The sequence below is a fragment of the Lemur catta genome, chromosome 6 (genome assembly GCF_020740605.2).
Source record: "Lemur catta isolate mLemCat1 chromosome 6, mLemCat1.pri, whole genome shotgun sequence".
In the NCBI taxonomy this organism is placed as follows: domain Eukaryota; kingdom Metazoa; phylum Chordata; class Mammalia; order Primates; family Lemuridae; genus Lemur; species Lemur catta.
The window spans coordinates 56,683,536-56,825,834 of record NC_059133.1 but is presented as its reverse complement, the minus strand read 5'-3'; the positions used below and the strand labels follow the sequence as shown (position 1 = coordinate 56,825,834).

General features: G+C 42.3%; 1 protein-coding gene across 1 annotated transcript; it reads left to right on the top strand.

Annotated features, from left to right (window-relative positions):
* Positions 1–20,966: 20,966 nt before the first annotated feature.
* Positions 20,967–90,129, top strand: SLC4A8 (solute carrier family 4 member 8). Its single transcript, XM_045554883.1, has 25 exons — positions 20,967–21,152; positions 36,270–36,351; positions 44,694–44,840; positions 45,333–45,468; positions 46,791–46,951; positions 50,716–50,904; positions 51,906–51,997; positions 52,937–53,094; positions 53,991–54,078; positions 55,054–55,200; positions 56,340–56,440; positions 62,346–62,520; positions 63,310–63,443; positions 64,195–64,440; positions 67,234–67,339; positions 67,967–68,128; positions 72,526–72,639; positions 74,911–75,072; positions 75,922–76,173; positions 78,853–78,921; positions 80,060–80,233; positions 81,851–81,988; positions 85,368–85,459; positions 87,094–87,189; positions 88,351–90,129. Exons 1-25 carry the CDS (start codon positions 21,108–21,110, stop codon positions 88,361–88,363), a joined length of 3,279 nt encoding a protein of 1,092 aa, XP_045410839.1. The 5' UTR covers positions 20,967–21,107; the 3' UTR covers positions 88,364–90,129.
* The last annotated feature ends 52,170 nt before the right edge of the window (positions 90,130–142,299 follow it).

Here is a 142,299-nt window from a genome sequence, read left to right as displayed (position 1 = left end):
TGGGTGTTTAAAATGGAACTACTTTTATCTGACAGAATCAGCTACAATGCCCTGTGTTAAGCTATTTAAAAGTTTGCTCTCTTCTTTTTTGCCAATAAAGTTGTTAATAAAGACCATCATACATTTAAAAAAAAAAAGAATAGAGGGTGAGCTTGAGGTTGGACTGTTAAAACACTGATGGGCTCTGCAATGTGTTATCCTGTCCTGGCTTTGCTACCCTGATGAACTCACAGGTGCTAACTTTGAAGGCTAAAGTGGTCAGGTTAGTTGACTCCTTGGCATTTATTGAGTCTAAGCTCAACATGGTGATCCCATCCTCCTTGCCCATGATGGGCAAAGAGGGGTGTCTGCTGGGGGCCTCTGGGAAGCTTTCATTCATTTGAAAGAAACAGATACAAGAATAAACCAGTCCCTTAGGAGTCTACTTGAGGACAAAGCCCATACCATGAACAGGGTAGAGCAGAGGAAAGACAGAACCTGGGCCCTGTTGACACTGTTGACTGGGACCTTATACTGCTCATGGGGTTTGCCTGATCTTCGTGTCTCATGTGAGAAAATTCAGTAGGCTGTTCTGGAGCCAAAGGAGGGACCAAAGGGGAAAATAGAGTGTACCAGTCCAAAAGGATCTGGTCCTCCTCTAAGGGGATTAAGATTTCAATTTGAGTCTGCAAAAACTAGAATTTTCTGCAGAACCTGGAATGCAATAATGGAAATAATACTACCCAGGGAGCCAGAGAACCTTGCAGCCAATATGAACTAAATTTTTACTCCAATGGCTGAGAAAGCCGTCTAGATGGCTTAACCTGCTGCCCATGTGAGAGCTGCTCCGAGACCTGCAAAGGAGTGAGGTCATGGAGCTGGGCTTCCTGCACTTCTTGCCTTTGGAACCAGAGAGTTGGAGACCAGGGAACATTCTGGAGTTGCCAGGTCACTTCACCAGTTCTTCACGGCATTATGCTACAGCCAGATGCTATGGGAGGGACACATCTCAGTATACGGGGCTGGAGCTGATAGAATTTCCCCTAATGAGAGGAGAGACTCTGAGAGTGACTACTTGAAGTCCCTCAGTTAGCTGGTGGCTCTGTAATTATGGGCAAGTTGTTTAACCTCAGCTTCTTTTTATAAAAGAGGGTAATTGTGTAGGTCTGTTGTGAAATTTAGATAAGATAATGTATGTAAATTACTCAGAATAGTGCTCAGGACATAATAAATGCTCTGTATTCATCAACAACAGTAGCAACAACATAGACACCCAGGCCCACTCCTCACTACCTCCAAGGAGACCCAGGATAATTGAACTCTGCTAAATGTGACGGGACCACTCAGCCCTGAACAGAAGTGTCAGTGGAGACAACATGTGGCTTGCATTTTTTTTTTTTTTTTTTTTTTTGAGACAGAGCCTCTGTTGCCCTGAGTAGAGTGCTGTGACGTCAGCCTAGCTCACAGCAACCTCAAACTCCTGGGCTCAAGCAATCCTTTTGCCTAGCCTCCCGAGTAGCTGGGACTACAGGCATGTGCCACCATGCCCGGCTAATTTTTTCTATATTTTTAGTTGTCCAGATCATTTCTTTCTATTTTTAGTAGAGATGGGGTCTCACTCTTGCTCAGCCTGGTCTTGAACTCCTGAGCTCAAGTGATCCTCCCACCTCGGCCTCCCAGAGTGCTAGAATTACAAGCGTGAGCCACTGCATGTGGCCTCATGTGGCTTTCTGGACGTGCCTGTAACTCCACCAGAAAGCTTTACTTACTCATTTTCAGAGTTTGGACAGGAACCTCCACAACTTGTTGATGAGCTTGGCTGAATCACGATATTTGGTCTAGGGTTGAGGATGGGTAAGAATGGCCACTTGGATCCCACTCAAAGTTCTTTCATTTTGGTTTACTCCCAGAGCAGCTGAAAGCAGTGCAAAGGATAGGAATGAGACAAGGGTACATCTAGGTGGGTGGTTGCTGCTCCCTGAAGCCTCTTATGTCACTCACAGAGATGCTCCCCTCAGAGTTTGGCCATGTTGGCGGTCAGCAGGGGAGCAAGATGTTTGCAGACTGGAGGAGCACAGTACTGCAGGTTCACTGCCCTATACCCCAGCCACATCACACCCAGAAGCACTAAATACCTCAGAAGGCAATAATTCTGTTACTCAATCCATGTCACCCAGGTCTACAGTTCAAGCCTTGAAATTCTTCTCATGTCAGCCTTGGGGCAATCATCCCTTTTCTGTATCTGTGCTGTAGGCAGGGCAGTCGTTAGCCCATAAAGAGCATTGTTAAAAGGCACCCTTTCTGTGGGCAGATGTGGACCGATATATCAGGATGCTTGGCTTGACAAGCCAAGCTTGTGCAGAGCACAAATTGCATAACCACATGTGGCTGTGGCTGTGGCTGCAGGGCCTTGGAGTTCTTATTTCTGTTCAGGGCCTGCCACAGTGACCTCTGCCGTATAGTAGGCAAGGGAAGTGGGTTTCACTCAGGGTGAAGTCAGACTTCAAATTATAGCACTCTTACTGCTTAGCCACTGTTGCTGATTGCTGCAACACAAAAGCAGACACAAATATGATATCCAGAACTACCTGATGGGGATGGGTGGCTTTGGAACCCTGGGTTGCCTGATGAACATAAAATTGTCAGTCTGTGGAGACTGACTCCTGATCAAATGCAAGAGAGACTGGGGAACTTGACTATGTACAAGGACAGGCAGAGATTGGGATAGGGGCAGTCAAGTGCAAAGAACTTGCTTTTTTCTTTATCTAGCATCTTTAAGGGTACTACTTGCCTTCAATTCTAAGTCCATGAAATTCAGATGAGCCCTACTTCATCCTCCAGCACCAGGGGTGGATCTATGATCCTTTGGCCACAGTGGTTGGCTTAGGGTTAGGCATATTATCCAAGCCATACCACTTGGAGCCTTCTCTGAGACATTTCCTGTAACTAGCAAAAGAGAGGAACCCCTCCCCCCACCCTTTGTCCTTCCCCCATCCCCACGACTACCAGTGGAATCATTGGATGGGAAGGTATGTAAGTTTAGAGTGGCTAGTGCCCATCTTTGCTATTACATGAAGAAGGAGAGTCAACCTGAGCATAAAGCCAACACTGGGAAAGCAGAAAAAGGTAAAGAGTGGGAGGACCCTATCTTTTGGACTCCTGGATCCTGCTGTACCTGAAGTCATTTATTCCTAGACTTCTCCATTCTTCCATTTCTTTTCTTTCTTTTTTTTTCTTTTTTCTTGTTTTGGTTGAAATTTGTTTGAATGTGTTTTTGTCACTTTCAATCAAAAGAATCTGATCAATAAATACTATGAATTGTTTATGCATTAAGTTATTGCTATAGAGGAGTTGATAAAAGGGCTATCTATGTTCACTTCAACCTAGGTCTGGCAGAGAGGAAGTAGAGAGAAACTCCCAAGAAAAGCTTAGGAAATGATGCTTCTGATCTCCAGGGAGAAGAGAAAGGGAGGTGAGTGGTGACTCACAGTGGAGAGGTGGGGCCATATTGGATTGGGAGTGATGGACCACCCATCCTTCTAGACTTTATCCTAGAGAGATGCCCTTGAAATAGGCAATTTCCCACATAGGTCTTGGAGATAGATGAGAGACCAGGGAACTGGAGGGCTTCCCCTTGGGAGAGGAGGTGGTCCCAAGAACAGAGAGGCAAGACGCTGGTTCAGTGTCTGGCCTATTCCAAGCCCCTCAGTGCATACTGTACTTCAATCCCTTTGAACACTGGAGAGATCACCATTTCTCCACTTCATTACAGCTTTAGGCTCAGGCCTGTTGATCCTCTGTGGCTAACCACGTCCTTCATATTTGCTTGGGAGAGGTTGCACACAAATTCCCCACTGGGATCTCCCCCATTATATATAAATAATTCTGCTATAAACCTTTTCGATGTACATCTGTGGTCATTTTCTTAGGGTAAATTTCTAGAAGTGGAACTAATTGGCTCAAAGGCTATGAACATTATTAAGGTTTTTGATTCATATTGCAGGAAGAAATATTATCCATTACTAGGAAAGAGAGATTAAAAAGTTCCAGCCCTTGTCAACCATGAGAGGGCTGACTGCCAAATAATGAACGTAAGAGGTGACCTGTTTTTCAGAAAAAGAGAGCCATGTCACAGTGTCTATAATAAATTAAATTAAGACCATAAACCATGATGTGGGTGCAGCAGATCACATGGCATTAAATAAATTGGACTGTCTAGTTCCCTAGAGACACGCAGGACCAGACACACCAGAGAGATGATGTAATGGGGTTGACAGGGTGCTTCCTGGAGAGTATCCTGAGAAATCCTGAGAATAGGAAGCGTAGCAGCAGCAGCTGTAGTAATATTTACTTCTGTGTAAATGGGATTGGGACCAGAGGAGGGCAAAGAGCTAGCATTTCACTATCAGGGAACTCTTTGTCAAATGAGGGATATCACAAGCTACAGACAAAATTATTCCAAGAGAAAGATTTTGGCCCAGTATAAAGAAGAACATTCTAATAGTCTCTCGACAGTTGGAAAGGTTAATGCATTTGAAAGCACCACGGGCCGGGTGTGGTGGCTCATGCCTGTAATCCTAGCACTTTGAGAGGCTGAGGTAGGAGGATTGCTTGAGGCCAGGAGTTAGACTAGTCTGAGCAAGATAGCAAGACTCCGTCTCTACAGAAAATACAAAAATTAGCTAGGTGTGGTGGTGTGTGCTTGTAGTGCCACCTACTTGGGTGGCTGAGGCAGGAGGATTGCTTGAGCCCAGGAGTTTGAGCCATGATGATGCCACTGCAGTCTACCCTGGGAAATAGAGTGAGACTCTATCAGGAAGGAAGGAAGGAAGGAAGGAAGGAAGGAAGGAAGGAAGGAAGGAAGGAAGGAAGGAAGAAGGGAGGGAGGGAGGGAGGGAGGAAGGGAGGAAGAGGAGAAAGAAAGAAGGAAGAAGGGGAGAGAGAAAGAAAGAAAAGAAAAAAAGAAGGAAGGAAGGAAGGAAAGAAGGAAGGAAGGAAAGAAGGACTATGGAGAACATAAAGTGTGGAGTAGAGAGCTAGGTATGAGGGAGTTAGACATGAAAGACATGGTCCTTGTCTGTAAGGAGCTTTCAGTGTACTGGACAGTTGGACAGTTATTCTAGAATGTGATATGAGCCATAATAGAGTAGTGTACATAGTAGTCCTGGAGATGGTATGAAGAAGGCTGTAGTTAACTTCACCTGTTTTGGAAGGATTTAGAAGAGGTGATATGACCTGTTTGTGAAGAATGAGTAGAAGTTTGCCAGGTGGGAAAGTGGGAGGGACGCAGGTAGAGTGAAGGGCATACTTGTGATCTCCGTGGCGCCCACAGTTTTGGGTGCAAATAACATGCCCCTGCTAGTACCCACAGTTTAGTGCTCCAGGCTCCACATGCAGTGATATCTGGTCCAGAAATCTAGTCTGTGGCCGTCTCCCCAGGGTCCTTGGGGTTGCTAGTGTTGAGGAGTAGAAGTGAGTCCAGCTTGGTTCTGGCTCAGAGGGCTTGTTGCAGTAGGGGACCATGGCTAATGAGGACGAGGCAGCCTTGGCCAGTCAATCTGCAGGGCAGAAGCTGGGCAAAGTTCGAGGCTATGAAAGGAAGTGGGTACTGGAGCGATGTCTTGCCCTGGGGGATATCTTAGTCTGTTCAGGCTGCTATAATGAAATACCTGAGACTGGGTAATTATAAACAACAGAAATCTATTTTTCACAGTGTGGAGGCTGTTAAGTCCGAGATCAAGTCTCCAGCAGGTTTGGTGTCTGGTGAGGGCTGATCAGGGGCACAGGGTGTACATCTCTCTGCCTGAAGACCCTGGACTGCCCAGGTTCGTGGCTGAAAGGAGCTGCGGCTTTCCCGGGCCTTGCAGCAATGATGTTGCATCTGGAGGAAGGGGAAGAGTTGAGTCTCTGTCAAGAGAGCCCTTGCTGAGTCCTTTACCAGCTGTTCCTTAAGAAAAGGAACTACACATGTGATGCTCACTCCAGAGCATTTTCTTTCCAGGATAGATAGGAGTGAAGAAAGCATCTGACTAGCTGCCCAGTCTCTTTTCTTTTTCTTTCTTTCTTTTTTTTAGGATACCTGGATATTATTGCTTGCCCACTAAAAAAAAACCTGTTGATAATATATTTTTTTTTTTTTGAGACAGAGTCTTACTCTGTTGCCCGGGCTAGAGTGCCATGGTGTCAGCCTTGCTCACAGCAACCTCAGACTCCTGGGCTCAAGCGATCCTCCTGCCTCAGCCTCCCGAGTAGCTGGGACTACAGGCATGTGCCACCATGCCCGGCTAATTTTTTCTATATATATTTTTAGCTGTCCGTATAATTTCTTTCTATGTTTAGTAGAGACAGGGTCTTGCTCTTGCTCAGGCTGGTCTCGAACTCCTGAGCTCAAACGATCCGCCCGCCTCGGCCTCCCAGAGTGCTAGGATTACAGGCATGAGCCACCTGCCCGGCCCCTGTTGATAATTTTATTGTGAAGTCCTGAAGTTTATAGATGAATGAAAGGAGAATTAACATCTTTAATAAAATTGAGTTTTTCCTGTCAGATATAAGTTGATCTACTCAAGAGTGTTTTTGCTACTCAGTAATATGTTATTGATTTTTTCATACAGTTCTTGCACACTGTTTGCTAAATCTTTTCTCTCTTTGCTTTCTAATGTAGCAGGAATCTCTTTTCCCTCATCCTGCTATTTAATCAGTTATGCTTTGTACTATAGGAAAGCTGTTGCTTTTTGCATAATAATTTTGGTCTCAGTCACTTGTCTGACTTGTCCTTTTTTTTTTTTTGAGACAGAGTCTCCCTCTGTCACCCCAGCTAGAGTGCAGTGGAGTCATCACAGCTCACTGCAACCTCCAATTGCTGGGCCCAAGTGATTCTCCTGCTTCAGCTTCCCCAGTAGCTGAGATTACAGGCATGCACCACTAACTTTTTATATTTTTAGTAGAGATGGGGTCTTGCTTTTACTCAGGCTGGTCTGGAACTCCTGAGCTAAAGTGTTCCTCCCACCTCGGCCTCCCAGAGTGCTAGGATTACAGGTGTGAGCCACCATGCCTGGCCTCTGAACTGTCTTGTTTGCAATAGTTTTCAGTTGATTCTCTTAGGTTTTCTAGGTTTACAATCATATAATTTAATAACTTCCTTTCTGATTTTTTTCTGAGACAAGGTCTTGCTATGTTCCCCATGCTAGAGTGCAGTGGCTATTCACAGGTGCAGTCATAGTGCACTATAGCCTCGAACTCCTGGGCTCAAGGGATCTTCCTGCCTTAGCCTCCTGAATACCTGGGCCTATAGGCATGCATCACTTATGTTCCTGATGTTTATGTATCTCATTTTTTGCTGTTGTTAAGTTCCACTGATTTATCCCATCACCACCCATTAAGTAATAGTGGTGATTGTCGTCATCTTTAACTAGTTTTGGACTTTACTGGGAATATATCTAGTATATTCCTACTAAGAATGATACTGGCTTTAATTGTTCTGGTCAGAGTCACCCTTCAATGCATCTGAGATTTAATTTAATCTTTTTTTTTTTTTTTTTTTTGAGACAGAGTCTTGCTCTGTCTCCCCCAAGGTAGAGTGCAGTGGTGTTATCATAACTCCTGGGCTCAAGTGATCCTTCTGCCTCGGCCTTCCCAGTAGCTGGGACTACAGGCATGAGCCACTATGCCTGGCTGATTTTTCTATTTTGAGTAGAGGAGTCTCACTCTTGCTCAGGCTGGTCGAACTCCTGGCCTCAAACAATTCTCCTGCTTCAGCCTCCCCCAGTGCTAGGATTACTGGCATGAGCCATTGTGCCCGGCCGAATTTAATCATTTTTTAATTGGAGGGTATTTCTTTGAAATTTTCTTGTCTCCCTTCTGCACTTCATGGTTTGGATTTTCTATCTCTTCTAACAATCTGGTTTTTTTTTTTTTTTTTTTTTGGATGAGACAGTGTTTCACTCTGTCACCCAGATTGAAGTGCAGTGGTGTCATCACAGCTCACTACAACCTCCAACTACCAGGCTCAAGCAATCCTCCTGCCTCAGCATTCTGAGTAGCTAGGACTACAGGTGCAGCCACAGCACACAGCTAATTTTTTTTTTATTCTTTGTAGAGACAGGGTCTTGCTCTGTTGCCTAGGTCTCCCTTGAACTCCTGGGCTCAAGTGATCCTCTCACCTTGGCCTACCAAAGTGCTGGGATTGATTACAGGTGTGAGCCACTGTACCTGGCCCACAGCCTATCTTTTTATAGAGAACATTTCAGTTACTTATGCAGAGTTGAGAACATTATCCTTGATCAATGGAGGCTATTTATTCTCATTTCTTATTTTTTGCATTTATGTTTTTTTATCTTCCCTGCCCCTCCCCCATGCAGTGATTTGGTTAGCTGATGGCTTATCTTTTTTATTCCCCAAAAATTAGTTCTTGAATTTATTTATTGATTGATTGAAAGATAGGATCTCTCTGTTGCCCAAGCTGGAGTGCAGTGGCATGATCATAGCTCACTGCAACCTCAAATTCCTGGGCTAAGGCAATTCTCCTGCTTCAGTCTCCCAAGTAGCTGAGATTACAGGTGCATGCTACCAAGCTGGGCTAAGTATTTTTTATTTTATGTAGAGACAGGGTCTCGCTATGTTGCCCAGGTTGGTCTTGAACTCCTGGCCTCAAGGGATCCTCTGCCTTGGCCTCCCAAAGTGCTAGGATTAGCACCGGTCTCCAGCCTTTTTTGGCACCAGGGACTGTCTTCACTGAAGACAATTTTTCCACAGATCGGGGATCAGGGGATGGTTTGGGGATGATTCAAGTGCATTACATTAATGTGTGCTTTATTTCTATTATTATTACATTGTAATGTATAATGAAATAATTATACAACTTACCATAGATTGGGGACCCCTGGATTACAGGCACGAGCCACTACTTCTGGCCCTTGAATATATTTAAAAACTCTATTGCTTTTTTGCTTTCTAATTTCATAACTTCTACATTTATCTTTGAAAAGTCTTTGGTTTTTTTATGGCTCTTTCTCTAGCTTTTGAGTAGAATGCTTAATTCATTTATTTTCATTTTCATATTTATGTAATTATTTAAAGCTAAAAAATACTTTTGGTTCTAGTCTTTTGCAGTTTGAGTTTTAATTTCCTTTTCTTATGAAAGCCTTGCTTAAGAATTTAAAAGATGTGGCTGGGCATGTTGGCTCATGCCTGTAATCCTAGCACTCTGGGAGGCCGAGGTGGGAGGATTGCTTGAGCTCAGGAGTTCAAGACTAGCCTTAGCAAGAGTGAGACCCCGTGTCTACCAAAAATAAAGGAAAAAAAAAGAAACAACCCAGTCCGGCTTTTCGGCTCGCACCTGTAGTCCCAGCTACCTGGGTGGCTGAGGCAGGAGGATCACTTGAGTCTAGGAGTCAGAGGTTGCAGTGAGCTATGATGATGCCACTGCACTCTACCAGGGAGGCAGAGTGAGACTCTGTCTCAACAAAAACAAAGCAAGGCAACTGAACACCCCTCCTCACAACCCCCGCCTCAATAAAAATTAAAAAAAAATTAAAAGATCTGTTTAGTAGAGTTTTTAAAAAAATTGCTAGTGATTTGAAGTTTGATTATATTATGATAACAGAATATTTTTTACCTGTAGAATTTATTGAGGTTTTTTTGGGCCTAATATATTTTAATGAATATTCCATGATCCCTTGAAAAGATGTATTCTTTGTTTTCAAAATATATAATTTAATGTATATCAATTAGATCCTATCAATTATGTTACTCAGGTGTATATCTTTACTTATTTTTTTAAAGTTTTCTTATTGACGCCTAATACTTGCACATATTTATGGGGTACATGTGATATTTTGATACATGTGTAAAATATGGAAGGATCAAAGCAGGATATTTAGGATACCCATCACATAGAACATTTATTATTTCTTCGTGTTGGGAACATTTAAAATCTCTTCTAGCTATTTTGAAATATACAAATTGTTTGTAACTATAGTCACCATACTGTGCTATCAGATACTATGACTTACTTCTTCTATCTAACCGTATGTTTGTACCCATTAACCAACCTCTCTTCATCCCCCACCCTCTCTTCCCAGCCTTTAATAACCATCATTCTACTCTCTACCTCCACGAGATCAACTTTTTTAGCTCCCACATAGGAGTGAGAACATGCAATATTTGTGTTGCCTTGCCTGGCTTTTTTCACTTGACATAATGTCCTCCAGTTCCATGTTGCTGCAAATAACAAAATTTCATTCTTTTTTATGGCTAAATAGTATTCCATTGTGCATATATACCACATTTTCCATATCCATTCATTTGTTGGTGGACACTTATGTTGATTCCATATCTTTGCTGTTGTGAATAGTGCTTCAATAAACATAGGGATGGAAGTATTCTTTTGATATACTGATTTCCTTTCCTTTGGATAAATACCCAGTAGTGGGATTGCTGGATTACGTGGTAGTTCTATTTTTAGTGTTTTGAGAAACCTCCATACTGTTTTCCATAATGACTGTACTAATTTACATGCCCACCAACAATGTACCAGAGTTCCCTTTTCTCTGTATCTTTACCAGCATTTGTTATTTTTTGTCTTTTGATAATAGCCATTTTAACTAGGGTGAGATGCTATCTCATTATGGTTTTAATTTGCATTTCCCTGATGATTAGTGATGTTGAGCAATTTTTCATATACCTGTTGGCCATTTTTCTGTCTTTTTTAGAGAAATGTCTACTCAGATCCTCCACTTGCTTTTAATGGGATTATTTGGGGTTTTTTTTGCTGTTGAGTTGTTTGAGTTCCTTGAATATTCTGAATATTAGTCCCTTGTCAGATGAATGGTTTGTGAATAATTTCTCCTATTCTGCAGGTTGTCATTTCACTCTGTTGATTGTTTCTTTTGCTGTGCAGAAGCTTTTTTAGTTTAATATAGTCCCATTTGTCTATTTTTGTTTTTGTTACCTATGCTTTTGAAGTCTTAGCTATGAAATATTTGCCTAGACCAAGGTCCTAAAGCATTCCCCCTGTTTTATTCTAACAGTTTTATAGTTTCAGGTCTTATATTTAAGTCTTTATTTCAATTTGAATTGATTTTTGTATGTGATGAAAGATAGGGTTCCAGTTTCATTCTTCTCCATGCATATGGATATGCAGGGTTCACAGCACCATTTATTGAAGAGGGTGTCCTTTCCCCAGTGTATATTTTTGGCACCTTGTCAAAAAATCAAATGGCTATAAATACATGGATTTAATTCTGGGTTCTCTATTCTGTTTCATTAGTCTGTCTGTCTGGTTTTTTTTTTTTTTTTTTGAGACAGAGTCTCACTCTGTTGCCCGGGCGAGAGTGCTGTGGCATCACCTTGCTCACAGCAACCTCAGACTCCTGGGCTCAAGTGACCCTCCTGCCTCAGCCTCCCGAGTAGCTGGGACTACAGGCATGCGCCACCATGCCCGGCTAATTTTTCTATATGTATTTTTAGCTGTCCGTATAATTTCTTTCTATGTTTAGTAGAGACGTGGTCTCGCTCTTGCTCAGGCTGGTCTCGAACTCCTGAGCTCAAACGATCCGCCCGCCTCGGCGTCCCTGAGTGCTAGGATTACAGGCGTGAGCCACCGCGCCCGGCCCAGTCTGTCTGTTTTTATACCAATACCATTTTGTTTTGCTTACTATAGCTTTGGAGTATATTTTGAAGTCAGGTAGTATGATGTCTCCAGCTTTGTTCTTTTTGCTAAGGATTGCTTTGGCAATTCCTGGTCTTTTGTGGTTCCATATGAATTTTAGGATTTTTTTTTCTATTTCTGTGAAGAATGTCATTGGTATTTTTATAGGGATTATATTGGATCTGTAGATTTCTTTGGGTAGTATGGTCATTTTAACAATATTAATTCTTCTGATTCATGAGCATGGGGTATCTTTCCATTTGTTTGTGCCCTCTTCAATTTCTTTCATCAGTGTTTTATAGTTTCCCTTGTAGAGATCTTTCACCTCCTTGGTTAAATTTATTCCTAGGTATTTTATTTTATTTTTGTAGCTATTGTAAGTGGGATTGCTTTCTAGTTCATTATAGGTATATAGAAATGCTACTGATTTTTGTATGTTGATTTTTTTATCCTATAATTTTACTGAGTGTGATTTTATCCTATAATTTTATTGGATTTGTCAGTTCTAAGAATTTTTTTGTGGAGTCTTTAGGTTTCTCTCTCTATAAAATCATATCATTTGCAAAGAGGGACAATTTGAATTTCTGTTTTCCAATTTAGATGCCTTCTATTTCTTTCTCTTGACTGATTGCTCTGGCTAGGACTTCCAGTACGATGTTGAATAAGAGTGGTGAATGCAGGCATCTTTGTCTTATTCCAGTTCGTAGAGGAAAGGCTTTCCGCTTTTCCCTGTCCAGAATGATGTTAGCTGTGGGTTGTCATATATGGCCTTTATTGTGTTGAGGTATGTTCCTTGTAGTCCTAATTTGTTGAGTGTTTTATCATGAAGGGATGTTGGATTTTATCAAGTGCTTTTTCAGCATCTATTGAAGTGATCATATAGTTTTTGTCCTTCATTCTGTTGTTGTGATGTATCACATTTACTGATTTGTAAATGTTGAACCATCCTTGCATCCCTGGGACAAATCCCACATGATCATGGTATATTATCTTTTTGATGTATTGTTGGATTTGGTTTGCTAGTATTTTGTTGAGGATTTTTATATCTATGTTCATCAGGCCTGTAGTTTTTTTTTTTTTTTTTTTTTTTTGCTGCTGTTGTGTCCTTGTCAGGTTCTTCTTTATGTTTGGTAGGATTCAGCAGTAAAGCCATCTAGTCTGGGCTTTTCTTTGTTGGGAGACTTTTTATCATTGATTCAATCTCATTACCTGCTGTTGGCCTGTTCAGGTTTTCTACTTCTTCCTGGTCCAATCTTGATAAGTTATGTGTCTAGGAATTTGTCCATTTCCTCTAGGTTGTCCAATTTGTTAGCTTTACTTATTTTTTTGTCTTGCTCTGTCACACTCTGAGAGAAGTAAAATAAGCTCTTCTTATAATAATATGTGTGTTGATTCTTCCTCATATGTCCAGTAAACTTTGTTTATCTTTGTTGCTGTTATTTGTTTACACAGGTGTTTGTTAGATCTTCATTGTAAAATAAACCTTTATTATTATAAAGTATGCCTATCTTTGTCTGGTTTCATACTTTTTGGCTTGAAATCAGTATTAATAGAAGGTAAAATCATGACCTCCACTCTCTTTCTTTTCTTTTTTCTTTTTTGTATTTACCTGGTATACCTTTGCCCATTGTTTATCTTTCAAACTTTCTGAGTCACCTTACTTTAGTCATGACTCACATTCTGGGGATAATCTGTACTTTTGGTATTTGACCTCCTTGCGGCTGGGGATCACCTGAGTAGTGTCCACTGGCCTGATAATTTGCCTGTTTGATGGTGGTCTTTTTTTGTTTGATAGTTTGTATTTTTGAAAAGATCTCTATTTCACTTTCATTCCTCCCCACCTTTTTTGGCCCTTTATTTCCCAACTTTTAAGTATAAAAATTTTACTCATGAAAAGTTTTAGTTATGAAAACAAAGAGAAGATAAAAAAAACAAGGACAACGAACATCTATAAAATTTCCACTAGATTCCATAATTGTTAATATTTTGTCATATTTGCTTTATTTCTTTTTATATATCTGGGCATATCTATTTCTATATCTGTATTGCTATATCATTTAAAAGTAAGTTGTAGACATCATGATACTCTGCCTTAAATATGGCAGCATGCATTCCCTAAGGCAAAGAATCATCTCCTACATAACCACAATACCATTATCACATATGCAAATTAACCATGGGGGAAGTCTTTTTAAACTGTGCATTCCATCTCTGGAAGGACTTCTAGTGGCCTGGAATTATAGGGGTGCAAGTGACTTGGTGGAGACAGGAATCCCATCCTGATCATGCCATCTCAGGAAGACAAGAACAAGGGGGGTTGTCATAACTGGCTACAAGTATCTGAAGGGCTGTCATATGGAAGAGTGAGCAGACTTTCCCTTTGGAGCTACAGAGGAGAGCATTTGAAACGATGAGTGGACGTTTCAAGGAGGGGAATTGAACCTGGAATGGGGCTGCCAGCCTCATTCAGTGGTGAGTTCTCTGTCACTGGAGATATCTAGGGATGCTGTGGAGGGGAATCCTGTTGGATAGAAACTGGTCTATAGGACTTTGAAATCTCTTCCAACAATTCTTGGGGGACAAGGACAAAAAGTTCCAGAGAGACCCAGAAGGATATACAGGTTATAATCCAATTGTAATGGCTCTAGTCTATTTTGCCTACCTCAAACAAAGCTGATTATTCCTATATGCGTGTTAAAGCTGGAATTTTTTTCTCTGCTATTTATTCACTGACCATATCGTAGCCCTGGTTGTTTTTGGTAAATCCAGCAAATAATTATTTTTACATTTTCTGTTGGCTTGCAGAAAGGACCAGAGAACTCTGCTTTCTTTAAAAAGGAGGCTGGCATTTTCAATTTGGCAAAACATTAGAGATAGAAAAAGATAAATAAGTGAAATAAATTCACTTTATATGTCTATTCCCTTTTGTCCCAGCCCAAATGTCAAAATGGGTCTCTGTTCTTTTTTATTAACTGCAAAATGAAAGGCCTTAAGGGATATATCACTGGAAGTAAGAGTAGCTTGGATTGAATTTATATCTATGTCAGATAATGTGTTTCTAGAGATAAGAAGCAGTAATAGTTATCTTCAGAACTTCATGGGAGTTTGCTCAGTAAACTAATGAATGGGTATCACTGACAAGCATTCCGAAGTGGAAATTATATGAAACTCTGATCTTACGGAAAAGGGTAACAGAGGAGAAACCCTAGGCTTTTGCTTGGGGGCAGTTAATGTCAGTTCTAAAGGAGATTCATATTTTCATTGTTCCACTGAAGCCAATTCAATTTCATGCAGGAAGTGGGTGAGTGGAATTATATTTCTGGGAAGCCACAGAATGAAGTGGAAAGCATTAGTAGTTTTTGACCCAGCTCCACTATTAACTGGCCTGGGCAAGTCCCTTTACCAAGTTTCATTTCAGCTTCGTAGTCTATAAAATGTTCTTTGTGCATTTATAGACCCATGAGACAAATGAGATAACAGTGATAAAAAAATTGAGTATATAGAATAATACAAATGTGAAGTATTGAATTTGCTGACACCTTAAAGCTATCCCAGGCCTATGGGCTAAAAGTGAAGTAAGACCTTCCCTTAGTATAACATGCTTGGAAGGCCTTATCCCCAGGTAGATAAGATGTGGAGTGAAACCACTTTAAACAGACCTGATTTCTAAGCAGGGTTAGGTTTGATTAGAAACCGATAAGATAAATATATTTAATACAAATGTGTTCAGATCTTGTTTCAAGGTCTTGGCATGTGGTCCTTGGTTAACACCTGCTTCTCTCAAATTTCTGAATGGCTTCCCATCTGGATCTGGAAGTCCCACAGCTTCTTTCCTGCAAGGCCTATTCTTGGCTTGCATATGACAAGTTTTTACAGCCTGCTTTCCTGTTCTGTTCTGCTCTGCTCCCTCTGGAGGTCCTCTCCCCTACCTCTGCCTCTGTCTAAATGTCTTAATGGTGATTCCAAAGAAGGCAGAAGCTAGGTTTTTGCCATTTGACTTGCATTCCGTGTCAGAGCTCAGAGCCTCTCTTATTCTAGACCAAGGTGTGAATGAGTGCAGTATAACAAAGTTCAGGGATGATGCTGATGATGACAAATGGAGTGGGCATGATTTTCACAGCTAGGAGCTCAGCTCTCGGTTTTTGTGGCACCTCAGTATTCTTCCCTGTGATATGTAGTGTTCCAGGCTGGCAGCATGCTGTGAACAATGAAAATTGCATTCTGTAGTCTCTTTAGATATTCTGTGACTTGGCAAGGGCTGAAAGCAAATCATGCACCTGCATAACCTTTTCAGCCTGACAAAGAATTGTGTCTCTCTTCCACTCCCTCTCTCACCCCTCCCTTCCACAGGAAAGGCTCCTAGACAGTATGAACAAGCCCTAATTAAGTCTTTCCTCGGATCCTGATGTGTTTTCCTCCAACCTTTTCTGGGGTTTAGATATGTAATTAAGAGGAAAGCAGAGAAGCAAAATCAGGTGTAAGATGCAGCTGGGAATTGGGAGCTATCTGATGGCAAGGAAAGATTAGGACCTCTGCCCTGGCAGCCCTTTTGACAGTTTAAACAGAGCAAGAGTCATGATAAACTGATGGAGGAATTAACATGCTTTTGATGGAAAAATAGGTTGCAGTTATATAACAACATTTTCTCAGACCTTTTGAGTTTCTTGTGTTTTTGTCTGTCTCTGAATTAAGATAATTTCAATGTTTTTCAGCCAATATTTCAAGATAATATACATAAGGTGCCTAGTGCTTCCCTAGGAAGTCTATGAACACATGTTTACACTTATATGCAAAATTTGGGCTTTTGTGTACTTATCTAAAATGAGAGTCCATAGGTTTTATCATGTCTCCATGGGGTTCAAGACCCACCTCTTTCCCCAAAGTTTAACAACCACTGGTATTAGAGAAGGGTAGAGACAAAATCTGGAAGGATGGCCACATTTGGAAGCCATGAAGAGAGGGTGGAGCCTATAAACGTTAGTGAAGGATGGAATCCCCAGGCAGCTCCATGGGAGACAGTGGTGTGGTTAAGCTCATGCCCTCTGGAATCAGATACATGTGGGCTCAGACCCTAGTCTCTCCATTTATTAACTATGCTGGCTGTGTGACCTCGGGCAAATTACATCTCTAAGACTCAGTTTTCTAACTATAAAATAGGATGATAGAGCCTACTTCATAGAGTTGTTGCAATGATTGAGGCTATCCATATAGCATGCCTCCCTGCTTCCCTGTTGATTTGTGTGTGTGTATTTCTGTGGTCTCTGTCTCTACACATGTATTTTGCATTTTCATATCCACTTTATGTCTCTTTTTAGGCCAAGTGCAGGCCCAGAAGGCTCTGAATTCTGTTCTGCTGGGGTTTTTTTTTTTCTGCCTTTAGGAAAATAATCAGTGTGAGGTGGTGTCCTTGGCTGAATAGTCTTCTTCTGGCTCCTCCAGGGCCTGTTTGCCAGCCAGGCTGTCAGCCACATATTTGCACTTTTCCATCCAGGGTAGGGAGCAGTAGAGGCTAGGAACCTGGTGCCTGGAGCCAAGCGAGCCAGCCTCCTTTGGGAAGGAGAGACCAAATGAGCCCTAGGAGGGAGACGCAGTGGCCCAGATAGCAGAAGCTTCGGCAGCTGCCTCCGTTGTGATCTACTTCCTTTTGTAATTTGCACACTAGGCCAGAAGATGGGGCTCTTGACCCTGGAGTCAAGGGCCAGAGGCTCTGACTTTTTCCCACATTGGAAGTGGAGGAAAATCAGATCCACCAGAGCTCCCAGGAATCACCTCTACTTTTTCATTCCTGTCTCTGCCCTGCCCACTTCACTTCTGCCAGGAGTGGGACCTGTCTTCCAAGGGAGTGGGGAATGCTGGCACATTTTTCTTTTGGCCACTATCCTTGGCCTCTCCTGAATTATCACATTGTCAGAGTCAGTCTAACTGACCCTTGCCTCAGGTTTCCCTTTCTAATCCATCCTGCCCTGATGGCAGATTTCAGAGATGGTACCTTTTTTTTTTTTTTTTTTTTGAGACAGGGTCTCACTCTGTTGACTGGGCTAGCTGCAGTAGCATCATCACAGCTCACTGCAACTTCAAACTCCTGGGTTCAAGGGATCCTCTTTCCTCAGCCTCCCGAGTGGCTGGGACTACAGGCGTACACCACCACGGCTGGCTAAGTTTTCAGTTTTTTCTAGAGATGGGGTCTCATTATATTGCCCAGGCTGGTCTAGAACTCCTGGTCTCAAGTGGTCCTCCCACCTTGACCTCCCAAAATGCTAGGATTACAGGTGTGAGCCACCTAACCCAGCCCTGGTACCATTTGTATAGGACAGAGGTTCTCACCTCCTCAGAGGAACTCTCCCCACCCCAGGCCAGTTACTCTATCACACAACCCCTTATTACTTCATAGTATCTATTATAACTTGTAATTATCTTGTTTGTTGACTTACTTACTGTCTCCCCATTCCATTGTAAGGCTCACGAGGCCAAGGATCCTGTTTGTTTTATTGTTGTTTTCCCAACACCCAACACAGGGCTAGATACATAGGTTCTCAGTAAATGTGTTTTGAATTAATAAATGAATAGTTGAATCCCAGTTGAATGACTGCCTGACCTTGAGGAAATTGCTTAACTTCTGTGAGCCTCGGTTTTCTTTTCTTTCTTTCTTTCTTTTTTTTTTTTTTTTGAGAGAGTCTCACTCTGTTGCCTGGGCTAGAGTGCCGTGGCATCAGCCTAGCTCACAGCAACCTCAAACTCCTGGGCTCAAGCAATCCTCTTGCCTCAGCCTTCCAAGTAGCTGGGACTACAGACATGCACCTGGCTAATTTTTTCTATATATATTTTTAGTTGTCCATATAATTTCTTTCTATTTTTAGTAGAGACGGGGTCTCACTCTTGCTCAGGCTGGTCTCAAACTCCTGACCTCGAGCAATCCACCCGCCTCGGCCTCCCAGAGTGCTAGGATTACAGGCATGAGCCACCGCGCCCGGCCAAGCCTCGGTTTTCTTACCAGTGAAATGGAGAAATAACAGAGATGTTATGACTATTAAATACATTTATACCACCAAACCCAGGGCCTGGTACTTGGAAGTATTCCTAAAACCTTCAGCAGTGTCCTACTTTCTGTCATATAAGAAAAACAAAAGCCTGAACTAATTAGCCAGCTCTACAATTTGAATACTGCCTTTCTTTATGACAACTTTTACTTCCTACTGCTTTTCTCAATGACTTTCTGCTCTAGCCCAAATTGTGGCTACCCTGAATGGGCCATATGCATTACTACTCTTTTTTAAAAATTATTTTTAATTAATTATATTTTTAGAGACAGGGTCTCACTCTGTCATCTAGGCTGGAATACAGTGGCACGATCACAGCTCACTGTAGCTTTGAACTCTTGGGCTTAAGCGATCCTTCTGCCTCAGCCTCCTGAGTAGCAAGGACTTCTAGAGGCACATGCCACTATGCCCAGCTAAGTTAAATTTTTTTTTTTTTTTGCAGAGATGGAGTCTTGCTATGTTGCCCAGGCTGGTCTTGAACTCCTGACCTCAAGCAATCCTCCTGCTTTAGCTTCACAAAGTGCTGAGATTACAGGTGTGAACCACCACACCTAGTCTTGCATTACTACTATTAAGTCTTTGCCCAAAGCTTGAGATGCTAGCTCTCCTTACCTTGACTCAACTAAATCTTATGCATATTTTCAGACTTAGCTCAAACTCATATCCTCTGTGTCACCTTCCTGAAGTGTCTTTAAGTTATAAAGATCATTTTCTCTTCTGAATTTTTGTAATCTTTGTTGTCTATATTATTCATATGGCTCTTATTCTATGTTGTATTGTTTTGTCATTGTATTAACATATATCCTGTTTCCCACATTAGACTGTTAAGCTCATTGGAGATACATATTTTAGATTTCTCTGTATTTTCAGTGCACTTAGGCCTATATGTTAATAGGTGTTCAACACATTTTTAATTAGATTGAATTAAAAAGCATGTGTATTTTCTAACTACTTTCTATGTGCCCAGCACTCTTGAGACTCTGTGGAGTATACAGATGGGCATAAGAAAAATAATCATCACCTTCAAAGACCTTATAATATTATACTAAGCTACAGTCAACATGTAAATACTTAAATAACCACAGCATGGTAACTGCTGTAAGAAAGGTCTGATGTGCTATGAGGATTCTGAGGAGGAAGAGATGACATCTTTTAGAGATGTCAGGAAGAGTGAAATGAAGAAGGGCTTCTTGGAAGAGATGGCCTTTGAAGGATGGTCAAGATTTTGATGGGTAAAAATGGGGGTGAAGGTGGGATGCGAATTCCAGATTCTAGGGGGACGATTAGCAAAGAGATGGCCTGAGAATGTGGCAAGGAACACTAAAACTCAGAAACTGCACATGGGGCTTACACAGGAGATCAGAAATATGGTTCCGCTTCAGGGATACTGAAGCCCAACCTTGTTTTCAATTTCAGGGCTAATGCAAGAGATGGTATGCAGGCACCAAAACTTTAACATGTGCCAGACTATGTTCCCCAAGTGTAGCTTCTTTGGAGGCTGAGAACTATTTGCAACAACTCTTTCTCCCTAATAATGTGGACTCACCTATAGCCTGTTGTGATGGTACGTATAAAACAAAATGCCCCTTTCCTCCTCTTGGGGATACAGAGTTGTTAACGATTTTAGCCAACCTCTCTTTTCTTTCAAACCCAAATCAAATTGAATGCATTATTGACGATTTTCTAACCTTGCCTTAGATCAGTAGTTCTGTTGTTAAATAATAACTTGCCTCAGATCATTTCTTGGAAAAGTTGGAAGTGTTTTTGTGGAATTACTTCAACAATTATCCTTAGCTCAACTCTGTGCTTTTTGCTGCCAACCTGAGACTCAGGGAGAACACCTAAGTCATAGTGAGTATGCGAAGGGGCCTGATCACTGCCTGCCTGCTTCTCTTTGATCTGGCCACTAGCTCAGGGAGTAACAATTAATTTTAGAAGGCCCTCTCTCCTCATCCTCAATTACTTCCTCCTGCAATTCTGAGGGACGTTTTCCCGAAATTTAAAAATCACCTAAGGAATAAAATCAGAATAGGCAAAACCGACCCTTTCCCAGTTTTCAAGGGTCAGGTGCAGCTGCAAACAGAAGCAAGAGATTTTCAATTTCCAGCGAGCAGTTGGAAGGACCTTCAAGCCCAGAGGCCCCTGAAGGGAGGGAGGCGGTTTCCACGGCAACCGGGCCCTGGAGCGGTTGGTTCCTCCGGCTCCCCCCCCCCCCTCCTGGTAGCCCAGGGTACCGCCGGACAGCGTCCTCCTGTGCTCCGCGCCCTGATTGGCTGCAAAGGCCGCTCGCTGATTGGCTGCAGCGGATGCCTCGCGGGCCGGTGGCTATGGAGGCGGAGGCGGTTGATGGTTGACCGTTGGCTTCAGGGTAGGGGTCGCGCTCAGACTCGACCAGATTGACGCTCGGCCTGGAGGCCGTGGGGGAGACCTAGTTCGGCTCCGCCATGCCGGCCGGGAGTAACGAGCCGGACGGCGTCCTCAGCTATCAGGTAGGGCTCCGCCTCCCGCCCCTCCCCGGGGCTCAGCCTCCTCATCCTCTGCCCACCCTCCTTCCTTCTGCCCCCAAACCCGGGCTTCCCAGGCCACTCCCTGAGGGCGAGGGGAGGCCAACCCGGGACACCAGAGGGCGCTCCGGGCGGTTGGGGATCGGGCCGGGTGGTGAGAGGGTGACCTTGGCCCGAACCCGGGAGCCGGCTGGTCACTGCCGCATCCCTTGCGCCCCTGAGGAGCCCTGACGGCCGGCGGGCGGTGACCTCTGTTCTCCTCGGGTCTTCCCTGTTGGAAGAGGCCGGCTTCTGGCCTCGTGTTGTCCTGCTGGAACGTGGGCAGAAAGGGTGCCCAGGGACCTTGCACTGGTGGGGCAGGTCTTCTCTTTGTGTTTTTATTTCTGGGGGTTTCAGGTTCCTCAGTGGTTTGAGGAAGAGCCAGAAAGACTGGAGTCTGGGACCAACCCCTGTTAGTGTGGCCAGCTTTGTGAATCCCTCTGCCTCATTGCATAAACACCTGCCGAGTTCTGGGTACCGAAGCACAGATGGGCTGAGGGAGTGTTGAGGGGTCAGGAACAGGTGCTTGTTTAAGGGAATGAGAAAACCAGGTTTAAGTAACTGATAACGGAACTGTTGGGGTTGCTAATGTAAGGGAAAGCATTGAACTAGATGTTCGAGTCTGTAGGTTCAAATGCTACATCTGCCTCACACAGGCTTTGTGACCTTGAGTAAGTCACTTGCCTCTTTGAACCTGTTTCCCCATCTATTAAAATGGGAATGGTGTATCTGCTTTATCTACCTCACAGGGTTGTTTTGAGGATCAAACAAGGTGCTATTTGTGAAAAGGCTTTGTGAAATAATGTTTATCGTGTGACAGCCAGTAAGTGAGTGGTAGCTCATTGAATTCTCACTTCCCCTTTCCTGTGCAATCAGATGGTGTGGTTACTGCCCTGGAAAGAGGGCTTGAAGGGGAGTCAAGTCTGAAGTGGAGGGCTGTGAAGAGGATGATGGACCATCTCAGGAGGGATGACGGGTCTTGGAAACAAGTGGCATGTTAACGTCAGGGATGGTTTTCAGCAGGGAAAACATTCTGAGTTAGTAGCCAAATGGGGTACCAGATGCTGACTGTCTCCTCTTCTTCCTAGTAATAGTTTGCTACTCGAAGAGCCATACTTCCTTCTTTGCTTGCTCAGTCAAAAGGGGAACAACATCTAAAATTCTGGAAAAATCTTTCCATATTTAATCCTCTTAAGACCTATTAAGTGCATTTAATCTCTGCTTGGGATACAATGATGAGCAAAAATCGGCAATGTTCTTGCCCTCCTGAAGCTTACCGTCTAGTGGGGGAGGGGAGAAGTGTAACCATTTCTAATCAAATAATCACACAAATATTATAAACTGTGATAAGTGCTTTGAAAGAAAGATAGTGCTATGAGAGTGTATAAGAGGGTTCCACCCTTGGTCTCAGATCAGAGAAGATTTGCTAAGGAAGAAAATTTGAGCTAACAGCTAAAGAATGAATAAATGTCAACTGAAGGAAGAGGGAGATCAAAGGGCCTTGGAGGCAAAGAGAACAACATACATAAAGGTCCTGTGGCAGAAAGAGCCACATCTGGTTAGAAGACCTGAAAAAAGGCCAGTGTGGTGGAGCCATAGGGAGTGATGAGGGGAATGGTATGAGATGTATTCTGGGGTCATAATATACAGAACCATTATAGTCTATACCAAGGAAGTTGGTGTTTTTCTGAGGAACAAGGGGAAGCCACTGGAAGTGTTTAAGCAGGGAGGGGAAAGGGGAGGGTAAGAGAGAGAGAAAGAAGGCATGAGAGAGAATGAGATTATGATCAGATTTTCCTATTGAAAGGTTGCTTTGGCTGCAGTGAGGAGAATAGACTGGAACGCATGTGAGGAGACATGTCCTTAACATCCACAATGTGTACTGGTTGCATTATTGAGGGCATAATTATGCTTAGGTTTCTGTTAGTGTTCTGTGAAATTGGTAATTCGTGAGTGCTTCTGGGGTGGGATGGAAAATAATTATCTCCTTTACATCTAGTTTGTGAAAATTTCATGGGTGGTGGTATTGAGGAGAGGAAAAGGAATAGAGTGGGAACAGTAGGACCTCATGAAGGCTGGAGTCAGGTAATGGGCAAATAAGAACCTGAGAGATAGGGAAGAAAAAAGAATGAGGTTAGAAGGAGGACGGGAAATGGGGATGACTCAGAGGAGACACAGTCAACTGATTGGCAATTACCAATAAGGTCTCCTGTGTGCCAACTAGACGGTATGCAGGGGAGATGGGCCTTGCAAAGTGAGTAGATTGTGTAATTTCATGTAAACAGGTTCCAGACATCACATCTAAATGGCATAAGTCTGTGCTGCTTTCTCTGGACTACTGCTTTAGCCTTCCAAAAGTTCCCTTTGCTTTCTTTCTTGTCCTTCTATAGTCCACTTTCCACGTGTTAGCCACAGGGAACTTCTAAAAACACAAATCAATCAGCTCTTGTCATATCCTATCTTGAAAGCCTTCAGTGGCTTCCCAGTGCATTTTAAAATAAAATCCAAACTCTTTATCATGGTCTACCAAGCTTTAACATGATCAGGGCCTTGCCCACCCTCCCAGGACTGCCTCCACTACTCTCTCACTGTGTACCGCTTCTCTGGCTTTCTTTCTGTTTCTTTAATTTGTTAAGCTCCTTTATACCTCAGGAGCTTTGTTCTTGTCATTCCCTCTGCCTAGGACACTGTTCTACCCAGGCCTTCTCATGACTCAACTTGAATGGTGCCTCTTTAGAGTGGCTTTTCCTGACCTTTACCACTAATTTTCCTCTTTGATATGTTTCTGTTTTATGTTCTGATTTCTGTTTATTAATAGCACATATATTCCATCAGAGTAGAGGAGGGGAAAAAAAAGCACATATAACTTATCTGAAGTGTTCTTGTTTTGATTCTAGTTTATTATCTTTTCAGAGGCTTCATGAGAGCAGGAGCCAGGCAAACAATCTTATCATCTAGCACAGTGCCTGGTATAAAATTGGTACTCAATTGCATGAGTAAATGAACAACTCCCCCATATCCAAAGCCAAAGTGCCTCTCCTTCAGGAGCTCATGGTCTAGATAGGATGAGCACAGAGCAACAGATGCCCATTGCTTGATTACACAAAAGCTCTCCCTTCTGTATTGCTGTACCTTTGCTCAGGTGGTGAAGCTAGAAAATCTTTCCCCTTCTCTCAACCTAGAAAGTTTCATTTTAATCATCAAGGTTTGGCTCCATATCACTCTACTAGAATTCATCACTCAATTTCCCCTGCTCACAACACCTACCAAGTGCTATCACTTCTCCCACCCACTAACTTATGAAATATGCGTATTCATCTCTGCTGCTCACTTGAGGCTCCCTTTGTTGTTACTGTTGCGTTCACTTTTGTTGAGTACTTGTCATGTGCCAGACACTGTGCTAAGTGTTCTCTGTGCATTATCTCATTTAATGCTCTCTATAATCCTGAGAATTATGTATCTTTTTATCCCCATTTTTCAAATGAGGAAACTGAGATATAGAGAGGTTAAGTAACTCCTAAAAAGTGCCAGAGCTGCCTGTGGCTCTGCCAAATCCAAGGCTGCCTTTCTCCAAAGGATGTGCTTTTAATCACTGAATTACTGCAGGTGTGTCTTTGACATCTTGATCAGTGCCTGGCTCTGAGTGAGCACTTAATAAGTGTTTGGGAAGATAGGAGTGGGAAGAAACTGGAATGAGGGAGACCAGCTAGGAGGCTGTTGGTGTAATTTAGGATAAGTTCATGAAGGCCTCCATTATTTTGATGAGATCTCTGGAAGTGGTAATTGAAATGTTAAGAGTCAATGAGCTCTTAAAGGGTGCAGTAATAGAGTAAGAAGTTTAGAAAGCTTTAGAGAAAGCCTCTACTTTGGACTGGAACTGGGGACATGTTACAGCTTCACAGTTCTCCTCATCAGTACTTTGAGAACCAAGCAGAAGGAGGGGTTGGAGCCCTCAGCATTTGAGCCAAGTGGTGCTGGGAACTGAAAGGAAGTCCAGGGAGGGTGGAAGTGGCAAAGGCGGAAGCACGTGAATTCGGGCAATTACCAAGGCTTTTATGTGGATCAGGCCTGCTCAGAATGGAAAATTTTGCAAAATTCTTCAGAATAACAAGTCCTGGTAAATGGGTGATAATTGAGAAACATGGCCATTGGGAATAGAGTCACACCCCATGTCTTGCAGTGGACCTGAAAAAGCTCCAAGACAAGAGTTCCTGGAAGAGGCCTGAATTCTAGCGCCCAGTGACTCTGGCATATGTTGGAGCTCAGTAAATATTTGCTGAGTGAATGAATTAATGAATGAATGCTCTGTAGAAAGCAGGTCAACTTTTCTGAGGGTCAAAGTCCGTTTATGATAAGCAGTCAGTAAATATTTGCTCAATGTTATTGAACAAAAGTATCAACCATAGATAGCAATTTCTCCTCTCAGCACATTGCAACATATAATCCATACCCCTCTCTCCTCTCCTCACAACATGGTAGGCATTCTTTCCATATGTGAGAACTGGGGAACCTGTGGGCATTGTCTTTACCTGGTCTTACCAGCTCTGCTTTAGTAGAAGAAACGTGGGCTGACTTGCCAAGCCAAGACTTGAGCAGGGAGTTAGGGGCCAACTCAGGCTACAAATTTACTTCCTTCAAAACCTGTAGGTAATCTTAGCTCGTGGTTTGCCTTGACAGGGTAGACAGGGCTCACAGGAGTAATCAGGACACAGAAAAGCAATCATGTTTATTCTAAATCTGCTGCTAGGTAACAGCAACAAATCTTAGATAATGGAAAGGTTGGTTGTTACCCATACGGTAGTGACAAGTTTACTGGTCTTGGTAATCAGAAAGTCATAATGTATATATTAGTTTTCTGTTGCTGCCATAACAAATTACCACAAATTTAGTGGCTTTAACAACACAAATTTATCATCTCACAGTTCTGTGGTTCAGAAGTCCAACACAGGTCTCACTGGGCTAAAATCAAAGTGTTGGCAGGGCTGTGTTTCTTTCTGGAGGTTCTAGGAGAGAATCTGTTTCCTTGCCTTTTTCATCTTCTAGAAACTGCCTGCTTTCCTTGGCTCATAATTCTCTTCCTTCATTCCTTCCTCTATCTTCATAGCCAGAAACATAGCACTTCCTGGATGCTTTTGTCATCACATCTTTCTCTGACTCTACTCTTCTGCCTCCCTCTTCCACTTTTAACGATCCTTGTTATTACATTCAGATTACATTATGGTTTACATACTTCAGGATGATCTTATTGTAAGGGCAGCTGATTGGCAACCTTACTTCCATCTGCAGCTTTAATCCTCCTTTGCCATGTAAAGTAACATATTCACAAATTCTAGGGACTAGGATGTGCATCTCTTTTTTTAATTTTTATTTTATTTATTTATTTTTATTTTTTTGAGACAGAGTCTCTGTTGCCCGGGCTAGAGTGCCATGGCATCGGCTTAGCTCACAGCAACCTCAAACTCCTGGGCTTAAGCAATCCTTCTGCCTCAGCCTCCCGAGTAGCTGGGACTACAGGCATGTGCCACCATGCCTGGCTAATTTTTTCTATATATATTTTTAGTTGTCCAGTTAATTTCTTTCTATTTTCAGTAGAGACAGGGTCTTGCTCTTGCTCAGGCTGGTCTTGAACTCCTGACCTCAAGCAATCCTTCCGCCTCAGCCTCCCAAAGTGCTAGGATTACAGGTGTGAGCCACCGTCCAGCCAGGATGTGCATCTCTTTAGGGGGCCATTATTTTCCCTATTATAATGTACTAACTAGTAATCTATACTGAACAGGAGTGACTCCAAGTGGGGTTTGATAGAAGAATCACTGAGAAACCAGAGCCATTTTGGAATTTTAGACCCCTAGCATGCTGCTGAAGAGTCAGAATGGGAAGCTCCCTGGATATTCAGGAATTCATGGCCACTGAGAAGAGGAGGTCTGGAACAGCTGCACAAGTCCTCATGGAACCAATTTTCTTGCTATAGGTTGTCTGCATTGAATGAGGAAATAATTGAGTGCATTAGAGAGTTGGGGATCTGTGGGTCAGATTCAGTGATGGCAATCTACAAGGGGCCAGAATTCAGAGGCTCTGCTGGATGAAGAAGAAGATGGAAATGAATAAGGAGATGGAGAACTATTGGAGGTCTAGTCAATAAAGAGGAAGTTTAGAATACAAGGTTCTGGAGCACTAGGATTTAAGAAGGTAATAATGTGGCTCTGGAGCTATTCATACTATGGGCATTAAGCTGTGATTAGGTGATCTGAGCTCTCTGTAATAACCAGATTCTTTGCTTTTGGCAATATTAACATATAATGTTAATAAGGAACACAGACAGACTTGACTTGGAGTTCTTCCTATATCACTTAGCTCTGGTGAAATCTTAGCCTTGATTTAGGATTATTCTGAGGATTCAGTGAGGCAATCCATATAAATCACAGTGCTAGGCATATAATAAGTGCTCAATAAATATTTGTTCCTAATACTAATTGTATCAACAGTTTGCTCATTAAAAACCCTGAAAGTTGGCCAGGCGCAGTAGCTCATGCCTATAATCCTAGCACTTTGGATGGCCAAGGTGGGAGGATTGCTTGGGGTCAGGAGTTTGAGATCAGCCTGAGCAAGAGCAAAACCCAATCTCTATAAAAAATGGAAAAATTAGCCAGGTGTGGTGGCACGTGCCTATAGTCCTGGCTACTTGGGAGGCTGAGTCAGGAGGATCACTTGAGCCCGGGAGTTTGAGGTTGCAGTGAGCTATGATTGTGTATTTTAGCTGGGGCAGCAGAGAGAGACCGTGTCTCAAAAAAAAAAAAAAAAAAAAAGAAACCCTGAAAGTCGTCTCTATATTTGTTGATTTCAAAATGGTTGGATGTTTTTTGTCTAGGTGGGGATGGAAGTAGGGTGGAGTAGGAAGGCACTATATACAATTTCTGAAAACACTGAATCCTTAGGGAAAAAATGAAAGGGTTTTTTGAGGTAAAAAGTCTGAGACCTATTGCAGAAAAGGAGGTGGGGTTTAGTTGGGCGGGTGGACCACTACATAGGTGCAGAGTGGAGCAGCAGGGGAAGTGTGTCAAAGAGAAAGCTCCCCACCTTCCCCCTCCCCTGCAGCCTCTGTGGCTGCTTGCAGGAGCTGGGACCATGATGTAAGACTCAGCTCTGCCCCTGCCTTTTAATTTGTCCATTAACTGTAAGTGAGAATCTGGTCTGCTACTCAGTTATAATTCATTCATTTTTCAAGGCTCATAACAATGCTTTCTCAAGACCTGCCGTGCAATTTCAGTGTTTTAATGTGTATTTAACCCACTTAGTTCTGTTTGTCTTATCTAGTCCTTGAGGTAGGCAGTCAAATCAATTCACATTTATGTGGTGGGTCATTGTCAGTGAGCTGGGAGGAAATACAGAAAAGAGGATACTTAGAAATAGGGCTTTTTCTCTAATTCAACCTTCTTTTCCTCCGTCCCTCTTTCCCTTTTTCTCCTAAGCATATATAATGTGTTTCTTATGATTCTAATTTTTTCTGAGTCACAAGCCCCTGTAAGAATCTGATGAAAATTATGAAACCTCTCCCAAGAAAAATGCACATTCACACATATTCTCACAGATCCTCTGAAGCCCATTCATCCTAGAAATCCATGCACCCCAGGTTGAAAGGTCCTTTTTTCCATAAATAATGATAGTATCAGAGGAAATAACAGCTAACTGGTAAGGAATCTGCAGCAAGCACAGACCATACAGACCTGATGTTCCTTTCTTTTCGTTTTTAATGATTTCAAGCAAACTCTGTATAAATTTCAAGCACATACCAAAGTAGAGAGATTTGCATAATGAATCATCATGTACCAATGACTTGGCTTCAACAATGAACACGCCATCTTGTTTCATCTATGTCTCCATCCATTCTCCAAATCTCAGACATCATTTCATCAGTAAAAATTTCAGTGTGTATCACTAACGATTAAGGACTGTTTTTTAAATGAAATAACTGCCATATCACAGGATTGTTATTATGCTTAAAAAGTAACAGCAATTCATTAATATAATCAAATATTCATTTAGTTTAAATTTCTGTGCCTTGTAATTCTTTTTTTTTTTTAATACTTGGTTTATTTTAACCAATATCCAAACAAGGTCTACATATTCACATTCAAGCCTGACCTTTTGAATGCTTTGGCTAATAGTTATTGACAGTGGCTCTGTTTTCTTTGGCAAGACAAAGTGGAGGAACAATTAGTCAATGAATTTAGGCTGTGGTTAACCAATATAAATTAAGGAAACTACAAATAACAAGTCAATTTCTCAACCTGAATTTTTCAGATGATTAACCTTTCTCTTCACATTTTGCTTTTATAGTCTTGGAGTCAAGAAATCAATCTTCTCTTCCTTCTGCCCTCCCTCTCTTCTTTTAGATTCCCACTGTGTTTTGTGCTGTGTCAGGTGTCTGTGGACAGTACTAAGTACTGTAATCCTCTGGATATTAAAAACTAGGGGGGAAGCCAACATGAATAATTATTCATATATATAATTTTCATATATATGGTTTTATGAGAAAATATATGATCAAATATCAAATAAAGTGTTCATAAAACTAAAAAATATTCATTGACATTTATTAGGTACTTACCATGTGCTGTACGTTGTACTGGGTGCTAGATACATAGAGGTGAACATAAGACACAGTATCCATGCTCCTGGAACTTACAGGAGCACAAGTTACAGTGGCAAGCTACTGTAATGGACGCTGGGAAAACAAGGATGAAAAATACCTGGTTCTTGCTGTCAGGGAATTCATGATCTAAAAGGTAAGCTAGGTAAACAAATACCACATGAGTCCAAAATACAGCTAAGTTTTTTCTGCTTAAAAATTATTCCTCAGAAAGGACTTTATGTGAGTCTTAACAACTTAACTGGAAGTGAAAACTGATATTCCTTGGGAAATTGTGTTAATTCACTCAAAGCATCCATGGTGATGAGGAAGACACTGATGTTAAAGGTGCATTTGAAGATTTTGCATACCATTATGTCATAAAATGTGAGAAAAGTAAATTTATATATTAATATTTTATATATATGTAATTTTTCAATTTCATCTCTAAATATTTTAGTATCTATATCTAAAAGATAAGGATTCTTGAAAAAGAAGCATAGTATCACCTAAAGAGAAAATGGTTTCTTTAATGTTATAAAAGTTCTAGTCAGTATTCAAATTTCCAATTGTCTCATATGTCGTATTTTTAACTTTTTAAATACTTGATTTTTTAGAAACAGGTTTATGTTCACAGTAAAATTGAGAGGAAGATGCAGAGATTTTCCATACATCTCCCACCCCGACACATGCCTAGCTTCCCCCATTATCAACATCCCCCACCAATTTGCTTGGTGGTGGATAGTTTTGTGGGTTTGAACAAATGTATAATGATGTGTATACACCATTATAGTATCATACACTTATTTTCACTGCCCTAAAATTCTTTGTGCTCTGCCTATTCGTCCTTCCCTACCCCTGACCCCTGGTAACCACTGATCTTTTTACTGTCTCCATAATTTTGCCTTTTCTAGAATGTCACATAGTTGGAATTATATAGTATGTAGCCTTTTCAGATTGGCTTCTTTCACTTAGTAATATATATTTAAATTTCCTCTATGTCTTTTCATGGCTTGATAGCTCATTTCTTTTTAGCACTAAATAATATTCTATAGTCTGCATGTACCATAGTTTAGCCATCCACCTACTGAAGCACATCTTGTTTGCTTCCACATTTTGCCAATTAGGAGTAAGGCTTCTGTAAACATCTGTGTTCAGGTTTTTGTGTGGACGTAAGTTTTCAATCCTTTTGAGTAAATACCTGAGGAGCACAATTGCTGGATCATATGATAACAATATGTTTAGTTTTGTAAGAAACTGTCATTTACATTCTCACAAGCAGAGAATGAGAGTTCCTGTAGTTCCACATCCCCTCTAGTATTTGGTGGTATTGGTGTCCTGCATTTTGGCCATCCTAATAGGTATGTAGGTAATGTTTTTTAAGCTTTCAGTTTGTTTGAATCAGGATCCAAATAAAGTCTACACATTGAGATTGATTCATTGTCTCTTCTAACCCAGCTCTAATTCCTTTAAGAAGAAAATGGTATTTTAAGAGACCATAATCTAAGTGCTCGTGACACTCATTGCTACTGGTTCGTCATCTTATCTAGGCCTTTTGAGAGGACAGAATCTGGATTTTGCTGACTATTCCCATCGTGTTGTTTTTCATGAAACTCTGTTTTACTGTATTTTCGGTAACTTAATATTTGGATTTAGAGGCTTGATCAGATTCAGGGACAGTTTATTTGGTAAGATTACCTCATGGGTGGTAGTATGTATGGTCTCCCATTAGGAGGCATATAATGTCTGGTTGTCTCTCTTTTGTGATGTTAGCAGCTGTTGAAAATCAGTGCAATCCATTAAAGATTGCAAAATAGTGATGTTCTATAGTTCCTTTTTTCTTTTTTAAATCATTCCTTTTTCATTTGTTCTCTTCCATAATGAGAAATTTTTCTCATCTATTCTATGGTACCACTCTATGGTACAATTTGTATAGGAAAGCTCCAAATTATTTACCAGTTTTCAAAATAAGAAGTTGGTTTATTAGCATTATCCTTCAATGGTGACCAATTAGTTAATTTTTAAAGTGACATGGTGAGCTCATGGATCTTCATATATTTAATATATTCAGTCTGTGGCAGGTATTTTGATGCTCAGATTGGCCTAGTTTTGTCAAGGGACGACTTTAAGTTGGCTTCTGAGTCCTTTTTACACAACTCCAGTTGTCTTTGAGTGCTTCCTTACTGTCTGATATGACATTTAAACTCATCTGGTACATTTCCTGCTGAGACCTGTGACCAGGCATTTCTCCGAGGAGCTCCAATTCCTTTTATTAGAGAATGGTATTTGAAGAGACCACAATCTAGGTGCTAATGATACTCATTTCTACTGATTAATCATTTTTTTAGGCCTTTTGAGTGGGCAGAGCTAGAAAATATAAAATTTATAAATTTAAAAACATTTAAAAATAAAAATACATCATATAGTCTTGTTGGTACTTCCAATTCAAATTCAGGACTACATGGTTTTTATTTACCTTTTATCTTAACAATACAACTATATCTCCGTTCTCCCCTGTTGAGAATCCCAGTTCTCAGTCACATTGGGAGTGAGAGATTAAGTTCACATAGCTACTCATTTGTTTTATCTCACACTACACAATGGCCTCAGAATACCAGTACCAACCCTGTAATCAACAATATGATAACTAAATAGCAGTTTAAGATCTTTTAAAATTCTTTTTTTCTTAAGAGTATATGCCACTAAGGATGTTTGTTTTAATGTTACTTGGAATAATTTCTCTTGGAATAGTTATCCCATCAATTTGGCCTTTGCTTTCATTTTGTTTTTGATTTTTGGAAATTGCTTTTTTTTCATACATACCATGGAATATTAAGGGAACCGCTTTTTAAATTTTTTAATAAAATTATGTGAATTATTTATAAAATAAGGTATATTCAAAGAAGTCTAGCTTCTTTTCTTGTCTCTTCTATCCTATTCCCTCCCTCTTCTATAGGTAACTATTTTTTAAACATTTTTTTGTGGCTTATTCTTCTTTTATTTTATTTTATTTTTTTGAGACAGAGTCTTGCTCTGTTGCTTGGGTTGGAGTGCCATGGCATCAGCCTACCTGACAGCAACCTCAAACTCCTGGGCTTAAGTGATCCTCCTGCCTCAGCCTCCCGAGCAGCTGGGACTACAGGCACACACCATGACACCCAGCTAATTTTTAAAATATTTTTAGTGGAGATGGGGTCTCGCTCTTGCTCAGGCTGGTTTTGAACTCCTGAGCTCAAGCAACCTTCCCGCCTCAGCCTCCCAGAGTGCTAGGATTACAGGCATGAGCCATCATGCCCGGCCCCTTTATTTGTTTTTAAATATAAGCAGATACCTATATTCCAACACCTCTTCTTAGGTAGATAAAAGGTAGAAAATGATACCGTTTTTTTCTCCTTGCTTTTTAAACTTAGTATCTTGGAGATTTTTTCATGATAGTGATAATATGTAATTTTAAATACATCTATAAAGCTAAGTTGATAACTAAAAATTCTAAATAGACATTCAACTATTTTATTTACTTCCCTAAAAGTTTGTTTATTCAAATTGGCCTCAAAAACTTTTTTCAAATCTTCTCATTGGGAAAATGGATTGCCTTATGTTCAAGATTGTCTTACTTGGGGGCATAGATAATAACTACAAAATAATAACGTTAGAATAGTAAGCTAGAAATTTGAGCAGAATCTGGAAGGAAAGTGAGGATTTAGTTTGCTCTAGAGAGTTTGGGGAAAGGGCATGTTAGATGACCAGATGACCAGACAGTATGAGCAAAGGCATGAAGGTCGAAAATTGTGTAGTGCCCTTGGGATCAGTCAGCCTGGCTAGAGTTGCAGGTTTTAGAAGGGAAACAGATTGGCAAGGAAATCAGCTAAAAGTTTTTTGAGATCATTGAGGGTCTTGTTTTTAAAATTTACAAATAATAATTGTACATATTGATGAAGTACCTAGTAATATTTCTATACATAAAATGTATACTGATCAGATCAGGGTAATTGGCATATCCATCATTTCAAACATTTATCATTAGTTTGTGTTGGGAACATTCAATATCCTCCTTCTAGTTGTTTGAAACTATGTAATATTAATATATTATTAATATATTATTGTTAACTGTAGTCATCCTACATAGACTAGAACTTACTCCTCTTATCTAGCTGTAATTTTGTATCCTTTCACAAATCTCTCCCTTTCCCTTCCTCTTCCCTTCTTAGCCTCTAGTATCCTCTGTTCTATTTTTTTTCTTCTATGAGATCAACTTTTTTTTAGCTTCCATATATGAGTGAGAACATGTGGTGTTCCTGGCTTATTTCACTTAACATAATGTCCTCCAGGTCCATCCATGTTGCCACGAATGACAGGATATCATTCTTTTTTATGGCCGAATAGTATTCCATTGTGTATATATACCACACTTTCTTTATCCATTCATCTGTTGGACATCTAGGTTGATTCCATATCTTGGCTATTGTGAATAGTGCTGCAATAAACATGGGGGTGAAGATGTCTCTTTAACATACTGATTTCCTTTCCTTTGGATAAATTCCCAGTAGTGGGATTGCAGGATCATATGGTAGTTCTATTTGTAGTTTTTTGAGGAACTTCCTTCCATACTGTTCTTCATAGTGGCTGTACTAGCTTACATTCCCACCGACAGCATATAAGAGTTCCCTTTTCTCTATATCCTTGCCAGGATTTTTTTGTATGTGTGTCTTTTTGATAATGGCCATACTAACTGGGGTGAAATGATACATCACAGTGGTTTATATTTGCATTTCCTGGATGGCTAATGATGTTGAGCATTTTTTCACATGTTTTTTGGCCATTTGTATGTCTTCTGTTGAGAAATATATATTCATTCTTTCAACAAAGATTTATTGAGAGCCTACTGTGTGAAAAGTCTGTGCTGGTATACAGTAGTGAGGAAGACAGATACTGTCCCTCCCTCAAGGAGCAGAAAGAGAGACATTACTAAGGAGAACAGCAGTGTGCTATGAAGGTATATAAATGGTGGAGGGTGGGGGTGGGGGTTGCCTAGCTTAGTTTAGAAGTAAGGGGGTAGTTAGGGAAGGATTCCAAGGAAGTGCATTTAGGCTGAGATCTAAGAGATGTTGAATAAGTATTAGCTGCTGGTAGTGAGGATGGGAGTGTCAGGGAGAGAATGTTTCCAGGAAGGGAGAGCAGCACTCAGTAAAGAAGGTGGGTGTGGTTCCAGAACTGATAAAGTGCCCGGTATGACTTAAAGCTGTGGTCCCCAAGCCCCGGGCAGCGGACCGGTATCAGTCCATGGCCTGTTAGGGACTGGGCGCAGATCTCCTCGGCGCCACCCCAGCCCCTCCAGTCGTCGTCGGTGGAAAAACTGTCTTCCATGAAACTGAGGAAGGGAGGGGTCGAACAGCAGGAGGTGAGCGGCAGAGGGCAGGGAGCAAGGGAAGCTTCATCTGTATTTGCAGGTACTCCCCATCCCTCGCATTACTGCTTGAGCTCCCCACCCCTGCTTGTCTTCCATGAAACCGGTCCCTGGTGCCAAAAAGGTTGGGGACAGATGAAGGGCTGGAGAGTGTGGGGTAGAGTGGATGACAGATGAGATGAATTTTTAGAGAAATCGTAAAGGAGGACTTGATAAGAAAAGGGAACTAATGCCCTGAAAGTATATGATAGGCCCTCAATACATGGGAATGAGTAAATTTATATAAGTTTGAAATTTCAAATGTGGGCTAAGAAATGATGGTGCCATGGCAGGAATAAATAAATGAGCACAGGGTGCTAATTTTGGAAGGAAGGTTAGTTTAGTTTTAGACACATGGATCGACAGCTATGGCATTCCAGTGGCTTATCAAGTACTGAGCCGCACACTTTCAGGCTGCTGTTGAAAGTATAAGACTCAAGCTAGGGAAACAAAAAGGGTAGACAGCTCTTCCTTGGGAATTATGGTTAGCGGAAGCAAATGAGCCTAAGAGTGAGACAGAGGAGACCTGATAAGAGAAGCAGGATGGAGAATTTTAAGACAACATGGTAAACAGGCTCAAATGCTGCAAAGAGGTTGAGGAGGCTAATTTACACCAAATGAAACCACTTGTTTGACAACACGTGCAAAACACCAACATGTTATACAGAGGTATAGGTGGAGTGGGTACGTGGAAAAGGCATGGGATCTGCACTCAGAAGACCTGGGCTCGGTCCAAGCTCTGCATATTACCACACTTGTGACCTTGGGCCATAATTACTTAATGTTCTCCAAGTCTCAGGCTACTCATTTATAAAATGAGAAAGAAAATGGCTGCCATACTTGCATCTAAAAGGTATTGTGAAGTTCAAATGTAAAATTATATATAAACCATTGTGTTTTCCCCCCAAAAGCATCTGGCATACACAAGGTATTTAGGTGAGTGTTTGAATGAATGTATGTGTATTACTAGCACTACTTGTTTGTGTTTAAACAGAGACCAGACGAAGAAGCTGTGGTGGATCAGGGTGGGACCAGTACAATTCTCAACATTCACTATGAGAAAGAAGAGTTGGAAGGTAAGAACTGCCATTCTGTGTGATCCAGGAAACTGGTGAGAGGCAGCCTGGTGTGGGAAGACCTGGCTCTGTCATCAGGAGACCTGAATTTGAGTCATAACTCTTTCTCACTAGCTGTAAGACCTTGGGGAAAAATAATTTTCTTTAGCCTCAGTTTCCTCATCTGATAAATAAAAGTAGGGGTAATGATATCCCTACCTAACAGGGATATCATTAGCATCTCACCAATAGCATGTGAGACAGTGCTTTGAGCACTGCAAAGTCCAATATAAATATTAACAAATAACTTGTTCCTTGAGAATGTGAAGTACTCAGTTCAGTGCATTGGTTCTTGAAAATTGCTGGAAATATATACAAAATTTCAAAAGAAAATAAAATACAAATAATTTTAAAAACTCAGCTTGGCTATAAAACCCTATTTTTACCCCATTTTCCTATATTTGCTCTAACTATACCCATTTCTGCCTGGTATTCCCATCTAAACAAGAAAACGAGAAACAGGAATATGCCTGTGACATACTCCTAAGAGTTCACAACACAAAGTTATATAAAAACCCAACTGGAGTGGAAGGAAGGAAGGGGCATTTTTGTTGACCTGCTCTGTCTAGTTGACCTTATTCAGGGTCTTCTTCCTTTCTTTGCTCCCCACACAACACGTGTGGTGTCCTGCTTTCCTTTCTCCCTGGGGCCTGGTTGGAGCGTTAGCAGTTGGACGCACACCTGGCCATGGTTTCCTGATTACTGGTGATGCTCAATTCTATTAGAGGAAGGCTTAAGTCCAGTATAGCTTTAATGAGAAGCCACATTTGGATTAAAAGCCTGTGTGAAATCTCTGCAGCATCCCCTGCGATGTTGAGGCTATGATACAGCAACTTTCTGATGCCCGAGACAGCATGTGAAATGTTCTCTCTGTACTGCTTGTTCCCGTGACGGTTTTTTCATCATAGTTGTACAACCCCCAGAGAAAACTTGTCCTTTGGATGGGGAGAATGGAAGCTGTAGAGGCTGACTCAGCCTTTGGGTCTGTTACCATGAGAACTTATGTGGGTGGCTCTGTGGAGGTCAGTGGTTGAGGATATCAAGGTCAAGTTTTCCAAGTTATTTTGACCAGATGGAAGAAGAGCTAATGTGGGTTTCAGCAATTGGGAAAGAGTCGGAGAAGGAAAAGGTGTGGAGTGGGAGGCTAACATTTGTTGAATGCCCCTTGTGTGTTAGGCATTAGATTAGGTACTTTATACAAGTTGTCTTTTTCATCTTTATAGCACTCGAGGCAGGTAGGTATCATTATCCCTATTTTACATGTGGGGAAACAGCTCAGGGTCATATAACTTAATAGCCGGTGAGGCTGGGATAGAATCCTGCTTTTTTCATTCTGCCATACTGCTTGCAAGGAAGGACAGTATCCAGCATTAACCACCCAACTTTAATATCTTGCTCCATCATCTAAACATTTTTATATGTTACTTCTGCTTCTTCTTCTGTCTGGATAATCCTGTGGTCTCTCTGCCCTTTCATGGCACCTCAGGGGCATGATGTTATCAGTTTAGTTATCATCCAGCAAGCACCCACTTGACCTTTGCCCTCAGCAAGGAGGTAACCATTTATGAACACTCTTGTCTAATTGGGAGTAGAAAAATAAACCTGGGCAAGCTCTCTTGAATCCTGAGGTCTGGTTCCATCCACGAGGTCAGCTGAGTAATTGGCAGCAAGAGCAACTTCTCCAGATGACATCATCTGTTTTTATGCTGCTCTACTTTGCTGTAAAAGAAAGCTGCCTATGATGATGGCATTGCTAGGGCATTGTGTGTTGGGAAATGGTCATTTATACACAGACTTTTCTGAAAACTAGAATCTTGTTTATGTTAGCACTTTTTAAAAAAGCACTACAGGCAAATGAAGGACAAATGGTGCCTATTCCTCAGGCCTGTTGTGGTTCTAGAGCAACTGTGGAGAAGAGAAGAGGGAACTGAGATTTGCTGTAGGCTTGGCTGTGCTGTGGGTTCCACCCAGACTACTCTGAAGAGCAGCCCTAGCATTCAGTGAGGCTGTACTCAGTGTGGTGTTGCCTCTTAAAGGTATCGAATAAAATCAATCCCATTTTGATGGAAGACAGAAGTAAACTGTGTTCTAATTCAATGTGCATGCCACGATACAAGGTTCTGTGGGTGCAGAAAAGTCTCTGGGTCTTCCTTACCTTTTATTCCATACCTTCTACTCACATGACCTTTTTACCCATTCCCTTACCCCATTTGCAGAACTATTTCTGAGATTTAGTCTCTGGACAACGTAAGAAGCTTTGTAAATGTGAGCCTTTTTGTGTAATTTAATTCTATCAGCAAAAGAAGGTACATTAAACCACGATGTTGCTTTTTTTGTATGTATAGGAAGAGTCAAAAACAAACATTAGAGTAGCTTTCCAAAGATAAACTCGAGAAGAGCAAGAGTTTATGATGTATTTCAGTGGACTCTCCTAGTCCCAGAGGAACACGGGGCAGTAGCTTTAGTTAGAGGAATGGCTCTTTCAATTTTTTCTGACAGATCATTATTCCTGATTAACTACTAGATTTATGATTCTTGGAGTAAGTTTAATGCCTTCTAATAAGTTTTTAACAGAGGTAAGAGCTATTTGATCATGTCTGAAACTTAAAAAAAAGGCTTACATCTGCTTCACGTGTTAGATTCCCTGCTGTGGTTATTGACTTTGAGTCAACCTGTAGGCCCAGAGAAGCAGAACACGCTATTGTATGTGCTAATGAGCTCTGTGTGAGTGCTTGGCAAATAGTGTGCATGTACTGTACTGTATGTTGACAGGCCAAATCTCCATCTGCAGGGTGGGTCACACCTATGGTTTCTGTCCTGCTCCATAAGATTCAGTGCCAGTTCACTAATGATTGTTCTCTCTATGTGTATACATACATATTTAAATATATACACTAAAATTATATATTTCCCATAAGTTTTACTAAATTAGAATACTTTATTTGCACCCAGATAGACCCAAAAGACTAGCTTTGATGCTGACTGGAAGAAAGAATGGGGAATTAGATGGGAAGAAATGGGGTTTGGATGGGTTGGTAGGTAGATGAGGTGGGAAAAGACTGTAGGTAGGAGAGCAGTTGAATGGCCAGCAGAGTGACCACAGGATTGGTTTAGTGAAATCACTGGACTACCAGAATCCAGTTAGATGGACTGGATTTTATTGGTGCTATATTCATCTCCTAGTATTTATTCGTTTATCATCTTTTCTGCTAATTTCATTCAGAAAATCCAAATCCCTGCTTCAGAATCCCCAGCCTAAAAACTGATACCTAATTTTCTGACAGCCACTTCATCCTACTTAGCTCTGACTCCCTGCTGAGCTTGTTTTCATTTCCACCTGTCTCTCTGGTATTTTTAAAAGGTGGGCGCTATGATTGGCTAATGTTTGTGAGACTTGATTGGTCCAAAAAGACTTTTTAGAGAAGGAAGTTGTCTTTCTCTAAGATTTAAGCTTTGCCCTACTTCCTGCAGAATCATCAAAGGCATCTGAAGGATGTCTTCCTCATTATGCCTGAGAGCTGCCTAGTGGGAATTTAGATATCAAGCAAAACCATATGTTATTCACTCAATACACATTTACTACTCAGTACACATTTACTGAGCCCTTTCTTTTGTTTCTTTCTGTAGCAATAGGTAAGAATAGTGAGAAAAATTGAGCCACCATATGTTCTCCAAAGAATGACCTAGCCTGAACCTTTCCTAGGTCTTGAACATTAGAACCTGGGAAGTCACTTGGTCCAACCCTCTTGTTTTACTTTAATAGTGACAGTGAGTAAGTTAACAAATAAGATGAGATCTAATAACACAGGTTCTAATACCTAATCACTGCCTCTTCAATTTCTCCCTTACAATTAAATAATACTAGTAGTATACCAGTGTGACCCCAGTGGAAGAATTTGAAATGTGCTCAAGGAGAAGTAGAGGTTCTAGCTTGGCCAGTAATCTTCTGGGGGTTTTCAGGGAAGGGGAAACCCGTGGTTGGGATGGTTCTGTTGAAAGACTGAAAGCCACTGGGCTGTTCTTAACCTAAGTCCAGCTATACCTAGATGCACCAGATTTTACAACACCCAGGTCACTATTTAGGGGCCAATTGAAGTGTTTGTCTATGATCTAATTATACTCTTCGTAGCCTATGAATTCTGCATGATCTGCCCTTGCCTATCTTTCTGTCCTCTTCCATCTCCTTTCCTTCCCTTTTCCTTCTTGCTCTGGCCCTAGTGGCCATCCTTTTGCCTTGGAACCAGCCCCTTATATTCCCACATTAGGGCCTGTGCACTTGATCTTCCCTCTCCTTGGAATACTCTTCTCCCAAGTTTTCTCATGTCTTCTTCTCTTCACTCAGATGTCTCCTCTAATCATCTTAGCTCAAGTCTCCCTTCTCCACCCTACCTCTACCCCAGACACTTGAGCACTTTACCTTATTTGGTTCATAGTAATTATCAATATTTAAAATAATATTTTTTTTGTTTGTTTTCATGATGTCTGTCTCCCCCAACCAGAATATGTGTCTTGAAGACTCTGTGCTGTTCACTACTGTATCCCCAGCCCTTGGGACAGGACCTGGCACAATTAGGTTACCCCAGACTGCTGCTAATGCCACTGCCATGTGGGTTGATCTCAGTAGTATATGACAGGGACTTCATTAACATACTGTAGTGGAACATAATTAGTTAACAAATGGTATTTTATTAAGATGGTATTCAATTTGGTCTTTTCACACTTTATACACTGTATCCTGATAACGTTTGGAATTCCACATCTTAGCAGATGACCTCATCTGGCTCTATATTTCTGTTTCTATGAAGTTTCAAGATGACTACATTATGTTCAGACATCTGCCTGTCAAAAATGTCCTGAGATGTGCATGAGGCAACACAGGACCATCCTGAGACAGGATGAGGGTAGGAGGTGTGATTCCTCCAGACACTGAAATATTTTATACTCCTGCCTCTCAACATTCTAACAAATCTCTGGCTATCCTCTCCTCTAATCCTCACTGGTTCTTTTTTATTTTGTTTCATCACCGTGGAATTTGGAAAACAGGAGAGGGCAAATAAGAGGAGGGAGAAGAGGGAGAAATGGAGAAACGGGTGTTAGAGCGGCACCTGATGCGCTTTAACCCCACTTGGAAGTGGAGAGCACTATTAAGTAAGTTGGTGCACAGTCTTAGGAAACCCCATTGCTGGGAAAAGAAGGTGAGGACATGGCAACTCTTCCTGTAAAGTCTCCTTCTCTGGGAAGTCTTTTCTAAGTAAGCTTTCCATTGTCAGATAGGTCAGGACATTCTCCATCCCCCCATGCTCTGGTGAGTACTTATTTACCCCTAAACACATTCACTTTCGCTACATGTTCCTTTTGTGGCCCCTTTCAGCTCAGAGTCAGAGGCCTTCTTAGGTCAGATTGTGTATTTCTGTGGACGCCTAAAGGGTTATGCTCCTGGGGGATGCATTTAGGAGAGATTCCATTTGCTGAACATTTGTGAAACAATGACTGGTATAAGACATTGTGCTTGGTTGTGTATGGATTCTGAAAGGAGGGTTTAATCTGGGATGTTGGGGAGCTCACAGATGAATAGTGGGTGATAAGATAGGTAGCTGCTTAACTTTAATGCAAGGCAGAAAATAAGTGCATGAGAAAAGTGTTAGCCAAGGACTCTGGGAATTTAGAGGAAAGAGGTGGTACATCTGATTGGGAAAATCAGAAATAATACCAAGAAGGAAGGTATATTTGCAATGAACCTTAAATGAGTCAAGACAGTGTCCAGAGAGCATTGGCACATTTGTGGAATAGCAGTTTGGTTCAGGTAGAGACAAAAGTGTGAGATGCTGGTGGGTATAGCAGCCAAGGCCATAAGGAAGGGATGGAGTCAAAACCAGGTGTTCTGTTGCTGGGGTAGATGCAGAAATTGTACATCTTTAGATTTTTTCCCCCTAGAGTGTTTATCCTATGTGAGCATGTGGGGTTTCCACCTTTATCTCGCTTGAGCTGATTACTCAGTTATCTTAGAGGTCTTTCCTTTTATTTTCCCATTGAATGGACAACTTGTACTAAAGGAAGGAAAGACTAGAAAGGAGTCTGGAGATTGAGCATGAAGAGTCCTGAATTTGTACAGGTGAGCCATGATCAGAACTGTGACCAGAAGGGTTAGTTTCTAGGCTTAAATGGTTAAATTAGTGTGGAAGGCAGGAAGGAGGTTCCTGCTTTGTTAAAATAGGAGGAAAGAAAGGCTCGATACCCCTAATCTATAGGAAGTACAATGAGGGGCAAGGGAATAGAGCTAGAAATCTAAAGGAACTCTGAGGTTTCAAGCCTCAAAAATTGAAAGAATGGCAATGCCACAGACAAAAACATGGAAGAAATGAGTATGAGCCTGATTCGAGATGGAGGATGGTAAATTTTCTTTGGGACATGTTCAATCACTGTAGATAAAGATTTGGAAGTCACTGTCGAAGTGGACTTTGAAGTCAGGAGAGTGGATAGCACTAAAAGCCGAGAAGAAAGGGGCCAGGGACAGAAACCTGGGGAGCCTTCCCTTGGTGGACTGTGGAGGGATAGAGAAGCACAGTCAGAGGAGTGTGAGTGAACCAGAAGAGGGCAGTGGTGCGGGAGCCAAGGGAGCCCAGAGCACCATGGAAGAGGACGTGGCCGAGGATACTGTCTGACACATGGGGAGTTCTCAAGAACGGCTTTTGAGGTTGGTCTGAATGTAGTGAGTTATCTCAATTGATTTTCACAGTTCATTACAGATTGAACTCCTTGTTCTACTCTCTCCTTCTTTCTCACTACTGTACTTGGCTAGTCTTAAAAAAAGAAAGAAAGAAAGTCTTTTGAACAGAATGGAGGAAGATGTAAGGTGATAGAGATTTGGTGATTAAGTGGTGTCTGGTGTCCCTGATGAAAGCAGCTTCAGTCGAGAGTGGAGTCAGAAGCCACATGGAACGAGGAAGTGGTGAGGACAGGGAGTTAAGTTGGTTACTGTTCTTGAAAGTGGTTTGATGGAGAAGGAAGGACAGGGCAGGAACTTGGGAGAATAGCACTGCGGAGGGAAGGTTTCTTTTTAGGATATGCCAGGAGAAGCCTGTGGAAGGGATGTTTGGAAAGAAGAGACTGGGGATAACTGAAGCAGTAGGACTCCAGAGTGGGAGGTGATGAGATCAAGAGCCACGCCCATTAGCTTGGCAGAGGAGAAGCCGGGGAGGAGAGCGAGCCAGGTTGAGATGGGGACATGAAGGGCTGAAGTCTTCTTGGTAAAATCTGAAGTAAGGTCACCTGCCCAGAGGGAGGGAATGTGGATAAGGTTGTGGATTTGAAGACAGTGGCTAAAGATTAGAACAGCTCCTGTGGCAGAAGATGTGGGGAATGGGCCTGTGATCTAGAGTGCTGAGCAGCAGCCACCCAGCAGAAATGGAGGCAGACCCAGGTGCTGTGTGTCAGGTGTGGGAGCAGCCCTCAAGCTACTGATTCTGGCTCCAAGCTTGGAAGGAAGGCAGAGGAATCCAGGTGGAGGTGACAGAGGTCTGGAAGTCAGGATCAAAACAAAAAGGTCTATAGAAGGCAAGAGGGAATAGGAGAGGATCACTTATTTTTTCATGTTCCTTTCTCTTTGTACAATATTTAATATCTCTCTTTAACCCCAGCCTCATGCTCCTTATAATTTATAACTAGTCTTTCACCACTATTCTAGATTGTATATTCTACAATGCAGAAACAAAAATAATGGAAGCTGATCCTAGAATGTATTGGCTGCTAAAATTTATTCCAGGCATTGTGTTAAGAATTTTACATATATTATCTTATTTACTGCTTATGAAAACTCTGTGAGTTTAAAAAAAGTTTTTAGTATCTTTTTAAAGACGAGTCATAGAAAGATTAGATCAATTATTCAAAGTTCCATGGCTAGTGGATGATGGAATTAAGTTTTGGACCCAAGCGGGTTGACTTCTAAACTACCTTCCTGCCAAGACTTGCCACAATTGTCATAGAGCTACTGTATTGCCTTTTTTAAAAGTTACTCAATCATATTGTTGTAATAATATTAACATCGATATTAGCCTTTACAGTTTGCAAATCACGTTCACACATTATTTCTTTTGATCTTCATGACACCCTGTGAGAGCTACATGCAGGACAAAGGAAGAGACCTTTCAACTCCAAGATCTCTGTATCTTTAGTCCTGGAAGTCTTTGAAGTTTTGTCATTCCGGAGTTGTGACCAGGCCAAAGAACTGCGGTCTTTTTTTCTTAACTATGCCAGGCTTCTTTTACTAAAGGAGTCCTCTCCATAGACCTTCTGCTTCTTTCCAGGTCACAGAACTCTATATGTGGGAGTTCGGATGCCGCTGGGCCGGCAGAGCCATCGGCACCATCGCACCCATGGCCAGAAGCACCGGAGACGAGGGCGGGGCAAAGGAGCCAGCCAGGGGGAGGAAGGCCTGGAACCCCTGGCCCACGGTAACAGCTTTGAGAGAGAGGGCAGGTGTCCATGGTCTGAGGTGTGGTGAGGCTGAGGGGACGTTTGAGGGACATAAGCAGGTGGTCTTGATTCGCTAGCCCTATTATAGGGTTTTCAGAGCTTGCTTCCAAGAAGAAGAAATGCCTCCAAACATCAAAGTTATCTTCATGAAAACTTCACAGTTCAGGCCCTCCAAAATCAATACCATAATAGGTAAAATCCTTTGCTAGAGAATTAGCCATTCCTTTTGATCAAATTTGTCAGATTTCCAGTTTCTTGTGGGTTTTCCACAAGTGACTTAGTTCATAAATTTTTCCTCCTATGAAATGACTTCCACAGAATAACTTTTTCTCTGAGAATAAAGAAATCTTTTTGATCTGCATTCAGGATTGTCTTTTATATATTCCTCAAGTTGTTAGGTAAGGCAGAATGCTATTTTTGTTCCAAGTTTGAGGCTAGGAGCAGACCTTTATTTTTGGTTGATTTCCTAGACACACCATCTCAGCGTGTTCAGTTCATTCTTGGCACTGAGGAGGATGAAGAGCATGTGCCTCATGAGCTGTTCACAGAGCTGGATGAGATCTGTGTGAAAGAGGGAGAAGATGCTGCGTGGAAGGAGACCGCTAGGTGAGGCCCTAAAATAACCTACATCAAGATCTGCTTGGGTAGGCAGGTGTGTACCTTTCAGCAAATGATAGGCCTACCTGCCTTTTGTTTTTTCTTGGGAGAAGTGATGACTGATGTTCCAGAGTCTCCTGTAGGAGTCTTGGTGTTGGCCTCTTTATGATGCCTCTGGTCGTACCTATGCCAGGTAACCTGGGGCATGGGATTGATGACAGAGACATGGAATGTCCAGGGGGTCCTCTCTCATATGCCTGGGGCTCAGAGTAAGTTTATGGGCTATCTTGATATTATGGGTCTAGTGTAGAAGATGTGGACAGTGCCACCTCGGTCGGGATCTTGTGCAACAGACGTAGCATAGGTCCAGACTTTTTCTGCAGTTGAATCATAGAGTCATTTGGGTTTTAACTCACTGGCCGTCCCAGAATTTTTGAGATTTTAACTTCCTCTGGGACAGTTCAACCTCACAGAGACCCTTGGAATTATAGCCAGCCCACACGAGGCTTCCTGGGATAGCTGTAGAGTGATGATGCTTGTCTGAGATTCAAATCCCAGGAGAGCCCCCAGGATAACCAGGGCCGTGTCTAGGCTCCTCTAGCCTTATAGATGATACAAAGATAGCATGCCTGAGCCTCGGGAGGTGAAGTGGATAACTAGAAAAGCATGGCTGCAGCTCTCATTGAAACAGCTCTTCCTGGATACTTGCTATATCGTCAACATTTTCTACAGGTAGAAAGATTTAAATAGGCCAATCAACCTAATAACAAGTGACAAGTCAATTAGTCTTTTGTCATTCTGTCTTTGCAAATTTCTAAAGGTCACACAGGACACTGATAATAAGAAAAATATTACCATTTTATTAATGTGATTTGTCAATGTGTCCAAGTGATATAGATTAGATCTATTTTTTAATTGTGCAGGTGATGCATGCTCATTATAGAAAGCTAGAAAATAATGATAAGCAAAAAGAAGAAAGTGAAAATTATCTGTGATCCTACTACCCCAGGGATAATGAGGAATATAATATTTGGTATCTTATTCATGTGTGTGTGTTTGTATTTTTAAAATTTTCTTTAAATAAAAATAGAATTAAACTATACTCAAACTTGCACTGTTCTGTAACTTGCTTTTTTCACTTACCAATGTACCCTAAACATGTAGATTAGATTTTATAATGCTCAATATGACTATTCAGATATCTTTATGGCTTACAGATTCTCCTTGAAAATTCCTCATTTTCTTGCCAGCATCTGTTGCTCTTAAAAAAAAAAAGAAAGAAAATTCCTCACCTTCTATCTCTGGCATCCAGTTATTTGTAATGCTTTCAGATGGCTGAAGTTCGAAGAAGATGTTGAAGACGGGGGAGAGCGCTGGAGCAAGCCTTACGTGGCGACCCTTTCCTTGCACAGTCTCTTTGAGCTGAGGAGCTGCCTTATTAATGGAACAGTCCTTCTGGACATGCGGGCAAATAGCATAGAAGAAATTTCAGGTAAGAGTAGATGAGGGAAAACATGAGAACTTCTGTGTAAATTTAAGAAGTGTGGAACAAAAAAAGAAGTGTGGTGCAGCAGAAAGAATAAAGTGGCTGTGTATCCTTGGACAAGTCATAACCTTCCTGGCCTCAATGTCCTCAGCTGTGGGATGGGTTTAAAACTAATAAACTAGTCTACCTATTTCATAGGCTTATTATGGGATTCAAATGTCATGGTGTTTAGTCTTCCATTTGCCCATTCATTCAGCAAACATTTATTTTGTATCTACTATATGCTTGATAATGTGCTAGCACAGGGAAATAAAGATAAAGTTCCTACCTTCAAGGAGCTTACCTTCTAGTGGGGGAAATAGCCATGGAAATAGCAATTAAAATAAATGCAATGACACAGATATGTTTGGTAATAATTAGAGAAAGGGGCAACTTGGGAGTTGTGTGGAGAAAAAGGAGTTAAAGAGAATTAAAAAATTTTCATATGGCATCTAGGGCAGACATGCATGAAATTGAGCCAAAGTACATGAAACGGGGATATCTGATGGAGTTTCATCTGATTGAGTGACTGTTAGGTTATTATAGTGTTTTGGGAACAGGATTGGAGAAACACCTGGGGGCATGTGGGGACTTTTACCTTGGATTGGGTTTGTTTGGCTGAGCAGGTTAAATAAAAATTTCTCCATACGTTTTTCCATTTCAAGTATCCAAGTAATTCTGCCTCTCTGGGGTCACATGAGGACCTAGGGAAGGGGTAAGCACTGATGGGATCCTGTGTCCCCCTCCTTTTTTAGGAGGTGCCCCAGAAGTGCCACTCTCACTACCTGGGAAAAATGGAGTTCTGGTGTTCACCACTGGGTTGCATCTATACTTTGCTAGCTTTTGGCTGTGTGTCTGAAATCCCATGAGAGTCCTGTAAAAGGTTTGTGTAAGGTTGAAGAATCCCTGGGAGCTATTGAAGCTGATTATGACTCTGTGTAAGCAGGGAGCCACTGGAGAGCTTTGGGCAGGGTAGTAACCAATCAAATTTTGCGTATTAGAAAGATGATAATGATAGAATATAGAGGGTGAATTGAAGGGAGATATGGATTAGGCTGTTGCAGTAGTTCAGATGAGATGTCACCTACACTAAGGGCAATAGCAGTAGAGGATGGAAAGGAGAGGGGATGGTTTCCAGTGAGATTCAGGAGGTAGAATTGATAAGACTAGTTTGGCAGATTCACTGGGAGTAATGAAGGGAAGAGAGTTAAGGATTCTGGCTTAAGTGGCTGGGTGTCTGGAAAATAAGCAGGTCTGATGGGAAGATAATGAGTTTGGTTTTGTACTTATTGCATTCTAGGTGTTTGTGGATGAAGATGTCTAGTGAGTAATTGGAACTTTGGTGCTTAGGGGAGAGATATGAAGGACTAGGATATCATTTTAGGGGGTCCTCAGTTCATAGGAAGCTTGTATTTATAGTCTTGGAAGGGGTTGAAGTTGTTAAGGGAGAGAAGATCAGAGGACTGAAGACAGAAATCAGGGGAACTCCTTTTTTTTTTTTTTTTTTTTGTTTGTTTGTTTGTTTGTTTTAGAGACAAGGCCTCACTTTGTTGCCCAGGTTGCTGGAGTGCAGTGGTATGATCATAGCTCACTGCAGCCTTGAACTCCTGGGCTCAAGTGATCCTCGCATCTTGCACTTCCAAAGTGCTAGGATTACAAGCATGAGCCACTATGCCTGGTGGGGACTCCAATTTAAGGCTGGCTGTTGAGGGGTTGTGGGTGTGTTAGAGGAAAAGAGGTCAGTCAAGGAGAGTAAGAAGGAGTGGTCAGAGAGATAGGAGGAGAATCAGGTAATGGCCATGAAATTGGTATTCATTTCTTATGATTGCTCTACCAAATTTCCACAAATTTGGTGGCTTAAAACAACAGAAATTTATTCTCTCACAATTCTGGAGGCCAGAAGTCCAAAATCAAAGTATTATCAGCTCCATACCATCTCCCAAGTCTCTAGGGGAAAATTATTCTAGGGGAGATGCTAACTTCCTCTGGCTTCTAGCTTCTGGATGTCCCTTGGCTTATGGCTGTATAACTCCAGTCTCTGGTTCTGTTTTGATGTGGATTTCTCTTCTTCTATGTCTCTCTTCTGTGTGCCTCTTACAAGGACATTTGTCATTGGATTTAGGGCCCAACTCAGTAATCCAGGATGACCTTGTCTTGAGATCCTTAATTATATCTGCAAAGACCCTTTTTACAAATAAGGTCACATTCACAGGTTCGGGGTGGGGAGTCACTGTTCATCCAGCTACAGAAGCCAAGAGGGGAGAGAGTTTCGATTCATCAGTGTGAAATGCTGCAGAGAAGTCAGGTGAAGTAAGGACTAGAGACATCCATTAAATTTAGCCACTGGAAGGTTATTGATGATTTTATCAAAAGCAGTTTCATTGGAGTAGCTAAATTACAGGGGGTTGAGGAATTTTTCTTCTGAGAATTTTAAGTAATAGTAGAAGAGAGAGAGAGAGAGAGAAGAGGCCGTAGATAGAGGGGGACATGGGGTGGTTGGTTTTTTTTCTGAGATGAAGGATCCTGAAATGTGATTATATTATAATATAGGAGGAAGGAACCAATCAATACAAAGGTTAAAGCACAGAATATGGATCTTCCGTTGAATATGAAATAGAGTTTCTTCATTTATTGCTTCTGGCACTTGGATAGTCATGGATGGAGTTAGAAATTGAGAATAGGTTGAGGTTTTAGGAAGGCTTTGGTAGAGGTATGTGGGATTGAAGTAAAACTGCTATGATTCTTCACATCAAATGTCTGATGTATTCATAATGTTAGTGGTAAGGTTAGGTAAACTGCATCAACTGAAACAGCACTCTCTATATATCATCTCATTTAATTTTCTATAACAACCTTCTAAGGTGGGTGATAATATTAGCTCCATATTGCAGATGAAGAACTGAGGTACAGAGAGATTATGTAACTTGCTCAGGATCTTACAGCTAGAAAGTAGCAGAACTAGGCTAGAATGTGGGTCTTTAACTCCACGACCCATACTGTTAACTGTTGTGCTGACTGACACTCATCACCAGGTACTGGGATTGTTTGTTTTCCCTCAACTCTTTTGGGTTTGATAGGTTTAAAGGTGATGCTTGGTGACAATTATCTGGGGTGAGTGGTTAGTTAACTTAATTTTTCTTATAGATTTCACTTTTAGGTAGCCATGTGTGAAGTTCAATAGTTTATAGTTCCTCTTGACAATCACAGCAATGTTAAAGTCTTGGAGGAAGTGAATATAGGGGAAATTTGGCAGATGACAGAACAAAGTGGGTAATGATGTGGGCTTTTGAGTTAGATGGTCCTGAATTTGAACCCCAGCTCTGTAACTTATTAGATGGGACACCTTGGGCAATTTTGTAACATTTGGATCTCAGTTTCCTCATCTGTAAAAATTGTTATAATAATACCTACACCCAAGGCTCTTATTAGTAAAAGGATTAGTTAAAATAATGTATGTAAAGTTCACAGTATAGTTCCTGGCACATATTAAATGTTCAATAGTTTCTATTCCTAATAATAATGATTTGTTACATGAATAAAGTATAACTTTTCACAGCCACTATCATCAAATAGCTCTTTCAGACACTAAAGATAAAGTTGTACCTCAATGACCGTAGTGGAGCTGCCTCCCCCTACCTCATGTCCTACACCCTCACCCCACCTGGTGTTGGCTTCCTCCTTGGGTTCACTGACCCTCAATTTGAATGTTCATCTGAGTACCTACTTTTCAGACCTGATCCTGGACCAGCAAGAACTGTCCAGTGACCTGAATGACAGCATGAGGGTTAAAGTACGAGAAGCCCTTCTCAAAAAGCATCATCATCAGAATGAAAAGAAGAGAAACAACCTCATTCCCATTGTTCGTTCCTTTGCTGAGGTTGGCAAGAAGCAGTCTGATCCACATTCGATGGATAAAAATGGTAAGATTATTAGGAGTTATTGTTTTCTCTCTCTATTAATAAGACATTTGGGAAGTAGTTGGAGATGCTGAGTTACTAGAGGGTAGGGGCTATCTTTGTCTCATATGTTTCCATCCCCACTTAGACACTTAGTACTTTTTGGAGACTGGTAAGTTGGGTGGCTGGAACTGGTGCCCATCTCCCTCTCATGGCACATGGGATGTGTTCTTCAGATAGTTCTCAGTGGACCCAAGGGGAGGCACTTGTGCCCTAGGGTGGCCTCAGAACTGATGGGGCTTTTGGGAGATATCCACACTGGGGATATTTGGGACCAGAGAAGGTGAAATGAGTAAACTCATGTCTTAGATTAGGGAGGCAAAATACAGTAGTGTAGGCTCCTGAGTCAGGCTTTTAGGTTTGTGATTCTGGCTTTACCACTTGCAAAGTGTATGACCTTTAAGCCTCACTTTCTCACCTGTAAAATAAGGACCATAATAGGACCTACTCCATAAGTTTATTGTGAGGCTTCAATGAGTTAATCCATGTAAAGCCATTAGCTGGGTACATGGAGGGTTGTAAACCATCAATGAATTTCAGCTGCTGATTGGTTCCTTTTCCTGTGGCCAGGAAGGGCCTCATGTATATTTATCTCCTGGTATCCACATTTACTGAATCATCATGTATAGGAGATATGCCTGGGAATCTATATTTTTGAAAAATTCTCCATAGGGGTCTCTCATATATACTTCTGGTTTTGTATTACTGCCTGAATAGAGAAATACAAGAGGGTCATGAATATGTTCAGGAAGAAGGTGTAGAATTAGTAAGACCTCTGTCCTCCCCTTACCCTTGACTAGTAGGTAAAGAGATAAGTATGGGTAGGTCCTGGCTTGATAGTCATCTTAACCTCTTCTCCATGTAGGCTTTTCAGGAGAAGGCATAGCCAACTGATGATGAGTGGGGTGTATCAGAGAGGAAAAGGGCAGGGACTCAGAGGATTCTGTTTGGTTTTCTCCAAACAGGTCAAAGTGTATCTCCTCAGTCTGTTCTAACTACACATCTTGAAGTAAAAAATGGAGTGAATTGTGAACACAGTCCTGTGGATTTAAGCAAGGTGAGCAGAGACTTGGGAAGTTGGCTTCTAGGCCTAAGGTTATTTCTAGTGGAACCCAGAGTCCAATTGTTGAGTCTGGGTGAGCTTCGGTGTTTCAAGACTCTTACTCCAAGACCGGAGCCCTTTCTGCATAAAAGGAGGCCCATTTGCACATGTCTAATTCCTTTTACTCCAGCTTGGATGAAGCTGACTCAGCAGTTTGTTCCTCCAGATTCAATATGCTGAAAACTAGCTACTGAGAATCTTCCCTAACACAGACACCCTGATTTTTTGGAGGGTACCTACTCTCCAGCATTTCCTTCTCATCTTGAAGGGTTTTGCCAAAATAATATTTTTGTTACTGTCTTTTAAAACTACCTCTTGGTTGAAACTCTTCTTGAGGACTGTGACTTTGGTATCTGAGACCTTCTGCAGTAGCAGTGCCTTACTGCAGTCTGGTCCAAGCCTTGGTCTCTCTGCCTCCAGCCTTTCCTTGCTCTTTCTAAAACAGATAGTGTCATGTCACTTTCTCTGCTTACAAGCCTCCCCGTTTTATTTAGAAAACCTGAAATCTCTGACAAATTGTTCAAGTGTTTAAAAAGGGAAAGAATGTGGCCCAGAGTTTTAAAAATATTCCCTTTTGAGGCAGCATGATAGAATGGGATTAAAATCAGAATACCTGGATTAAAATTCTGATTCTGTATCTTAAAAGCTCTGTGCTCCTGGGCAAGTCAACTTCACTTCTCTAGGTCTCAGATACTTCATTTTTTTTTTTTTTAAAGGTGGAACTAATATGATCTGTCTTGCCCACCTTCTGGAGTGTTTGTAAGGATCAAATAAAATAGTATGAGAAAATATTTATTAGCCATAAAATGACATATGAGTATATGGTAGGAGGAGGATGATTGATGTTTAAGGTGATGGCTCCCAAATTGTCAGAGTTTTCTTTTGGACTTTCAGGTGGACCTTCATTTCATGAAAAAAATTCCCACTGGGGCAGAAGCCTCAAATGTCCTGGTTGGAGAGGTGGATACTTTGGACCGCCCCATCGTTGCCTTTGTGAGACTGTCTCCAGCTGTTCTTCTCTCAGGCCTGACAGAAGTGCCAATCCCAACAAGGTAAAGCAGAGATAAAACTCCATGCATTCTGTCTAAAGTGCAAATCTGTGTAGCACTGGTAAAAGAAACCAGCTAATGCCAAAATTTAAGATTAATTAATTTTAAGAATAGTGTTTAAAATTCAGCAGTAATCTTAGAAAATCAGAATATATTTGATTAACCACCATGCAGAGAGGAATTCTAAGACTGCACAGTATTTACAGTCTTGGAAATAGAGAATTAATGAACATTCAAAGGGCATAGCAAGGGCCAATCACTTGTCTTAATAGGAAACTTAAGTCATGCTCTCCCAGTTCTATAGAGCTCTGTCCCAGGGAAATGTTTCTGAGCAAAGGAATTTCTGTCTCTTTCCACAATTCTGGCAGGGTTTATGTGGCTTGCAAATGTGCCCACTTTTGTTCAAAAGGCTATTCATATGCTCTGAAGGTGATGCTGCTGGTGATTCAGAGCCCCTGATTACAGACAGTATTCAGATGCCCAAAACACAATTTAGACTCTCTACAGGGCTTGATCATTTTCAACTTCCTTATCCTGCTCCTCTCCCCATCATTTTCTTATTAGAACAATGCAAGGGATTCATATAACCTTTAATTAGCACTACAATGCCATGTTTTGATAAACTGTCCTTTCTATAACTAGGAATTGTGTCTAGGAAGCCCTAAGAAATATAACCACATTATTAAATGATATCACACAAATAGCTTCCAATGCCCATAGTAGAGCTATTTGGTCAAGGCGACTTGAAGTGCTCCATTATTAGTATGTTTGCTTTTTTTGAAGGTATAGTGATGATTTTTGTTTGATAGGAGAGAGAAATGTTATGCTCTTTAGAGAGGAGTAAGATGCCACTTCTTTATACTTACTTACATAATTTCCTCCTCTGTGTGTTTTGCCAGGTTTTTGTTTATCTTATTGGGTCCAGTAGGGAAAGGTCAGCAGTACCATGAAATTGGCAGATCCATGGCCACCATCATGACAGATGAAGTATGTGCCACTTCTGCTTCATTTATTCACCTCATAAATATTTATTGAATGTTTACTCTGTGCCAGGGACTGTGCTAGTTGTTGGGGATAAAATAATTATAATTGCAATGTCTGCTAGGAAGCAGTTCAGGGCACCTCTCTCAGAGCCTACTGTAGGAGGACAAAGCCCTCTGGGGGATTTTTCTTCCTATGTTATTTCTCCTTTTCTGAGTAATCAAAGATGCAGAGAAACCTTTGTTTTTGGAAAATTATTATTGCCAAGTAGGGTATAGAGAGAAATATATTAAAGTTGCCTTAACTTTCAAGAGAAGATGGTTAATTAAATATGTCCAAGCTATTTACATAAAGAAACCTCACTCTTTTTCCATGTAATGAGACCAGTGTGTATAAAGTCACAGGTATGATCTCAGGCAGTGTAATGTGAATGTCCGGACTTGTCTGTACCAAAGCAACCAGACGTTGGCATTGTGTTGAATCCACAATGCACATCCTGGTGAGCACTGTGCTGCTCATGTAAGCTACAAAGCAGGGCTTTCAAGGCATGTGTCTCAGAGGCAGAGGACTGTGTGGGCTGTGTTTCATCAGCTTTCTTTGATTGGGAAGCTTATTTCATGGATGACCTTCATTAGTAATTCTATCCAGTGTTTCCAATCATTATGATCAGGAAAATTTCCCATACATCTTCCCTTTTCTTTCATTCTTTGTGGAGATATTATAGTTGTATGACTTTAATGTCATGTCTTATCTCTTCTTATACTAGCAGATATGTATTTAATTCTTTTTGACCTATCTCATCTCCAGGTTCACTTTTTAATCCTTTTATCCTTGTACTTCTCTAAGTGCTAAAGTTTTCTACATCTCAGATCCTCATTACAGAGATAAAAATCAAGAGATTGTATCCATTATTCACCATATCCATTAGTGATTGTTTTAAGTTACTTTCAACTTTCCTGAGGATTTTTCTCTTCTCTGTAGATTTTTCATGATGTGGCATATAAGGCAAAAGAGCGAGATGATCTCCTGGCGGGGATTGATGAGTTCCTAGACCAGGTGACGGTGCTCCCTCCAGGGGAGTGGGACCCCTCCATTAGAATTGAGCCACCCAAAAACGTCCCTTCCCAGGTAATGTATGGACATTAGCCAATGGAGACTAGTGTCACTTACTGAATGCCCACTATGGACAAAGCAAAGACCATATGGATATATGCTAAATAACTTGAGATGTAGCCCTATTTCAGGACACCTAGAATGTTGGAACATCACACCTGTAATCCTAGCACTCTGGGAGGCCGAGGCGGGTGGATCGCTCGCAGTCAGGAGTTCGAGACCAGCCTGAGCAAGAGCGAGACCCCGTCTCTACTACAAATAGAAAGAAATTATCTGGCCAACTAAAATATATATAGAAAAAAATTAGCCGGGCGTGGTGGCACATGCCTGTAGTCCCAGCTACTCGGGAGGCTGAGGCAATAGGATCGCTTAAGCCCAGGAGTTTGAGGTTGCTGTGAGCTAGGCTGACGCCACGGCACTCACTCTAGCCCGGGCAACAAAGCGAGACTCTGTCTCAAAAAAAAAAAAAAAAAAAAAGGAATGTTGGAACAGTAATAAAAAATAGATCTGCCATAACATAGATTGGCTCAGGTGTGATGGGGTTAGTCAGAATTACCTGGGGATGAATTTTAAGCCAAATTTTGAAGGATTGATGTGGAATGGCAGAGAGGAAAAGGGAGGACATTTCTTGGGAGTATATTGTGTACAAAGTCATCAGATGAAAAGAACAAGTTGTATATAGGGAGCAGCAAATAGAGCTCTCTGTATTTTTCTGACACATTAAGGATGGGAAGGGAACTCCTACGGTGCACTAGACACCAGCCAGGCGCTTTATATATGCGAATTCAACCTTCCCTGCAAAATCTCCCAAAAGGTATTATTATCCCTAGTTTTACAAACGAGGAATAAAACTATCTTCTAAAGCAAGGTTTTAAGGTAAACTAAGATTATATGGAGGCAGATTTAAAACTGGAACTTAGGTCATAACTGATGCCAAATCCCCCATTTTTCTGTTTCTGGGCAAAGCATGGTTAGGAGTCAGGTACTATTGCAGAAGAAGAGAAATTATATATTTTTTTCAGGAAATGCATTCAAAAGCTACAAACATCTGGGCATTTTTGGTTGCTCTTAGATTACCCCATTGCCACTCCCTGCAAAGGCAGAAAGGACAAAGAGATGCTGGCTTTACTAATTTTGTGGTCTTCTGTTAAAAGGAGAAAAGGAAAATGCCTGGAGTTCCAAATGGAAATGTTTGCCACATAGAACCAGAATCACATGGGGGTCATAGCGGGCCAGAACTTCAGCGTACTGGGCGGTAAGTTCTGGGACATTTCACAGCTGATGCTGCTTATTGGCCAGAAGTTGTGTAAAGAAATGAGGTGTCTTGTTTCATTCAGCTGCCTTCTCTGTAGTGGGAATTTATTGGCTGGGGATGACTTTTCAAATGGAAGCACTGACTAGAAGTATTATGAATATATCAAATATTGTATTCATTCATTCAAGTTTATCCAACCACCTACCATGTTCTGTCTCACCTCTAGTCCTTCCTACACATTGTTCCCTCTGATTTGAACACTCTTCTCCTTCCTTATCTCCCGGCTAACTCCTACTTATCCTTGTCTCACCTTCGGCACACTTCCTTTAAAAAGTCTTCCAGGACTCTCTAGAGATGAGGTTAGGTGTTCCTGCTATGTAATATGACAGCATCGAGCTCTAACCACTCCCTACATTATAGCCCTTATCATACTTTATTATTATTGCTTGATTTCTTGTCTTTCCTGCTAGACTGTTTACTCTAAAAGGAGAGGAGACTCTACTAGCTTCCTAGCACAGTGCCCTGCACAGAATAGGCACTCGACATCTGATGAATGAATGAATACATTTAGAATGATGCCTGTTCTGTAGCATGGAATGGACTGGCTATGGATAAATGTTGAGTGATCATTTTAGGTTAAGAAGCTCCCTTAGGGCAGGAAGATAGGTCCTATTTTAGGTGTGTGTACCTCAAAATAGACAATCTACTCTTCTAGACCAAAATTTTAAAGACAGATGTCCAAGGAGGAGATCCTTTATGGTAGGTGAGGGAAGTAGGTCCCCAGACTAGGAGCTTTTATTTCCTACCTACCTTTCGCAGGTAGGAATGTGGTAAAAGAGGATGATATTTTGGGCTGGTGTGACATCCAAGATCATGTACCCTCAGATCATGGAGAAGGTTGAAACTATGGAACTGGCTCTGTAAGTTGTGTTGTGTCTAAAAGGATCTGCTGAGTAGAGATTCTCAGGGCAGGACTCAGATCATAGAAAGAAACTTTTACATCCTTTACTCCCTTGCCTTCACCTACTTTTCTTCCCGCTTGCTTGAAGTTGTTTTCCTTATTCTTCTATTCTCAGTACTCTATGCAATGGAAAGTCAGGGTTGTTTTGGAATTATGGAGAGCAATTTATTTTTCTACTCTTGGAAATTCAGGGAAAAGTGAAAAGAGGAGACAGAGAAACAGGATAGAATGGCAGGCACTTAATTAACAGTGTTCTGGTTTGAGGAGTGTGTTTTCTGGTTGGAGGAATGTATTTGAGGGTGAGGGAAGATAGCTATCCTCTGGGAGAGAGCATTGGTGGAAAGGAGGGGCCCTTTGATTTGAAGGGGTCACTGAAAAGAGGGAGCAGCCTTTAAGAGTGAGTTAAATATGTTCTTTAAAGTTGGGAGAAGTCTGAATTGGGTGGTGAGGCCTGGTATTGAGAGGCAGTTCGAGGGAAGCATCTTAGAATGTGTTCCAGGACTGCAATTATTCAAGGAGAGGTGGCATTTTTTAAGGAAAGGGTCTTGAGTATGGATTTGATAACAATTCAGAATTGTGATTTATAGTTTAGATATAAAGAGTTTCCACATCTTAGGAATTAGAGTTTGAAAATAGTGGAATTATAGGCAACAGAGTTTCCCCCAAACAGATTTCTGTGCAGAGGTGAGATTTTGAGTTCTTTTGGTGCCAATGAAAATAGAATAAACTAGAGTTGCAGGCTTTTTGAGAGGATCACTTATAATCAATTGCACATCGGGGCTTGGGAGACCATTAGATTGGATCTCAACTGCTGTAAGATCTCAGAAATGGTGCCTGATATCCCCAAAGAAAATCCCATGTTGCCAGGATAATTGTGTGCTTAATCACGAATTCCAAGTATCTTAACTCACAAATTCAAATGGAGTTTGTAGGAGTTCTCCCATAATGTTATATCAAGAACTTCTGGAACTGACAAAGCTGAAAGGAAGCTCCAGGCTCAGAACTTAGTTCTGCTTGGTATGGGAGATATTTCTTCTTTCTGAACTCCTGATGTTTTCCTCAGAGACCTTAGTAAAGGACCTCAAGACACATGACCTTCCCGCCATTGTAGTCTCTTAAGCCAGGTGACATAATGCCTGCATGAGGAATCACAGTTCCAGACCAGCTCTGGCCCCTTTCCCAGTCTCAAATTATGTGGGAGGTAAATGTGAGCCTTCCCTAAAGATGGACGTCCTAGAAGTTTCTGTACCTTCCTGGACTGTACAAACTAAAAACACATTAGCCCAGGTTTTATAATTCTTCAAACCAGTTAATTGTGTTTCTTTGAGATGCAAAACCTGCCTTATGCATGTCATGTTGCACAACCTGGGGGCAAAACATGGAGACTTAGCAGATGTTATCTTTGTTGGATGGAGAGGTATTTGAAGGTGGGCTGTAGTAGACTCTAAAAAGGTGGGAAAGGAGACAAAGTTGAAAGGCAGTCTGAGTTCTGTATGATATGACCCTTCAAGCCATGGCTAAGACAGTATCTTGAACCTCCCTGATGTTGACTTAGGCAGGGATGCCGTACGTGACAAAGAAGAAAGCATGACTAGAGTGTTCCTAGGCCAGAAGCTCCACAACAAGGAGAGGATACTCTGGAAAGGGGTTTTCCAGGGTAGATTTTTGTCCCTTATTGGGGATACCACTTTTGGGAAGGGCTAATGAAAAAAAGAATCAGGAGCTGCTATCTCGATGATCCCCCACACTTCAAACAGGTTTCTTCCAAAGCACACCAGACAAATGGATGGCTGGCCTGTCCCTAAAGCCCTCCAGGGAAGGGCTCCCTAAGTCAGTGCTCCAGATCCTAGTGACCCTCTGCACGGGTAAGTCCTTTCTTACATCAAGCTTAAATTCATATCCCTGTGTGCCTCCTGCCCCCCAAAACTTAACATCAAGGACAGTATTGAAAGGGAAAGGAAGTCTCAAATAGGAAGAGAAGTATCTATGCCTGATTAATACCTGTTGTAGATGTGCAATTATGGTCTGATTTTATACATGAATGAAGCTGACTCCATAAACAGTATTCAGAAATTATTTTATTAATTTACAGTTATACCATTGATATGAACCTCAGATCTTTCCCTATCTGTTAATCACTGCTAGACAGACAGATGTCTTCCCTTTCTATGGCTTCTCATAAATCCATGTCACATAAATCTTTTGTCTGTTGCTCATAGACAATCCTTTCTGAAGATGCCTCCTGTGTCCAGGGCCTGACCAATCATGGCAGCATCTCAAGTGGCCTCAGTGGGATGGGACTTGGTATTATAGAAGGAAATTCTTCTCCTAGAATAATGCCTTTCAAAGGAAGGTTATTAATGATGAGGAGGTCATATTCACATGATTAAAGATGCTATGTTAGCTAAGGACCCAAAACCCTTAAATCCTTGCCCCAGACTAATCACTGCTACCTATAAGGTCCTTGAGGGGCTATTTACCCAGAGGAGGAAGCAAGACAAAGTGACACTTTACTACTAACCGGAGCCTTGGTCCCAAACCTTGAGGTGAAACTCTTGACCCTGTAGATAGCGCTTTTACCTAAGCTAGATTTGCCAGATAGGCTAAAACTAGGGCAGGTCACAAGGTTGGCCTTGCCTCTCTCCCCTAAGCCCAGGTCCAGACTGTGATGTTATAAATTGAGGAAGGATGAACTACACCAACTAAAACCAGAGGAAAAGAGCAAGTGGGTAAGGTAAAATAGTGTCTGCCCTGTGTCCACTTGCATGCCCATTGAATTAGCTAGATGAAGGATAGCATTTGAGTGGAGAAAGAGCTGATTTAGCCAGCATATGGGTCCCAGGTCACCTCATACTCCTCCAGGATTCTAGGTGACAGAAGGAAAATAAGAGTTGGCCAAGGCTGGGCACGGTGGCTCACGCCTGTAATCCTAGCACTCTGGGAGGCTGAGGTGGGTGGATCCTTTGAGCTCAGGAATTCGAGACCAGCCTGAGCGAGAGCGAGACCCCATCTCTACTAAAAATAGAAAGTAGCTGGACAACTAAAAATATATAGGAAAAATTAGCTGGGTATGGTGGCGCATGCCTGTAGTCCCAGCTACTTGGGAGGCTGAGGCAGAAGGGTTGCTTGAGCCCAGGAATTGGAGGTTGCAATGAGCTGTGATGATTCCACTGCACTCTAGCCCGGGCAACAGAGTGAGACTCTGTCTCAAAAAAAAAAAAAAAAAAAAAAGGAGAGCTGGTCAAGACTCCTTCCATGAGAGGGTAGCTTGTTTGTTTGTTTTAGCTTTTTATTATAGAAAATTTCAAACACATGAAAAAAGAAGACAGAATAGTATCATGAACTCTCATGTACCCAACCCGTCAACTGTTACTGACATTTTACCAAGCTTGTTTCGTCAATTTCTTCCCACTTAATTTTATTTTTATGTTTTCCAGATTATTTTAAAGCAAATCACAGACATCGTACCATTTTAACTGTAAACACCTCAGTATGTATCTCTGTTTGATAAGGACATTAAAAAATTATCATGCCATTATCAAATCTAACAAAATTAAGTCATTCTTTAAATTGTCTAATGCTCAGTCCATATTAAACTTTTTATGATTGTCTTAGCAACATCTTTTTAGAGTTCTTTTGTTTGATATAGGAGTCAGTCAAGGTTTGCATTTCATTATTATGTCCCCATTCTATAATAGTCCCTTTTCCTTTTTTCCTATGTCATTGATTTGTGGAAGAAGCCAGGTGATTTGTGCTGTAGATGCTGAGTGGCTCTTTTTGTTACTCACCTGACAGCTTTCACCCTGGTGCAGTGAGTACACTTTTAGAGAAAGTGGCCAAATCTGGGAGTACTCTTCCTCCTTAGTGTGGGATGCCTTGTTATTGGTCTGTCTCATCTTTGGGAAGTGGAGAGGGTCCTGAAGTCCTGCCTTCAAGTCCTATTGATTCTACCTCCTCATTAGCCTTTGAATCCATCCACTTTTCCTCATCCCAATCCCTGCTCCATTCATCACACCACCGCAAGAGTGATCCATCCAGAATGCATTTTTGATTATGTTGCTCCCCTGTTTATAGTTCTTCAGTAATTTCACATGCAATTAGAATAAAGTTTTAATTCCTTAAAGCCATTTACAAGGTCCTATGTGACTCAGATTCTCCAGCCTCATCTATTGGAATTTGCCCTTCACACTGTATTATCCAGTCTTAACTCTTTCAGCACCTTGAACCTGCAATGCACTCTCACCTCTAAGTGTCACCCATGCTAGGCCCTGTGCCTCATCTGACTAATTCCCAGTCCATCCTTCGAGTCGTCGCTGAAATGCCCCTCCCTGTTCTATGCTACCATAGCAGCTTCACAACACTGTCTGTTTCCTGCACTGCTGGTCTTGGAGGGCAAGGGCTGTGTTTGTCTTGCCCACTGCTGCATCTCGAGTACCTGGCACAGTGCCTGTCACCAAGTGTCTGCTACTACTTGTCAATTGCATGAATGGATTATTGTGCTAATTTCTCACTAGTAAGGCAGGTAGTTATTCAAGAAAGTGCATGTGATAGGGGCTTTTTATCTAGAAACATTTAATAAAACTAACAATCATCATCTTGAGTTGGTTTTATACATTTCCTAAGAATAGCTCAGAATTTAAAGTTTGAAGCTAATACTTGCTTTCATGTTAATTTTTTTGAACTTTTTATTGAATGGGTAATATGCATATATAAATTAATTCCTTTTATTCTTGGGATAATCATTCAAATTTACTGTAAGTCATGCCCTTGGTTGCAAAGACACTCTTTGCTGACCCCAGAGAGATCTCCTATACTTGGGGTCAAATAGAATCCAAAATATTACCTCAATATAAAGCACATTAGAAATGCTTTCAACTATGTGCTGTTCACGTGCTTTTGTGGAAGAGGGATTGTGTTAGAGGACTGTCTGCCATGTTTCCACAGGCTATTTGGGGGCTTGGTGCTGGACATCAAGCGGAAGGCCCCCTGGTATTGGAGCGACTACCGGGATGCACTCAGCTTGCAGTGTTTGGCCTCCTTTCTGTTCCTGTACTGTGCCTGCATGTCACCTGTCATCACCTTTGGGGGATTGCTTGGAGAAGCCACTGAAGGACGTATAGTAAGACTTTTTAACCACTTTTAATGGTGTCAAACAAGACTTAAAATACTGTGGCGGCAGCCAGGTCCACTGCAGGGTGAGGTGAAGAGAAATTACCTAGTCTAGGACTGAGGAGATTGGATTCTTTCTCCTGAATTACCATGGACTTCTGACTGTTGTTTCAAAGAGCAACACAGTTCTCCCTTTAGAACAGACTGTTCTGCTACAACATCAGTTTCAGTAGCTATTGCCCATTTGAACTGTCTATTGCTTTAAAGATGGAAAATGGTTATATTGATGCCATTTGAAAATAAGATTTCAAGTGACTCTGTATGAGAGCTTATAGCGTGAGTGTTATTATCGTGCTTTCTATATACTTTCAACTACTGAATTGGGTCACTGAAGAATAGGACTTAGTTGTGGAATCATGTGTGAGTGGATTTGGGCACCTAGATTATTAAAGTGATATCTGTTTAGAAGAGTATTAGATTGGCTGGGTATGGTGGTGCATGCCTATAGTCCCAGCTACTCGGGAGGCTGAGGCAGGAGGATTGCTTGAGCCCAGGAGTTGGAGGTTGCAGTGAGCTATGATGATGCCACTGGCACTCTAGCTGGGGTGACAGAGTGAGACTCTGTCTAAAAAAAAAACATATATTAGTGGTCTGTAGACATCACTCTTGCTAAGATGAGATACAAGCAAATGACTGTCAAGGTACACATGAGAGATAAGTCAAGAATGTACACAAACCAACATTGCTCTTTACTGATGGGCTATGGCCTCAGTGACGATTTTCTTTTTTCTCCTCTCAGAGTGCCATTGAATCCTTGTTTGGAGCTTCCATGACTGGGATTGCTTATTCCTTATTTGCGGGACAGGCTCTCACCATCCTGGGAAGTACTGGGCCAGTGCTCGTGTTTGAAAAAATTTTATTCAAATTCTGCAAGTAAGACATTTGTTTTTCTGAAAACTCTAACTCAATATGGTTATTGTGCTGCCAGGGTTGAATGCCAGGGTCCTATGTGAGCACAAGCTGGCAATATCATTCTGGATTGTAAGAAACCTGAAAAAAGAACGTTATTTGGTCTGTTGTCCTGTCCTCAGGTAGTAGCACCCCTAAAATAGCAGATCTCCTATTCTTAAAGAGCTTGATTAATGTCTGTCAGTCATTATTGAAGTCTTCACTTATCTTTAAAAAAAAACCCTTTTCCTGGCTAATTCAAACTCCTCCATTTGCATTGTAAGTCAATTTTTAATTTATCCTAATATCTCCCCTTCATATTCTGGTTGCTAGTGATAGTGGGACTAAACAGTGCTCCGGTTTCCCTACCTTTCCTATGAAATCTTTTTTTTTTTTTTTCATTCTGTGTTAGAAATAGGAACACGTGGGACTAGGGCCAGCTCCTTTTTCTTACTGCAAGAATAAGGTCTTAATCATATGGGATAGTAGTGGCAGAAATGTTGTGAGACAGTTCCTTCCTTCTCTATTGTTCATATCCTTGCCCATATCCCATGAGACAAATCTTTACTACTGCTGTGCCAGGGCATTATTTAGGAGTGAAATGCAGTCAGAATTAGGGATAAACCAGGTTCCAATGCTGGTATGGGTTATATGAGATGAATTAATTGTATTTCTGACCCTTTGTCTCTTAATGCCATCCATCCATGCCTTTTGATGAACTTTGGTCTTATTTCAGAGACTATGCTCTTTCATACCTCTCCCTTCGAGCTTGTATTGGACTATGGACCGCCTTCCTGTGTATTGTCCTCGTGGCAACTGATGCCAGTTCCCTTGTCTGCTACATAACCCGCTTCACTGAAGAAGCATTTGCCTCCTTGATTTGCATTATTTTCATCTATGAAGCAATAGAAAAGCTGATTCACCTGGCAGAGACCTACCCCATCCACATGCACAGCCAGCTGGACCACCTTAGCCTCTATTAGTAAGTGTGCTTTTTGCTTACTTTTTTTAAATTGCTGATGTAGTGTGCCAGGCAGTGCTTGTAGCCTCTGGTAAGGAAGTGTCTTGGCCCTCTGGGAAACAGAGCTCAGAGATGGATGAGGAGACTTGGAGGAATGCCAGAGGAGAACAATCAAAAGAGATTGCAAAGATAGACTAAGAGTGAAACACAGAGGGGACTTGAGAAATGCTTTCCAGAGCATATCTTTTGGTTCTATGCATTGAAACAAAAATAGGCTGTAAATGTATCAGGGAGAATTTGAGCTAGTTATTGGGAAGAACTTGGCTAGTTATTGTAAGTTATTGTAAGTTACTGTAAGCCCATGGACCATATTACTAAGTGAGAGAATGGACTCTCTTTCTTTGAAAGTACGTGCAGGCAACTCTTAGGAATCATTAGGTAGAGATATATTAATAATTCCTTTAAGATCCAGGGGTCTCTCTCACCATATCATAAAGATCTAGAAACTTATTTGCTTCCTAGATTTCAACCCAAGAGACTATGATTTCTTCATGTGTTCAATATAGTTTGGATTATGTGGAAAAGAAACACAGAATCTGGCTGTGTTTTCATCCATCCAGGAAAGTCTGGTCCTATAAATCATTTCTTCTCTAGAATAGTATTCTCCAAATTATAACTAAAGATCCTTCCTTTAGCTCTGGACATCAAGTTCCCTCCTCCTGGCTGTACAGTTCTGCTGTGGAGGATCTGGTTGTAAAGCAAACAATTTCAGCCTGAAACTGCCTGAGAAGAGAGAGCACACTGCATGGCCACAAATGCACTTTTATATATTCTAGTTACCCATTCATTAACCTTTTTGAAATCAGAATTAATAAAAAAATTATTAGAATTTTAATTATTTTATTACAAAGTAACAATGATTAAGGAATATAATCTTCAAAGCCTAGTGACAAGCCTAGCTTGTTAGCATTGGAATTCTCATTTCTGTAAGTAAGGTTCATTCTTTAATCTCTTTTTATCATTCATTTATTCATTTAACAAATATTTATTGAGCCCCTGTTATGTACCAGACATTGTCTTAGGCCCTGGAAGCATAGTGGTAAACATGACAAAGGATCTACCTTTATGAGGCTTATAGTCTAGTGGGAGAAGACAGCCAAAAGTGACCAGCTCTGGATTGGGTAGACTTTGGACCTGGAAACTGTAATTTTTTGTTAATAAGAATCAAGATGATATTTTTCTTATATTCCACTGTTGGTTCATATGGTGCTGATGTGAAACTAGAACTCCTCAGCTCTTTACATGAATTTATGTTAATATGTGTGGAATTCATTATTTAAAAATAGACTTTATTTCTTAGAACAGTTTTAGGCTCATAGCAAAGTTGAGTTTCTAGAAAGTACAGAGAATTTCATATATCCCTTGCTCCAACACATGCACAGTCTCCTCCATTGTTCACATCCCACACGAGAGTTATATATTTGTTACAATCAATGATACTACATTGACACATCATTATCACCCGAAGTCCACAGTTTCCATTAGGGTTGACACTTGGTGTTGTACATTCTATGAATTTTGACAAATATTTAATGACTTGTATCCACCATTATAGTATCATACAGAATAGTTTCACTACCCTAAAAATCCTCGGTACTCTTCCTGTTCATCATCTCTCCCTCCCCCGCCAACCCTTAAAAACCACTGATCTTTTTACTGCTTCCATAGTTTTGAATATTCCAGAATGCCATATAGTTGGAATCTTACAGTAATACGTAGCCTTTTCAGACTGGCTTCTTTCACTTAGTAATATGTACTTAAGGTCTTTCGTGTCTTTTCGTGACTTGATCATTCATTTCTTTTTACTGCTGAATAATATTTCATTGTCTGAATGTACTATATTTATACATTCATCTACTGAAGGACACCTTGGTTGCTTCCAAATTTGGAATTTTTCAAACCTAAATATAAGGCTTTAGAGCTTTCTCTATTACTTTTTATTTTGTTGGTTTCCTCCTATTATTCTAACCTGTTGAGATCTTTTTTAATTTTAATTCTGATCATGCTATATCTTAGAAGGCATGCTTATTAAATTCACAGATAATACAAAGTTGATAGGAATGGCTGTATCATTTGACCATTTTTTGGAGCCAGTTCAGGTATGAAACATGCTGGAACTAGAAGTCAACATTGTGGCCAGTGGGGCAGATGTGGTCTGGTCTGGTTTGGATAGAAGAGGAGGCCTGGGCAAGTTAAAGGAGCTTCCAGGCCTGGCTCTAGCATGAGTAACCAGGAAATGGCCAAGGCAGTAGAATATTATCAAGGATAGTGCACTGTCAGGAAGCGCATCACAATTCTAGGAGACAATTATTAAAACAAGAAAGTGACGAGGGTATATAGGGAATAAGATATTCAGGCTTGGAGGAAGTTGTTGAGAACTGATTGGGGCATTAGTAGGACCTCCTTGTGATGTAGACTGAATTTCATAGCAAGAGCCTAAGAGATAGAAACCAAACAAGAAAATGACCAGGACTCATTCTGGGTACATCATATGCCAAGTGTGGTTGTCAGCACAATTTAATCCAAGACCCATACACTGATTTGAGTCCATCTTTAGTAACAATCAAATGAAAAACTGGAGTGTGGCTGGGCCTACAGATGGGCCTCAACCAATAGGACCCACCCTAGGGATCTGAAATATGCAAAGGAGAAACAAAGCAGCCTGTGAGAGAGCCTTAACTCAGTCATGGCTAAAAATATTTAATCGAATATTTACCTGCTTTCCTTAGGAATCATTTTTATTTTTCCCCTCAGCTGCAGGTGTACTCCCCCAGAGAATCCAAACAATCACACACTACAGTACTGGAAGGACCACAACATCGTGACAACAGAAGTCCACTGGGCTAACCTGACTGTCAGTGTAAGTCTGGAGGCTGCCAGATATCCTGGCCTTGTAACCATCAGGTTTAGGAGGGACTTCTAGGTGAAAGAGGGGTAGGCCTTTGGCAAACTCTGGCATTTACAGAAATAGAGATTTTTTTTTTTTTTTTTTAAAAAACCTATTCTTTCTTACTTTCTTTTTTCCTTACCAAAGTTCTCTTGAACATAAAAGGGAAAGATTATCCCTCTCTCTTCTCCTATGCACACCCTACTCAGTAACCCTGCACTAAGGATAGGTGGGGATGAAACCATGCAGGGCAAAGGGTAGAACCAGGCTTTTGGGGGCTTGAGGAATATTCAAGTTTGGAGCTCCTCTGTAATAAAAATCATACAAATTACCAAGGTCTTCCTAGAGCCTTAGAAACAATGTTTGTTCAGAGTTCTGGTTTCATTCTGAAGTGTCTTAGTTAGGATCATAAGTAGTCATCCTATTTGAAAGGCACCTGTGCAAAGGAGAGCCCCATAACTACATGGAGGCCAAGTGGATGCTACTGGCAGCCTGAGCTCCCACCAACTATGGGGTGACAGTGAATGGTAGACTCAGAAGGAAACAGGTGTTTATTCCTTATATCTGCCTTTCATTACCCAGAAGTGCTTGTTCCTTTAGGAATGCCAGGAAATGCATGGAGAGTTCATGGGATCCGCGTGTGGCCATCATGGACCCTACACTCCGGATGTGCTTTTTTGGTCCTGTATTCTCTTCTTCACCACCTTCATCCTCTCGAGCACCTTAAAGACTTTTAAGACGAGCCGCTATTTCCCTACCAGAGTAGGTAGCATGTTCATGCATTTCTTTTGTGTTAGAATCTAATATAACAGAACCTGTTCTCAGCTTCTCTGTTGCTCGTGTAGTATATTAGCAGGGTGGAGAGCTCCAGATATCTTGATGAGCCATACTGGCATTCTCTTCTAGTGCCTGGCAGCCTTTTTCATAGACCTGTGGTGTAGAATGATGGGTTAATACTTAAAACTTTTTTGATTTAAAAATGCCAGGTATAGGGGAAAGGGAGTGACTACTGATAGGTACCGTGTTTCTTTTTGGGATGATGCAAATGTTCTAAAATTGATAGTAGTGATGGTTGCATAGCTCTGAGAATATTCTAAAAACCATTAAATGATACATTGTAAATGGAAAAAAAAGTACCAGGTAAGTTTAAGATTGTAGTAATGTTGTCTAAAAGCTATTAGAAATAGCATTTCCAGAATGCTGTTAAGTTTCATTTCCAGAATTCTGGGACACCTAGCATATAATATTAATAGCTAGAGCTGGCTCCTGAATACAGTAAATTGGTATTATCATCTTGGATACTTTAGGGGACCCCAAAGTGTCCTCCCAGGGATGACTCTAATGATAGCTTATGAAATCACTGGCTTCATTGACTACAGAAGCCAGCATGCTCTTGACTTGGTTTACATGACTATTTGAAGCCTCCACAGCCTTTCCCTGATGCAGATAGCATTGTTTGTATCAGGAGCAGGGCTTCTGCCAGTTTTGGCAGGGTAGAATTATTTAATAGAAGCCAAGTGTAGAGTAGCTACATGGGCTGTTTCTTTGAAAGGCAGCTAAAGAAGAAGGACGAGAGTGGCTACTGGGAGCTCATCATACGAGGTTAACACTAAAAATAATACATGTATGAATTACTTGCATTCATCAGTCACATGGGAACATCTACAGTGAGCGGCCATTACATTTGCCATTTGCCATATCAAAAAAAAAAAAAAAAAAAAGAAGATGGGTTATCTAAATTGACCACAAAGTTTGTGCCTCAAAAAGGCCCCCCTAAAGACCTGGGCTACAGGTACTTTTACCACAGTATAACAAACTAAACCTAAAACATACAAATCAGCAAGAAGAAGCTATATACATTTTTTTTTAAGAGACACGGTCTTGCTATGTTGCCCAGGCTGGTATTGAACTCCTGGGCTCAAGTGATTCTTTTGCCTCAGCCTCCTGACTAGCTAGGACTAAGGCACATGCCACCATGCCTGGCTAATTTTTTATTTTTTGTAGACAAGGGGTCTTGCTATGTTTCCCAGGCTGGTTATAAACTCCTGGCCTCAAGGAGTCTTCTTGCCTCAACCTCTCAAAGTGCTGGGATTACAGACATGAGCCACCAAGCCCAGCCAATGGCTGCCTTTTTTTCTCCCATGCTGTATACATAAAATATACACCAGAGCTCGAAGGCTTGGTACCAAAAAAGATTATAAAATATTTTATCAGTATTTTATATGGATTACATACTGAAATAACAATATTTTGGATATATTAATTTAATAAAATATCAATAACTTAATAAATATTATTAAAATTATTTCACCTATTTCTATTTTTTTAAAATGTGGCCACTAAAGAATTTAAAATTAGATGTGGCTAACGTTACACTGCTATTGGACAGTGCTACTCAAGACTTGCATGGTGTAGAGTAAGGCAGTGAAATCCCATAGGTGGGAAGGGTGATCCTGTGAAGCATCCAAACAAACAGAAGCAACGCAAATATTTTTTCTGGAGTCAGGAGCACTGTGAGGCAGAACACTTTCCAGAAAGTAGAAGATTTTTCTGCCTAAAAACCAATATATGTATATATAAGACCTCAACTGAAAAACAAACACAAATGAGCCCCAAACTGCCTACCTTCAGCTTTGCCTGGGAGCTGCTACCTTTGTTCTAATTTTCTAGTATCTTCCAAGTGCCAAGGTTATTAGCTATATGAGGATATTGGGCGTATTTGTTTCATTTTAGGCAAAATTCTCTTTTGGTTTCCTCTCCCCAGGTATTGTTTCTTCTGTTCAAAGCTGGGTGTGTTAAAGTACTGCGTAAATACTGTTGCACTTGATAGGCTGCTTCTCTTGGCCTTGGCAGAGGCTGAGCCCATTGCCTGTACCCACCTGCCTAGCAGGTTTCAATGCTGGCTCCTGAAAGAATTTGCATTTATTTTATTTTGCACTAGTCACAGTTTTGTAAACTATATGAAATGTTTTGGGAGAGCATTTGCCTGTGTTAGAAAGAGAGATAGAAGGCCGGGCGCGGTGGCTCACGCTTGTAATCCTAGCACTCTGGGAGGCCGAGGTGGGAGGATCACTCAAGGTCAGGAGTTCGAGACCAGCCCGAGCAAGAGCGAGACCCCGTCTCTACTAAAAATAGAAAGAAATTAGCTGGACAACTAAAAATATATACAAAAAAAAATTAGCTGAGCATGGTGGCACATGCCTGTAGTCCCAGCTACTCAGGAAGCTGAGGCAGGAGGATTGCTTGAGCCCAGGAGTTTGAGGTTGCTGTGAGCTAGGCTGACGCCATGGCACTCTAGCCTGGGCAACAGAGTGAGACTCTGTCTCAAAAAAAAAAAAAAAAGAAAGAGAGATAGAGGATTTATTGCTTCAATTGTTTTAAATTAAAAGCTATTTTTACACACACATACAAAGAAAGAAAAGAAGGAAGGAAGGAAGCTCAAATCTGGAGGAAATGGTGGTTTTTCTATAAGTGAGGCTTCAATCAGGCACGTTTACAATACAGGGTATGTGAATGGGTAGAGGACTCAGTTGATTAGATATTTACCGTACACATGTACATGACTAAAACACATTCTTAGGCTTCAGTGAGCCTACACAATAGTTAAGGTAAGCATGTATTAAATAAGTTCTGGGTCTTTCTTTCCTATTTGGACAGATAGTTAACAAGGGTACTGACTGCTTGTTCAGGGCTGGGTTAAGTGCTATGGGGGTTGTAAAAGAAGTTTAAAAGATAGTATCTGTCATCACATAGGAAGGGGAAACACATGAAACAACCAGATGCCATATGCTACAATAGTAAATAGATGCCAACCTGGGGTGTAAGTGCCATAGGAATTGATGGGCCCCAGGGTGGTCAAGTGAGCTTCATGGTGGGTACGGGGTGGGCGGATAGTCAGAGAGTTTATATAACATTCAGAGAAGAACTGAAAAAAACCATGGAGGAAGAGCTGGAAATCTTAGGCTTCAAAGCATAGTGAAGTCAGCTTAAGGTGTCAGTGATATTACATGTGGCTGAGATATATTTTGCTCTGTCTCTGTTGGAAGTTCAGATTAAGGCAGGCACAGGTCATTTGATAGGTACTGTATTTTATTAAAGCTACACTAACCTATAAAGTGGGACAGTCCTCCTGGGGCAGGTGCTAAATTTTATGGGAATCCCCAACAATAAGTTGGGGGAGATAAGTGCCATGGAGAAAAATAAAGCAGGAAAGGAGTGCAAGAAGTACTAGGGTGGAGAGTGGCCAATTTTGAGTAGGATCATCAGAGAAGATTTCATGGACAAGGTGATATTTGAGTGAAGGAGGTGAGGGAGCTGTCCAAGAGGTTACCTGGAGGAAATGAATTTCAGGTAGAGGGATGAGCAAGTACAAAGACCCCGAGATGGGAGTGAGCCTGGCATGTTTAAGAAACAGCAAGGAGGTCTGTGTGGATGGAACAGAGTGAACAGGCAGGGGAGCAATAGGATCTGGGCTGGGAGAGATGATGATGCCAGTTGTGTGGGCCTCGGGCCAAGACAGCTTTTTGGGTTTTTAACTCAGTGAAACCAGAAGCCATTTCAGGGTTTTGGTAGAGGAGTGACATGATCCAACTTGTGTTTTAAATTAGGAAGCTGAAGAGGGCAAAGGCAGAAGCAAGTTGGGAAAACACTATAGTTACCCAAACATGAGCTGATGGTGACTTTGATCCAGATGGGAGCAGTGGTGGTGAAAAGTGCTCAGATTCTGGATGTGTTCTGAAGGCAGAGCCAGCAGGACTTGCAGATAGACTGGATGTTGGGTATGAGGGAGAAGTGGAGTTGATACTGCTGCTGAGATTTTGGCTAGTGCTAAGAACCTTGGCTGGTCCCAGAAAATATAATTTCAAGTGCTCAGAACTAGAGCCTGTACCTGGCCCTAAGTGCCCCAAGCAAAACTCATCAGAGGTTGGGCTGAGTTACATTAGAGTTTGTCAGAGGGTTCATTCTCCTTCATCATATCCATACTTTATGGGTATTAATTTGGGTGTGTTAATATATTCCTGTTGTTTAAATATGCTTGTATTAATTCAACTGCAAAATGAAAGCATTCTTCTGAGGATTTTAAAACTTTTTACAATACTGAATTCTTTTCTACTGTATTTAACTTACTAAAACACTTTTCTACTTCCTTTTCATGCTAGGTACGCTCCATGGTGAGTGACTTTGCGGTTTTCCTCACCATCTTCACAATGGTGATAATTGATTTTTTGATTGGCGTCCCATCACCAAAGCTTCAAGTTCCCAGTGTTTTCAAGGTAAACAGATCTCAGGGTTCTTGGTGCATTTGTGCAGTTTCATAGAATCTGATCCCAAATTGATTTCAAACACCTTTCCACATCCTAATCATAAGATGAGCTGTATCATACATTCCTCTAAATCCAAACCTGCTCTTCACACCTTGCCATTCAGAAAAGCAACTCTTCAGGCTTGGCTGAGTTCAAGTCAGAACAGTCAGTGAATAGAGAAACTAAGGTTGTTGAATGAATGAAAAATATTTTGTATTGTTAATACCACTTATTGTTTTTAATATGTTAAGATTTAAAACAGTAGAATGTGTACATTTACATAAATATATACCAGATACTATGGAAAGGTGGGTCCCTGGAACAAGTCTTGTTAACAGCACTGAGTTACTCATTAACTCACTGAGTATCCACTGTATGGGGGCACTGGGGAGGGTGGAAAAGGTAAAGGACTCAGCCGTCCCCTGAAGGATCCTGCCGTGGAGGAGGGGAATGGAACTAAGAGGGACCTCATCAAGAGTCTAGGACTGTTGCTGGAGTAATCATGACATCTCTTCAACCCTATTGTGTTGTCTGTTTCTATAACTCTCTATAATCTATAGTATTTTTCAAAAAACCTGTACAAAAAGTAAAACAAATTATCAATACATGGGAACTTCAAATCTGTTTCAGTCTGGGGACATTAACTGAGTAAACAAAAAAGATAGAAGAGCTGAGCTCAGTTCCATAGATCCCTGTAGGGTGGAAAGGAGAGAAAACCTGGGTGTACTCAGTGGCTTGAGAAGAATTATGAAATAAGAAGATGAGAGAGGTGAGAAGGCAGACAGGAATAAAGGTAATCTCTGACTTGTAAATGCCTCTATACAGCTGGCCCTGGTCTTCCCTTTCTCTTTTCTCTCTGTGTCCCTAAAGTAGGCCTGGTTAAAAAGATGTTTTTCCATATTGTCTGAAAATTTTTAATTTTGCTAAATTTGTTGAAATGCCACTAGTTGGAAGTTTATGAATTAACAAACACGCTCTTATATTATTAATATAATACCTCTGAGAATATGACATTCTCACCTTGTGTGAATGAGCACAATCAGCTTTCTTTCTAACACCTACCTGAGGCCAGCACTGAAGGGGAGGAATGGATTTTGTGTAAAATAGGTAATTTGAAAGCATTAAGCAATCCTTGTAAAGGTTCCCTGATGGGTAGGTTTGAGATAGTCAGGAGGCATTGAATTTCTGGGACATCTGGCCAGAAGGCCTCTGGGAGGTAGGAGAGAGAGGAAAAACGGAAATGGGAGAATGTCAAAGAAAATATTGCTCTTGGCAGGCTCCACTTTCAGGAGACAGAGAGAAAGTCTTTTTCTTTCTTCCCTTCCCTATTATATCGTACGGTTCCCAGCTCCCAAGACCCAATCTGAAGGCTAGTACCATTAGTAGGGGTTATAATGTCATTAAGGGTTTAACAAGTTTTTGTGTTGGTCTGAGAACTTAAATACCACTTAGAACAATGTTATAAGGAAACATAGATTCTGTAAACTTTTAGAAGCTAACCCATTCATAATTTGGGACTTGGTAGTGTTACTGGAGAGCCTTTGAGTCCCTAGAATCATGACTAATATGGAACCAAATGCTTCAGATCTGACAGTCTTTGTTCATTGACTTTGGGTCAATTCTGGGTCAGTTTGTATCCCTGGCCTTTTATCTTCGAGTACCACTTTTCAAAAAAGGTTAACTTGTCTTCTCCAGAGTACACTGGGTGGGGGTGGGGGAAGGGTGAGTTGAGGATCCAGGAGAGTTTAGGTATGTCATGAACATCCCAATAAGATTTATAAACAGCTGTTTTACAGGGGCATTGCAGAGGATCCTAGGTCAAACAAGTGTCCAAGTTCAGCAGTGTTGGGCTCCTTCTCAAGTCTCTGGTGCCTGGGCCTTTGACTTGCTGCTGTTGAGAGAGGGTCCCTGGAACAATCCAATCTGAGACCAAGAGATTCCATGCAGCTGGCTCCACTTTGCCTTTATTTGTGCTGTAGACACACATTCCATGGCTTCTGGAGAGTGCAGGATTAATGACTATTCCACAGCAAGTTGATGATTGATGACTGACTATTTCAAAGGGGATTTGGAGGAAGGTCATGGATTTCCTAAGGAGTTGCTGTATTTCAAGCCTTTTTTTTTTTAAAGGATTCTTATTCAAGAATAAACAGAAATGTGGATATTGTGATTCAGTTTGATCTGTTTATGACTATAGTTAATTTAAAATACAGAAATAATGCCTTGTTTTTTTCCCCTTAGCCAACAAGGGATGATCGAGGGTGGATTATTAGTCCCATTGGCCCCAATCCCTGGTGGACTGTGATAGCTGCAATTATCCCAGCTCTTCTCTGCACTATCTTGATATTCATGGACCAGCAGATCACAGCTGTCATCATTAACAGGAAGGAACATAAGCTCAAGGTAACAAGAGATTCTGACCTAGAAGACTGCTATGGCAACCTGTTACATTTTTTGATTTTAGGGTAAGCACATTGAGACCAGGAACTTTAGAACCTGGATAAAAACAGTCATAGAAGGGGCTCAGAAAGGGTTTCCATTCCCTCCATTAATAACAAAGAATGGTTTGGAGATGAGACTAGAGTGGAGCATGGTGGTGTGATGTGAAAGAAGCTTGGACTCCATTACTGTCCTCTCCACCTGTGGGCAGGTGGTTGGGCAGAGTTGCTGGTGATCGCTATATAGCTACATGCTCTGAGTCAAGCAACTGTATAGCTTGTCTTTCTGAGGTTCAAATCAGGGCCTGGGCCACTATTTCCTAGAGGCAGGTATTCTCCCTTGGGTATGTGTCCCTTACCAGGGTTTCCAGACTGAACCTTGATCCCAAGGATCCTGGGGAGGTAGCAGAGTAGGCAACATCCAAATCTGGCAACGATCTGGGGTTATTATAGGAACTCAGTAAGAACACTTATTCTCAACTCCTGTAGCGTCTGCCATCTAGAATGGTCATGATGTGGCTTGATCTCTGGTTTCTCTTCCAGGGAAGAATGGATCTTTGAATGTATGAGACTCAGAGTAAACTAGGGGCACTTGGATAAAGAATAGATATTGGCATATACAGAACAAGCCAAAATTTTCCTTTTTCCTGTTTCTTCCAAACCTGGAGGGACTATAAGACTTCTCTGGGATCTCTCTGGACCCCTTCCTTCTTACCCATACACCCCTTTCTACTTTGGACCTGAGACCCTTAGCTCACTATTCTATGCCACACTGCAGCCAACTGATGGTGACAGAGACTCTGTTTCCCCACAGAAAGGCTGTGGCTACCACCTGGACCTACTGATGGTGGCCATCATGCTGGGTGTCTGCTCCATCATGGGCCTGCCCTGGTTTGTGGCTGCAACTGTCCTGTCCATTACACACGTGAACAGCCTCAAACTGGAATCTGAGTGCTCTGCTCCTGGAGAACAGCCCAAGTTCTTGGGTATCCGAGAACAGAGAGTGACAGGCCTTATGATTTTTGTGCTGATGGGCTGCTCAGTCTTCATGACAGCTATCTTAAAGGTAATCATTCCTTTCACTCATTAGGAAAATATTGAATGCCTGATTTGTGCCAGGAATCCTGCTAGGTGCTGGGAATACAGTGGTGCCAAACTGATATACATACAAATCCCTGCCCTGAAAGAGCTTATTCTAGCAGGGTAAGACAGATAAGGGGTTAAGAAAATTAGTTAAGAAAACAAACATGATAATTGCAGAATGTGATAAGTAACATAAAGGAAATATATAATGTTCTCTGGTGTCACACAATTAAGGGGTTCCATTTTAGTTAGGGTAGTCAGAGAAGGCCTTGTTGAGGAGATAGCATTTAAGATGAAGGGGAGCCAGCATGGAGGGGGGGAAGGAAAGCAGTCTAGTCAGGCCCTAAGGAGGGAAAGAGTGATAGGAAATATCAGGGCCATGTGGCTCAAGGATGTTGAGTCAAGGCAACAGCACAGTGAGATGAGATGGAAGAGTGGGGAGGGGCAGATCATGTAGGGCCTTGTTGACAGGGGCTGTGATCAGATTTTGAGTGAGATGTCTGGGTGAGGAGGCTAGAGGAGGGTTCTGGACTAAAATATAAATTTGAGAGTCAGCAGCACAAAGTGGGTATTGAAAGCCGAGGGAGTAGATAAGATGATTCAGGGAGAAGGGTAGATATTAAAGAGAAGAGGGACCAAAGAGAAAAGCAGGGTTTAGAGGTTGGGTAGAGGAAGAGGCAGCAACAGAGTCTCAGAAGGAGCTGCCAGAGAGGTAGGAGGGAAACCAGGAGGGTGTGGTGTCAGGGAAGCCAAACAAAGGGAGTGTTTCAAGAAGGAGAGGGATTGGTTAGAAGCTGTCTAGAAAGATGAAGACTAAACCAGGACCATTGGATTTAGCAACATGGAGGTCTAATGTGTCTTGACAAGAGCAGATTCAGTGGATTGCATTAGCTTCTACTGCCTTTGCATGATTTAGAAGTAGAAGCAAAAGCAGAAGCTAACAATGATAAAAATCATTTTGTTCTGAAATGAAATGATTACACACTTAAGTTATATTATATCATAGGCCTCACATCTCAGCCCTGTCTGGCTCTTCTTCCTCCTTGGGGAGGGCAGGCAGACAGACAGACACACCCACACACCCACACCCACACTTCTTTTACAGAAATGATGCCTTTTAAATCTTCTGTAATCACACAGTCATCTCCTGAGGGATTTGGTAAATTTTAACATGGACTAAAAAAATTTCTAAAGACTTGAGGGCAGGAGTGGGAAGGTATCTTATCGGAGACGAAATTCAGTGGAACTGTAGGGCAGAAGTCCAGTTACAGGTGGCTGAAGCGTGAGCAGCAGACGAGGCAATAAGGAGCACGTGTGCTGACAACTCTTTCAAGAGGTTTTTCAGTGAAGCAGAACAGAAAAATAGAAGTGACTGGTGTGAGAAGTGGGGCTAAAAGAGGGTTTTTTGTAAAGATGGAAGATACATTGAACATGAGAAAATTTTTTTCTGTGGGTGTAAGGCCTGCATGTAGGAGAGTGGGGTGAAAAGGAAAGCTCTGTGGCTGTATTGCCAGGCCCTAGCCAGGCTGGAGCACTGCCTCCTTTCTTCCTCTTTTAGCAAATCTTCGACCACCCCAGCCTGCACTGCCGATGCTCGTCACGGATGAAAATTAAGAGGGATGGTAAAGATTTCTAAACAACCATCCTCCTGTCCCCTCACTTTCCACTCATCCTTGCCACCCACCTTTCCTCATGCTCCTTGCCTCCTTCTACTCACTGTCCCCAGCCCATCTCCCTCTCCCACCCCTGGCCTAGGTGCCATCTGGAGGGTCCCAAAGTGTGCTGCTCCTCCAAGAATATAATGAAGCCATCACCTGGCCTTCCTATGACTGTCTCAGAAGGATTCTTTTAGGACACCATTCAATAGTTGTACAAACAAGGTTATCATTGAATTAGGATGTCTAGTCATTGTAGAGCTGGAATAACATAAAATCCAATGGGGATTTTCTAATTCTGAGAGGAATTATGTTTGGGAATGCTCTCTAGGCCCAGAATGAAAGCAAGTCAAATTTAGTCTTCAGCTATGAGACTTTCCCTGCCTTGATTCTATAAACCCCATTTCTGTACCTCAGAGTTGCTCTGAAGATTGCCTAGGATGTGAAGGGAAAGTCATATTCAAGTGCTGTGTACATATTAAGTTATAATATATAATATAATATTAGTATCTCCCCCCAAATCATTCCCTCTCTGATAAGATACCTCCCCACTCCTGCCCTCATGTCTGCTTGGTAAAAAGGAAAGGAAACTTTTTTTAGTCCATGTTAAAATACACCAAATCCCTGAGGAGATGATTGTGTGATTATAGAAGATTTAAAAGGCATCATTACCATAAAAGAAGGGTGTGTTTGTGTGTTTGTGTGTGTCTGCGTCTGTCTGTCTGTCTGTCTTCCCATCCTCATGGAGAAGGAATAGCCAGACAGGGTTATATATGAGGCTTACGATTCAGCTTACATTTCATTCCACTTCAGAACAAAATGATTTTTATCATTGTTAGCTTCTGCTTTTGCTTCTACATGTACATCATGTAAAGGCAGCAGAAATTAACACAATGTTTATAGTGACTTTATTTCATTTTTAGAGATTTAAAAGTTTATATAGTCTAATCTTGATTGTGCTGTGATACCAAATTTAACTTCTGGTCTTTTTGCCCTTTGGTCTCCAGTTTATTCCAATGCCAGTTCTCTATGGAGTTTTCCTCTACATGGGAGTTTCTTCATTACAGGGAATTCAGGTATGGTATGTTTCAGCTAGGGCAATGTCTCCTCACTGTGAATTCACCTGTCCTGTCCAGGGAGGGGCAGCTCTCCACAAGAAGCACAATTTGTTCCTGAGAAATTATTTCTTAGTCTCTCCAGTTAGGCTATTTTAGACATTTCTTTGGATATGGGGCAAAATACAGTCCTGTTGGCATGAGAGTACTGAGACTTCCAGGGTGGCCTGGCATGATGTCATGGTTCCAGTCATTCATTAATTATTCAAAAGACAATTATTTGGCACATATTAAACACTAGGTACTTTGCCAGGTGCTGGTAAACTTGGATTGGAAAGGCTGGTTAAAAACCAAACTGGTTTTCACCCATGGACACCTCTGGGTTAATGCCAGGCTAAAGAATGAGAAGAGAGGAGTTTAATTCTGGGAGTACGCTGGCAGAAGAGATTGGGGAGTAGTGGGAGTTGGTCCAGGTAAACAGATGTCACTTCCTGTTGTACTCTGCCTTTTCCCACCTAGCAACTCATTCCTCTGAGTCCTTCAAACAGAAAATCAGGAGTTTGTCAATGACAACTTGGGTACCCCAGATAATAAAATAACTTACTAAGTATTAATAAAATCACTTTGGCTGATTCTTCTTTGTACTGAATATCCAGTGGTCATTCTTATATACTGAGTTCTAATGTGACCTTGGGCAGGGTATTTAGTCTCTGGGTCTCTGTTTTCCTTTTTATAATATAAGGATGATCATATTTTTCTATATTCAGAATGTTCTGAGGTTTCATTTCACTATAAATGATCAATGAATAGCTCCTCAAAGAACAAGTAAGAGATTTGGTTTTGGTAATAGTCAAAAAGATGCAATTGGCTTGTTTTGTTTTTAACACTCCCTGAGAAGAAGCTCTCTTGGGAGCCACAGTGTTAAATAGGAGAAAGGTGTTTGAACTTAGAATAAGAAAAGATGGATTCGAACCTTGACTCTGCCATGTACCAACCTTGGCCAAACTAATGATTCTTTCTGAGACTCAGTTTCCATTTATGTCCAGTGGAAAGTGTTACCTACCTTTCAGAGCAGGTGATACAAGAGACATGAATGGGTCTAATAAGGTTTCTGGTCAGAGAAGCCTCCTGAAAATAAATGCCAGCTGTTTCCTTTCAGTTCTTTGATCGTCTGAAGCTCTTTGGGATGCCTGCAAAGCACCAGCCAGATTTTATCTACCTGCGGCATGTGCCACTGCGCAAAGTGCACCTCTTCACCCTCATCCAGCTGACCTGCCTTGTCCTGCTCTGGGTCATCAAGGCATCTCCGGCCGCCATTGTTTTCCCAATGATGGTGAGGTTTTGTTTTGTTTTGTTTTGTTTATATATATAAATTATTTTTGTTGTTATTTTTATTTTAACGTTGTGGTAAAATATTATAAAATTTACCATTTTAACCATTTTTAAGAGTATAGTTCAGGAGCATTAAATATTAATACATTCACATTGTTGTAGAACCATTACTACCATCCATCTCCATAACTTTTTATAATAACTTTTTCATCTTGCAAAACTGAAACTCTGTACCTATTAAACACCAACTCCCAATTCTCCCCTTCCTTTAGCCCCTGGCACCCATCATTCTACTTTCTGTCTCTATGAATTTGATTAGTCTAGGTACCTCTTGTAATTGAAATCTTAGTATTTGTCCTTTTGTGACCGGCTTATTTCACTTAGCATAATGTCTTTAAAGATAATACATCTTGTAGAACGTGTCAGAATTTCCTTCCTTGTTAAGGCTGAATAATACTCCATTGTATGTATATACCACATTTTATTTACCCATTCATCTGTCTATGGGCACTTGGGTTACATTCACCTTTTGGCTATTGTGAATAATGCTGCTGTGATTATGGGTGTACAAATATCTGTTTGTGTCCCTGCTTTCAGTTCTTTTGGGTATATACCAATAGTGGAATTGCTGGATTGTATGGTAATTCTATTTTTAATTTTTTTTAAATCCCCTAGATCCACACGGTCCTGGTGGGTTTTCTCAGTTTTGTCAGAATGCATATAAGCCTCTGCATTTGTGTGTTACGTTCAGAGGTTGAGTGTTTGGTTAAAGAAATAGAAAATTCCTGGGAACTCCTGGAAGGAATCCTATCAATTTTGGATTTATTAGGAAAGTAGTCATTAAAATTAGATAGAAATGTGGTTGAATTTAATAAGCCAGATTTGCCTCATTCCTTGTCTAGTTGGTGAACACCAGTCAACTGAGGCAGGTCCTTCTTGGTTATTATGGGTTCCCCTTTCGCTAAAATGGCCCTCGTGGAAAGAAAGTGGAGCAGCAGTTGAGACATGCTGGACCTGTCTCCATTGGGGAAATTAGCTGTCAGATTTTAGCAAGTCACTTACTCTCTCTGGGCCTCAGTTTCCTCATCTATAAAGTGAGTGTCAGACCAGGCCAGAGGACAGAGACAAAAACCACTAGAGATGCACAATGCAGGATAAAGCAAGAATTGGGGGAAGGGGAGAAGGTACAGGCAAAGCAGCAGCGAATAAAGACAGTCCTCCAGGGTCCCACCATCCACTTGCTGGTGAAGCAGGCTTGGGCTGGGTGTGGCTGGCCCCACCATGGCTGAGCCCTGCAGAGGCTTTCCACCGACTGCTGCCCGTGAGCCCTTCCTGCTGCCCATGAGCCATCATCTGCAGACGAGGGGTTTCTTTTTTCGATGAGGGAATTAAATTAGTTGCTCTCTAAGTTGTAGAGTTCTTATAATGATAGTTAAAATATTGTGTGTAAAACACCTGGGTATCTGGCACAAAGAACATTCAATAAATGACAACTATTATGATTATTATGAGTTTGATTTTGCTTGCAATGTCCTAGTCTGCTGTGAAATTAAGACTTTGCTTTCAACTCCAGGAAGGAAATTAGTCCCTTTAACTCACTTTCTTTATTTTTTTTCAGGTTTTAGCCTTGGTCTTTGTCAGGAAAGTCATGGATCTCTGCTTCTCTAAGCGAGAGTTGAGCTGGTTAGATGATCTCATGCCAGAAAGCAAAAAGAAGAAGTTGGATGATGCCAAAAAGAAGGCCAAGGAGGAAGAGGTCATAATCCTTGTACTAACTGTACACTTTGGGGCCTCAAATTACAGAACATAGGGTCACATGAAAATTCAGCATGTCTAGAATCCCAAGGGTTATTATATTTAGGAGCTGGGAAGATTACCCCAAAGACGTTCTCAGCTGAGAATGGATTAAGGATTCTTGCTCCTGTCTGTCCTTCATTTTTGGATGATAACCAGTGATTTTTCCTTTGTTTTGTCTACAGTTTATTCACCAGGTTCACACCTAGAATGTGAACATAGAATCTGCTCTTATTATCAGATCCAATGGGTCATGTTCTTCCAAAAGGTCTAATTTAACAAGTATATAGAACCCATTATTTCCTAAGGTATTTGTTATGTATTTAATTGCAGATGGTGCAACTACAGTTGGCATCATGCAAAGATAACTTGCATAGGACTTTCTGTCCTTCATTTCCCTTAGCACTTGGCACCTTGTCATCTACAGAGTGGACCCTTAATCAGTGGCTTATACCTGTAAAGAAAGAATGTGTAGCGAAATGAAAATACCAGACCAAGATATGAATGAGCTGAGAAGTGTTTCCAAATACAGTTAGTGCCCAAAATTGTGTCCTTCAAAATGCATTTTAAAAGATTTTTTCCCCTAATATCTTGAATTTTAAGAATGTTGTATTACTAAATAAGCTGTAGCAATTATAAATATAAAAGCAATGGAAGAAAACTTTAAAGGAACATTTTTGGAATATACTATATAAAATGTGAAGCTTTCCAAAAGTCTATAAACAAAATTTTAAAATAACAGACAGGTTGAGATTATGTGTTAATACTCTTACTATTCAAATAATTCTTACAAATTAATAAAAACAATAATGGAATAAAAATGAACAATGGAAATGGATAATTTATAAAAGAAGAAATACAAATGGCCAATTACCTTACGACAAAAAATTCATTCTCACTAAAAATCAAAGAAATGGAAATTTAAACAAGGACAGTACATTTTTCACTTACCAAATTGGCAAAGATTTTTAAAAAGATAAAAAGAATCAGTGTTGACAAGACTGTAATTGAAATGGTCTTCTCATGTACTAAAAATGGTAGTATAAGTTGCATAAATCTCTTTAGAGAACAGTTTAATTATAGAGTCTTAAAAGTGTATATGCCCTTTGGCCCGGCAACTCTAATTTTTAAATTATCCCAAGGATATAATCAGCAATGTGGACAAAAGATTTGAATTATGGTGTTATCCAAAACAGCAACTGCAAAAGAAGAAAATTATATATAAAAATAGAATATTGTGCAACAGCTAAAAAATCAAATTTTAAAGAATACTTAATGATACATGGACATGTTTATGACATTTTATGTGAAAAATATAGAGAATATAAAATGGAACATACAGTAAGAATCTCTATTTTCATTAAAAAGTATATTAATTGATACATACATATTACATATATGTGCATATACATATACACACACATTAGAAAAAGATTGGAAGAAAATAGACCAAAATGTTTGTTGTAGTTCTGTATGTCTCTCTGGGTGGTAAGATTATACGTTAATTAATTAATTATCTTCCTTCCTCAATATTTATTGAATGCTTATTCTGTTCTCATGGTTCCCGACACAGTGGTATAGAGGACAGAGTCCCTGACCTCATGGAGCTTATATCTCATGGGGGAGACACTATAAACAAGCAAACAAGTATATATTTGTTTACTTGATTATAGTGCTGTAATTTTACATTTATATGTATAATTTTATATATATGTAAAATGTATTTTATATATATGTAAAATTTTAGGTAGTGATATGTTTTAAGAAGGTAACAGATGAAGGAGTTACTTTATTTAGGTAATTAGAGATGACTCCTCTGAGGAGACATCTGAGCAGAGACCTGAATAAAGTGAGGGGCAAATCATGAGAATATCTGGGAGTAAGAACATTCCAGGCCAGAGGTATAGAGAATGCAAAAGTCTTGAAAAAGGAAAGAACTTGGTGTGCTCCAGGAACCCGGAAAAAGCCAGGAGGCTGGAAGGTCCGAGTGGTAGCTGGGAGACTAGTCAGGAGGCTGCGGCAACAGTTGAGGCAAGAGGTGTTGGTGGCTGAGACTAAGGTAGAGGTGCTGAAAGTGGCAGAATTAGAGCTGCCAGGTTTTTGCTAAGGGATGGTGGGCATGGGTGAAAGAGAGGAGTTAAGCACTCATAGATTTTTGGACTGAACAATGGGATGAATGGTTGAGCTATTTAATAAGATGAGGAAGACCAAAGAACAGCAGGTTTGGGGGAAAATCAAGAGATTTCTTTTGGATGTTAAATTCAAGGTGGCTGGTAGATGTTATACTCCTTACTTTCCAAAATTTCTGAAATAAGCATGTATTTCTTAATACATGTGTTACTTTATAAAATTATTTTAAAAGCTAAATGAAATTAAAAAGATGAAGACTTAACACCAAAAATTTTACCACCTCAGCATCCTCCATTCATGTTCATTTCTTTATGTTCTTTTCAAATCCTTAATATAGTTTTCATGTAACTGTAATAATTGTATATTTGTGTGTATACATCTATATTTATATATAGTATGTATATATTCTAATTTTTTCCCTCAACTTGATTTCGTAAAACAATTTTATGTTTCTATGTATCTATATAATCATATTTATTGTATTAATAGATGTATAATAGTCTATTGTATTATTTAATTTAAATATTTAATTTAAATATTCTTCCTTTGTTAAGATTTTTAGTTGTTTTAGGTTTTATTATTACTTATACTACTTTAAACATCTTTGTATTTTTCTCCGTAATTATTTTCTTTAAATTAGCGGGATTATTTTTTAAGAAAACATTTTATTACAGATTATTTCAAACATACAAAAGTAGAAAGAAAAGTCAGCATTCATATTTCCTCAGTTGCCTTCTTATTATTTTTAATAATTTATTTATTTGAATTAGAATTCGAAGAAGGGCCATATATTACAATTGGTTGATATCTTTCTTAAATCTCTTTAGGGGTTCTCTTCCCATTTTTTTTTTTTAATTGAAGAAGCTCGTTTTTGACCTCTAGGGTTTCCCACCATTTGAATTTTGCTAAATGTGTCCCTTGGTGTCATTTAACATGTTCTCTGTCCCCTGTATTTCCAGTAAATTGGTCATCAACTCTAGGCTTACTCAGGTTCAGGTTCTTTTTTCTTTTCCCAATAATATTCCACATATACAAATATCTGGTTGTATCTCATTTTGTGATGAGTCAAATCTATGAAAGAACCTAATTATATGCTTTTATAATAAATGTGAGAAGAAATTAGGTAGAAATCACAGTGGTAGAAGAATGGGCTGGTGGAGACTTGTGATCTTACTTGGTCTAAGATATAATAATGTTTCCTTTTCTTGTAGGAGGCTGAGAAAATGTTAGAAATGGGGGCAGACAAGTTCCCCTTAGAGAGCAGGAAGTTACTAAGTAGTCCTGGAAAGAACAACAGTTTCAGGTAAAACTCCCAAAACACTAAGGACTTTACAGTTTGGATTATTCTATAAACGTCTGGCTTTGTGATAGAGGTGGTGTCACAAGGGCACCTGCTGGTAAAAAGAGCCTCCAAGTTTCCCCCTGTGAAAACACCTTTTCCATTTCATTGTTTATTGAGTGCCTTGTGTGTGCCAGGCACTACACCAGGTGCTGGGAGTCACAAGGAGAGGAGGAGGGAGGGAGCCCAAGTGCTGAGTGCCTCCTCTGGGCCAGGATTGTGCTGGAAGGTTTATTTATGTGCTCTCAGTTACTCTGTACAACGGTTCTCTGATACAAGTCTCACTATCCACATTTGTACAAGTGAGGAAACTGAGGCCTACAGGATTTTAGGTAATTTGCCCAAGGTTACAATACTGCTAAATAGAAAGATTAAGATACAAACCCTAGTCTGTCTAGTCCTCAAACCAGTGCTCCTTCTGCCTTTCTTTGCCACCTTCCAACAATGAGTAGGATATGGTCTTTATTCTCAGAAAGTTCTCAGCCTTGAGAGCATGAAATTCCCATGCTTGGGCAAGCCTTTGGGGATAGGCAGAGACAGTTTATTTTAGCCTGGCTTGTGGCATCTGTAGTCCTGGGAGCCAAGGGGGAACTGAACTCAGATCACAAAAATTCCTTACTTCTGCTGGTGACTTTAGCCTCTTTCTCTATCAAACCTTTTGCTCACCACAAATCACAGGAAACTAAATTTGTCCATTTGTGGTTTTGCTCCTGGTGTCTTGTTTCTGCACTGGAAGAGGTACACACAGGCTGAAAGAGCACAGAGGTTGAGGGGGGCAGAGAAGGAGGAGAGCAGGGGATCTGGGTACTCTAGATCCTGAAGAATTTACTGCTCAACCATTGAGTTGGGTGTGGTTTATTCTGCAGGGGAAATTGGGAAAGTCTTTTTCTTTGGTCCTTAATAAATTTTCTACAAGTTGTTACAGAAGGAGCCATAGGCTTTGGATTATCTGGCGGCAAAGTAGGAGCAGGATGCTGCCTCCTGTCTTGGCATTTTAGGAGACCATCTCACTTGCAGAAAACTTCACAGTACTCTGGGGCTCTAGGAGACCAAGGACAAGGTTCAAGGAGATGGTCACTAAGCCCTGTGAGCTTTGGTTTCTGCATCTTCAAAATGCAAACGTTAATAATCTCTGTTGCTGTGATAGTTAAGATAATGTATTATGAAAGTCCTTTGTGAACTACAAATGGAAGAGATCTGGCCACATAAGTGGGAAAATGGATGAAGAGTGCCCGGCATACAGCGAGCACTCAGTAAGTGGTAGCTCCTGATGCTACGCTGTTGGCACCATAGTCATCACATCTCCAGTGGCCCTTTGGAGGAGTGCAGAGTTGTGGGGGCGGGACTTGCTGCCACCTGGCACACCAGCCCAGCCTTGCGTACCACCTCACGGGCCACCTTGCCTCTTGCCTTTCCGACCTCAGTGGCTGCAGAAGAATGACCAGACTCCACCTGGTTCCCAGAGCTCCTGAGAACTGTCGGCTGGGCTCCCTCAGACCCAATCTTTTCCCTCCTGATGGGGTGGTGGTCATTATAGACCAAGATATGTATTTTACTTGCATGTCTGTGATATTCACTGTCCTAAGCATTGATTTCAGATGTGACCCCTCTGAGATTAATATATCTGATGAAATGCCTAAAACCACGGTCTGGAAAGCTCTCAGTATGAATCCTGGAAATACAAAGGAAAAGAGGTAAAGAGAATTATAACTTCTTATTTTTATTTATTTCTGGCTTTTGAAAATGACAATGTTGAAGGTAAAATCTATTTTAGTTGTGAAATTGAATTTATCTAATAAAGTAGCACTTCTAGGACTGCCACTAACCCCATCAAAATAGCTATAAAATTAAGAAAAGTAAAAATGTTTTCTAAATATTTGAATAGACAGGCTGTTTTGAGCAGCCCATTTACACAGGTCCAAAGTCAGGATAGAATTATTTTGGGATGTAAATTTGCTTTACCTATTTAGTTCCCTTAATCTTCTTTCTAATTCTCATTTCAAAATCTAAAGGGCATCTCTCTGGCTACTGCAACCTGGAAACTGCAAACTGGAAAACTGCTAAAACATTCAGATAGCATTGAAAGCATTGATACATTCTCTTACTTGTTCCATAATGAGAATTATTGCCAAGTAAAGATTTTGAAATCTTAAATTGTAACTGTTTTCTTATTTTGTAAACTAAATTCTGTATATCATTTGCTAATGGCATAGCTCAATTTTAATCAGGTTAATGAAGAAAATGTAAGGACTTGAGGCATCTGTGCCTGCATTGAGGTAGGCTACGTGCCCGAATTACTTGAATAATTTAGTCCAAACACCATCTAAGTTTAAGTAGTCAAATACCTGAAGGGAAAAAATCTGAGAGCTCATTAAAGTCAACTTTTCTCATTATTATAAAAGAAAGCTGGGAATCAGGAGACCTGTCCTGCTGTTAATTCCACAGATAACTTGGCAGACCTCAGTTTCTGGCTCTCAGTTTGCTCGGCAGTGAGATGGGGATAATAACAACTAACTGCCTCACTCCTGAGGCTGCTCTGAGGAGAAATGAAGTGCTTGGAAAAGTCACAGCCACCAGCGGGTGGGAGTGATGGTTTAGCTCTTCATCGAATGGGCTAAAATAGATCTGTGCTGAATGTGAGTGAAATATAGAATCTTGTTTCCTTCGGAGGAAAATCCAGGCAGCTGTCGAAATGTATAACGCACGTGGTTATTTTTAGTTAAGAACTAGTCTACTTGTAAATGAACTTAAAATATAGCCAGATCCAAATTGTGGTGACATCTTCAAAGTATTGTGTTAAAAGCAGGAATGAATCATGTGTTCCCTTTTTGTCTAATTGTAACACTTTTATTCAGTCTGTTCAACTAAGTCTTTGCTGGGATGGAAGATTTGGGCCATGAGGTGCCTCAGGGAAGTTCTGGTTACAGAGAAAATGGCGAGTCTCTCAGAGAAGAAGCAAGACCAGCCTTGTCCTTGGTCATCTCAAAGCCATGCTGAAGCATTCAGTTATTCTTGATGTGCATTGGAGGGCATCCAGCTACCCCCCATACCAGCAGCCAGTCATCAGATGTGAATGTGGAAGCAGAAGACCACCTCCTATTGGCTCTTCTCCTCCTCTTCCTTCTTTTTCTCTTCAGAACTGCCACCACTGAAGACCTAGCTTCCCATTTTCCAGACATTTTCTCTGAACTCTCTGCTGGCCTGCCGAGTCATGTGGGTCCATTCTGCCACTGAGGATTCCTTCAGTGAGGTCCCTCTTCCTAAAGGGTGGGGTGTGGGAGCAGGAGGGGCACAGAGAGGAAAGGGAAGGCTCTCCAGTCCTGTTAGTAGCTGCAGGCCCCTGGGCAGCCCTGGGCCTTGGTTTGATTGCCTACCCTGGGGGATGCTGGTCACACCCAGAGGTTGTCAGGAGGTCTGCTACCAGGAGGGTCAGCAATCGGGACACTGGTAGTGCCAACCGCCACAGCCAGGAAGATGCCTCTAACCTGGCTGCCTCTTCATCACTCCCTAGCAGCGGCCTGCATAACTCAGAGAGAATCTTGGTTGATACAAGGGCTACGAGGGACAGTGGAGTTGTTTAAGATAGGAAAAGGCTCAGGGGAAAATCAATAATGATAAGTGAGGTTGAGCAGCTTCTCTAGGTTTTCCTTGAGGATAGAGTAAGAGAATGAGCTTAAATTGCAACAGAAGGAATTACTTTAGAGGCCAGGAACCAGGAAGGACTTCCTGGCCTGAAGATTTGTCATAGTGTCTGCTTTCTATAATAGATATCTGGGAGAGATTTGATACAGTTGTTTGTGAGTAGAAAGGGGGATATCGTGTTTTTATTGGCCATTTTGTGGGACTATGTGATGTCTTGCTGCTGTCTCTTGAGGATACATTCTGGTTCCATCCTGGTGAGATCCAAGTGCTTATGTACTATCTCCTTAGCTGCCTTAGTAGTGAACCATCATCAGTTCAATGGACCAAAACCACCTTCAGCCATGTGGCTTCTTCATTACCATGGATTTCTTTTGGTTGGCCAATGTTCTGGCTCTCAGATGTAAAAAGCCACACTGGGAAATGAACTGTAAGTGGTGAAATTAATTTTGGTGTTTCATTTAAAACTACACTTATAGTTTTTCTCTCCTCTTCTATAATGCAATGAATGTCAAGGGTTTGGGATCCAGTGTGTATAGATCTTTCCTTCCTTTGTGCACAGAATGTGACTACCTAGCCCATTGGCACCTAGGGAATCTGACCATACTAGTTTTCCATCCTGAAAAATCTTTGTACTGTGGGAAGTTCCCCTGGTGTATCTTCCTTTCATAGGTGAAGAGCTGGCTACATCACTTTATTGAATTCTACATTCCTTAAACTCTTAAATATATTAATGTATTCTAGCCTTACTCTAAAGACCTTCGATGTTGAAGAATCCTGTGTTTCTTTCATTTCCCTATCTCTTAGGGCCACAATTATTTTAATACAGAGATGATTTTCAAAATATTTAACAACTGGTACAGGACAGACACCAACCACTCAGAACGGATGCCCGCTGTAAACAAGCAGTATGTGTGGTTGTACCAGTGCCTACTGGCTGAACGTCACACTGCTTTCAAATATTAAAATGACATCCTTCTGCATTGTGGGTATCGTTCCTGGTTTGTCTGATTTCTACTCACAAGGCTGTCTTAGGGAAAGCCTTGGCTTCCTTTCATGTGGTGCAGACAGGATTGGATATGCTTCTTTGAACTATATGGGCATTAAAATCTTTGTGAGCCAAAGCTTCACATTTTATCACCTTAGGACAAATGTAATATCTGTACTCATTTACCTACCTAATTTGGAAAACTTAGAAGGCAGCCCTAACAATGGGAGAAGCTCTCTTGCTGACTTCTCCCTGCCCTCTCTAGCTGCTCCCTTGAGCTTGCCTTTTTCATCTTCTTTGTTCCTGGAGAACATCCTCCCTTTCTTGCTCCATCTTGCCCCTCCCATCTTTTCCTGCCATCCTCTGTATAGGGAGGTTGGTGACTATTTTACCTCTTTCCCTACCCTCAGCACAGCTGTAAGGACTGTAACAAAACCAGGTGACAATATCACTCAGAAAAAATGCCTCTTTTAATACACTGATGTCTTGTGTTGCCTTGTGTACACCAGGCTGCTTGAGGGGAGGAGACCTGCCTTTGTGAACTGTGCAGTGCAGTTACAGGGCCCTGTGTGCACCTTTGGGTCTTTCCCAAGCCAGACCCTGCCAGGTCACTGCACCTTAGGAACATTAGCTACTTTGGAAGGTGTTGCCAGCGCTTTTAGGCCATTAGGTTTTTCTCAAACAATAGCCAGCCTCATTTCTGCTGGCTATTTTCTCAGTGGTAGCAACCATTACCTACTCTTAATCTCTCCTCTTTCCCAAATCCCACCAAACACTCCACCCCAGTCCCGGCTGCTTCCTTGCTTAGGTCTGTGGCTGGTGGCCGTGGTGGCAGAGTGAAGATGGGCAGTGTTTGGGGTAGGAAACTGGGAGTAAAGGTGAAGCAGCAGCAGTGCATGTGTATGTGTGTTTGCATGTATGTGTTTCAACAAATGAGAGAGTAGCCACAAGATTTCATAGCTACTGTTAGCCTTTGTGCACCTAGTTGTGGGGACATCCAAAAATATGGTCATTCTCTCATCTAGGGGGTTCCCATCTTAGACTTCTCTGATAGAACAGCTTGAGGATAAATACAGGCAGATTAGTCTTTAGAAAAAAGTGTTTAAGCTCAACATGAAGGAGAAACGGATTTAGAGGTGGAAAGCAAGGCAGGTAGTGAGGTGATTTCTGTGCCCACATTTGCTTGGGCCAGAGAAGTGGTCTACCTCTTTTATGACAAGAGGAGATTTCAGGAACAATGTAAGTGTTGGCAGGTCCAATGCCCTGATAGGCTGGTGGTGTAGACATGGGAAGGGAGGAAGGTTAGGGATTTAAGAAAGTGACGATGAGTGGAATCTTAGTTCTAAGGGAAAAGAACTGGAGTTTCTAAGTGGGTAGGTTACTTCCTGGCCATGACTGTTATGGAAGGGTAGGTCTGGAGAGAAGATAAAGATCATCAGAAATAGGCTGTGAAATTGCCAAATACATTTGGTTACATAAAACACATTGGCTCTTTGTGGCTAGATATTATTTCCAGCTTCTGAAGACAGGGTTATCAAGAGATCTGGTCTTTACCACATACAATTCCTAGCCTCATCTCCTTATTTGTAGGAACTTGCCTTTCAGGTAGAGGAGTAGTGAACCATATATTTCCAAAAGACAGTGTGAATAGACATTATTTCTCTTTGTCTGAGATGGGATTGGCTTTTACCTTAGTCAAAAATGTTTGATATTATAAAAACCTGGTATGTCCTAAGTCCCAGGCTTGGTTGATATTTCAGGCTATGATAGCTTTGACCTTCAAGAAGTCTCTGGTTTGGGCAATCTGTGGTTTCTGGTCACCCAAAAAAGACAGTTCCTAGTCCTACTTTATTTTCTACTCACTCAACTCTCTAGACTTCCCTCTTCGTAGAGGAATCAGTAATTCTCCCAGCATCTTCTCTGTTGATTTCAGTGTCCCTGTTCTGAGTTTCAAGTTTTCCTGAAGTATAGAAGCAGCCTCGACCCAGGCCCCCGGCTTTCTTTTCTACTAGCATCAGAAACACTATCAATATATTCTGTCTGCCACTTTATCAGCTTTTCTAAATTTCTTTTGCAAGGGAATCAGCACCTCTTTCTAGGACTTTTAAACAGTCATCTTTGCCAGTTTGTTACTGCACCCTGCTCAAACTTCTCAGGTTTCCAAGCCACATGCTAGCAGGGCATCCAGAATCCCTGCAGTGAATGTTCTCAGTCCCTGACTGTCTTTTGGTTGTGGCTGTTGGGCCCCCCATTAGGCAGAAATCCTTCGGGCAGGCCCTGGATGGCCACATGAGACATCATCCAAGTTCCTCTCTCCTTCACCATCTCAGCTTTTTCAAGCATCCTTTACTCCTCTCTTTTCTGCTTTTTCCTCAGTCTTTCAAGTTCTTGGAGGGAAGAAGTTCTTGGTCAGAGGTCCTAAAACCACCACCCGTTGGGGGTGGTGAGAGCTGTGAGGTTGGACAGTTCTGGGGCTTCTCAGAAAGGGGAGTTTATGGTTATTTTCCTTATTTAGGGTGAGGGACTACGAATTCTCAAGCCCTCAGGCTCACCCATGTTTCAGTGTAAACAGAAAAGGATATTTCAAAGCCAAATAGAAGTGATTTTTCTACTAAATCTCTCCTTTATGATTCTTGGTGCCCTTGGTCTCTTAACATTAATTATAGAGAATGAACAGTTGACTCAGTTAACATTTATCAGAAAGGAGGGTAATTCTCATAACCAAAAGAGATGTAAAGTAACTGTATTATTGCTTGAAGTGTGAAAAGAGGAAAGAAGTGTTATGTGAAGCTTTTCAATAGGAAAATTCAGATAGCAGAATGATTCATCCATAGGCATAATTCTTTTAGGAGATTCTGTGCTCAGAGGGGATGGAGTTGTTTCTAATCCTTAGGGAGAGAAAAGGAATAGCATTTTTTCTTAAACCTAACCCACTTTCAGCATTAGAGAATAGAGAACTTTTTTTTTCTAGTTGATGGCATTAATATTTCCTGACAGAGAGAACCCACCCACGGCATTTTTCTAAACCAGCAGAAATCAGCAGAGCTTGGGCTTCTCTTAGCAGGTTTGCAATTGACTTCGACATGCAGGTTTTTCACATGTGCAATAATGTTGGAAACAGAAGCACCAGATTCAATGTGCAATTACTCCTTTTGTAAAAGAGGCCAAAATCCTCCTCCTTCTTCCTTTCGGCCATATTCACTCCTCCAGGATCATAAACCTCTCTCTTGTTTATTGGTATCTGTCTGTCTGATTGGTTAGATTCGGCTTCCCTTCCAAGTTAATGGTGTCAGGTGGAGAGAAGAGCAACCTTCCCACGGAAGGGGACAACTCGAGGTGCTGGTACATTTCCCTTGTTTTCTATGTTCTTTCTAGTAGGTCTCATGTAGAGATAGAGATATTTTTGTTTTAGAGATTCCAAAGTATATATTTTTAGTGTAAGAAATGTACCCTCTCCACACTCCATGGTGTAGATAGATCTGAGAACAAATGTGTCATTGTGATAATCCCGTAGCAATTTGTGGTAGGAAAAAGACCCCTGTCCCTCACCACCAAGTCTCACGGTCTGTGTCCATGAACCAGGGCAGGTAGTTGTGACATTGCATCTCATGGACTCACTACCTGCCCAGACTTGTGTGTGCTCGCCTCAGCGGGTGAAAAATAAAGTCTGTATAAACTATTTGTACCTGTGATGTTCTTTGAGCTGAAATCAAGGCACCACGCCAAAGCTGACCAACTGCAGAACCTGTGAGTGAGAGTTCTGAAGATGGGGGAAACAAAGGTGTGGTGGCTGCTGAGAGTGACTCAGGAGGGGTGTGTGTACCTCCTTGGTGCACAGTCCCCTTTCCTAGGGGACACTTAGGCTTCTGTTGGGGGAACAAGACCACAGGAAAACAAAACCCATTATATAACAAAGCTGATGAGAACAATTGCTAATATTTAAGGACTCTCCGCTGCCTAGAAATCCAGATTTTAAAATCTGCTGTCACTCCAGAGTTGGTTTATTTAGGGCGAGGGTGCTCTGTTTCTCTTCCTCTGATATCCCATTTTTGGAGAGTTAGAGAAAAGGGGAAGAGGGAAGCAATGGATTAAGAGTAGAGAGACCAATGAGGAGTGAAAGGAAAGGGTGAGGGAGAGCCATCAGCAGCTCTATTGGGTGACAGGAAAGGCACCACAGAAAGTATCCTGAACATATGGCACAGTGTGAACATTTATCATTAAGTGAGAGCCGGTGCAGGTCTGTAGATAGAGAACTCACTAGCTCTGATGCCTTTTGCTGTCTTTTTTTTATTTCAGCATATTACAGGGGTACAAATGTTTAGATTCCATGTATTGCCTTTTCCCCACCCGAGTCAGAACTTCAAGCATGTCCATCCCTCAGACGGTGTGCACTGCACCCATTAGGTGGGAATATACCCATCCCCTCCCCCCCCCACTGCCTGACACCCGATGAATGTTACTACTATATGTGCACTTAAGTGTTGGTCAGTTAAGTCAGTTAATACCAATTTGATGGTGAGTACATGTGGTGCTTGTTTTTCCATTCTTGGAATACTTCATATAGTAGAATGGGCTCCAGCTCTATCCAGGATAATACAAGAGATGCTAGATCACCATTGTTTTCTGTGGAGAGACAGGAACACTCCTACACTGCTGGTGGGACTGCAAACTAGTACAACCTCTGTGGAAAGTAATATGGAGATACCTCAAAGAGCTACAAGTAGAACTACCATTTGATCCAGCAATCCCACTACTGGGCATCTACCCAAAGGAACAAAAGACATTCTATAAAAAAGACATCTGCACTACAATGTTTATAGCAGCACAATTCACAATTGCAAAGATGTGGAAACAACCCAAGGGCCCATCAATACATGAGTGGATTAATAAAATGTGCTATAGGTATGCCATGGAGTTCTACTCAGCTTTTTGCTGTCTTTTGTCTATTTTTTTACCCCAGCAGTATACACTTTCTGTCCTTTGTCTCACAAAGAGACATGCTTGTGTTGAGTAGTGTAGGGGGTGGCTGCTCTTGCAGGAAACAGCCAGTTCTGATGCCTTAGGCTGCAGGGTGGGGTGTGGGGGCAGGGAGAAGGCATTTGTCATTCTCACATTCGGGGTTGTTAAGCTGCAGGGTTGTTAAGGATTCCACTCACTGATACATGAAAAATGCTTAGAACAGCACCTGGCTTATAGTAAGCACCTAGTAAGCAATAAAAAATTTGGAGGTAGGTGGTTCCTGGGTTAGTTAATTCAGGAATAATCATATCAGGGCTCGGGTTAGCTTCTCTGCAGTTCTTTTAGTTTTTCACCTCATATTCACAAGATGGCTCCTGACGCTCCAGCCATTACATCAATAGCAAAACTTCCAAATGCACTTTCCCAGCCTCTCTCTCTCTCTCAAATTTTCCCAGAAGGTGTCCCCCCGCCCCATGTCATTGGTCAGAACTGGATCACATACCCATCTCTTAAGATGGGAAAAGGGGAATGGGATTATTATGTTTGGTTTGGGCCAATTAGACTTCTTCATCTGGAGTTGGGCCCATATTCCTTGACCATATTGGTGCTCTAATACCTGTATAAAATAAGGATTCTGTTAGCAAAAAGTAAGGCAGGAGTTACAAGTGATTAAATATCCAGAAGTGTCTGCCAGTGAACCCAGGAGAATCTGAACCATGTGGTCTCCAGCAGAGCTGGAGTCATTCTGTAGGGAGTTAGGAACCTCAGCAGCAGGAGCTTCGGGAGGCCAGGAAGCTTCTCTGAAGGTCAGTGGTTCTCCACCTTGGCTATACCCTAGATTCACCTGAGGAGATTTCTAATCTATTAATGTGGGGTCCCACTCTACACCTATTAAATAGAATCTCTAGGGGCGAGCCAGGCAGCCATAGGTGTTAAGTACTCTCCGACAATTGTTATGTGCAGGCAGGTTGAGTATCAATCCTATGATGCTTCACCTTTGCCTCGGCTCAGCTCTTCTCTGCTTCATGTACAGCCCTCCACACTGTAAGCTCTTCTACAGTAGAGATCTGCTGCAATGCCAGTTTCTCTCGCCTGGACTATCACAGCTGTTTAAACACCTCCAGATTCTTTCAGCTTCAACCCCCATTACTCACAGCTTCATTGGCTCTATATTTCCAAAGTCAGATTCCCAAGGCTGACAATGTGATTGGTCACTGCTCATCATTTCTCAGCAGACCACACTCTAGGTCCCTGACCAGCTTACTGATCAGGGGCCTTTGGGTCTGGAGCCACCTTTGGGCCAACTGGGGAAGAGTGAGGATCAACTGGTAAAGAATATGGCAGTTGAGGGATGTTCCTGCAGTAGGGGCTGTGACTTGTCAATCTCCCCTAGAAGGAGACAAGGACCAGAGACACACAGGAATAATATAGGAAAAAAGAGACCTTGCTTGGGCCTCCTGGCCTAAGCCATGTTCCTCCTTCTTTCATTTGGGATTTGGAAATGCTGGCCTAGTTTTAAGATCGTCAATAACTTGTTTGTCCATTGATCTTTGGTGTATATAGAGGGGAGGGGGCTGTAGGAGGTTCCCAAGCCCCTAAAGGGTGATGACCATTCCCTATTATTACCACAGTCCCCAAAGCCCCTCTACCCTCTCAGAAGTTACACAATGAATTATCATCACCTGATGTCCCTTGTAACCACAGTGGATAAGAAGAAAATGCCCAGGTCTTGACTGCCCAGGCAATATGGTAGTAAAACAGTTTTCTAATAACTTTGAGCTGTGTGATCCTGGCACAAATTTTGAGCCACAAGGGCCTCCTATCCTGTTATGAACATTATCATTGCTATCATCATCGTCACAGGCCTGTCTTGGGCATTTCATAACCTACCAGCAGGGCTGCAGCACTTCACCTGGAGTATCACTGGCAGCAGTGGCCAGTTTCTGGTGTATGTGTATGTGTGTGTGTGTGTGTGTGTGTGTGTGTGTGTGTGTGTGTGAGAGAGAGAGAGAGAGAGAGAGAGAGAGAGAGAGAGAGAGAGAGAGAGAGAGAGGGACAGGCACTTCACAGATACATTCTCTGATCTAATCCCTACCATGCATGTAATGGGTACTATTTCTTCTACAGAGGAGGAAAACTGAAGCTCAAAAAGATGAAATAAGTTACTGAAGTTCACACAGCTGGTAAGTGGCAGAGGCAGGGGGGAAGCTATGCCTGGAACCTGCTCTCAGCTTCCACTGTCCACTGACTCACAAGGGGTCTGACTCCAGGGTCCTGACTACGGGGTTTGCGTCTAAAACACACACCTGATGAATACAGAAAAGTAAAAGGCTTAGCTGGGGACTTGCCCACTATACTGACATGAATAAAGTGTTCATAAACACGAAAAAAAGAAAAGTAAAAGGGTATAATTGAAAATAAAACATTATAGAGAAATGTGAAATTAGTGACATACCAGTTGCATCACTTGTAAATAGCAGAGGAAGTCAAGAAAACAATTCATATTCTTATTCTGGAATAATCCAACAAATTCGCATTCTGGAGTTTGTTTCAGAAAGCTTTCCTAAGATATGGCAGGTATGAAACAATTTTTTTAAATGAATGGACAAGGGAAGTGGTCACTACTGAACAATCCTGGAAAAATTTTCTCTGGAAGAACATAGGACTCCTTGTTAAGATGCAAAGAGCTCAAGCACTGATCAAATAGTTCGGGAACCCAAGTAAATAACTGTTGGTGGCTACAATGTCACGTCATAATCCATTGCATCCCTCTCCTTAGCTTGTACTCAGGGCAACTATGGTATCACTGTGGTATATTTGTAGTCAGACCCCACAGAGAGTACTGTGGGCTGTTCAGAGGCTGTTGGAAAAACAGAGAAGCCCAAAGCTTGCCCTCGGGAGGAGATATCAAAGAAAACGTGGAAGACACTCAGGGAGTCCTGGCAGCTGAGTCTATCTCATGATTGTCCTCAAAAATTCATGCCTTGAGTACCTACCTATGAAGGGTGCGGGGAGGCCTTCAGAAAGAAGGCAGGATTGGAGGAAGGAAAGAAGGAAGTATAGCCTGGGTCCCATGGGCAGGAGTGCTAATGAAATGTTCTGATGACAGTGAATTGACTGGTTTGCTGGCAGTGAAGGGTTTTGTATAAGGAAGCAATTGTACATAGAACTGGAGACAGAGGAGAGAAGACCTGGTTAAGGAGTGAAGACTATCCTATAAGTTCCAAGGCACCATCAAAGAGGAGAGGTATGCTCACTGATGTTTTGGAAAAATTCATCTTGCAGCAGTGAGAAAGGAGAATTGAAAGGGGAAAAAGCCTGACGCAGCTGGACCAGGGCCAGGGCAGTGGGGAAGGAGTGGAAGGGAAAGATGGAGACGAATGAAAAAACAACAGGCCTGGAGCCAGTGAGGACTGGACATGGGCGAAACGCAGGTGCAGTGAAACAGCACTCCAGTGTCACGCGTCTGAGAGAAAAGCTGTCATGGAAAATAAAGAGTAAACTCACTTGACAGATCCAGAAGACGTAACCAGACCGGCTTCTGGGAGGCAGATTTGGGCTCAAGATGAGGAAGTTTCACAGGTAATGCTGTCCAGGATGGAACTGGCTGCCTCAGGACCAGTGAACGCCCAGCACTGGGGATGCCAGGAAACCACAGGTGTGGGAGGATGGCCTTGAGGGCCCGTGACTCCAAGACAGGGACGGGGAGGGCGCTGCAGACAGACAACATTGCCTGGGAGCAGGATGAGAGATGGGAGGTGGTGATGAAGGAGTGGGCGGGGAACAGATGTCTGAGTCGAGAGCAGGGAGCAAACGGGTGCGAGGAAGCAAGAGTGAGTGGGATGAGGTTGTCTGCGTCTGAGGCCCGGCAGGTGGGTGAGGGCCTCGGCACTTGGAGTCCCCACAGCTCTGGGGCTGGGTCTTGGGTTACATGGGACCCAGGTTTCATGGGTCTAGGCTAAAAAATAGGGTTCCATAAGAACACAGGAAGCTATTTCCCTGACTGTCCCACCCCCACCTCTACTGTAGGACCTCCAGACCCTCTTCAAAGCCCCCAGGGCTGAATCATGTCTGCTCCTGAGCATGGCAACCTCAGTGGCAGCCCACTGCTGAGTGACCTTGCTGCCACTACTGCCTCCACCACCCCCTGCAGACATGCTGTGCCACCGCTCTCTGCACTGGGCGGGCACCCTGTGTGCGGATGGCCTGGCTCACGAGGGCCCTCGGTGCAGCAATGCCAAGCTGCTTTCCCTGATTCAGCAGTGAGAAGCCTTTTCTCCCAGCATTGAGGCACCCCTGCCTTTGCATTCCCAAAGCTAAGTTGCCTTGGTTTCTCCAGTGGGCCAAAGAAAAAGAGTTCATTACAAGGTGACAATTGCCAGGTCCCACAAAGAGGAAGACTGAGCATGTTGATGCTTCCTACTAATTCCCCACCCTGGTCCAATCCGCTGTGGCCAGTGCCAGGCCATGCAGGCAGTGAGGCTGTGGGTGGCGGCTGCTCCTAGAAGGTGTGGGCAGGACCAGCAATGAGAAGCATCTCGCATATAAAGAGCTGCCATGTTCTGAGCGCTTAGGATGTGCCAAATGCCAGGACAAGTACTTCAAATGCATAATTCATGTAACTTTCGCAACGACTCTTTGAGGTAGGCATTGCGACTGCATTTTTACAGGTGTGGAAACTGAGGTGAAGAAAATTAAGTAATTTGCACGATGCTGTACAGCCAGCAGATGGCAGAGCTGGGATTCAGACCTTGGTCTTTCTGAGTCTTTTGTGAGTCCAAAGCACATTTGCGCTCGAATATACACACTGGGTCAGCTGGTCCAGTTTTCTAGGCCCAGAACCCACTTTGAGTGCTGAGTAATTTGGCTTGGCCATACCTACACTGACTTGCTTATTGAATTAACAAATAGTGATGCGGCACTTACTCTGTGCCAGTCACTGTCCCTGAGGCTTAGGACACAGAGGTGAAGGACTCATGGAGCTTCTGTCTAGAAGGGAGCAACATACATGAGTACATTACACTGAGGAGGAGACTGGTCTCACCAACAGGCAGGCAGTTCAGATCACCTCTGTGAGGGACTGCTACCCTCACAGTCACACGGCCCTGGCCAGGGGGAAGTCAAGAGATAAAATTCTGGTTCCGGTCCTGACTCTGCTCACTACTAGTTTCAGTTTCCTTCTCTGGGCTCCAGTTTCCTCATCAGTATAAATGAGGGGACACATTTAGATGGTTTCAAAGCTCTCTCCCAACATTTCCTGAGTCTATAACGAGGGCAGGAATTGCCTGGCAGGATCATCCCTGGGCCTTAGGTGTGGTGGGCCAGGAGCCACAGAAATGTGACAAGGATGGAAGATCGGGCAGGTACGAGTTCAGGGAATCGTAGTTAGGGGACCAGAGACGTCTAGGAGGATCTGGCAAGCTGGAGTCTGGAATCCAGCAGGGGAGAGCTTGAGGCAGCCACACCAGGGAGAAGTCACTCACAGGACCTAGGCCCTCAGGGACCCTGTTAGGGGCAGTCTGGTACCCATGTCCCTGAGAGGTCTCCTGGCTCTGTCATATTGACATTGACGAAAGTCCCAAGTAAAAGGTCTGTGGCCTTCAATCTCTTGCCTGGAGAATGGAACACGGCTGCATTTGTGTTACCACTAAGTCACAGACTCAGCTTTGCATGTCCTTTAATGAGCTATTGGAAAAATCTAACCAGAGGGAACCTGCAGTATGTTACTGCAGAGGTAGCCACACCCCCAGACAACACTGTGACCTTGCAGATGAAATCCTCGGAGCCAGTCTTCCAACCAGGAAGGGTGGAAATGAACACCCAGAAAGGAAGGCGGGGCATGTCTAGGCCTCCTCGTCTGCCCTTCATTATCTCCATGGCAAATATCTCACTCCTGACATCTCACTACAGTTATCTCTCCAGCTGCTCCAAGGAGGTGATAGAAGTCACCCACTTGCCTCTGGGTCCCACCTTTCCCGCCCACCACTGCTCCAACACAGCCCCTCCCCACATCTTCACCTACGGGTCCCTTCTCGTCCATCTCTCCCCTTGAACAGGACAAACACACCAAGACGTGCCGTGTGTCAGGGGATGCTGTGGGGCCTCCTTCTCCTCTTCAGGCCCCAGCTCCAGCTCTCCCTTGATTCCATGCGCAGCACAGCCGCCAGCTTCCTTCCCCTCGGTCAGCTACTCCTGGGCTCCCCAGAGGACTGGAACTGGGTAAGGCACATGGATGCTGTTGGGCCAGACAGAGTTTCAAGTAAAACACACCTTTCGTGGAACACTGTGTAGTAGGTGTAATTATTCCCATTTTATAGCTGAAGTTGAGTCTCAGAGATGCGAAGTCACTTTCCCAAGGTCACACAACTATGAAGTGGCAGATCTGTCTTCAAATCTCTTTCCTCTTTCCACTACATTGATTGCTCTCCCAGGGAGGCTCTTTTATGCTTTTTAAACTCCTGCCCCACCAGCCAAGGAGATTTTGTCTAGCTTCAATTTCTGTATCTTGTATTAGGACAACAGGTAAATTTTTTATGATCCAAATACACAATTGTTTCATAGTATTAAATATGCTTTCCCCACCCCCCTCCTTCTCCTCCTTCACCACCCGCTCCCGGATTCACAGGAAGAGCTTCTCGCCACCCCCACCGAAGCTCCCGAGGGCTGTGAGCTGCTTCAGTGTGGTGTGATTCTATTTGGGGAGGGACCAAAATTCCCCTGCGCTCAGCCAGAGGAGCACATCCAGAAAGAAAGGTATCTGCCAGGGCCTTAGGGGGGAGGCGCGGGCACCTTCGAGCTGAAATCACAGTCAAAGCACAAGACAGCTGGCCTTCCAGGGACCCTAGGGTGGGACCCAGGAGCCCAGCCCTCCTCTCTCCTTTGCCTGGGCCATCGGGGCCGGAAGTTCCAGGTCCAGGTTCCTCAGAGAGCAGCTCCTCTTCCCTTCAGTTTGGCCCCAGCTGGAGGGAGTGACAGGGGCTGGCTTCTTTCTTCACAGCAGCCGTGGAATACTGCCAGTTATTGCACCCTTGAAACTGAGGGCTGTTACTGCTACTTCCTTTTTAGACAAAAGACCTTTCAGGGCCACAGGGCCGGTTAATGCTGTCATTCTTCTACCTCAATGCCTCCTGCCTAGGTGTGTCCATTTTCTCAGCATTTCCTTTCAAAGTGAACATTTACCTGCAGTTTGTTTCATGGGTCAGATCTTTAAAAATTATCATAAAAAAATTACAGAACTGTGCTGTCCAATATGCTATCTACTAGTGACATGTGGTTATTGAAACTTAATTAAAATTTTGAAAGCTCAGCTCTTGAGTCTCACCAGCTGCACTCCAAGAGCCCTAGAGCCACACGCAGCCAATGGCTGTGTATTGAACGGCACAGGCTAGAACGCTTCTACCGCTGCAGGTTCTGTTAGAGCTATTTAGAAGGTACAGAAAATTATAAAGTTACATAGAAGTATAAAGGTATTCATTTTCCATTGCTGTGGTAACAAATTACCATAACCTTAGTGACTTAAAAAAACAACATTTATTATCTTAGGGTTTCCAGGGCTCAGGAGTCTGGCATGGCTCAGCTGGGTCCCCTGCTCGGGGTCCTGGCATGGGGCTGCAATCAAGGTGTTGGCCAGGACTCTGGGCTTGTTTGAGGCTTGAGGTCCTCCCCCAAGATTCTTCAAGTGTTGGGAGAATCCAGATGCTTATGGCTGGAGGTGGAGGCTCTGCACTCCCAGAGGCCGCTGGTCTCCACGGCCATGCCACAGCATGGCTGTCTGCCTCTGCAAGGCCAGCTGGAGAACGTTTGCTACCCCTGGATCCGCTCCTAAAGGACTCGTCTCATTGGGTCAGGCCTACCTAAGAGAATCTCCCTGTGATTAACTTAGAGTCAACTGATTAGGGGCTTTAATTACCCTTGAAAACAATGTTTTCACCTTTGCTGCATAAGGTAACGTAATCACGAGTGACATCCCACTACCTTCGCTGCAGTCTGTTGGTTAGAAGCACTTGCTTCTCGTCTTATGGGTTCCATCCACACTCAAGGGAGGGGATTATAGGAAGGATGGGAATCCCAGGGCCCACCTGAGAGAGAAGTCTGCCTAACACAACACAGTTTAACAGTATGAAAAGAAGACAAATCATATACATCCGTGATTCTACCATTGAAGGGAACCATTGTTAACATTTTTGTATATTTCCTTCTAGTATTTTCCTGAGCATATTTCTTTTTACATTATTAAAATCATGTGGTATGTGCCACTTGATTTGAATCTGGACTTTTTTCAGCTTTATTGAGGTATATTTGACAAAAATCCTTTATGAAGTGTACAACTTGATTTTTTTTTTTTTTTTTGAGACAGTCTTGCTCTGTCACCTGGGCTAGTGCCGTGGCATCAACCTAGCTCACAGCAACCTCAAACTCCTGGGCTCAAGCGATTCTCCTGCCTCAGCCTCCCAGGTGGCTGGGACTACAGGTGCACACCACCACTCCCCGCTAATTTTTTCTATTTTTAGTAGATACAGAGTCTCGCTCTTGCTCAGGCTGGTCTCAAACTCCTGAGCTCAAGTGATCCTCCCGCCTTGGCCTCCCAGACTGCTAGAATTGCAGGCGTGAGCTGTTTTGATACATATATACATTGTGGAATGATCACCACATCAAGCTAATTGACATATCCATCACCTCACATAATTACCTTTAAAAAAAATTTTTTGTGGTAAGAGCCTGGATCTTTTTTACCACTATCATGTCATCAAAAAGTTATTATAAACATCATTATTAATGACTGGATAACATCTAGGGATATGTTATGACTTATTTAACCAATTCCCTGCTGTGGGACATCAGTGTTATTTCTAATTTTTTGCCTATTATTATCAATGTTGTGACAAACATCTTTATGCATAAAGGTTTTCCTATATGTCACTTCATTTTTTTAGATTATGTTCTATAATGGAAATTACTGGTTTAAAGGATGTGCCAATTTGTAATGCTGTTGATACGATTGGCTAATTGCTTTCACCAGAAGCACCCGCTGATGCTCCCCCAGCAGGGTCTGAGCATTCCCGTGTTGCTGCAGTAGGACAGTTTGGCACCTCTTGGGTTTGGGCTGAGTAGAGATGATCAAGCATCCCTGAGCAGACCCTCCAGATCCCCACCAGACTGAGCAACCCCCCTAAAAAATAACAAGTAGGGGTAGCACAGATTGTTCCCTAACCACCAGAATTGAACAGAACCTTTGCCAAGATGCACAGCTCTGCCCCAGGCCGAAGAAAGCGTCAGATGCTGGGCTGAGGCAGGTCCTCCTCAGACATCCCAACACTGAAAAGAGAAAGAGGGTTCCTGCTATCGGGGGGTTACCTGCTGCTTGAGCACAGTACACGTGCACTTCAAGGAACTTCAAGAAATATTTTGAAATTTAGAAAACCTGTGCCTGGATTCTGGAGGATTTCTACATATTTCAAGGAAAACCCTCCCACACACCCACCCCACCAGTTTAGTAGAGGGCAACTTCTTTCCGTGTTGAGATGCACATCACAGAGAGGAGAGGGGCTTTCTGTCCCACTAGTGAACATGCTCAGGACTTTTCTTCTGGCTTCAGCCACACAGGCAAGGGGCAAAGGCGGGGCCTGGCCTCTCAACCACTGGTGAGCCTGCCCCCAGCTTCCTGGACCTGACTCCACTCCCATCTGGCTGTTATTTCAGCCCCCATCCCAGCTTTGCTACTCACTACTGTGACCCACCCGGGGTAAGACACTTCCCCACTTTGGGTACCAGTTTCTTTCTCTGTAAAAAGAAGGAAATGAAGGTCACTTCATTTTATCCCTATCATTTTATGATGCGTTTGAAATTGCAAAAATGCAATGCACGTGTTATGTATTTAGTGTTTATTTTATGGTGCATAAATATACAAATGGAATTCACAGAGAGAATGGGTCTCTGTGTTTAATCCACAAGCATTTATTGGGCATGAGCAGAGCTGATGCTGAGCTGAGAGGTACAGAAATGATGTAGAGGAACACAGTCTGAGGTTCTGGCTCTGCAGAGGGACTTGGGAGTCTCAGGGTGCATGGGGTGAAGGTGATAACAGGACAAGGAAATCTGCTTACCTGGCTGCCTGGTTTCCAAAGTCTTTCTTTTCAGGTAAAGGCCTTCCTGGGCAACTCAGACTGCCACAGGGCTCTGAAAACCACTGCAGCCCAAGCTCCACAGCTGCGATCCACCATGCCCCTGTGGATGGGAATGCTTACAGCGAACTAAGTTTGCTAAAGCCCCTTTGGACTTGGTCTGCTGGCCTCACCTGGGTAGGAGAATGGAGGCAGGGCTGGCTCTTCTGCCTTGGGGCTTCCCAGGGCTGGTCTGTGCGTTCATGTGCAGGTTGTGCCCTGAAAAGGTGGCTGGCTAAAGGGGATAGTGGGGGCTGGAACCCAGCTCACACTCCACTCACTAAGCTCTGTGCCGCACCTTTTCCCAATGTGCAAAAGGCATCTTGTGGGCCAATGGTGACCCTGCGTCTCCCAAGCTCCTGGGAGTCCATCCGCCACTCCCTCGGTCCATCCTCCCTTGCCGTGTCTTAGAGCTCCTTATCTCTCCTTGCCTGCTGAAATGTGACTCTGGGACCTCTTGATCTGCCTTTGGGTGTTTCCTCTTGAACTCCTGTTTCCATCCTTGCTACTGCACTGGGCTGCTGCCTAGACTTCAGACTGATCTGTCACCAGCTCACTGATTACCTGCACTGGGTATCAGTATATCCTGGGGAAAGTCAGACTTCAGCAAAAGCAAAGTGCCAGAGGTGTTAGTGGGAAAGCTCAGGAACACAGGGGAGTACGCTCACTAAAGAAAGGGGTTCCTAAGGATATGAGGAAAGGGAGGGCGTGAGCCTGGATTGGGATGGGCACTAAGTAAGTACGTAAGCACTAGAGATGGAAGGGGCTCTGGGGGCAGGGCAAATGACATCTGCTGCCCCCTAGGATATGCAGCCCACAGAACATCAGGAATGTGCCAGGAGCTACAGGCAGGGACTTGGGGTGGTGGTGAGTTACTATCTGCAGAATGTTTGGCACAGCATCTGGCATGTGGTAGGGGCCATGTAAGCATTTGATAAGTAAATATGGATAGAGCATTGATATTTCCTGGTTCCCATTTTTCTTTGAAGGCAGCCTTGCTCCAGGCAAATCTCCAGGGCCCTGGACAAGCCCCAGGAATCTCTCAGGAGCTGCTTGCTGCAGGTTCAGGGGGCCTAGCTGACTATGGAGAAGACGCTTTCTCACCCACATCTTTATCATCCTCACTCCATGGTCATCTCTCTTCCGTGCCTCCCCTTGAAATAGATTATACCTCCAAAAAGTCCTTTGCTTGCCGAAGTCCAAGAACTGGCCCGTAACTAGAATAGACTACAAACTTCTTGAAGACAAGGGACCATGTCAGTCATGTCCATTTTTGCACTCCCAGTAAAGCACCACATCTAGCACACAGTACATGCTTGTTAACTCTTTGTTAAACATACGCATGGCTGAACTCTGAGGCAGAATTAGCCTGCAAGTATGCCCTAATTAGGTACAATGATACCTGAGATGTCAGATCAACACCACATTTGTTAATTGCAGAACAGGCTCAGGTGGGTCCGTGTAGAGGGTCTGCTTATTGGTGTCTGCGCAGGAAAGGGTTGCTCGAACCTTGCACATTCCAAAGAAAGGCCCGTCTTCAGGACCGCCCTTGACTGGGTCCTGGGAGATGACCCTTGAGCCCTTGGAATATCCTGCCTGATAAGACTTTTTTTCTATGCCTGAGGCCTTACGTCAGGTGTGGGGACCAGATGTCAGGCCCGTGTTCCCTGGTTCTTGGTTCCCAGTACCGAAGAGTGGCTACTGGTATGGAGTTGATGGAGCAAATGAGCAGACCAAGCAGACGTAAGCAGGCAAAGTGTCAAAGCTTATTAAAGCATAGAATATTCCAGAGAAGGAACTGGTCAACCCCACGAGAGGAGGAGACCCTGAGTTCAACAAGATTTTCCCTTTATGTTGATTCCCTAGTTTTATATTAAGTGGGGGTTGGAATAGTCATTGCTTTTTTAGGGAGAAAGGGGTGGAGAATTCCCGGAACTGGGAACCCTCCCTATTTTTAACCTTGTAAGGCAATTTCTGGGGGTTGCCATGGTATTTGCAAACTGTCATGGTGCTGGTGAGTGTGAGTTTTACTATGTTAATGAGGGTAGGTCACTTGAGGATACTGTCACCTTACTTGTAAGGTCCTCCAAAGACCCTCTTTTGTGGTCTTGGTCCTATCTCCACTTTGTGGCCTTTCTATCTCTTTTTGGTTGGTCAGTCCTTGGAGACCCCGTATCGTAGACCAAACATCTGTTCAGTCCTTAGAAGCCCTTTGACATGTCATCTGCTCCTTCTTGGAAGCCCTCTATGATCAATTTTTTTCTCCTATTGTAGACAAAGCATCTCCTAGTGTCATCTGCTCCTCAATGGACACCCCCTAGACAAAGCATCTGCTCCCCTTCCTCCTTATCCCTACCTAACACTTAGACTGTAATTTATGCTAACAAATGACTTATGGTGACCCCTTGTTTTGTATGGCTGGGGCCCTGGGCCATGCTCTATCAGCTTGACCTCTCAAAAGGTTGGGGAGCTGGAGACTGAGTAGCTAAGATCAGTCACACAGGCACTGGCCCCTAGTAAAAGCCCTGGACAACAAGGCTTGGATGCACATTGGCGATACTTTGCATGTGTTGTCACACATAGTCTCTGGGGGAATTAAGTGCATTCCTGGGAGGAGAGAGCTAGAAGATTGAGCCTGATTTCTCCTGGACTTCACCCACGTTCCTTTTCCCTTTGCTTATTTTAATCTTATCCTTTCATTGTAATAAACCATAACTGTGAGTATACTGGCTTTTCTGAGTCCTGTGAGTCCTACTAGTCAATCATTGAACCTGAGGGTGGTCTCAAGGCACAGACAACAGTGTCTGTGATCAAAGAAGCTTAGAAGTGGATAATTTGTAATAATCGTTGTCTTCAGTTGCACTGACACCTCTCCACAGAATTACTTCATTCACGCACGCATGCATTCATGCAACACATATTTCCCCAAAACCTACAATATGCAGATGCGGCATTCCAGGCACTGGAGAACACTGGCCCATGAAACAGAGATCTCTGCCCTCAGGGAGCTGACATTATAGTGGGGGTAGGAGAGAGGCTGTCAGCAATAAACAGAATAAATAAAGTGATAGGTGCTACGGTGAAAAGAAGAAATAGGGCTGGGCACGGTGGCTCACGCCTGTAATCCTAGCACTCTGGGAGGCCGAGGCGGATGGATCGCTCGAGGTCAGGAGTTCGAGACCAGCCTGAGCAAGAGCGAGACCCCATCTCTACTAAAAATAGAAAGAAATTATATGGCCAACTAAAAATCTATGTAGAAAAAATTAGCCAAGCATGGTGGTGCGTGCCTGTAGTCCCAGCTACTTGGGAGGCTGAGGCAGTGGGATCGCTTAAGCCCAGGGGTCTGAGGTTGCTGTGAGCTAGGCTGTCACCACGGCACTCATTCTAGCCTGGGCAACAAAGCGAGACTCTGTCTCAAAAAAAAAAAAAAAAGAGAGAGAAAGGGAAAGAAGAAATAGAACAGATACAGGGATCAGGAGCACGGGGTGGGGATGGGGCTTGTTGAGAAGGTGAGATGTGGCTTGACAGAGGTGAGGGAGCTGGCCATGTGTATTCCTGCTTCAGAAGTTCTCAAGAGGACCTGCCTTGTCCCTTGAATGCCTGGGCAGTGGTTCTAATTCTATAATGAACACCAGAATCACACAGAAAGCTTGTGAAAAAAGCAGATTTCCAAGGGTGAGGGGATTCATATTGTAGCAAGCACCTCCAGCGAGTCTGATGCTGCAGGTCTGGGTACACTCAGAGACACACGACATTAGGCAGCGTGACGGAAGATGAATGAGAAACGAAGAGCTACACTATTGATAATAGGGGAGAGATCTGGGTGAAATGTAATGCCTTCCAAAGCATTTCTCTGCCATTAACACATCAATGGGAAATAGCAACTTCTGAATTGACAATTGGCTGAGAGTAGCGAATTCAGAAGGGATACATTTTGAAGGAGATAGGGTAGGAGGGGTTAGAGGACAGAGGTGAGGACTCTTGAATAAAAATCTAGATTCCCAGGAGCAACAGGGGAGGTGCTGAGGGACCAGAAGAGCTCTCTTATGAACAGGTTAAGAGGGCTCTGAATCTTCCGAGGTTTCTGCGGAGGTGGCTGTCCCTGAAGGACAGAGTCTTTGGTCCCGGAGAAACTGGATAACTAGAAGGGGCCTTGGAAAGAGTAGCAAACACTGTTGGAGCTGCACCCATCTGCCCTCAGATCACCTTCCCAGCTCTGTGTGTTCGCTCCCAACATCTCAGATCGACAACTGTCTTCGGAGGACAAAGCACTTCACCCAGATGCACCAGGAACTGGAAGGGCTGAGAGTTCACGTCCCGCAGGCTGAGGTGCGGCAAGCTCTGGGCTGCGAGGGGTACTCCAGAGCTCCCCGCAAACAAACCCTTGCCTGGCTTTTACTCCATCCCTATTCTGCTTTTTCCAACACTCCCTTGTACGATCTTCCTGGGAATATTTCCTTAGTCAACCACTTGTGCATGAATCTTTGTCTCCTATGACCTAAGACAGGGAGACACCTCAAGCACCAAAGCACTGGGGGTACCCTGGGTTACAGTTCTTCCGGAAGAAGGGGAAATGAGCTAAATCTGTTTCCGTGGCAACCCAGAGAGGCACTCCTCTCCCCCTCCCCCGCCTGAACTGCCCAGACCTGCCTGGCCTGGCTTCTCTAGCATGGGTATGTTAATGTCCAAGGAGACGCACCAGGCTTCAGACTCCCCCGAACCCTGGGAAACTGATAGAAAATGTAAATCCACTGCCAATTCTGGCCAAACCAGAGGGGTAAATCTGGAGTCCAAACTTGGGGTAAACAATTTCAAAACTCACACAGAGAGGACTCACCCTTCTTGGTAAGCCTAGAAAGCTGTCTACACAGTTCTGGGTGTGCAGAGACCCACGTGAGACTTGGCTAAAGAATCTGACTTTCCTTCCTGTCTTTGCTCAGCCTGCCCTCTGCTGGAGGAACTCGTGAACAGCAGCTTGTTAGGAGGGAAGGAGCCAGAAGCAGGTGAGCTCCAAAACCCCACTCAACTCCTACGCATCCTTTAGGGTCCAACTTAAATGTCACCTCCTCCAGGAAACCTCCTTTGATTCCTGAAGCTGGAAGCAAGTTCTTTACTGCAAGCTCTCGCCACCCTTCATTTACACTTTCCTAATGGGGTGCTGTCTACCTTGGGTCCTGGTTATATTTTCCATATGTTATCTCCCCAGCTAATCTGTGAGCTCCCAGGGGAAAAGGATTTTTTGTTGTTGTTGTTGAAATTTACTCCTAAAGGATTTTGCACCTGCCTAGAAATGTCTCCCACACCTAAGTTCCAAATTCACATCGTTAAAGAAAGTCCTTGGAATTCAAATGTTGTATCTCCAAAAAGGCTCAATTAAAATGTAACTATGAGAAGATGTAAACAAGTTGCCTGGATTGTGAGTCATTAACTATTTAGGGCATTAGCACATTAGCAGATCCCAGAGCTCAGAGAGCAGAGGTGTTATGAGAAATGGTTTTGGGTGGCAAAGAAAGATTAGAAAAGGACTAAGGGTAAAGAATGAAGGAGGAGAGGGTTGAGCATGAGTAACCTCTGAACATAGTTGACTGGGCAAGGCTGGGGAGAGCCTGGTGGTTGGAGAGAAGCAGAAGGGTACTGAAGACCCACTTACCTGGGGTAGATGTTCTGGAAGGACAGTTTTGGGGGCATGCATTAATAGCACCATTTGATCTTGTAGGACCCAAAAAGGAATTATTGGGTCCAGACGCAAAAAACAAAGCCCAGTAAAACAAAATTAATAAATGTTTAATTAAATGTCAGAACAACATAACATTAATTACATCAACTTCATCCATTGCTAAATTTAGCATTTGTGAATATTTATTTCATTTGAAAAGAATTTGTGGGTTAGATTTTTCTCACTTCCTAAGAATTCTTGGGTAGAGACAGTGACTCCTGAGTAATTGTAGCCAGTTGTAAGTTAAATATTACTCATGGCCAAATAATTTCCAAAGCAAAGTTATAAAACTTTCATATCTTCTGGGCAAATTATATTTAATATAAGATGTGAGTGCATTTTATTATTATTATTATTATTATTTTTTTTTTTTGCGACAGAGTCTCACTGTGTTGCCCGGGCTAGAGTACCATGGCGTCAGCCTTGCTCACAGCAACCTCAGACTCCTAGGCTTAAGTGATCCTTCTGCCTCAGCCTCCCAAGTAGCTGGGACTACAGGCATGCACCACTGTGCCTGGCTAATTTTTTTTCTATATATATTTTTAGCTGTCCAGATAATTTCTTTCAATTTTTTAGTAGAGACGAGGTCTCGCTCTTGCTCAGGCTGGTCTTGAACTCCTGACCTCGAGAGATCCACCCATCTCGGCCTCCCAGAGTGCTAGGATTACAGGCGTGAGCATTTTAATATTAATATATTTAATATAATAAAACTAGGAGTCTCTGGGGCTTACAAAGTTCTTAAAATGGCCCTGAGTATCAAAGATCATTCTTCCCCAGCTGCCACACAACTTCACCCTAGATAATATCTCAGTCTTCACTTGCAGATACAAATGAGCACACAGAGACACGCTGCTCTCCTCTCCGGAACACAACTTAAATGTACTTCCTAGTCCACCTGCACAGGCAAATCCCTTACGATTAATTGGTTGTTTCAATGCTTGGAATAGGTAACCATGAAGTTTTCCTTTTCTCAAGGAATCCTCCAGAGGGAAACAATGTTATTCATTTTTTGTGTATATTTTCCTTGTATTTTATGGATTTACAAGCAAAAACTGAATATGTATTCTCCACCGTCCCCTTTTATACAAACATTAACATTCTGCTTACAGAATATTAACTCCTAACAGTTGCTCACACTGCTATGTTCCTTGTCTTCTCTACTTAACAATTGAATCCCCCTTTTAAACCTATAATTGTGAGGAAATAATTTTTCTCTCAAAATGGTCAAAAGGGGACAAAAAGCACAGCCTTTAAGAGGTAGACTCCAGTCAGAAAACACTGAGCTACAGAATGCAATCAAAGAGAAATCTGAAGTCATTTTATGCAATTTAGACACGAGTAGAGCATGTCAAAGCCAGGGGATATGGAACGGGTGAGCCCTGTAGAAACCTGATGGCCAAGAGTGACAACTTTATTATTGAGATGGTGATGGGGAAGGAAAGCCAACGCATCATCTTCCTCCTCCTCCTCCTCCTCCTCCTCCTCCTCCTCCTCCTCCTCCTCCTTCTCCTCCTCCTTCTCCTCCTCCTCTTCCTCCTCCCCCTCTCTTCTTTCCTGTCTTATTCTTGCTGGAAATAAGAATGTTGCCAAGAAGTCTGGAGGAATAGCCACACTCGGGCAAAGAAAAGCCAGTCTAGAAAAGCTGGGCACACACTGGTGGGGCGGGAGGTGGTGTGGGTGGCAGAGAACACAGCACTAACGCAAGAGACTGGGGAAGCTGGGTTTGAGGCCGTCGTTGAGAGGGGAGAGGGAGGTTTAGTCACATTTTCTCCATTTGTATCTAGAAACTTAGAGAATTCAAGCAAGTGATATTTATTTAGTGGCTGCTGTGCACCGGCAGCAGGATACAGCAGCGAGCAAAACAGGTAGAGGCCCTGCTTCGTCCGGCTGGCTTTCTAGGCAGGGAGAAAGACAATAAGCAAACACATGGCACTTATATGTGACATAGTATCGGGCTGTGATCAGGGCTGCAAAGAAAGAAGGAGGGTAAGGGGGCAGAGAGTGATGGGGTTATGCATGCGGCTGGGTTCCCTTTAGACAGGGTAGCCACGGGAGGCCTTTCTGAAGGGGTGGCGTTTGGGCAGAGACCCGAATAAAGCAAAGGACTAAACTACGCCCGTCTCTGGGTAACAAGTGTCCAGGCAGGAGCAACAGTAAGGATAGAAGCCCTGGTACCTGGCACTGTGCCAGGCGTGGCAGGAGATGAGGTTGGGGAGCTGGTCACGGTGGGCAGAGTCCCAGGGGGAAGCTCACTAGTGGGTGAGACCACCATTGAAACAAAGGAAAGGGACTAGAATAGACGAGGAGACACACAATGCACTGTGAGTGGCATGGTGAGCGTGGTTCCAGACATGACCGTGTGCAGGTATTAGGTCACCAGGGAAGCAGTAGTTCTCATCCTGGGTATCCCAATCGCAACAGCTTCATAGTTACTGATGCGAAGGTACTTAGTCTAGACCTGGATCATCTTCACACACACACACACACACACACACACACGCATGCACACACTCATACAGAGCTATATACATAACATACACACACAAAGTCATATATCTTTTGTTTTGGAATAATTTTAAATTTACACAACAGTTGTAAAGCTAATACAGACAGTACCCACACTTCCCCTTGCCCGGTTTCCCCTAATGTCAGCATCTTACGTTACCATGGTGCATTTGTTAAAACTAAGAAAACCACACTGGTACCTTACTGTTAACTAAACTCTAGACTTTATTTGGATTTCAGTGGGTTTTACAGTTTTTAGTTCCAGGATCCAACCTAGGGTAGCACTTTGCATTTGGTCATCCTGTCTCCTTAGCCATCTTTGGTCTGTGTTAGTTTCTGTCTTTCCTCATTTTTCATCATCTTGACAATCTTGAGGAGTACTGATATGATATTTTCTAGAATATCTCTCAATTTAGGTTTTTCTGCCGTTTTCTTCATGATTAGAGTGGGGTTATGGGTGTTTAGGAGGAACACCACGGACGGGACATGCTCTCCACATCACGCCGTGTTAGGGGTTACGCCATTTACATGACTTATCACTAGTGTCGGTAACCTTGGTTGCTTGGTTATGTTGGTGTTGCCGAGTGTCTCCACGGTAAAGTGACCATTTTTTCCCCTTTCCATATTGTATTCTTTGGACGCGAGTCACTAAGTCCAGTCCACACTCAAGGGGGCCAAGAATTAACTTCTACCTCCTAAAGGGGGGATTGTCTACGTGGATTATCTGGAATTCTTCTGTAAGGAAGATTTGTCCCTTGTCTACCATATATTTATTGAATCCTTATTTTGTACCAATATGGACTTACTTATCGCCTATACCTTGGGTTGTAATTCAATGCCACACTATTTATTTTGTTGCTCAAATTATTCCAGCTTTGGCCACGAGGAGCTCTTTCAAGTTAGTTCCTGTGTCTCTTTGACATCCTTTTATTTTTTGAACACTTCCTCACTCTGACACTACGAGTCACTGATCTTTGTATTTTTAATGTCCTGTCCTGCAGTGATCACTGTGCTGGGCTTTTTCCTAGCAAACATTTACATATTTATGCTGTTACATTAGACATGAGCTGGAAGGGGTGCAGTGAGAAGGTGGAGACTGCTTGTTCTTCCCCAGAATCTGGTTTCCCCTTCCTCCAAAACTACAGAACTTTAGCTGGGTGTGAGGTAAACCTGTTTCCTGGCCTATTTGCAACTAGATGTGTCTGTTGACTGAGCTCTGGCAGATGATTTGTACCTTGAGGTGATGTAAGCCACTCCCAAGTTCTTGCCCTTAAAAAGATTGAGCGTGCATGGGCGCCCGGTCTCCCTCCTCCCTGCTGGCTGACAGATGGTGAAATCCACAGCAGCTATTTCCTATTAGCTGCAGCAGCATGAGCCTAAACCCCTTGTTGGGTAGTGCTTCTCCGGCAGCTAGACTGAGGGAGTCTCCCAACCTCTTCCTTGCCCCTAGGAGACTTCACAGTACCACACAGGCAGGACAGACAGACAGACAGACAACACTATCAGAGAGTGGATGGACATCACCATTGAAATGGAGCACAGGTGGGCAGCCTGCTAAAAACAGGGCTCGGGAAAACGTACTAGGGAGAGAAGAGATGCCCCGCAGGAGCAGGCAGTGAGCCCCTTGGCCCCAACCCTGCCCCACTGTCTCCCAAGGTGGCAGGGCAGAGACATGGGACTCAGATGCTCGGCTCACAGGGCCAGACGGAGGTCTGAGCCTCAGCTCCTCACTGTCGGTTGCAGAAATGGGATATGGTTCTGATTTCACTTCTCTCTCCGCCTCTCCCTACTCCCTTTTAATTATGGTAAATGCTAAATGAGCAGAAACCGTGATATGTTTGATGACTAAAAGGGGCTAAATGGTATTCTGAATCCCTGAGTGAGGATCAAGAGAAACTAACATTCTCCGAGTTCCTGCTGTATGCCAAACAGTGTGCCACGCGGACTATGTTACTCCTCATAGCAATACTGAAAGATAAATATTTTATCTCTGTTAAAAGGGAGAAGGTGGTCAGAACGGTTAAGTAACTTTCCCAAGGTTGCACAGCAGGCAATTGGCAGAACTGGGATTAGATTTCAAGGCTGCCTGGGCCCAGCTCTTTCTCTTACCCTGTGATCTCTATGTCTCCCTTGGTGCTTGGGTGCTTGCTGCACATCTTGTATTTTGTTACTTGGCTTTGTTCTTTCTGGAGGGGTTATTTGTTGGAACCCAGCATAAGGGCCCTGTCATCCAATGTGGCTCCCTTCCTTCTGGACAATCAGGATGGACTGTCCCTGCTGTGACACTGGACCTCCATTGGTGGCATGTGTCCCATCCCACAGCCCAGGAGTCCAACTGGGTTCTTCCCACGTTGTCACAGAGGGAAGAGCTGTAGGCAAGGGCTCCTGAATAGAAGCCACAGAGTCACTGCCGGGCAGTGTAGGACAAGTTCAGGCGGTTCTACAAAAACAAGTAGAATGCTTGCGGTTTTTATTTTGCCTGACCGTGGCTGCTAACATCGTCTGAGTAGTCAGGTGCTAAGCACGAACTTCTGAGTCACACAGCCTGGGTTCATCTCCAAACCTTGCTGCTATCCCGGTTGTCTGTTGCTCTATAAAAACGACCTCAACACGTAGTGGCACCCATTATATGTCACATGATTTTGTGGGTCAGGAATTCAGACAGGGCTGGGTAGACAATTCTTTTGTCCATCTGGCATCTGGTGAGGTCACTTGGTGGTATTCAGCTGACAGCACCGCTTGTCTGAAGGACCCGAGGTGGTTTCACTCACACATCTGGTGAATTACTGGGTGAGCTGCAAGGCCGGGCTCAGCGGGCCCCCCTCTCTGTCCGTGTGGCCTCAGCGCCTGTCCACACAGTCTCTCCAGACCTACGCAGCTGGCAGCGTTCCAAGAGACCAAGCTGCCAGTGCTCCTAAAGGCCAGGTCTGGACTTCACACAGCACCTACTCTGCGTTCTCTATAATAGGTCAGGGCAGTCAAAAGCCTGCCCAGATTCAGAAGGAGGGAGAAGAGGCCTCAGATCTCTGTGTCATGCCAAACAGATTGTGGCCACTTTTCCTCAGTTGCTGTGACTCACAAGACTGTGTCCTTGAGCATGTCCTTAACTTCTCTGAGCTTCAGTTTCTTCATCTGTAACAATGGAGATAATACAAACCTCATGGAATGTTGCAATGAGGATTAAATCAGAGAGTTTATGTAAAATGCTGACGAAGTTGCCAGGCGTAGATCATGCCCTCAGTCAATGGTAGCTATCACAGTGCACTGGTTGAGTTCTCAGGCTTTGGGAGTCAGTTGTGCCACTTGGTAGCTGTGTGATCCTGAGCAAGTTACCTAACCTCTCTGTCTCCACTTTCTTTTCTGTACCTGCCTCATAGGATCGTGTCCTCAGGAGTAAGTGAGGTCATCCGTGTAACGCACTGTCCCATAGGAAACACCCCATGTTGTTGGTGTGGTGGGAGTGGGCTCCAAACCAGGGAAGCCCGTCTTCTGCCCCTAGGATGTCAGTGACAAGATGTTAGGTTAATGCCCTGGGCACTCCTGAGGAGAGTGAGAGAAAAGTGGAGGTGCTACATGACAATGAATGCGGCAGGGACCTTTCTGGTTCTACCTTTGAGCCAGGTACCAGGCGAAGTCAGATGGATGCTGCCTTGCAGAGCTGTCCACGACTCCACCATAAACCGGTGCAAAGGAGTGGGCGTTGGCTGTCGTTTCTGTGCCGAAAGAAACACACCCCACCTCAGGACAGGGCAAGGGAAGCTCCTCTTGGAAAAACTTAGAAGAAAATCTCAGAACAAAACCAGAGTGAAGGAGCAAGACTGTCAGAGGCTTTGGGGAAGGATGGGTACAGGTGGTGCCACTCAGCCGGCATTTTGGGTTTGGCAGCCTTCAGGGAGTGGCTGGTGGCATGGAGGCTCCGGAAACTGCCCAGTGGATCGGCAGTTGGGTAATGCCAGCACCACAGACGCCGAGGATACATAGAAAGAGACGGCATCATGAGGTCTCAGGGCCGAGAGCAATCCCAGAGGCCCTGCCAGTTGCAGAATAGCTTCTGCCTTCTGGAAAAGCTGTCAGTGACGTCTGCTTGCCCATCCCGGTGGAAGGTGGCTCATCTCTCATGGTGGTTCATTTCATTGACGTACATCCTTAAGGTAAGGTCTCTCTTAGATTAAGGAAAATCTGCTTTCCTGGAATGTCCACCCACTGGCCGTCGCTCTGGTAGCACATACTTGTGTTCTGGGCATTTCAGATCTGTTCCCCGGCCCCTCTGAGCCTGCTCTTCCCTGTTGTGTCTCAGTGATTCCTTCTGCACTCCCTTCACCATCCTCACGATTCTGCTCTTGACCTTCGCTTTCTAGAAAAAAGAAATAAAACAATGTAGATACCCCACAGCCAGAAAAACAAAATAACTTTTAATTCCTGTGTGTTCCCTTCCCACTTTTTATGGCTATGCTGACATGTTCTTATACTGTTGGCATCCCACTGTTTTGGGATGCTACTTTTTTCATACAATGAGATGGATTAAAAACGGTCACAAACTCTTCGCTTCTTTTCCCATCAAGAGGTGGAAACTATTTCTCCACCCCTTGAATCTGGGCTGGCCTTTTGATTTGCTTTGGCCAGTAGAACACAGCAGAAGTGATGCTGTAAGCCTTCCAAGCAAGGCTCAGGAGACCCCGCAGTTTCCACTTTGGTCCTGTCGGGATTCTGTCCTGAGACCAGCGTGCAGAGAGAAGTGCAGGATATGAGACCCTGCGGAGAGAGAGGCGGGGCCATCCCAGACATTCCAGCCACTCTAGCCAGGGCCCCAAACACACCAGTGAGGCTGTTCTAAACCATCCAGCCCCGAATGCAGCCTCAAGAGTAGGGCCAGGAGAGACCAGGAGAACTCCTGTTTCAACCTACAGAATGGTAAGAAATAATAATATTGTTAATGTTTTAAGCTACTGAACTTTGGGTAGTTTATTATGCAAAAATAGATAGCGGATATGTTTACACTAGAAGTCATTTTATCAAGTGCTTTTGCTCTACACTTACCCAGAGGGCTTTTTTTTCTCTTGCAATAGTGAAATATTCATCTACTGACCTTCTCTTTCCAGGTGTGCCCCACTCAGGGACCCCTGGCATGGGGGGAGAGAGGCCAGCTATCCCATTTTGCCAATCAGCTATGCTACTGATAGAACGTGTGTGCCCAGCTTGGGGCTAAGCTGCCCAAGCTGGAAAACTAGACCCCTGTTTAAAATGACAGTTGTCATAGAAAAACAGGATGTCTGAAACACCAAAGAATAGCATGTTCTTCAGTGGCTGCTATCTCGCTGCCTGATGCCGGGAGGGAGGAAGTTAGCAAGCCAGAGGGAAGCACAGTGGCAGATGGGAGAGGCCAAGTGGCAGCCTCTCTGGTGGAGTCAAGAAAGGAATAGAATAACTTCCGCTTCCAACAAGGGTTTTTTTTTTTTTTTTTTTTGCTTTTTTTAAAATATCTTTTTTTGGTCTTTGGATTTCCAGATAGTGAGACGTTAGCTGAGTCACAGAAATCAATTCATTCCAACAAACAAGTCTGAGTACCTATTAAGGCCCATGCCCTGTGCACAGGGATGTAGAGAGTTGAAACAACAGTGTCTGCCCTCCAGTGGGTCAGATCAGAGTTGTTCAAATCCAGATGCCTTGGTTGCAAGTAGCAATGAGTGTAAATATTTCAATTTGTCTGCAGCAGCTGTGATGGGATATGACCATTTCTGTGGGTTTTATTGATGACAAGTCACAAGTACTGCTAATTCAATTCTACTGGGGTTTGTTGCCTACATGCCTAATTGAAGAAAATGTTAATTTTTCAGTTAGTCATCAGAAAAAAAAAGATTTTTTCCCATTCAAGTCACAGCCCCCTAAACTGATCCCCGGATGCTAGATTCAGACCCCCATGTGTCTAGTGCAACAATGGAAGGGAGAAAACAAAACAGTTGTTTCCATGTTATCACAGCCCATGTGCTCACCTCACCACACAAGAAGCAGAAATCGTTCAAAGTAGCTGGGAGAGGCCAAGTGCTGGGATAGCTCTGGGAGCTGGACTGTCAGGTGCCCAGGCCCTTTCTCTTGGCCCTTGATAAGTTCACACCAATCTCTTCTCCACGGACAGAGCCCTCCACTGGCCCTCACTTCATTCGTGTATAACTGATTTGCAATGACTTTGACTTGCCGTGGTATTTTATTTCTTGAGTTCTTAGAAAACTTGTTATTTGAAATAATTTCAGACTTGCAGAAAAGTTGCAAAAATGGTACAGAGAATTCTGTATATACTTTACTTGTATTTACCAATTTTTAACATTTTGCCATGTTTGTTTTATCACTCCCTCTGCCCATATGTATGCACATATATACACATGTATAATATATACTGTACATATATACATCTATAATATTTTTCTAAACAATATGAAAGCAGATTTAATACACCATGTTGCTTTGCTCCTAAATACTTCAATGTGCATTTCCTAAATGGGGATACACGCTTACATTTCCGTGTTACAGTGATCACACTCAGGAAATTTAATGTTGACATATTACTTTCATGCAATCTACAGTACATATTTCAGATTCTTCAATTGACCCAATGATATTTTTCATGGCCATTTTTCCCCTATATAGGATCCAACCCAAGAAGAAGCACCGCACTTGGTTCTTGTGCCTTTGTGGTCATCTTTCTTGTGGAAGAGCCACAGTCTGTCTTTGTTTTTCAAGTCATTAATATTTTTGAAAAATACAAGGCTGGGCACGGTGGCTCACGCCTGTAATCTTAGCACTCTGGGAGGCCGAAGTGGGTGGATCGCTCGAGATCAGGAGTTCGAGACCAGCCTGAGCAAGAGCGAGACCCTGTCTCTACTAAAAATAGAAACAAATGATCTGGCCAACTAAAAATATATGTAGAAAAAAATTAGCCGGGCATGGTGACGCATGCTTGTAGTCCCAGCTAGAGGCTGAGGCAGTAGGATCGCTTAAGCCCAGGAGTTTGAGTTTGCTGTGAGCTAGGCTGACGCCACGGCACTCACTCTAGCCCGGGCAACACAGCGAGACTCTGTCTCAAAAAAAAAAAAAGAAAAATACAGACAAGTCAATTTATAGGATGCCCTTCACTGTGGATTTCTCTGATGTGGCCTCATGATTAGATGCACATTATGCACATTTGGCTGGAACAATACATAAGTTATATATTCTTCCTTGGGAAATCACATCTGGGAAGTTTATGATATTCATTTGTCCCTTATTGGTGATAATGTGTTGCTTGGTTTCTCCACTGCACATTTACTACCTTTGTTTACTACCCTTGCTGTTTGTTTTGGCTGTATGACTAGGTTCTTATCTGTGGTCTGTTGTAAAAAGTGATTTGTGCAAGTCCTAGGCTGTGTCTTTAAAGAAAGTGGGCAGGCCCCCTTCTCTTCCCCTTCTTCCATACTACTGCTTACAATGTGGGTGCTGTGCTGCCCCATCGTGGAACAAGAGGACGTGGAACAAGAGGACGAGGCAGCACCCCGAAGACGACAGAGCAACAAGATAGAAGGAAACTTCTGGGTTTCTGGATGTCTCCCCACGAGCCACTAATAGCAGCCCCGGACTGCTATCCGAACTACTGCAAGAACCAACAGTAGACCTCTTCCCTGGGGGAGCGGCTGTGAAGATGGGGGTGCTGTCTGGGGTCTCCCTTGAAGCATCTGTGTCCTGCTGATGCTGAGAACTGTGGGAGAGCGAATCCAACACAAACAATGTAAGGAAAGGGAAACTTTAGATGGAAAAAGTGTAAGGCAAGGTAAATGTTTTCACTAGTTTTACAGAGGGAGGAAGAAGAGGAGAGTGCAATTAAAATAATCCCGAAGTCTGTTAAGGGTAGGGTCACATGGGATTTGAGACAAGCCTGACTCTTCCTTTTCACTCCTGCAGTTTTCAGTGCGAGATTCAAGCTCAGTGTGTTTCTTTCATTAATGGCTGGGAGGCTGGAGGTATCATTCACGTGCCTTTAAAAAATGAAGTGTTTTCTCAAATATTTTATGTATATTTTCCTAAATTATCTTGTAGAAGATTTAACATTCTTTTATTCACATCTGGTTTTGAAATTCACCCAGAATTGATTTTTATATATAGTATGAGGTAAGGACAAAGTTTCAGTTGTTTTTAGACAATTATTTTCCTATTGCTCTACAGTGATACCTTTGTCATAAATCAAAGGCATTTTGCAGTATCTACTAAAATTGAACCTATGCATATCCTCTGATCCACTAATTCCACTCCTACTACATACCTAACAGAAATATATTCATTTATGCACAAAGAGATAGATTCAAGAATGTTTATACCAGCACTATTCAAAATAGCCCTAAAATGGAAACAGCTCAAATGTCTATCTGCATAGGATAGATAAAGGAATTGTGGTATATTCGTGAAATAAAATAACCTACAGCAACGAAAACAAGTGAGCTAAAGCTACACAATAACTTCAATAAATTTCACAAACATATTATTGAGTTAAAGAAGCTAAAAGTAAAATAATATGTATTATTTTATTTATACAAAGTTTTAAAATGGGCAAACTAGTCCTTGATGCTGGAAGTCAGGACAGCGGTTATCTTTGGGGATCAGAGTGGAGTTAGTGACTGGAAGGGACCCACAGAGTTTCGGAAGTGCTGTTGATGTTCCATTGCACAACACGGATGGTGTTCACTTAGTGATAATTCATTGAACTGTACAGTTATAATGTTTGTGTTTTTGTATGTATATTTCAATCAGAAAGTAATTTTAAAAAGAATTTGAGTCTTATGTTATATTCTTAAGGAAGTAAAACTGCAGAGAGGCGTGATATAGTTTGGACAGATCATATGTGGAGGGATTGTTTTGGTTTTCATGTAGCTATTGCATTTCTCAAGCGAAGCACCAAAACATACAAGATATATTATATACATGCAAAACAATGTAGGATATTTTATATAAAACAGTGAATGTAACTAGTGGTCAGATTTAAGCAAATCTCAAATATCACTGACCATAAAATGCACCGTTATTTTATAAACCAGTAAGAAAGGAAAAAAATTGCTGCCAACCAAATATGAAGCAATGCCTTACCCATGGTCTTGGGTGATGCATGAATTAATCATATCAGCCTCTTATTGCTTTGAGATTTCTTTGATTTATTTCAAGGGATTTGGCAGTTTTTTCTCACCTTTAGTTGCCTCGTTTGCTTGGCTTATGATTAGACATTACTTTTGCATGTATTTCAGGGATGAATTGGCGTATGACTTTATCTAATCGTGGGTCTCTTCCTTTCATAGGTCCTGTAGAGCCTTGTTGGACCATATAAGAGAATGTGGAATTTTGGCCATTCCTCCAAAGTGAAAGTTTGCTTTATTGCTGTCAATTTTCTCCTGCTGCTCCATTTCCCTGCTTTTCTATGACTACAGTAACCTTTTGTTTCAATGCGCAATCTTTTTAAAGAAATCTTAAACAGCAATCAAACTCATCGACAGTGATGCCAATATAACAGCCACAGCCAAGTTCACACGTGGGAAGGCAGTGACACAGCTGCTGCCTGGCCAACAGTGGCTGGAAGAGGCTTCTCAATTTCAGAGATGTTAAAATGTGAAAAAATATGCATTCTAGAATCGATGAATCAGTGTGTTGAAGGAAAAGGCAAAGTCAGAAAATTACTATTTACAGAGTTAGAGGAAGTCTTACATACTTGCATAATTTGGGCTGAAAATAAGCAGTGATGTATTTCAAGGACCTAGAAGAAAATCAGGGAATAGGTCAAATGAAAATAACATAGCCTGCCAAAAATAAATATACTATGCTTGATGGAGGTTGGTATTAATTAACTTGATATGGAGAAGCGTGGCTGCTCTCCCTCCCCACTTGGGAGGTCAGGTGATAGGATAACCTAGAACAGTGAGTGCTGTAAATGTTTAGCAAATATGCAGATAGACATATTTTTTCCAGACAGCCAGTTTATTATAAGGTTTTTCCCCCCAGGAGCAAATTTAACATATGTTACTTACAAATTTTACTGATATAAAGTATGTGTAAACACAATTTACAGATAATAAATACAGGCATGCCTCAAAGATATTTCAAGTTCAGTTCCAGACCACCAGAATAAAGTGAATATTGCAACAAAGCAATTCACACAAATTTTTTGGTTTCCCAGTGCATATAAATGTTATGTTCCCATTATATTGTAGTCTATTAAGTGTGCAACAGTATATGTCTGAAAATCCAATGTATGTACCTTAATTTAAAAATAATTTATTGCTAAAAATGCTAACAATCATCTGAGCTTTCAACGAGTCCTAATCTTCTTGCTGGTGGAGGGTCTTGCCTCGAAGTTAATGGCTGCTGAATGAGAGTGGTGGTTGTTGAAGGTTGGGGTGACTATGGCAATTTCTAAAAATATGACAACAATGAAGTTTGCCACACCAATTGACTTCTTTTCACAAAAGATTTTTCTGTAGCATGTGATGCTGTTTGATAGCATTTTACTCACAGTAGAATTTCTTTCAAAATTGGAGTCAACTCCTGCCACTGCTTTATCAACTAAGTTTATGGAAAATTCTCAATCTTTTGTTGTCATTTCAACAATGTTCACAGCATCTTCACCAGGTTTCTTTCATTCCACCTCAAGAAACCAGTTTCTTTGCTGATCCATAAAAGAAGCTCTTTATCTGTTCAAGTTCTTTCATGAGGTTTCAGTAATTCAGTCACATCTTCAAGCCCCACTTCTAAGTCTACTTCTCTTACTACCTCCACCACAACTGCAGTTACTTCCTCCACTGAAGTCTTGAACCCCTCAAAGTCATCCATGAGGATTGAAATCAACCTCTTCCAAACTCCTGTTGATGTTGATATTTTGACCTCCTCCCATAAATCATGAACGCTTCTAATGGCATCTAAAATGATGAATCTTTTTCAGAATCTTTTTCAATTTCCTTTGCCCAGATCCATCAGAGGAATCACTATTGATAACAGCTATAGCCTTACAAAATGTAATTTTTAAATAATAAGACTTAAAAGTCAAAATTACTCCTTAAACCATGAGCTACAGAATCGATGTTGTTAGCAGGCATGAAAATATTAATCTCTTTGTACATCTTCATCACAGCTCTTGGGTGACCAGGTACATTGTCAATGAGCCCTAATATTTTGAAAGGAATCTTTAATTCTGAGCAGTAGGTCTCAACAGCAGGCTGAAGATACTCAGTAAACCCAGCTGTAAACAGATGTGCTGTCATCCGGGCTTTATTGTTCCATTGATAGAGCACAGGCAGAGTAGATTTAGCATAATTTTTAAGGGCCCTAGGATTTTCAGCGTGGTCAGTGAGCATTGGCTTCAACTTAAAGTCATCAGTTGTATTAGCCCCTAACAAGAGAGTCACCCTGTCCTTTGAAGCTAGGCATTGACTTCTCCTCTCTAACTATGAAAGGCCTAGGTGATATGAGACAAGGTAGCAGAAGTAAGAAACTGCATTTGCTCATTTCTGCTTGCCAGCATCATTTCACAAAGCCCAGACCTCCTCTTTGTGATGACATGCAGCTCTCCAGAAAGATGCTTTGAAGACAAAACAGGGTGGAGCGCACAGCCCCCCATGTCTCTTGCTTGAGTCACTATATTCTTTAAAAATAAATGACCCTGGTCCTTGTCTTTTCTTACTCATAAGCTAATGTCTGATGAGGTTAGTGATTATGCTTCTGTAATCTATAACCGAACGTGCTCTTACATCCAATCTTTGATATGATTTTGCATGTACTTAATCTTCACCACCTGTATATAAACTCTGAATTGAAATACTGCATTGGAGGAGGCTGACAGAACTTCTCTGAAAGACTCCTCCTGGGCTATAGGCCTCAATCTATAGTTCTCAGTAAGACTTCTGAATAAAACTAACTTTAATTCTTTAAAATCTTAACTTTTTTTTCCTTTAGTCGACACCGGCATCTTCTTTCAATAGAAAGCTGTGTCATCTACATTGGAAACCCATCATTCAGTGCAGCCACTTTCATCAATTATCGTAGCTAGATATTCTGGAGAACTTGCTGAGGCTTCTACATCAACACTTGCTACTTCACCTTGCACTTTTATGTTATAAAAATGGCTTCTTCCCTTACATTTTTTTTCTTTTTTTGAGAAAGAGTGTCACTTTGTTGCCCGGGCTAGAGTGCCGTGGCATCAGCCTAGCTCACAGCAACCTCAAACTCCTGGGCTCAGGCAATCCTCCTGCCTCAGCCTCCCGAGTAGCTGGGACTACAGGCATGCGCCACCATGCCCGGCTAAGTTTTCTATATATATTTTTAGCTGTCCATATAATTTTTTTCTATTTTTAGTAGAGATGGGGTCTCGCTCTTGCTGAGGCTGGTCTCGAACTCCTGAGCTCAAATGATCCGCCAGCCTCGGCCTCCCAGAATGCTAGGATTACAGGCGTGAGCCATCATGCCCGGCCAGCTTCTTCCCTTAAACCTCATGAACCAACCTCTGCTAGCTTCAATCTTGTCTTCTGCAGCTTCCTCACCTCTCTGAGTATGCAGAGAATTAAAAAGAGTTAGGGCCTTGGTCTGGATTAGGCTTTGGCTTAAGGGAATGTTGTAGCTGGTTTGACCTTCTATCCAGACCACTCAAACTTTCTTCACATCAGTAATAAGGCGGTTTTGCTTTCTTATCATTCACATGTTCACTGAAGTAGCACTCTTAATTTCTTTCAAGAATTTTTCGTTTGCATTAACAACTTGGGCAACTGTTTAGCACAAGAGATCTGGCTTTTGGGCTATCTTAGCTTTCAACATGCCTTCCTCACTAAGCTTAATAATTTCTAGCTTTTGAATTAAAGTGAGAGACATGTGACTATTCCTCTCATCCGAACACTTAGAGGCCAGTGTAGAGTTATTAATTTGCCTAATTTAGATGTTGTTGTGTCTCAGGAAATAGGGAGGCCTTAGAAGAGAGAGAGATGGGGAACAGCTGGTAGGTGGAGCAATCAGAGCATACGCAACATTTATATGTTAATGTATTGTGTTCTTGGCTTTTTTCATGTCTATTCCATATGCTTTACCCTAGTACCATTGAGGGTAGAGGTATTTATTTATAAAATATTATAAGGTGTCTTCCCTATGTATCAGGTGCTGTAGTAGGCATTTGGGATACAGGACCAGTCCTTGGTTAAATAAATTACAAAACACTCATATAGCAAAATACTATGCAGCTGTAACAAAGACTAAGATGGCACTTTATATACGGACATGGAAAGATTTCCAAGATATATTGTTAAATGAATAAAAGTGAGGCCCAGAAGACATTGTATACTATGCCACCTTTTGTGTAAAATATGAGGGAGGTTTAAGAATTTTGTGTGTGTGTTTTCACTTGTTAAAGAAAAAAGACCCAGTCCTCATCATTATGAAGTTTGTAATATAGGCAATATACAATAGTAAGTGCTATAATTGATGTAAAATGGAAACTTGACTTTGAAAAAAACACATATTCTGAAACCTTTACAAATCCCTAAAATAATGCATATCACTGTGGCAGTGCAGGCCAGCTATTTAATGAAGTCTTATGCTCCTCTTCCAAAATGTAGAATATGGGAAATGGCTTATAGAAAAGGACTATGTTTCCCAGCCCTCTTGCATGTGGTGCAATGTGACTGGTTCTAGCCCATGGAACATGGGTTGCAGGGATGTGACCACTTCTAGGCCTAACCATGAAAACTTGCTGTGGGATCTGTAGGCTCTCTTCTCTCGCACCTGCTAGCTGGGTGTTGACAGCCAGGATGTTCCTGAATGAATGATTGTGGAGCAAAGCCACTTTACTCTCCTTCCTGCTGCCGCCCAGTGGGCTTTACATGGGAAATAAAATTCTATTGTGTTTCGCCACTGAAATGGCAGTGCTTATCTGTTATTGCAGTTTGTATTGCCTTCACTAAGACACCACTCTAGCATATAATTTTCATCTTAAAGTAAAATTTTAAGTAACTCCATCAGACTCTCAATGACTTACCTCACCTGCTGAGCATAGTTTTGTATACCAGCTAGAGCACTTGCTGAGACAGTTTCACAGATTGCTTTTTATTTTTACCTAACGGCCTATGGCAGGATCATCCATATCACAAAGCTATGCCACAGGCATATGCAACATCTCACCTTGTAAGTGCACCAATATTTCCATTTTCTTATAAGAACTATATTTTCTCAGACCTTTAATTTCTGTCTATACTGTTAACAGCTTCCAGCTCTTCTCCTCATTTTAAAAAATTTACTTTATTATGAGATGCATCATACATACAGGAGAGTGCATAAAACATAGAATAGAGTTTTCAAGAAGTACAAAATGGAGACTTGATAATCAGCATACAAGTCATGAAACAGCAGTTTGCCAGCCCCCAAGAAACGCTCCAGCTGTCCCTTCCCAATTACAATTTCCTTCCTTCCCCCACTAGGTAGCCACTATCCTGACCTTTGTGAGAATCACTTCCTTGCTTTTTTTTAATAGTTTTACCACCTATGTATGGTCCTTAAAGGATGTAACATAGTCTGTCTGTTTTTGAGCTTTATATTAAGGGAGTAATGAGCCCTATCTATTTTGTACCTTGTTTCTGTATTTCACTTTGTATTTGTGAAAGTCATCCATGACATTTGTGTAGAACTCATTACTTCATTTTCATTGTTGTAGAGTTGTCCTTTCTGTAACTATATTGCATTGCCTGTATTTTTTCTACTTTTGAAGGGCATTTGACTATTGTAAACGTTGCTTTTATGATTCTTCTTTTACATGTGTCCTGGTGCAAGTGAGCATGCATTTCCCTAAGGTGCAAGCCTAGGAGTGAACTTACTGGCATGTGGACTATGCCTATCTTGGTTTTCCTGGAGAATGCCATACTGTTTTGCAAGTTGTTGTACCATGTCATGTGCCTACCAGTGGCATATGCATGTTCTCCTTGTTCTTCATCTATGCCAACATTTGGTGTTATCAGCTTTAAACCTTTTTGTCAATCTAGTAGGCATTTCATTCAGGTTTTAATCTTAATATTTCTTTTATTATTAACAAAGTTGGACACCTCTTTAAAGATTTATTGACCATTTGGATTTCCTCTTATGTGAAATGCCTGTTTAATTCTTTTGCCCATTTGCTAATGGTTGTTTTACTCTTGTTCTTAATCCTAGACTTGTGCCAGTTGTGTTTCAAATATTTTCCCTACCTTATGCCTTGCTTTTCACTCTGTTTATGGTGCCTTTTGGAAAATAGACATTCTTAATTTTATCAGGTCTCCATTTGTCTTTTCCTTTATAGATAGCGTTTTTTGTGTCTTGTTTAAGAAATCCTTTTCCTTGAGGTCATAAAGTTGTTTTCCAGTATTATATTCAAAGGCTTTGTAGTTCTGGCTTTCACATTTAGATCTTTATTTCACCTGGAACTTGGGGTCTAATTTCATTATTTTCCATGTGGTTACCCAATCATCCCAACACCATTTATGGAAAAGTCTGTCATTTCTCCATTGATCGGCAATGCCACGTGTGGTCGCGCATCAAGAGTTCACGTATGCGGGAGTCCATTTCTGAGGTTTCTATTCTGCCCCATTGAACTATTTGTTTAACTCTGTGACAATACCATGTATTTTTCCCCACTCCAGTTTTCTTTTCTGGATTCGTTTAACACAGTTATTATGAGTGCTTAATAGACACCATTCTAGGTTCTGAGAATAAAGCAGTCAATAAAGAGGACAAAAATCCCTGCCCTCCCAGAGTTTATGTTCTAGTGAGAGTCAGACAATAAATGAATAAAATACATAGTATGTTACATAACAATACCTGCTAAGGAGGCAAATAAAGCAGGGATGGGGAATAGGAAGTGTTGAGGTTGGGGCTGAAATCGTGGATAGGATGGTCAGGGAAGGACTCATTGAGAAAGAGACATTAGTGCTAATATCTAAGGGAAGTGAGAGGGCACCCCACGGCTATCTGGAGGAAGAGAGCTGGGGCAGGAGGATCTGCAGTGCAAAAGGCCTGAGAACGGACTGTGCCTGGTGTGAGTCGTGGGCTTGGCCAGTGAGCATGCGTGGTGTGAGATGACACAAGGACATGAAGTCAGACTGTCAGGATTTTGGCTTTTACTCCTATTAGAGGGTTTTGAGTAGAGTAACTTGATCTGACCTATATTTAAAACAATCCCTCTGGATGTTGAGTTGAGAAGAGACTGAAGAGGGGTCAGGGTGGAAACAGGAAGATCAGCCAGGAGGCTGTTGAAACAACTCAGGTGAAAGATGATTGTGCCTTGGCCCAGGGAGGTAGCCATGGTCAAAGAGGTTGCATTCTGGATTTGCTGACAGACTCGATGTGAGGTTCCAGAGCAAGACAGAAGTCAAGGATGACTCCAGGATTTCTTCTCAGGGACATTTTCCACAAAGGAATGAAGTCTTTATTATTTGATGAGCATTTCTGTGCACAGACTGCTGACAGACAGAGAACAGGAACTTCACTAGGATGCAGGTGCTGGTCCAGACTTGTCCACCACCACCTCCATCTATGAAAGTCAAGAAAGACTCCTTGGAGGAGGCTGAATTCAAGCTAGTTTTTTTTTGAAGGACAGATGAGAGTTTGCCAGATGAATTCTGCGCATTTCAAGCTTGGGAATGGCATGGGTAAAAGTCTGGGAGAGTAAAACATCATGGGGCAGACATTTCCAAACTTTCTCAGTTTACTAAGCCGTTAATGTCTTGGTGACTTTTTTTGTGGCATGTCTAGCCAAAAGTGATACCTAACAGTTCCATGATTGACTGATTAGGTCCAAATGACTTAATAAATATTTATGTCTTAACAACTAAGTAGCTGCTTGAAAAAAATAATACAGATAAATCGAAATAAAATAATATTTTAATTTTATTCTTAGATAACTACAATGGAATACTAATGAGATGTGTGCACATGTTGGGCACTAATCAGTTTCTAGATGTTGGAATCTGATTGGACACCACCATAATTTCTGTTCCACGTTGCTTTTCACATGGTATTTGCTTTCTATTATAGCAACTCTTGAAAATCCAGCTTTGCAAAGAGATAATGTCACTGAAAGTAATGCTTGTCTTCTAATGTTGACATTGTCAACTACCTCAAGTTAAAGGTGGTGTGATATCTGACAGATGTTGGATATCGATGCATTTTCCTTGAAAAGTTAAAATATCTTTCAAAGCCCCTGTGAGTTAAGTGTCCTGGGATGACTTGGTGCACAGTTTGGGACCTGCAGGCCTTGGGCATTTGGTGGAACTAAAAGCATTTCAGTGTTAGGAGATAACATGCTTGTGCAGGCGACAGTGAGAGAAAATGAAGCCAAACTATTAGGCATGGGGCAACCTGTGCAAGACATTGTCTGTCGTGTTAAGTTTTCCACAGGCCAACGGAGCACCAAAAATGCACAGTCTTAGTCTCTGCAAATGCACATTATAGCTGGGAAGACAGATATAGGCAGATATGTGTGCACACACACATACGTGCAATACATTGTGATTATCCCTCTATAAAAATATATATGAAACGATTGATTTTTGACTTGGGAGGCAGTTAGAGAAAGTTTTATGAATCATAGAACATACAGGCTGGTCCTTGAAGAATGAAGAAAAATTGACCAGGGGAAGACAGAGTCAACTGCACAAGCAAATGAACAGATGTGACAGTGCACGACATATTTGTGGACTGTGCAGGGCTGGTATGGCCAATAAATTAAAACTGCAGGAAGGGCCGGGCGCGGTGGCTCACGCCTGTAATCCTAGCACTCTGGGACGCCAAGGCGGGTGGATCGTTTGAGCTCAGGAGTTCAAGACCAGCCTGAGCAAGTGTGAGACCTTGTCTCTACTAAAAATAGAAAGAAATTAGCTGGACAACTAAAAATATATATAGAAAAAATTAGCCAGGCGTGGTGATGCATGCCTGCAGTCCCAGCTACTCAGGAGGCTGAGGCAGGAGGATTGCTTGAGCCCAGGTGTTTGAGGTTGCTGTGAGCTAGGCTGTCACCACTGCAGTCTAGCCCAGGCAACAGAGCGAGACTGTGTCTCAAAAAAAAAAAAAAAGCAAAAAACTGCAGGAGGTGAGAATGAAAAGTCATCCGGGACCTAACTGTGAATAGCTTTAAATGCAATACTGTGGACTTCAGACTTTATTCTGAGAACTGAAAGGAGCCGTCAAAGAATTCTAAGAGGTGACTGATTTGATTAGCTTTGTGTTTTAGAAAGACAAATCTGGCAGCATGGAGACGAACTAGAACAGGAAGAGATGAGAGGTAGGAAGATTATCTAGAAAGATGGCTATATTAATCAGCTACTGCTGAAAAGTAAATGTTTCTCACGCCAAGCATTTCTTACTCATGGGTTTTTGGGTTGGCCAGGCTGCAGGGTGGGTCCAAATCTGTTGCATGCTTCTCTACATTAGTTCTGGACCAGAGACTACTTGGGGGCATGCTTTTCTCACTGTAGATCTTAGTGCAAGAGACTAAGCCAAATAGTGCAAAGGCACATGTAAAGCCCTTGCTTGTAGCATGTCTACTAACTCTATTGAACTAAGCAAGTCACGTGGCTAAATCCAAGTTTAATGAGGCAGAGACATATGCTCTGCATACTTCAGGACACTGCAAGGAGAGGGAAGAAAGAATTAACAATACCCCATTAACAATACTCCTGTCACTGTAGCAGTGGCAAGAGATAATTAGGGCAATAACAGTGAAAAGGAGGATACAGAATAAAAGGTACTAAGAAGCAAGAGCTCCTAGGACTTAGGGTTCATTAGAAGTGAGGTCTCTATCTTGAGCATATGGATAATAAACTAATACTTACAAGGTGCTTAGTAGGTTAGTAGGTGCTAGGCACCATTCTAAGTGCATATGTACACTGACTAATGTAATCTTGTCATAACAACCTGATGACATAGGAGCCATTCTAATCTTCATTTTGCAGATAAGGAACCCAAAGCTCAGTAGTCATATAACTGCCCAAGATTCAACATGATGAAGTGTGGATTTGAACCTGTGATGGGCAGCTCCACAGTCCACATGGCCGGCCACAATGAGCACTGTCTCTCAACTGTGCTTATCAAAGAGTGTACTTACATACATAGCACCATCAATGTGATTCCAGATGCTGACATTGAGACATGAGGTATGATCTTATAGATGCAGTTTGACCAAATTAATTGGTAAATTATTTGTAAAGCCACAATAATCCAAAAGTAGGATAAACTGAGGGAAGTCCACAGGAGGCATATTGTCATAGGGGATTTCACTCTGGCTGCAGTGGAAAGGAGGGACAGAGTGAGTGATATCTTCTACATCGCCAATATTTCTGCAGGGCCTGCTGCTGTGGGAGGAGATTAGGAGTAATCCCAGAGATAAAATCTTCAGACTGGAGTCTGCTGGGATCACAGAAAGCTAAAGGATTAAAATCTGTCTTCATGGAAGAGAACAGTAAATTTAGAGGAAGCAATAATGTCTGGAACGAGGATAGAAGATTAAGTAAACTATTGTTGGGTAAAAAAGTAGAAAGGAGAAGTGAGTGAGGCAGAACATCCAAGGAAGGAAGGTATTTTTTCTGCAGGACATCCATCAGGAAGCCTTAGATAACCTCTAAAGTTAGTGGTGAGGATGGGGATAGAACTCTCACGGGCTCTCAGAGGTGGAAGATGGACAGTCCTCCCCATGCTTTAAACATCTGTATGCACCAGGCATTGTTAACCTGGGGTTCAGTGGTGGGTTTAGCAATTGAATGCAAAATTGTAGGTTAGTGTATGTGTGAGTTTGTGTATGTGTGTGTGCATGCACATGTAAGTATATGTGCATGGATCTGAGCATTTTTCTGGGAAGATAAAAGATCTATAATTTTAATCCAATTTTCAAAGGGGTTCTTGGTCTTGCAAATGTCCAGGACAACTGATGGTAGAGTTTTTCCTTGAACAAACACCGCTGGCTCCTTTCCTCAGCGAGGGCCTGTTTTGTTGCTGATGGGCTCTATTAGAACATCCTTCCTCACACCGAGCTGGCATCTATCCTCTAGGAACTGCCACCCCCAGTCCTGCTTTGCCCTCTGGAGCTACACTGGGTAAGTCTAATCCCTCTTTCATCTTTCTAAATGGAAACTCCTTTCTCAGTGTATTGAATTTTTTTTTTCCTGATACGAGCTTAGTTGTTAAAGAGAATATTTGACATTTTTGATGCTTTTAAAGATCCTTATGAAGTCAGCAAATATTCTCATATTTTGAAGTTTATAAGTTTAGTTGTATGGAATTTAAAGGTAACAGATTCTATTACTACTTGAACCCCATATAATACTATGGAGTGAAGTTTCCATGTTTGTTAAAATACTGGAGAACACATACAGAATTCTGTCCTTTCTCACTGTTTGGCATATAATGCTTAATAATAGCTCCAAAGGGTCTTAGTTTCAGGAAAAGAAGTTGTAATAAGCAAAACATCCATTCTGATTGTAACAATCATAGAGCTTCACGAAATGCAAAATAAAAACTATTTATAAAAATAAATCTATCACGAAGAAAGAATTTCTCTATGTCACGGGACTGAAGTTTTTGAAAAAAATCCATGACTTCAAACTTCTCTTTTAAGCTTATTTACACACTGGCTTTCTTATAAATTCTTCTACTGAAAGCCTTTAGTAGATCTCTTGTAACCATATTTGTGGATTTCTCTTCTTTTCCTTCTGTTACAATCTCCTTGATTTAGTTACCACACTGGAAATCAATGTTCCATCTCCTTGTCTAGTATGAGGCTGCTCCAACTGAAGCTAACTACTAGTTCAGTTATCCAGAGCACCCTTCGCAGGTAATCAGTAAAAGCTTGTTGATGTAAGATGAGAAGAAACAAATGCTCATTCATTCACTGAGTATATATTGAAAATCTACTGCATGCAAAGCACACAAAGTCTAGGAGTCAAAGGATTTACAGTTTGGTTTAGTACCCAAGTTAAGGCAAATATTTAGATTAATGTAGTGGTAACATAACACAATGAAGAGTATAGCTAATAAGCCAAAATGTAAATAAAATGGAATATATTTTAATTGGAAAATATATTCCAATTAATTAAAATAAGGCAGAAAAAAAGAAGAGAGGATAAAAAGAATAGATGGGAACAAATAGGCAACAAATAGCACAATATTAGATTTAAACCCAATCATGTGAATAATCACATGAACTATAACTTGTCTAACTACCCCAATGGAAAAAAAAGATATTGTCGGGCTGAAAAATAAAATAAGACCCAACCATATGTTGCCAGGAAAAAAAAATACAATTTTGGGGAGGATTTTAAAATTGAAAAATAGTGTATATTTATGGTGTACAACATGATGTTTTAAAATATGTATACATTGTGAAATGGCTAAATCAACTTAGTTAACATATGCATTACTTCCTGTGCTTATTTTTTTTGTGGTGAGAACACTTAAAATCTACTTTCTTAGAAATTTTCAAGTACAGGAATACCTCATTATATTCTGCTTCACAGGTACTACATTTTCATAAACTGAAGTTTTATGGCAACTCTGCGTCAAGCAAAACTATCAGCACCATTTTTCCAGCATCATGTCTTGTGTCATATTTTGGTAATTCTCACAATATTTCAGATTTTTCATTATTATTTTATCTGTTACAGTGATCTGTGATCAATGATCTTTGATGTTACTATTGTAATTGTTTTGGAGCACCACGAACTGCACCCATATAAGATGGCGAACTCATCCATAAATGTGTATGTTCTGACTGCTCCCCCAACTGGACATGCTCCCATCTCTCTCCTTCTCCTCCCTGTTCCCTAGGAAACAATAATATTGAAGTTAGGCTAATTAATAATCCCACAATGGACTCTAAATGTTCAAGTGAAAGAAAGAAGCACACATCTCTTACTTGTGGTATACCCTTATAATGAATACTACCAAGCAATAAAAAGGTACGAACTATTGATAGGCAACAACTAAATAATCTCAAAATAATTATGCTAAGTGGAAGAAGCCATACCAAAAAAAGAAAGAAAGAAAGAAAGAAAGAAAGAAAGAAAGAAAGAAAGAAAGAAAGAAAATAAAGAGTTTGTACTGTATGATTCCATTTATTTAAAATTCTGGAAAATGCAAACTTATGTACAGTAATAGAAAGAAGATCAGTGGTTGCCTGGAGAGGGTGTGTGGGGGCGAGCAATGCAGGGAGTGATTACAAAGAAGCAAGGGGAAATTTTTGGAGGTAATGAGTATGTTCATTACCTGGGTGGTGATGGTTTCATGAACGTATACCTAAGTCAAAATTGTACACTCTAAACATGCACAGTTTATTGTATGACAAATATACCCCAATAAAACTATTTTAAAATGTAGAGGGCACACTATGTGATAGGTATACTGAGTGCCAGGTTGTGTTAGCAATGTGTGAAATACATTCTTTCCTTTAGTCTTCACGAGCCTATTAGTTTGGTAACGTGATTGTTTTTTCCTTTTACCGACAGAACATTGAGGTTTAGAGAGGGTCTTACATGCCCAGGGGAGCCTGACGATCCTCTTTCACTCTTAATTGTGATTGGTGGTAGAAAGAAATATGTAGAGAAAAGGCACAATAAAGTGCTAAGAGTTCTTGCATTCATTGTCTAGATCTTCATAAGAAAGTGTGCAGTAGGCAGTTCAAATGTTCATGCCTACTTCACAGATGGACAAACTGAGGTTCAGAAAGATTATGATGACCTCTACACACTTTCAGACCTGAGGGCTCTCAAGAAAGCAGAGTCTCCCCACTCCTCGTACCAGGCCCCTGTTGGCTGAAACACAAGCCTCCCCCTGCTGTTGATAGACTTCTGCGTTTTCTCCGTTGGCCAAAGATCACGTAAATTGAGTTTCTTGTGTTTAAAGATGTCAGAAACTCCGACAACTGAGCATTGCACTGTTGCTGGGTATGCTCGGAAAAAAGACAAGACTTAGCGTTGACAAGGGCCACGGAGCACACGAATCAAAATAACCCCTTTCGGGTTCCGACGCGCGGGGCTGGCGGGCAGCCAGCCGGCGTCTCGCGGCCAGTCCCCGCCCCCCACGCGGCTCGGCGGGGGCGTCGTGGGGGCGGGTCGGGGACGCTCGCAGGCGCTCGGGCACGGCGCCCCCTGCCGGCGCCCTGCCGCCTCGCCCCGGATCCGGTCCCGGCGGCGCGGGGACGCGAGCCTGAGAGCCAGCGGGCGGCGGGCGGCGCGGCGCGCTGCGGGCGAGCGGGTGCGCCCTGCAGGGGTAGGTAGGGCGCGGGGCGGGGGCGGCCCGGGCGGGGGGCGCGCGCTGAGGGGTCGGCGCGGGGGCGGGGCGGGCGGGGCGCGCGCGCGGCGGCGCGCGGCGGGCGCGAGTCATCAATTATGCAAGGACTCGGGCGGCGCGGGGGGCGGGCGCGGGGAGCGCTCCAAGATGGCGCCCACCGCAGTCCCGCCCGCAGCAGCCTCGGCGCCTCTGCAGTCCGGCCGCGCCTCCTGGGCCCCGCGCTAGAGCCGCCGCTGCCTCCTTCGCCGCCGCCGCTGCCGTAAGTCGCCCCGGAGCCCGCTTGGGCGCAGCTCCTTGCCCGCCGCGTTGCCCTGCTTACCTCGGGACCCTGGAGCGGGGCTCGCCCCTACCCAGTCAGGGGCTTTGCCGCAGAGTGCGCGGCGGGGCTCGAGGGGCCACGGAGCCGGGTTTCTGCCCTCTCTGTTTTGGACAGGTGTTTGGAAGTCTTGGTTCCTTCTACTGTGTTTACCGGGGGTCCCTTAGGAGAATCGGGAACCACCGGCCCCCACCCCGGACACCCTCGCTCCCTTCGTCCCTTGGCTACATTGAGGGACACGGGCCTGCCTTCGGCGCCCCTTCCATGCTGCAGCCCCCCACTTTTCCCCTAGAACCGGGGCAGAGTCGGGGCCCTTCGCCGGGCTGCACTGGGAAGGACAGCGCTGTCGGGATCTTCCTACGGCAGCCCCTCAGCTCTACCCCCTCCCCCATGTCTTACTGCATCCTTCTCCCTCTTCGGGCTACAGATTGCTACCAATTGCAGAAGCCTGGGGCTCCTGGGTTCTTTGGGCAGCCAAGACTGACCCTGTCCTTTACTCAAATGCGTCCGTCCCCCACCCAACCGTGTGCTCTGGGACTGTGTTGGGGGCTCCCGGGACCTTTTTCGGCCGGCTGGGATTCCTGCATTAGGGAGCACATCACTTTCAGAATATCCCCTTCCCCCACCCACACCCCTACGCCACCCGATGCAGAGCTTGTTCCTCTCCTCCTCTCTCCCTTCCCTCCCCCACCTTACCACCCGCAGCAGCACCCTTGGCTTCTTGTTAGCGTTGGGGTACAGGACTGTTTGCCCAGCTCCACAGGCTTGGACCCTCCTCTAGTTCTCATAGTACCTTAGGGTACTGCAAAGCCTCTGCATTTCTCCTGAGAGCTCAGCTCCATCCCCTCCATTGCCAGCAGCAACCGCCGGCTGAAAGACTTGGCAGCTAACTTTCCGGGGGCTTGCCAGGGCTGTGAGACCCCTTCAGGGGCCCCAGCTTCGAGTTGGGATGGAGTGGGAACCATTTTTCAGCCTGATAAATAGGATTCTTCAAACCATGCATTCCTTCCAACTACTCCACCCTATGCCCTCTTCACACTTACACTGCAGTTTTTGAAGCATGGGGGAATACATTTTGTATCTGGAGATTCCAAGATTCGCATCAGTGTTCATAATAAATGGATGTCATCTGCTTGGGGGGAGGGTAGAAGAAACTTTGCATTGCATCTGGCTAAATTCAGGGGGAGGGAGAAATAATTAGCGTGGAGCTGGCTCTGCCACACAAGGAAAACTGCTTTTAATGCACAGTGGGCACCAGAGAGTCAGGGATGGAAGCAGGAAGTGTGGGTGAAGGCCTTGGGGGCAAAAGGGGAGAGTGCTTTTTATAAATGTTTTCTCAAGTTTGAACCTGGAAAGCCTTTAGAGAGGTAGTGGTGTGTTAGATCTGGGGGATGTTTTAGCTTTCCAAGGGAGATTTCAGGTGTGGTAGCTTTTTCACTGGCTCACAATCTTTCTGTAGTTCTCTTTTCTCCATGTGCATTAGATGATATTGGGAGGGGGGGGTTCTTGCTTTCCTCAAAAAAAAAATTTTTTTTTTTGGTGTGTAATGCAAATGGCTGGATAACATTATCACCCAGTACCACTTTGGTAGGAATCTTGGGGGAATCAGACTTAAAATGCTGAAAGCTTTGTAGCACATTGCCTGTAACCTGGTTCTTGAAATACTGCAGCGTTTTTCCTTTGGAACTCATGACCTATAAGGCCTTCAGTTCTCCCTGAAAGAGGATTTGATTGCTTGGGAGGGGGGTGGTAGTGATGGTTTGGTGTTCAGCGAGCATTCTCTGTCCTAGAAATTGAGGCCCTCCCTGGGGAGGGCTGAAAGCATGTTCCATGTTCTCCGAACATCTGATTTAGGGTATATGTAAATGTGTTGTGTTTCTTAGCAGAGCTGGTGTTGCAAAGCAATAATGGTGCAAGACAGTTATTGGTTTCTTGGGTTTCATTTGAGTGGCTTTGGTTTACATTTGTGGTTTTGTCAACTTTTATCAAAATATTTGGAGGATTTTATTTTAAATTAATGAAGGATAATGAAGTGGAATACAACATACTTAAAAACAACCATGCAGTTGCTTGTTGCTTTCCTAGTAGGACCCTTAACAAATTTTTCTCATGGTTCAGTTTTGGGTTGCCTTGTGTTTAGGCTTGTACTAGGGTTTCTTCTTGTGGTGCTGAAAGGACAGTTCCCTGGCCAGTCCTGCCGTGAGGTGCACATATGCAGGACATGATTGGGTTTTTCTTTGCTTTTTATTATTAGTAGGCTTTCCTGTGGATGTGTATGTACATGCGCAGCTGGGTTTGTACTTGAGGTGGAAGACCTAGTTATTTTATAACTCCCACATAACTTCATTTTGGCTGTCCCTCATGGAGACAGTGCTTTACAGGCTGCAACAGATCCATATGTAAGTTATACAGTGACATTTTGCTGACTGCATTATTTCAGCTTGTTTCAATCATTTTAAATAGCAAGAAACTTTTAATATTATGGAAATTCGGTCTCCACAAGAAGTAATTTGATAGCTCGCTAAGTTAAGCTGGATCAGAAGGGCATCTTCTCAGGGTTGAGAAGATGAGCTGGGAAAGAGACTTGACACAGCAGAGACCAGTATATGATCCATTGTATTACTAAAGTAGATTTGTCCCCAAAACTATTTCAAAATAGAATAGGAAAGGGGCCATAAGATCCACCTTGTACAACTTCCCACCCAACACAGGAATCCCCTTTATGGGAGATCTCTACTTTAAATACCACCATTGGTAGGGAATTTACTACCATGTAAAGTAGCTCATTCTATTCAGATTCCACAGTGATTGAAGTATTTTAATCTCATTGAGAAGGTAACATACATAAAGTTGAAATGTGTATAAACTGGCGCTATATCAGGGGCAAATGTTGTTCTTGTGCTTGTTACCAAGAAAAGAATGAGAATCACTATTCTATAGAGATTGTATAAGAAACTTGTACTTACTTGAAAAGAATACAAAGATAGAATCATGTCTACCTAAAGCAAGAAAAACCTGTGAATGGAAAGAAAAATAATTATCTTTAATGTGCTGATATTATATAACAGTTCTGGAAGGCACGTATTTGAATTAATGAATACTTAATTTGTATGGATTATATCTAAAGACAACAAACCTACACTATATAGACAGTGTTAAAAATACAAAGTTTATCCAGAGTGAGATCAGTTACCGTTATTATAAAAATACATATTTATTGCAGAAAAATTTTAATATATGTAAAAACAGAAAGAAAAAGTCATCCTTAGTCTTAACCATCTTAAGCAAAACAATTATCCAAGGTTTTCCAAGTTTTATTGTGTTTTTTCAGTCTTTTCTTTCCATAGAGAAGGCAGGAAGCACTTGTAAAAGTTATTCAGAATGACAATATTTTAAACCATGCTGTTTAAGCTCTTAATTTCATCATCCTGTACTTAGTTGTGTAGAGATTTAAACACTAGATTGTTACATTTCAGTTTACCTTTTTCCTTTTTTTTTGAGACAGGGTCTTGCTCTGTTGTCTGGGCTAGAGTGCAGTGGTGTCATCACAGCTCACTGCAACCTCCAACTCTTGGGCTCAAACAATCCTCCTGGCTCAGCCTCCTGAGTAGCTGGGACTACAGGCTCATGCCACCATGCCTGGCTAATTTTTGTATTTTTTGTAGAGACTGAGTCTTGCTATTGCCCAGGCTGATCTTGAACTCCTGGGCTCAAATGATCCTCCCAAAGTGCTAGGATTATAGATAGGCATGAGCCACTGTACCCAGCCCCAATTTACCTTTTTCTTAATCCTTTTTAAATTTTCCAGAAAACCATCTTTAATGTGAAAGAATTCACTCGTAGAATTGGACTCCTGTAAAGTCTCTTGATTTAAATTTAGCATATTAATTAGAGGAATAAAGAAAGCTTTTCTCAATGAATCAATCAATAGTTTCACTTTGCACCTACTATGTGTAAGGCATTGTAGTAGGCACTAACACTGTTAATAAATGGTAAGCACCGGCTTAGAAAATAATACCATGCTCAAAAACTATTGCTATTAAAGTGTTAAAGGAAATAGAACTTTCACACTTTGGGTTTATTAATTGCTGAAATGTTGATGGCAGTCTCTTAGGTCTAGCACAATAATTTAACCTAAAAAAAAAAGTTTGTGCAAGAATACAAAGTAAATGCAAGAAAAGAAAAGACAAAAAAAAGGTTTCTGGAAAAATTTTCACTGTCTCTTTGTGAAGTTGTAAAGACAACACAGTTAAGTACTGTGTCAGGGATTAAGGTGAAATGAGACCCAAGAAGGTTGCTATAGTTACACCATTGAGAAGAAAAAGAAACAGTATGGGCTTTGGAGTCAGACAAAACTAAGTTCAAATCCTGACTCTGCTACTTACTAGCTTTGTGACCTTGGGCAAATTATTTAATCTGAGCTTCTGTGTTCTCATCTATAAAAATAGGAATAATAATACCTATGCTGTAGGGTGTTTGTGGGGATTAAATGAAATCTGTTTCCTTATGGTTTCTGACACATAGAGCTCAATATATATTAGCTCCTTTCCTCTAGGGATTTAGCAGCTTAGTGTATATTTATATGTGTATTTGATATAGTATGTATGTACTATATTAAATTTCAGTAGTCTCAAAAGCAGACAGTTGCTGTATCTTCAGTCTGGCGTAGAGGATAGGATCTGTAGATACCCTAACTTGGATGGACACTGCTGGTCCAAAAGGAGGAAAGTTTTACTGTGTAATTGCTGTGCTTTCCTCCACCACCACAGTGCAAGTTCAGTTACCAAAGTAACTCTTGCCTTGTTCATTCCCAAACTATGCTAGAATGGGACTCTTTACCCAAAAGTAACACTTTGGTGGTTACCAGCTGACAGGCAACTGGGCTGTTCTTAGCTATAGCCTGGGATCTGAAGGTGGAATGGATGCAAAGACTGAGGCCTGCCTTTATTCTGACTTGAGCTGGATTTTTAAATTGTAGTTAGTGATTATATGAGTTTGGAGTTGCTTTTGTCTTCAGCACCATTTTAGGTTTCCCTAGTATTTAGTCCTTGAACTCCTTTATTTGAATGATCTCATACATTTAGGTCTCACAGGTAACCATCTACCTTTGATTATTATTACTCTATGTTTGTTTACAAAAACTTTTAAAATCCTTCTATCAGTTGATTGTTTGAGCTAGGTAAGGCAAATCTTACTCTATCCATTTTATAGCTGAAGAAACTAAGTATCCGAGAG

Bases quoted from the DNA above. Each gene is read 5' to 3' on its own strand.
- SLC4A8 (XM_045554883.1), top strand. From the start codon at position 21,108: ATGCCGGCCGGGAGTAACGAGCCGGACGGCGTCCTCAGCTATCAG. The intron at 53,095-53,990 runs GTAAAGCAGAGA...GTGTTTTGCCAG, and splicing joins GAAGTGCCAATCCCAACAAG to GTTTTTGTTTATCTTATTGG. The intron at 80,234-81,850 runs GTGAGGTTTTGT...ATTTTTTTTCAG, and splicing joins CCATTGTTTTCCCAATGATG to GTTTTAGCCTTGGTCTTTGT.